At 43.5% G+C, this 144,179-nt stretch overlaps 1 protein-coding gene and 1 non-coding gene across 2 annotated transcripts; both read left to right on the forward strand.

Annotated features, from left to right (window-relative positions):
* The first annotated feature begins 977 nt into the window (after nt 1-977).
* On the forward strand, nt 978-61,239 carry STK31 (serine/threonine kinase 31). Its single transcript, XM_038769525.1, has 24 exons — nt 978-1,022; nt 11,555-11,608; nt 11,696-11,748; nt 14,545-14,643; nt 15,162-15,236; nt 18,977-19,135; nt 20,653-21,011; nt 23,458-23,632; nt 25,222-25,337; nt 26,019-26,178; nt 28,860-28,982; nt 33,500-33,679; nt 35,516-35,632; nt 38,407-38,526; nt 39,449-39,580; nt 40,214-40,315; nt 42,689-42,769; nt 44,212-44,337; nt 45,178-45,303; nt 45,545-45,631; nt 46,425-46,574; nt 48,437-48,562; nt 56,136-56,204; nt 60,884-61,239. Exons 2-24 carry the CDS (start codon nt 11,581-11,583, stop codon nt 61,109-61,111), a joined length of 2,991 nt encoding a protein of 996 aa, XP_038625453.1. The 5' UTR covers nt 978-1,022; nt 11,555-11,580; the 3' UTR covers nt 61,112-61,239.
* A 59,671-nt stretch (nt 61,240-120,910) lies between these two features.
* On the forward strand, nt 120,911-121,048 carry LOC119924986. The gene has a single exon (XR_005449659.1). It is a non-coding gene; the product is annotated as a small nucleolar RNA SNORA7 (small nucleolar RNA).
* The last annotated feature ends 23,131 nt before the right edge of the window (nt 121,049-144,179 follow it).

Below are 144,179 nucleotides of genomic sequence, written 5' to 3' on the forward strand. Positions count from 1 at the left end.
ATTCTAGCTCTATACAGGGGCCGTGGGGAAGGGCAGATGGGCTCGGGCGGCAGGGGGCGCTGCGGGGCGCGCAGGCGCACGGGGTCGGGGGGATGAGCGCTCAATACATACGATTGAATGAATGAATGAATTCTAGCTCTATACAGGGGCTGTGGGGAGGGGCAAATGGGCTCGGGCGGCAGGGGGCGCTGCGGGGCGCGCAGGCGCACGGGGTCGGGGGGATGAGCACTCAATACGATAGAATGAATGAATGAATTCTAGCTCTATACAGGGGCTGTGGGGAGGGGCAGATGGGCTCGGGCGGCAGGGGGCGCTGCGGGGCGCGCAGGCGCACGGGGTCGGGGGGATGAGCGCTCAATACATACGATGGAATGAATGAATGAATTCTAGCTCTATACAGGGGCTGTGGGGAGGGGCAAATGGGGTCGGGCGGCAGGGGGCGCTGCGGGGCGCGCAGGCGCACGGGGTCGGGGGGATGAGTGCTCAATAAATATGATGGAATGAATGAATGAATTCTAGCTCTATACAGGGGCCCGTGGGGAAGGGAAGGGCAGATGGGCTCGGGCGGCAGGGGGCGCTGCGGGGCGGATGAGCGCTCAATACATACAATGGAATGAATGAATGAATTCTAGCTCTATACAGGGGCCGTGGGGAAGGGAAAATGGGGTCGGGCGGCAGGGGGCGCTGCGGGGCGCGCAGGCGCACGGGGTCGGGGGGATGAGCGCTCAATACATACGATGGAATGAATGAATGAATTCTAGCTCTATACAGGGGCCGTGGGGAAGGGAAGGGCAGATGGGGTCGGGCGGCAGGGGGCGCTGCGGGGCGGATGAGCGCTCAATACATACGATGGAATGAATGAATGAATTCTAGCTCTATACAGGGGCTGTGGGGAAGGGAAGGGCAGATGGGTCGGGCGGCAGGGGGCGCTGCGGGGCGCGCAGGCGCACGGGGTCGGGGCGGGCCTGAGGAGAGCCGCCATTTTGGGGGCCTACCTGACGGTGGGCCTCGTTTGGAAGGAGGTTCGTGTCATGGCGGACGCCGCCATCTCGGGCAAAGCTGAGGCGGCGTCTTCGTCTTCATCGTCGTCGCCGTCGGCCCGGGGCTTGGGGTGGCCGAGGGCCGGGGGGGGGCTGTCTAAATATGGCGGCCGAAGCAGCAGCAGCCCCATCGTCTTCCCTCACAGGCCTCCTCTGTCCCCATGGCAACCCCCTGCAGGGACCAGGATGGATCAACCTTGTGCTAAACTCCCATCTCTTTCCACAGGCCTTTCCCGATTAAGGCCTCTTCCCCCCTGTCGGGATCATCTTTGCATTTGGATCTGTGGGCGTTTAATTGGTCATAATAATGGTGGCACTTGCTGAGCGCTTGCTGTGTGCCAAGCACTGTTCCAAGCGCTGAGGTAGATCCACGTTCATTAGTTAATTGTGGTACTTATTCAGTCATATTTATTGAGCGCTTACTGTGGGCAGGGCACTGTACTAAGCGCTTGGGAAGTACAAGTTGGCAACATATAGCAACAGTGGGCTCACAGGCTAGAAGACTAGTAGTCTAGAGACTAGTAGACTAGAAGTCTAGTTGTGAATGCTTACCATGTGCCAAGCGCTTTTCTAAGTGTTGAGGTAGATTCATTCAGTTGTATTTATTGAGCGCTTACTGTGGGCAGAGCACTGTACTAAGCGCTTGGGAAGTACAAGTTGGCAACATACAGCAACAGGGGGCTCACAGGCTAGAAGACTAGTAGTCTAGAGACTAGTAGACTAGAAGGCTAGTAGTGAATGCTTACCATGTGGCAAGCGCTTTTCTAAGTGTTGAGGTAGGTTCGTTCAGTTGTATTTATTGAGCGCTTACTGTGGGCAGGGCACTGTACTAAGCGCTTGGGAAGTACAAGTTGGCAACATGTAGCAACAGCGGGCTCACAGTCTAGAAGACTAGTAGTCTAGAGACTAGTAGGTCTAGTAGAGTAGAAGTCTAGTAGTGTGCTTACCATGTGCCAAGCGCTTTTCTAAGCGTTGAGGTAGATTCATTCATTCATTCAATCGTATTTATTCAATACGATTTATTAATCGTATTCAATCTGTGGGCAGAGCACTGTACTAAGCGCTTGGGAAGTACAAGTTGGCAACATATAGCAACAGTGGGCTCACAGGCTAGAAGACTAGTAGTCTAGAGACTAGTAGACTAGAAGTCTAGTAGTGAATGCTTACCATGTGCCAAGCGCTTTTCTAAGTGTTGAGGTAGATTCATTCAGTTGTATTTATTGAGCGCTTACTGTGGGCAGAGCACTGTACTAAGCGCTTGGGAAGTACAAGTTGGCAACATATAGCAACAGTGGGCTCACAGTCTAGAAGACTAGTAGACTAGAAGTCTAGTAGTGAATGCTTACCATGTGCCAAGCGCTTTTCTAAGTGAGGTAGATTCATTCATTCAGTCGTATTGAGCGCTTACTGTGGGCAAAGCACTGTACTAAGCGCTTGGGAAGTACAAGGTGGCAACATATAGCAACAGTGGGCTCACAGTCTAGAAGACTAGTAGTCTAGAGACTAGTAGACTAGAAGTCTAGTAGTGAATGCTTACCATGTGCCAAGTGCTTTTCTAAGTGTGGTAGATTCATTCATTCAGTTGTATTTATTGAGCGCTTACTGTGGGCAGAGCACTGTACTAAGCGCTTGGGAAGTACAAGTTGGCAACATATAGCAACAGTGGGCTCACAGTCTAGAAGACTAGTAGTCTAGAGACTAGTAGATCTAGTAGACTAGAAGTCTAGTAGTGAATGCTTACCATGTGCCAAGCGCTTTTCTAAGCGTTGAGGTAGATTCATTCATTGTCGTATTTATTGAGCACTTACTGTGGGCAGAGCACTGTACTAAGCGCTTGGGAAGTACAAGTTAGCAACATATAGAGACGGTCCCTACCCAACAGCGGGCTGTGGGAGTAAGTGCTTACCGTGTGCCAAGTGCTTTTCTAAGCGTTGAGATAGATCCAAGTTCATTAATTAATTGTGGTAGTAAGTGCTCACCATGTGCCAAGCTCTTTTTTAAGCATTGAGGTAGATCTAAGTTTATTACTTAATTGTGGTAATAAGCGCTTATGTGCCAAGCTCTGTTCTAAGCGCTGAGGTAGATCCAAGTTTATTAATTATGGTAATAAGCGCTTACTATGTGCCAAGCCCTGTTCTAAGCGCTGAGGTAGATCCAAGTTCATTAGTTAATTAATTGTGGTAGTAAGTGCTTACCATGTGCCAAGCACTTTTGTAAGCGCTGAGGTACATCCAAGTTTATTAATTGTGGTAGTAGGTGCTCACCATGTGCCAAGCGCTTTTTCAAGCGTTGAGGTAGATCTAAGTTTATTACTTAATCAATTATGGTAATAAGCGCTATGTGCTAAGCGCTGAGGTAGTTGCAGGTTCATCAGTTAATTGTGGTAGTAAGTGCTTACCATGTGCCAAGCACTTTGCAAAGCATTGAGGTAGATCCAAGTTTATTAATTATGGCAATGAGTGATTACTATGTGCCAAGCCCTGTTCTAGGCGCTGAGAGAGATCCAAGTTCATTAGTTAATTAATTGTGGTAGTAAGTGTTTACCATGTGCCAAGTGCTTTTCTAAGCATTGAGGCAGATCCAGGTTCATTGGTTAATTAATTGTGGTAGTATGTGCTTGCCGTGTGCCAAGCGCTTTTTTAAGCGCTGAAGTAGATCCAAGTTTATTACTTAATTGTGGTAATAAGTGCTTACTATGTGCCAAGCCCTGTTCTAAGCTCTGAGGTAGATCCAAGTTCATTAGTTAATTAATTGTGGTAGTAAGTGCTTACCCTGTGCCAAGCACTTTTCAAAGCGCTGAAGTAGATCCAAGTTTATTACTTAATTGTGGTAATAAGCGCTTACTATGTGCCAAGCCCTGTTCTAAGCGCTGAGGTAGATCCAAGTTCATTAGTTAATTAATTGTGGTAGTAAGTGCTTACCCTGTGCCAAGCACTTTTGTAAGCGCTGAGGTAGATCCAAGTTTATTAATTAATTGTGGTAATAAGCACTTACTATGTGCCAAGCACTTTTCAAAGCGCTGAGGTAGATCCAAGTTTATTAATTGGGGTAATAGCGCTTACTATGTGCCAAGCCCTGTTCTAAGCACTGAGGTAGATCCAAGTTCATTAGTTAATTAATTGTGGTAGTAAGTGCTTACCCTGTGCCAAGCACTTTTGTAAGCGCTGAGGTAGATCCAATTTTATTAGTTAATTGTGGTAATAAGCACTTACTATGTGCCAAGCCCTGTTCTAAGCGCTGAGGTAGATCCAAGTTTATTACTTAATCATGGTAATAAGCGCTTACTATGTGCCAAGCCCTGTTCTAAGCGCTGAGGTAGATCCAAGTTCATTACTTAATTGTGGTAGTAAGCGCTTACCATGTGCCAAGCCCTGTTCTAAGCGCTGAGGTAGATCCAGGTTTATTACTTAATCATGGTAATAAGCGCTTACTATATGCCAAGCCCTGTTCTAAGCGCTGAGATAGATCCAAGTTCATTAGTTAATTAATTGTGGTAGTAAGTGCTTATCATGTGCCAAGCGCTTTTCTAAGCACTGAGGTAAATCCAAGTTTATTGCTTACTAAATTATGGTAATAAGCGCTTACTATGTGCCAAACCCTGTTCTAAGCACTGAGGCAGATGCAAGTTCATTAGTTAATTGTGGTAGTAAGTGCTTACCATGTGCCAAGCACTTTTGTAAGCACTGAGGTAGATCCAAGTTTATTAATCAATTATGGTAATAAGCGCTTACTATGAGCCAAGCCCTGTTCTAAGCACCTAGATATATCCAAGTTCATTAGTTAATTAATTGTGGTAGTAAGTGCTTACCATGTACCAAGTGCTTTTCTAAGCGCTGAGATAGATCCAAGTTCATTAGTTAATTGTGGTAGTAAGTGCTTACCATGTGCCAAGCACTTTTAAAGCGCTGAGGTAGATCCAAGTTTATTACTTAATAATTATGGTAATAAGTGCTTACTATGAGCCAAGCCCTGTTCTAAGCACTGAGATAGATCCAAGTTCATTAGTTAATTAATTGTGGTACTAAGTGCTTACCATGTGCCAAGCGCTTTTCTAAGTGCTGAGGTAGATTCAAGTTTATTACTTAATCAATTATGGTAATAAGCGCTTACTGTGTGCCAAGCCCTGTTCTAAGCTCTGAGATAGATCCAAGTTCATTAGTTAATCAATCAATTATGGTATTAAGCACTTAGTATGTGCCGAGCACTGTTCTGAGAGCTGAGGTAGATCCAAGTTCATTAGTTAAGTAATTATGGTAGTAAGTGCTTACCATGTGCCAAGCACTTTTCTAAGTGCTGAGGTAGATCCAAGTTCATTTACTTAATTATGGTAATAAGTGCTTACTATGTGCCAAACCCTGTTCTAAGCACTGAGGTAGATCCAAGTTCATTAGTTAATCAATTATAGAGAAGCAGCATGGCTCAATGGAAAGAGCACAGGCTTGGGAGTCAGAGGTCATGGGTTCAAATCCCAGCTCTGTCAATTGTCAGCAATGTGACTTTAGGCAAGTCACTTGACTTCTCTGTGCCTCAGTTACCTCATCTGTAAAGTGGGGATTAAGACTGTGAGCCGCACGTGGGACAACCTGATCACCTTGTATCCTCCCCAGTGCTTAGAACAGTGCCTTACACATAGTAAGCACTTAACAAATGCCATTATTATTATTAATTATGGTATTAAGCACTTACGATGTGCCAAGCACTGCTCTAAGCTGCGAGGTAGATCCAAATTCATTAGTTAATCAGTCAGTTGTGGTATTAAGTGCTTACTATGTGCCAAACACTGGTCTAATCTCTGAGGTAAATCCAAGTTAATTGATCAGTTGTGGTATTAAGCACTTACTATGTGCCAAGCACTGTTCGAAGCACTGAGGTAGAGCCAAGTTCATTAGTTAATCAGTTGTGGTATTAAGTGCTTGTACCAAGTGCTGTTCTAAGCTCTGAGGTAGATCCAAGTTCATTAGTCAATCAATCAGTTGTGGTATTAAGTGCTTACCTTGTGCGAAGCACTGTTCTAAGCGCTGAGGTGGATCCAAGTTCATTAGTTAATCAATTATGTTATTAAGTGCTATGTGCCAAGCACTGTTCTAAGGTCTGGGGTAGTTGCAAGTTAATCAGGTTATCCCATGTGGGGCTCATCAGGCTGGACACAGTCCGTGTCCCATGCAGATCTCAGTCTCAACCCCCATTTTACAGATGAGGTAACTGAGGCCCGGAGAAGTGAAATGATTTGCCCAAGGGCACAGAGCAGACAAGTGTCGGAGCTGGGATTAGAACCCATGACCTTCCGACTCCCAGCCCCATGCTTTATCCACTATGCCACGCTGCTTCTCTGTGCCCCATCCCTAATACTTAGGTACATAGGTTTAAATTTTATATTATGCATTATTAGTACTAATGTCTGGCCCCTTCTAGACTGTAAACTCATTGTGGGCCGGGAATGGGTCTGCTAATTCTGTTCTCTCCCATGTGCTTAGTACAAATTGTTGCCAATTTGTGCTTCCCAAGCGCTTAGTACAGTGCTCTGCACATAGTAAGCGCTCAATAAGTACGATTGATTGATTGATAGTACAATACTCTGCTCATTGTAAGCACTCAATTAGAGAAGCAGCGTGGCTCAGTGGAAAAGAGCATGCTCTTTGGAGTCAGAGGTCATGGGTTCAAAAGCCGGCTCCACCAATTGTCAGCTGTGTGACTTTGGGCAAGTCACTTAACTTCTCTGTGCCTGTTACCTCATCTGTAAAATGGGGATGAAGACTGTGAGCCCCCGTGGGACAACCTGATCACCTTGTAACTTCCCCAGCGCTTAGAACAGTGCTTTGCACATAGTAAGCACTTAATAAATACCATTATTATTATTATTATTAAATAACATTGATCGATACCTGTTTGTGCCTTTAAAAAGCACCAACACTTTCAGTGTGTCTTAAGTGTTTTCATAAGGCACACTCAAATGTGCAATGTAGTACCTCTAAGAGTGAACAATTCCAGAGGAAAGTGGTGTGTGAGAACTAGTTGAAAGCTTATTTCTGTGTTGATTCCAGGTTGTAAGTGAAAGGTTAGTAGTTTTTGCATCCACGAGAGTTTGTTCCTGAAGAAATTAGGGTTTGTGAAAAGCTTGGAAACTTTTTTTCATTTTCTTTCCATTTAAACTAGTACTTACCAAATGAGTGAAGTCCAACAGGTTGATTCTTTTTCACAGATTACTGGAATCTTTTTTTTGTGGGGAGGTGTGGGAGAGGGGGTAAGCTTGTCAAGGGGAGGAAGTTTGTATGTTTTTTATGTCGTACACACCTGAGTGCCTAGTACAGTGCTCTGCACAATATGATTGACTGAACTTGATTTGAGTGTAGCATAATTTCTGTTTTCGCCTTGGCTTTTGAAATGTTTGGCATGACACTCTGATGATGGTCCTCCTGAAATGCAGTGAAAGAATATATACTTAGGTTTTCCTTCAAAAATCCGCATTTCAGAATTATCTAAATTTATGTTTTAGAATTGAAAGTAAGTTAGCAGGGGAAAATGAATCCAGGAACATGAAAAAAAATGATTTGGCTAATTTCCTATCTTCTTGAATAATAACTGTGAAATTTGATAAGTGTTTACAATGCGCCAAGCCCTGTACTAAGATCTGGGGTGGGTAGAAATTAATCAGGTTGGACAACTGCTCCACCTGGGATTCACAGTTTTAAAAAGTAGGGAAAAAGGCTAACACACCTGAATATGGAGGAAAATAAATTATACTGTAGTCAAGGAAAATTTGGGGAGGTTTACTATCCTCTGCTGAGTAGGTATGTTATCTGTCCAGTGAAATTTCAGAGTTCTGTGGTAAACAAAGCTAATGTTGACTGTCTCATACAAGAACACTTCTTCCCTATTTTTTTAACACAATATGCCCCTTCCATCAATTTTAAAAATTATCCCTCAAATTTTGAGACATTAATGATTTCTTTTAAAAAAAACTCTCCCACTAAGATTTCAAGTAGTACAGATTTAAATATTTATGCACTTTCCTAAAGTAAAATTCATAGCATTTCTATATCGTCTTTACAATGGCATAGCAATTTCTCAGCTAAACAATTGCATTTAACTGTCAAAGCAAGATTGGGTTCTGGGAAAGAAATAGGAAACCAGTGTGCCTACCTTTATTGAACAGATGTATTCTAAAAGACTAGTGGAAATTATATAAAAGGAAAAACGATCTTACAGATTATGGCAGGCGTGTCAAATGAAGAGATTATTTCTAGGGCAAACCATTCTCCTTAGTACTTACTGGGGTTTTAAAAAAGGATTGTGGAGTTGATTTATTCAGGCTAAAATGATGTCTGATCGAGAATATAATAAGCTTTGCAATGTGCAAAACACATACAGACATTACATTTTCCACAGTTTCTAGCTCAGTCAGTGGGATGGACAAATATACAGAAGAGAAGAAATTATAGACTAAATTCAACAATTTGGAATGAGTAAAATAATGATAATTTTGGGGAAAATGGAGATCTTCTGGGGCTGGTTCAGACTAACACCCTAATGACCCAAGCCTTTAATACACTTACCCCCGAAGTCCCAGTTTCAATTAGATCAATTAGATTAGTTTCAATTTTCCAACATATCCATCTATATCTACCTGGGGGAAAACCACTTTAATTTAATGGAGAAATTCCATATGAAGTAAGTTGAGATAACCATTTCCTTTAGTAATGACTGAAATCCAGATAGCTTAGGAAATTGCCTCTTTAATGTGCATAAGATTTCCTTTTAAATGTGAGAAAAGAGGTAAGGAAATATCTCTTAAATATGGTGTTTTTGTTAACTTTCTAAGTAATAACAATGTCTCGAAAGCCATCTCGGGACTTTTTCAAAGTAAAAAGCATTTGTGCGCTGAGCACCATCAAATTAGGCGTGCATTGTACATGGATAGTAGTCTCCTTTCTAGAGAACCTCACAAAGGATACTGTTGTTCAATCTCTGTCCTAAAAATAGTTCGAAATCACTTGCCTGTGCCCCAAATAACTGTTTCTTGGCCAAGCAGCCTTTTTTAGTTTTGATTTTTGTCCCAGCTGTCCCTTACAGGAGCAATACTAAATCATTTTGGGAATATGAAGTGTTTCCAGTGTCTTTCTTTATGACCTTTATTCAGTGTTGACCACTAAGGAATTGGTTATCCTGAAATCAGTGTAAACAGAGTAGCTGCAGTCAGCAAGGCATTTCAGTAGCAAGTGAGAAAAAATAGAGGATCAGAGTTCATTAAGATCATTAGAACCTGGGCAGGCATAGTATTTTTTGCATCATCAGTATCATACCACCACATCCACTGGGTAATAGTGCTGCTTTTCAGCTAGTTAGTACACTAACACATGTAGTTCACAGCTTTTGCGCCTGTTGAAATACATTTTTGGGTTGTCAATTTTCACTCAGCAAATGTCAATCAGGAAAAATCCATTATTGTATAATGGGAAAAGTTTAGTGAGCTCTACTCACCCTTGTTTTGTAAATTCAAGAAAATAGGGCTAAACTTGGGTAAACGAAAATGGATAGAAAATGGAAAATGCCAAGAAAGGCAAATTGTACTCTACCATCCTTGGTTGAAGGACCCTACGGTGTACGTCTAAATTTAAAATTAATTCTATGTGACTCTTACTCACAGGAGTCAATAAATAATAATAATAATGGTATTTGTTAAGCTCTTACTATGTGCCAGGAACTGCAGTTAACTCTGGGTTGGATACAAGATCATCGGTTTGGACACAGTCCCTGTCCTGCATAGGGCTCACAGACTTAATCCCCGTTTTACAGTTGAGGTAACTGAGGCACAGAGAAGCTAAGGGACTTGCCCAAAGTCACACAGCAGACAAGTGGCAGAGCCAGGATTAGAACCTATGACCTTTTGATGCTCAGGCTCTAACCACTACCCCATGGTGCTTCCCCAGTCTCCGCAATCTCGCATCACCTCCTGCTCACATTGTAAGAATAGAATTTATTGAACCCTTACTGTGTGAAGAATAATCAATCAATGGTATTTATTGAGTGCTTACTATGCACAGAGCACTGTACTAAGCTCTTGTGAGAGTGCAATACAACAGACGTAACAGACACGTTTCCTGCCCATACTGAGCTTGCAGACACAATATTAATTGCTTCAATAGAATTAGTAGATATGATACCTGCTAGATTATAAAACCCTTGAGGGCAGGAGAGACGTGCACCAAATAAATCACAGAAAGGGGAAAAAGGAAGAAAGGGTAACTATATGAGTGATTCAGTAATAGATTATGTAAAATATGTGCAAAAATACTATAAGAGGTTGAGAGTGCTTAAGTGGTGCTAAAGTAAGGAGCATGAATGTAGGGAAGATTAGAATTTAATCAAGAAAGCCTCCTGAAGGAGAAGTGATTTCACAAGGATTTTGAAAATAGGGAGAGCTGTGGTCTGTGGAATTTGAAGGGGGAAGAGGGTTTCAGGCCAGAGGGAAGGCAGGAGCAGGAAGACAGAGGCAGGAAAGAGATGAGAGCAAAGCAAAGTGAATAGGTCAGCCCAGGAGGAACAAAGTGTGTGAACTCGGGGGTATTGGGAGGAGGAGAAAGAATTGATTGAATTCTTGAAAGCCAATGGCCAGGGATCTTGGTGCAGAAAAGAATGAATAACCCCGTTTGATTATTTTGAGGTGTGGGGAGACATTTGTAAAACGTTTTAGAAAAGTGATCTGGGCAGCAGAGTGAAGTGTGGATTGAGAGGGAGGCAGGGAGGTCTGCAAGGATATGACAAGCTTGGAGAAGTGTGGCAAATTGGATGGAGAGGAAGGGGCAGGTCCTAAAGATGTTGCAAATAACAAACCAACAGGGAGGTGGGATTGAAAGAGGGGGATCGAGGATGATGCCAAGGTTGTGGGCTTGGGATATGGGCAGAATTGTGGTGGTGTCAACAGTAATGGGGCAGTTAGGAAGTGGAGAAGATTTGCGAGGGAGGATAAGTTCTTTTTGGATATGTTGAGCCTGTGGGAGAGAAGCAAGATTAGAGAGAGAGAGAGGGAGAGGTCCGGGTTGATGAGGTTGAATTAGCAGTCACCCATGTAGAGGTGGTAGTTGAAGTCATGGGAGAGTGGATGAGCCCCTTGAGAAACAGGGTGCACTTATTGTGGTAAGCGCTTATTATGTGCCAAGTACTGTATTAAGTGCTGGAGTAGATAAAAAAAAATCATCAGGTCCCACATGGCGCTCACACTGTAAAAGGGAGAACAGGTACTGTATCCCTATTTTACAGATGAGGAAACTGAGGCCCAGAGAAATTAAGTGACAGCCGACAAATTGTAGAACCAGACTCAGAACCCAGGTCCTCTGACTCCCGGGCCTGTGCTCTTTCCAGGGGAAAATTGGCAATGTAGCAAGGGTAGATATCAACTTCAGAATTTCTTATTATAATTAATTCATTTGATCGCACTTATTGAGCACTTACTATGTGCAAAGCACTGTACTAAAGGCTTGTAATATCTCTTGTAATATATTTTTGTATGATTTTAGCGTTTCAGGAACATCAAAGGTTCAACATGAATGAAGAACCAAACTGCAGTAGAGGTGAAGTACAAAAGACGTCTTTATGTTTAAGAGAAAGTTTGCTTGAATGCATTTTGTTCATTTTTTTTCTTTGTATTTTGGCTTTAGTTGAGGAAGTAGTCGGAAGCTATGTGGAAGACCCTTTAACATTTTGGGCCCAGGTAAGATGAAAAGGAACTTGGATGCACAGTGTTGTTTTTGCGCGAGTAAAAGCAGGAGACAAAAGAGCGTCATCTTTAATCAGCCCCAACTATGCTCAAGACATTGTTCCAGGCCAGGGTTTCTCTGAATTCCACATCAGGATGTATGATCAATCGATCGTATTTATTGAGTGTTTACTGTGTACTTGGGAGATTACTAACAGAGTTGGTAAATACACTCCTTACCTAAAAAAAAATTTGCAGTGTAGAGGGGGAGAGAGACATTAAAATAAATTGAGAGAAGCAGCCTAGACTAGTGGTAAGAGCATGTTCTTGGGAGTCAGCGGTCATGGGTTCTAATCCCAGCTCTGCCACATGTCTGCTATGTGACCTTGGGCAAGTCACTTAACTTCTCTGTTCCCTCGTCTGTAAAATGGGGATGGAGACTGTGAGCTCCATGTGGGACAGGGACTGTGTCCAACCTGATTACCTTGTATCTACCCCAGGGCTTAGAACAGTGCTTGGCACATAGAAAGTGCTTAACAAATACCATTATTATTATAAATTAGAGATATGAACATGACTGTTCATGTTCTTCTAGACTGTTCTTCTAGACTGTGAGCCCACTAGTGGGTTGAGACCGTCTCTATAGGTTGCCAACTTGTACTTCCCAAGCGCTCAGTACAGTGCTCTGCACACAGTAAGCGCTCAATAAATACGATTGAATGAATGAATGACTGCTGTGGGGCTGAAGGTAGGGTGAATAAGATGCTCATTATTCATTCATTCATTGTATTTATTGAGCACCTACTATGTGCAGAGCACTGTACTGAGCACTTGGGAAAGTACAGTAGAGCAATAAAGAGAGACAATTCCGGCACACAATGAACAGCTCATTATGCGCCAGGTACTGCACTGAGTAAAGCAGCGTGGCTAGAGAAGCCGCGGAGCTCAGTGGAAAGAGCATGGGCTTTGGAGTCAGAGGTCATGGGTTCAAATCCCAGCTCCACCAATTGTCAACTGTGTGACTTTGGGCAAGTCACTTAACTTCTCTGGGCCTCAGTTCCCTCATCTGTAAAATGGGGATTAAGACTGTGAGCCCCCCATGGGACAACCTGATCACCTTGTATCCCCCCAGTTCTTAGAACAGTGCTTTGCACATAGTAAGTGCTTAACAAATACCATCATTATTATTATTGAGAGAGAGGGAGAGTAGATGTAGGAGACCACAAGAATATGTGTGCTTCATGCCTATGCAGTCTGTTTTGTGAATCTGTTGAGCTGTCTCTGGTTCACACTTAGACTCAAGCCTGTGATGGATCCTGGCCAGCCGTTGGGTTGGTGTGTAAAGCATCATCTGTGTGGTCTTTGAGCTCCCTGAAAGCCATTCTTAAGATATGTTTCCTCCCCTCCACTCTCCTCCCCACCCTCACGTTGGTTTTATCGATTTGGTTTGAATGTCCACCTGGCTCGTGGAATTACCCTTAGTTGACCCCGTCACTCTTTGCAGCCCCCTCATCAGACATGAGTGTGAATGTAGCTTAGTATAATGTTCTGCACACAGTAAGCGCTCAGTAAATACATTTGAATGAATGAGCTGAGGGGTCAGTCCTGGGTACGGAGAGCTCATAGCTCTAGGTTGTAGGCTCGTTGTGGGCAGGAACTGTGCCTACCAACTCTGTTATATTATACCTCTCTCAAGCACTTAGTACAGAGCTCTGTGCACAGTAAACGCTCATTGAATACAATTGATTGTTGTTCCCCTTCTTGTTCAGGACTGGAGTCCTCCGCAAAATGTTTTACTGATGACTCAGATCTGTGAGCTGATGTATATTGCCACCCGGGGTGAGCTTGTGCCTTTCACCCACGAGGCCCTGCTTCAGTTCCATCATCATCGTCATCAATCGTATTTATTGAGTGCTTACTGTGTGCAGAGCACTGTACTAAGCGCTTGGGAAGTACAAGTTGGCAACATATAGAGACAGTCCCTACAGTCTAAAAGAGATGGGAAAGGAGGAGGAAAGGAGATGGGAAAGGAGGAGGGAAGGAGATGGGAATGGAGGAGGGAAGGAGATGGGAACGGAGGAGGGAAGGAGATGGGGAAGGAGGAGGGAAGGAGATGGGGAAGGAGGAGGGAAGGAGATGGGAAAGGAGGAGGGGAAGGAGATGGGAAAGGAGGGGGGGAAGGAGGAGGGAAGGAGATGGGAAAGGAGGGGGGGAAGGAGATGGGAAAGGAGAAGGGGAAGGAGATGGGGAAGGAGGAGGGAAGGAGATGGGAAAGGAGGAGGGAAGGAGATGGGAAAGGAGGAGGGGAAGGAGGAGGAAAGGAGAAGGGAAGGAGATGGGAAAGGAGGAGGAAAGGAGAAGGGAAGGAGAAGGGAAAGGAGGAAAGAAGGAGAAGGGAAAGGAGGAGGGAAGGAGATGGGAAAGGAGGAGGGGAGGAGATGGGAAAGGAGGGAGGAAGGAAGGATAAAGTAAAGCGAGCAGGAGCCCGGAGCGGCCCGTTTCCTCACGCACTCTGCACCAATATAAAATTCAGGCAAAATAGTGGTCATTAAGGTTAATTCTTCAGAGCAAAAGAAATGAGAAAATAATAATTTCAAATTCTGCATACCTTTTGTAGTCTGGTAAGTATCCAGTATCAGACGATTTGGTTTTCCATGCAGATCTCAGATCACACTCTTCAGAGACACCATTTTGAAATCATTGCATTATCATTATGTGGAAGACAGAAATGGTCGTTGGAAGTTAATGTTTTTTCCTCCGTCTTTTTCTTCCTGCCCACCTACAATTTGTTTTTTTTTTCTTTCTTCCCAGAACTCCACTAAAAATCAGGAGCTCCTGAAGTTAAGTTGTACACTGGCTGAAGTTTGCCCACAGTCAAACTCAGTTTTTGGGGTTCCCAACTTGAGCAAGGTGAGCCAAGTTCTTGGATGCGGTTAACCTGGCATTTCCCCCACCCCACTATGCTTCTTGGCATCTGGGATCTTAAACCTTGATATTTGAAAGGAGTCTTGAACTTTGCGTACTTAGGAGAAATAATGAAAACTTAAGGCCTGAGTTCCAAATTTTGGGTATTGCTTGAACTCTGATGAAATAGCTCTTCCCTACTCCACCATTGGAAACGTAGATCATTTTGCAGAACTAAATATGGGTATGAGTCTTTGACAAAGGTTGTATAGCTATGAGATTGGGAATTGTCCTGGCTTTGGGAAGCCAGGATAGATGGCTGAGCTCCCCTGCTTTTCCTCTGAAGGTCCAGTGGGCCTGCAATCTTCCCTAAACCTTCCGCCCTGCCTCCTCTGAAGAGGTGCCGGATGAGTAATGATCAGACTCCTGGCAATCAATTGATATTCCTAGGTGTTAATACAGTTTCTAGGTAGAAAAATCCTAAAGTGTGCTCATTGTGCTTTATATTTCTTTTTATATTGCAGATTTATGGTGGTCGGTTTTCTGAAGACAAATGTTGGTACAGATGCAAAGTGCAAAAAACGATCAGTGATGAAAAGGCAAGAAGCATAAATATTTCGGTTAAAGACTCTGGTCTTGTTTTCATACTGGGCAAAGTGGCAAAGTAACCCAAGAGCTAGCGTGGCTCCATGTAAAGAGCACGGGCTTTGGAGTCAGAGGTCATGGGTTCAAATCCCGGCTCCGCCACTTGTCGGCTGTGTGACTTTAGGCAAGTCACTTACCTTCTCTGGGTCTCAGTAACCTCATCTGTAAAATGGGGATTAAGACTGTCCCCTTGGGACAATCTGTTCACCTTGTAACCTCCCCAGCGCTTAGAACAGTGCTTTGCACATAGTAAGCACTTAATAAATGCCATTATTATTATTATTAAGAGCTCAGGCTGCCCTAAGGCAGTGCTCCCACCTAGAATGAGTGGGTGAATATTTAAATATTATTTAATAAGATGTTAGTCTTCCCTTTAATAATAATACTAATTATGGTATTTGTTAAGCTCTTACTATGTGAAGCAGCATGGCTCAGTGGAAAGAGCACGGGCTTTGGAGTCAGAGGTCATGGGTTCAGATCCCCGCTCCGCCAACTGTCAGCTGTGTGACTTTGGGCAAGTCACTTCACTTCTCTGTGCCTCAGTTCCCTCATCTGTAAAATGGGGATTAAGACTTTGAGCCCCCCCCCGTGGAACAACCTGATCACTTTTAAATGCTTAGTACGGTGCCCTGAACACAGTAAGCGCTCAATAAATATGATTGAATGAATGATTGAGTGTGCCAAGCACTGTTCTAAGCACTGGGGTAGATACAAGGTGATCAGGTTGTCCCACGTGGGGCTCACAGTCTTAATCCCCATTTTGCAGATGAGATAACTGATACACAGAGAAGTGAAGTGACTTGCTCAAGGTCACACAGCAGACAAGTGGCAGAGCTTGGATTAGAAGCAGTGTGGTTTAGTGGAAAGAGCACAGGCTTGGGAGTCTGTGACTCCCTTTTAGACTGTGAGCGCACTGTTGGGTAAGGGACTGTCTCTATATGTTGCCAACTTGTACTTCCCAAGCGCTTAGTACAGTGCTCTGCACACAGTAAGCGCTCAATAAATATGATTGATTGAGTCAGAGGTCGTGGGTTCTAATCCCAGATCCGCCACTTATCAGCTGTGTGACTTTGGGCAAGTCACTTCACTACTCTGTGCCTGTTACCTCATCTGTAAAATGGGGATTAAGACTGTGAGCCCCACGTGGGATAACCTGACCACCTTGTAACCTCCCCGGCGCTTAGAACAGTGCTTTGCACATAGTAAGTGCTTAATAAATGCCATCATTGTTATAACCTGATTACCTTGTACCTACCCCAGCGCTTAGAACAGTGCTTGGTACTTAGTAAGCACTTAACAAATACCATCATTATTATTAGAACCCATATCCTCCGACTCCCAAGCCCTTGCTCTTTCCACTAAACCACTTTAACTTTTACAAAAACAGCAGGCCTGTCTTGATTGACATTTGCTGAATGAAAATTGGCAACCCAAAAATGTATTTCAGCAGGAGCAAAAGCTATGAACCACATTCGTCTTAGTGTACTAACCAGCTGCAAAACAGCACTATTATCCTGTGGATGTGGTGGTAACATACTGTCATTGAGAAAAATATTCTCCCTACCCAGATTCTAAAGACCTTAATGAACTCTGTTCCTCTCTTTTTTTTCACACTTGCTAACTGAAATGCCTTGCTGATCGTAGCTGCTTAGTTGAGTTTGATTTTGGGATGACCAATTCCTTAGTGGTCCATCCTGATTGAAGGCCATAAAGAAAGACACTGGAAACATTTCAGAAAAATGATCCTAGTCCCGAAATGATTTAGTATTGCTCTTGTAAGGGATATCTGGCACAAAAATTAAAACTAGAAAAGGTGGCCTGGGCAAGAAGTGGCCAAAAGCAGCAGGTAGTCTTGAGGACTGGGAGCGAATTACCCCCCATATAATGGGTAGAACTAGAGAAAGATTTTCTCTCTTTCCTCTGATGTGTTTTAGTCATGGTCAGGAGGCTTGCTGGACTGAATGAGCTCGTGGTGCTTTCCAATTAAGGTATTGCCTGTAGTTTTTTTATGGTATTAGTTAAGCGCTTGCTATAGGCCAGACACTGAACTAAGCGCTGGGGTGGATACAAGCTAATCAGGTTGGACACATGGCGTTCACAATCCTAATCCCCATTCTACAGATGAGGTAACTGAAGCAAAGAGAAGTGACGTGATTAGCCCAAGGTCACACACACAGACAAGTAGCAGAGCTCACTTCCAGGCCCATGCTGTATCCACTAGGTCACCTTCGTGTCCAACTTCTCTGAGGTTCTAGCCTGAGAAAACTTTTGACACGGGCAGCTATGAGTCCAGCGCTTTGAACAGTGCTTTGCACACAGTAAGCCCTTTACAAATACCATCATTATTGTTGTTATTATGTGGTAATATGTCCAAAGGTGCTAGCTAGACACCAAGGAGGAATGGGTTGCCTTGCTGTGTATTGACCCCTGGGACCAACCTCCCCTGTTTGTTTTGTGGCTCTGCTTTCACCTGCCTTTCCCAGTCAGAATCAATCAATCAATCAATTGTATTTATTGAGCGCTTACTGCGTGCAGAGCACTGTACTAAGCACTTGGGAAGTACAAGTTGGCAACATATACAGTCAGTCCCTACCCAACAGTGGGCTCATAGTCTGGAAGGGGGAGACAGAGAACAAAACCAAACATACTAGCAAAATAAAATAAATAGAATAGATATGTACAAGTAAAATAAATAAATAAATACAGTAATAAATATGTACAAACATATATACAGGTAGAACCATTTTGAAGTTTTAGAGAGGACAGTGAAAGTTAGATGAAAGGTATGAGTGGCTTCAGTAAACAAAGTTTCACCCAGTCTGGGATAATTTTTGAAGAAATAATAATGATGGTATTTGGTAACTGCTTACTATGTGCCAGGCACTGTACTGAGCGCTGGGGTGGGTACAAGCAAATCAGGGTGGACACAGTCCTGGTCCCACGTGGGGCTCACCGTCTTAAAACCCATTTACCAGGTGAGGTAACTGAGGCCCAGGGAAGTGAAGTGACTTGCCCAAGGTCACACCACAGGATTAGAACCTATGAACTTCTCCCAGGCCCGTTCTCTATCCGATATGCCATGCTGCTTCTCTGAAGTGCCGCCTTGGAGACCCTACTGTGTTGCCATGGGAACCACCCTAGGAAGGGGAAAAAACTTATCTAATTACCTAACTCCTATCTCTCCACTAAATATAGATGTTGATTTTTATGTTTTGCCATTTCATTGTTATCCTACAGTGAATTTTGTTCTTTTGAGGTAAGACCCTTTACAGTTGCTTTGTATTAGGAATGAGGATCTCCTTGAGGTGGTTATCTTAAATTCAGTTGGCTATTTTTTATAAACAAATGTTATTCTTTGTGGAAAATGGCAGCTGAATATAAGATTTAGCATTGCTGATCTTGAGGCTCCGTGTTTTTCATTTATTCAGAGATCTGCAAGACCTTTTTGTGCATCCAAGTCAGACTTTCAGCCTAGTTACAAGCTATACCTTTTGCTCAAGAAATATGATTGAATGAATTAATGAATGACTACTCAGCGGATCTGTTTCTTAAACACATTGCCCATTTTGGAGTCATTTTGGTACTTGTGATTGACGGGAGTTCTTTGTAGAGCTAAGCAGCCACATCTAGTTTTGCTTTGTGCTTTTTACGTTTAGACAGAACTGTTTAACTGGTGTTTTGGTTTACGTCACAGTGTCTGGTAACCTACATCGACTATGGCAATAAGGAGATCCTAAGTCGATCCCAAATAGTGGAGCTTCCTATGAGTCTACAGTTTCCTAATGTTGCCAAAAGGTACCGACTATGGGGACTTCAGATCCCAGCTGACCAAAATGTGGTACAGTTAGACCAGGTAAGTCCTAGATTTTTAAAACCTTGGAGAATAGATTGTGTATAATGAGGTTTTTTTTCCTAGAATGTCAGATGGGCCTTTTTGTAAACTTCATATAGAATACAGAGTTTTTGGTCAGGCTCAACTTAACATGCAAGAGAATGATAATATTTTTCTCTTTTGAATTTTGTATTTTAGAGCTCTGACCTAGGGAACCGCCCAGAAAGTCAAAGTCGTTTCAGCTATCTCACCGCTAAGATTAGCTTTAGGCGAGAGTGGTTGAACTTTTTTTTTCCTTAGGTGTGCTAAATTGTATGATAATTGACTCTTGGATTTTTCTTTTTATTAAGCAGTTCATCTAGGCTGTGAAGAATGACTTTAGTTGGGAAAATAAACTAAACTACAAATGTTAAATTCTGAGTGGTATGCCTAATACGTGCCTTTTTTTCTTGAGAACTGTGCAGGTGTGTGATGGTAAAGTTGATCAGCTTTGTAATCACGGTGCTAGATAAGCCTTTTTAAGCGCTGGGGTGGATTGAGTCGGACACAGACCCTAACCCGCGCGGGGCTCAGTCTCAATCCCCGTTTTATAGATGAGGTAACTGAAGCACAGAGAAGTGAAGTGACTTGCCTAAGGTCACAAAGCAGGCAAACGGCAGAGCTGGGATTAGAACCCATGACCTTGCGATTCCCTGGCCCATGCTTTATCCATTATGCCACTTGTATGGCAGAGCTGAGCATCCCCGCTGCCTGGCTTGGGTTTCAGGAGGTATCTATTCTATTTATTTTATTTTGTTAGTATGTTTGGTTTTGTTCTCTGTCTCCCCCTTTTAGACTGTGAGCCCACTGTTGGGTAGGGACTGTCTCTATATGTTGCCAACTTGGACGTCCCAAGCTCTGCACATAGTAAGTGCTCAATAAATACGATTGATGATGATGATGATAGAGTTGCTTCCATATATTTTCTCTTCACCTGCTCCTCCCGGAGTTATTTGGATGACCTCAGCTGAAGCAGTTTCGTCAAAGTGTTTCTCCCCTCTGCCTCTAAGCTTCACCTATACTGGCTGTTCCTATAAGGGCAAAGCTTGGGGCTGGCTCAGAACATTGTGTAGGATGCTTCTAGACCATAAGCTCATCTCTACCAATTCTTTTGTATTCTACACTCCCAAAATTTAGGGCAGTGAAGCACTCAGTAAATACCATTGACTGCTTGAGGCTTTGAGTCTGTTCCCTTGTAACTCCGGAGGGACTTAAGTGGCCCTTACTTATCTTAAAGTGTTCTGGATCCTAACCCTCCTTTTTCATTATCTAACAAAGTTCACATTTCACTGTAATGGGAGGGATACTTACACTAGAAAAGTGCATTTGTGTAAACTCTTTCAGAATGAAGAAGTGAGACAACTCTTTCAGAATGAAGAAGTGAGAGATCCTCTCTCAGCCTGTTTGGCAGTGACAGTGAAATGAACAAAGTTAAATCCATGATGAGTTTCAAAAGTTCTCTCTCTCTCTCTCTCTCTTTCTCTTTCCTCCCATCTCAGGGAAGAAAATTTTTGGGGAATTTGATTTTTGAAAAAGGAATCAGAGTGCACCATAAAGCGACATACCAGGATGGCACTATTTCTGCTCAGGCACGGTTTGACAACGTGGATATTGGGGAAGAGGTGGCTAAAAAAGGATATGCCGAAAGGTGTGTGCCCTCTTCCAGCCTGAGCGGTTGTGAAGAGAAGAGAATGGATAATGGTTCCTTCATGGCCAGAAGCATCAAAAGTCCAATCCCTCTTTGGGGACAAAGACCCAACCCATCGGTGTTCAGCAAAACGAAAGGACGACACAGTGGGCGAATGACTCTCGACTCCAGGACTGAGCATCCTTCAGGAAATCACGCAGCGTTTCCAAAGTAAGTTCGATGTGAAAAGTGTAATTTTCGCTAGTAGGAAAACTGCTAAAATAAACATTGTTGGCTTGTGGCCATGAACATTCGGCTGGAAGTGCTTAGTAAAGCCCTCTCTGCATATAGGTACTCAACAAATACTATTGATTGATTGAAAACTGGGAAACTCAGGGTCCAGTCTGGGTTGTGCCACTGACTCTGGCAAGGGATTTAACTTCAGTGTTTTAGTTTTGCGTTCATTAATCATTATTAATACTTCTCCAGCTCTCACAAAGGTATTTTGGGCATTCGGAGCTTCATGGTCAGGGAACGATTCTGCTAATTCTATTGTATTGTACTCTCGCAAGCGCTTAATAGAGTGCTCTGCACATGTAAGTGCTCAATAAATATGATTCTTTTTTAAATTTTCTTCACCTTCACTCTCAAATTCATTTGTACATTTTAAAAGGAAACTTTCACTTGAATTGCTAAATCCTGTTTTATGAAAATGGGCCAGTTTTTAAGGGCGTAATTGTCTTTACTCTCAGAATTTAATCGCTATGGAAAAATAGATTTCGGTATTGTAAATTAATGAATATATGGCCCACCAGGTTCAAGCCAAAATAGTGAAATGTCTTTTTTTGGTGGAATATGCAAGACTCTCATTGTGGATGCCACCTGGTTCCCCACTCCTGTTCAGACTCCTGTTGTATAGGCAGTCCTTAACTTAAGATGTTTTTTGTTTGATAAACAGCACTTAAAGTTTCTAAATTTGTATCCTTTGTCACTTGTCGTCTTTGGCCACTGGCTCTGGAAGTGCAGTGGTTGGGACCAACCAGAGCTTTGGGGAAATGAGGAAATCAATCAGTGGTATTTATTGGGTGCTTACTGTGTGCAGAGCACTGTACTAAGCACTTGGGAGAGTACAGTACAACAAAGTTGGTAGATTTGATCCCCGCTCACAAGGAGCTTACAGCCTACAGGCTGTAAATTTAAAATAGATTAGGGATAGGAGAAATAGTAGAGTATAAGAATATTTATAAGTACTGTGGGGTTGGGATGAGTGTCAAAGTATGCAAGTGAATTTTTGACACAGAGGGAAGGGTGGATAGGGGAAATAAAGGGCTTAGTCTAGGAAGGCTTTTGGAGGAGATATGATTTTAGGAGGGCTTTGAAGGTGGGGAGGGTGGTAGATTGTAGGATGTGAAGGGGAAAGAAGTTCCAGATTTGAAGGAGGACGTTGGCAAGGGAGTTTGTGGCAGGTTAGATGAGATGGAGGTATAGAGAGTAGGCCGACGATAGAGAAGTGTAATGTGCCAGTTTTGTTGTAGTAGATCAGCCAGGTTAGGTAGGAGGGAGAGAGCTGATAGTAAGGAGTTTGATGTGGGGTTGCTTGGGCAACAGCTGGAGGCTTTTACTAGAGAAGCAACATGGCATAGTGGGTAGAGCACGGGCCCTCGGAGGTAGAAGGTCATGGGTTCTAATCCTGACCCTGCCACTTGTCTGCTGTATGACCTTGGGCAAGTCATTTCACTTCTCTGGGCCTCAGTTCCCCCATCTATAAAATGGGGAATGAGCCTGTGAGCCCCATGTGGGACAGGGACTGGATCCGAACTGATTTGCTTGTATCCACCCCAGCGCTTAGTACAGTGCCTGGCACAAAGTAAGCGCTTAACAAATACCACAGTTATTTTTATTATTATTTTTGAGGAGAGGGGAGACTTTGGACTGAATGTTTTTTTCAGAAAATGATAAGGGCAGCAGAGTGACGTGTGGACTGGAGAGGGGAGAGAAGATGCAGAGAGCTCAGTGAGAAGGCTGATGCAGTTAAGGCAGGAAATCAGGGAAACATTTTTAAAAGCCATAATGTGAGGATGGGAAAGAAAGGAAAAGGGTAGAGGGGTGGAGTGGGAGAGGCCAGGGGACAAGAAGAGTTGAGGTTACCCTATTGGCAGGTAGAGACACCAGGAAGTGTCAGCATGCCCAATTTTACATGGGATGAAGTAAGAGACTGCTTTTCCACCTTGAAACCTCTCCGATTCAGAATAAGTACACATGAATGTATCTATGCTGTTCTCCATTTTTATAATATATCTCATTTATAATCGACTCAGTACACAATTCTTGATAATTTTGGTAAAAATAGGGCACCCAGCCTTGGTTCAAGAACCAGTCCCCTGTTTGTGACATTGTTCCTATAAGAAAATTGGTTCTGATTTGCATCCTGACTCGATGAAGCTTTTAGGATTCCAGTGCTTCTTAAGCAGAAGACTGCCTTTACAATAGACGATAATAGATAGCTGGCATAAAAAGGGAACTATTCATTCTAAGCGTAAATGTTTTCAAAGTAAATTTTATGGGTTTCCTACCTTTGCCAACTTTACTCTGCCCATAGATCATTATGATTTAGAAATTGCTGACATATTTACATATGTGTCTCATACAATTTATGCCCCTTACTCATTTTTAATAGGGATAAGTTGACTCTTGGTGACTTCAGTCTAGGGTCAAATGTCAGCCTGGAAAAGATCAAACAGGACCAGAAACTGATTGAGGAAAATGAAAAGCTTAAACTGGAGAAAGAAGTTCTTCTTGGGAATTACAAGAAACTGGAATTGGAAGTTGAACAAGCTGCTCTGAAACTGCAGGTATGGTTGTGACTGCCGGGGGACACCAGCCGGTAGAAAATTGGAAAGTGTAAGTGAAGGAAGAATTTTCTCTTCTCCCTATATTACTTCTATTCTTTTTTTTTTTTAAAAAAAAGGTATTAAGCATTTTCTATGTATCAAGCACTGGAAAAGTAAAGTTAATCAGGCCCAGATACATTTATGTGTTGGGGTGAAGATGTTCCTTACCCAGAAGTGAGGTGGAGTTCTCTATCTGGTGACATGATACTCAGAGGGCCAGAAATTTGGGAAGCCCAGGGAAACCTAGGGAGAGACCTAGGCACAAAGCTTTCAGAGCAGATTTAGAGGGGGCTGAGATTAGAGAGGAACCCACGCTGAAAATTAAAATAGCAAGGAGCCCTTTTAAACAACTGAAAAATGAACACCATGGTTGCTGAAATAACATCATCAGCATTAACAAATGTTTAACGCTGTCTTTGTCCGTAGTGCTGAACTAGACTTACTCAGGTCTTAGTGAATGGAGAAAACATTCTCTGTCCTGGAAGACTTAACAGTCTGAGACGAAGCAGACCAGAATATGGTTTAGAGAAAGGATTCACAATTCCAAATGTAATCTGAGAGGATTACAAACATTTGAGTGCTTGTACATATGTTAGTTGGGATTAGCGAGGCAAATATGATTAGTGATGAGGGGGACCGAACTGTCACTGATCACAATTTTTGTACCAGGCCACATCAAGGCTGCCAGTTGCTTTAGCCAGAGGGAAAATTCATTTTAATCAACTGAAAAACATGCTTGTATTTCAATAATTGATGTTAATACAGTTTTGCTTAGTGTCTAGTCCAAACAGGTTATTGGCAGAAATGCACACAGTAAGTGCTCAATTAATACAATTGAATGAATGAATAAAATATTACTGCAGTCACCAAAGTAAAGCTGTCAGCTTGGGCCTTAGCATTTTTAGGTGCTGTTGTGAACAAAATACGTGCTATTTAAGACTGAATTGGAGTAATCCTGGAGGATGGCATGACATAAAACTTATATGATTATTGTCCAGTTGTCTGTTGTCTAAAAAAACAGATGTAGGAGGTGTTTCTAAAGGGGTAAAGAGTGTTCTCCATGGAACAGGTCCCAAGGTGAATACTATTTTTTTTTTGTTAATGAGGTGAAGCAAATTGAGAGCCTAGTCCTTAACCCCTTTGTAGCCCATTATTTTAATTTCATAGCTTATCTGCATTGCATTCAATCATGGAACTCAACCTGTCCTATTTTATTTTAATGAGGGCAGAAAAGTCTTAGGGCTAGTGTTAGGTAGTGCAGCCAATTGGAAAGAACTTGGGACCAGGGTGTCAGGAGCCCCGGGTTCTAGTCTTAGATCCATCATCGGCCTTCTCGGTGTCTCTTTCATCATCTGTAAATGGGGATGGATTCCTGTTCTCCTAACTTCCTTGATTTGTGAGCCTCATCTGGGATGGGACTGTGTCTGATCTGATATACCCCTGTGCTTATCATAATGCTTTGGCCCACAGAACATACTTAGTGAACACCATTATTATTATCAGTCATGTCCTAATCCAGTCCTAATGGGTTTGCACATTCTCTTTTTCAGCAAGAGAAAGAAAAATCCATGAAATCCCTGGAACATTTAGAAAACTCTCTCCAAACATATGTTGGAACCAAAATGAAAACCCTGGCTTCTAAGGTTGAAATCCTGAAAGAAGTTAGGTAGGTATTCAGAGCCCTTACATGAGCACAGGAGGACTAGTTCTTAGTGAAGTCTTTGTATTTTATTTGGGTGCTTGATAAGAGCATTTGGGGGGCATCTAAAGGATCACACCTCAAAATACTTTCAATATGAACCATCAGTTTGCATGAGGTAGCGCAGGAATCAAAGGGCACCAACGTGGAGGTTTGAGGAGGGAGTTAAATGCCTGGAACAGCTGGCAGTGGCTATGGGAGTGAATGTAAAAGGAGAAGTAGTGTTGTTGGGCAGCAGAGAAGGCCGAATTAAAGCAGATAAGGATGAATTTAAGGTGGACAAGGTCAAAGGGATGTCTGGATTACCTCCAGCAGCGCTCTGCAGCTCGGGCACAGGAGCAGTGGAAGCGTACTGTGGAGATTATGCAGGTTTGTGGGTTAGTGGGATGAGACCGGTGGAGGGACAGGGGAGCGAGGGAGTTTAGTTCAGTGGAGAGGATTGTTTTGAGTGTCGATTTGTGTATCAGGAGAAGGTAGTTTGGTTATGGAGACCAAATCGGGTAGGGTGGCAGTAGAGTATTGGAGGGTAAAAGGGGAGGACCTTTTATTTGGTGTTAAAATCCTCTCCTAAAGTTTTCATTGTAGGAAGGAGTCCCAGAGAAATCTCAATGTCATATGTGTTCATTGTTTTTTTTTTCATGTAATTAGGCAAGCAAAAGTCAGCTTTCATTTTGGAGATGATCTGTTGGATGCTGTGAAGGTAGTAACTGAAGGATGCCTTACTATGCCATCTTCCTTGAATGATCTGGAGAAGATTTGGGTAGAATATAATTTGGCTCAAGAGAAGATTCAGTCTTGCCAAAGTGCGGTGAGTTAGAAATTTTTATCTGTTTTTTTTGGTCCTAATCTGTCCAAAGATAAAAATAACTGAATTGTCCACTAAGTATAGACCCAAGACCTCAGACGATTTTCTGACTTTTAAGGACATTGTGTCAACTTGGCAGATGTCTTTGTAGCAGACATAAAGTTGGCCTTAGTGGTGGTCTGGGAGCAAACTAAGTAGGGCTTGCAGATGTCCTGAGGAAATCCTTTCCAGTCTCCTGATCTTCCCCCTTAAAGGTCAGTCGGTTCTTTCCAGCACCTGTTCTGCCGAAACCTTAAGGTGTTTGCTGTATGTAGCAGTGATAGTATTTATTCAGCACTTACTGTGTGCATAACACTGTACTAAGCTCTGGGAGAGAATGCAGAGGTGGGAATTAAACATGGCCCCGGTGTAAATTGATATCCTAACAAGGGAGGCTAAACAAGATTCTGATGTAAAGTTGTTGGGCAAAACAGGTGCTGTGAACAGTGACTTGAGAGACCTCTTCTCCGTGGTCACCCTTCACTACCAAACTGGAATATATTGAAAGAGGGGGAATTTTTCATCCATTGAAAACTTGTACTGAGGGTTGTTGTTGAGCTGAGAGTTTTGGCATGGCTGCATCCCACTGGGAGCTGGGAAAACTGCCCGTGAGGCAACATCACAAATGCTCCTATTCCCCCAGATGTGAGTTTTGGACCACTTTTGGCTTAGCAAGGATCTGTTCTGGGTCTCAAGCCGGAGTTCCAGGCTCAGCTGGACTGAGCTAGGCTAGCCTGGAAAGTTGATCTTCTGATTGTGGCCGGTACAGGGGGGGTCCTCTCCTGCTTTAGGCCTCATTCTTTGAACCCAGCCCCTGGGTGGCTCCAGGGGATTGAGAGTTTGGAAACGGAGCGCGGCCTACTTCCTGCATGAGCTTTGCAAGTCTTCAATTTGGTAAGAAATCGAGGTTCTTTAAATATGCGTAGGCTGGAAGTTTTGACATTGGGTCCGAACCCGGTCAGAACTCTCCTGAGTTCTTGCTGGCTCCTTTTCTGTTCTTGTGAAAAGAAAAGTAGTGTTATCATAATGTATGTTCCTTTTTCTGTGGCTCAGCTGAATGCAAGGATGGAGGGAAGGATACCCTGAAGACCATGGTCCATGTTATGCTAGGTCAGATAGTGAAGTAGACATCTGAGGTTAGGGCAGGGGTGGGGCAACCTCTGACTCATTAGGCATATCTGGCTCTTTCTGGAGTGAAATATGGCTCTTGGCATAAGTGCCCTTAGACATGGCACCATAGGGTTGTTGGCAATAGTTTTAACGCCTACAGTTTCTTGGACAGGGAGTAGCTGTGTACCTTGCCACCCACCTCCACTTCCTTTCCCCTCCCTTCCCTCTCTCTTCTCTCTCTCTTTCTCCTCTCTTCTCATTGTTTCCCCTTTTCTTTTCCCTCTTAATCATCAAAATTGTGGTATTTAAGTGCTTACTCTGTGCCAGGCACTGTACTAAGCACTGGAAGTGGATAAAAGCAAATCGGGTTGGACACAGTCTCCCATCCCTCCTCGCCCCATCCCTCCCCATCTTCTCTTAGTCCGAACAGAAAGAGGTAATATAAGCACTATATGAATTTTACATTGTATTATTTCATAATTTAATATCAGAAAGAATTAAACTACATTCTTATGTGCTTAATGATATGATCGGTCCTTGTGCACTAAGCTGGTGGCCTAATCCTGGCTCTGCCACTTTCCTGTTGTGTGTGACCTTGGGCAAATCACTTCACTTAAATTCTTCATCTGTAAAATGGCGATTAAGTGCCTCTCCTCCCTCCTACTTAGACTGCGAGCTCCGTGTGGGACAGAGATTGTGTCTGATCTGCTTATCTTGTATCTACCCCAGTGCTTGGCACATAGTAAATGCCTAGTGTGACCTAGTAGAAAGAGCATGTGCCTGTCAGAAGTCAGAAGACCTGGGTTCTAATCCTAGCTCCATCACGTGACTGCTGTGTGAACTTGGACAAGTGACTTAACGTCTCTGTGCCTCAGTTACCTCATCTGTAAAATGGGGGTTAAGACTGTGCGTCCCATGTGGAACATGGACTGTGTCCAAACTGATTACCATGCATCTATTCCAGTGCTTAGTACAGTACCTGGCACGTAGTATGTCGTGTCTTATGCTGTCGAGTCGTGTCGATCCCGTAGCGACGCCATAGACGCATCTCTCCCGGAATGCCCCACTTTCATCTGCAATCGTTCTGGTAGTGTATCCATAGAGTTTGCTTGGTAAAAATATGGAAGTGTGCTTAACAAATATTTTTTAAAAACCAAATGTTACAATTATTATTTACTCCAAGGGTTTTTTACACAGAAAGTTTGGAAACCTGTGCTCTAGGAAGAGATTAGATGATAGAAAAAAAATAAGTGTCCCAGGAGCTGGAATGTCCGATTCTATTTTCATCTTTTTAATCAAGTTTTATGACTTTTATTTTTAAGGGGAAAAAAGAAAAAAACAAGATTTGATTCACTGATAGGGTTTTTGTTTTTATTTTCCTTTTAAGGCTGAACCAAGGCGATCCACTTCTCTCATGTGCTTGTTGCCTTCTCTGATCGTTCTGAGTAGAGTGTTGAAGACTTTTTGCTCCTCATGAATTTTGATGTATGAAGAATAAATAATCCAGTGACTCTCCTTGTTACTTTATCCCCCAGGAGGAAGGAAAAGACTTGATTGCAAGAAGAAATGAAGTGCGACAGAAACTGTACAATGCAGTAGAAGTGTTTGTTCTGGAAGTGGATGAGTTATCTCTTAGTCAGCGCTTGAAAACTTTGAAGGTGATTTTTCAGCAATTTGTTATGAGTTAGTGTGTTACTCAAGTACAGCTGGAATGATGCTGTTGCCTTATAAGTCCTGGAACTTTTCCGTGCGTGGGCAGAGAGGAAAGTTCTGGACACCTAGCGTTGCTAAGGAAGGAATCCCATTGCCCTAAACCCTCCTAGAAGTGAAGATTCTCTTCCTTAGACACCTTCTAATAATAATGATGATTTGTTAAGCACTTAATATGTACACTAAGCACTGGGATAGATATAATCAGGTTGGACACAGCCCTTGCCTTTTGTGGAATTCATAGTCTAAGGGGAAGGGAGGACAAGTACCTTCTCCCATTTCCCCATCTCCATCCCTCCTTTCCCCGTACTCTGCACAGGGATTCATAAAGTAACTTGGAACAGTTCCTGTGCCAAAGCCACTGCTGCTGCATCTCTACCACTGCTCACCACAAAAAAGAAAAACATACACCCACTGCTCCTTCTGCTGATTTCTTCTTCCCCAGCTTGGGCTGGTTGGGGCGTTTCCCTTTTCCTCTGCTCCTTTTACTGGCACACCAGAACAGAATTTGTAGTCAGATCCTTCTCTTCCCTCAGATGTAGATCTCAACAAGATACTTTACTTTTTCTTGCCTCCAGATTCCTAAGCGTGAACTGGTTATTTAGGCAGTGGAATTTTTCTTTTAAAAGCCTATGAGCGTGGCCTAATGGAAAGAGCAAAGGGTTGGGGGGACCAAAGACCTGCAATCTAGTCCCTGTTTCGTGACCTTGGGCAAGTCATTTAATCTCTCATCTGTAAAATGGGGATAAAAGAGATTGTGAGCCCTATGTGGTACATGGACTGGGCCCAATCTACCCCAACATTTAGCACTGGGATGGCGATGGGGAGAGAGCAGAGAGGTTCCCTCAGCACCTTCCCCTTCAGGGGTCCTGCTGTTCATGGCAGGTGGCAACCACCTACTTTGCCCAGTCCTAAAATTGGCCTTGTCCCCAACTTCTGCTCTAAACTGAGTCTCTTGGCCCACCATCCAGTGGAACGGTATTAAGATTGTCATCTATCCTCTGGGAAGACAGAAATGTCAGAAGGCCTGGAAACACTGGCAGATGCTAACTGGAAAGCATCACTGTTATTGCTCCTTGTTACTAAATGCACCTGAATGCACCTCTACTGCAGGTGCTAAATGATGGGACCAATTTTTCCCATCAGTTTAGCTTGGTTTAGAACATCTAAAAGCACTCTGGCAGTTTAAAATGCTATAAAATTCCTAACCTTTCTCATTCCTTAGTTACTAGACGATGGAGAATAGAGAGAGAGAGAATGTCTGGAAAATCCCCAAGTCAATTCCAGGGTATTAGTGCTCACTTACCCGAATCCACGTTTACTTTCTAATAGTGACTGGACTTGCCTATGTCAGAGAAGCAGCGTGGCTCAGTGGGAAAAGCCCGGGCTTTGGAGTCAGAGGTCAGGGGTTCAAATCCCGGCTCCGCCAATTGTCAGCTGTGTGACTTTGGGCAAGTCACTTCACTTCTCTGTGCCTCAGTTCCCTCATCTGGAAAATGGGGATTAAGACTGTGAGCCCCCCCGTGGGACAACCTGATCACCTTGTAACCTCCCCAGCGCTTAGAACAGTGCTTTGCACATACAAATATTATTATTATTATTATTATTATTATTATTATGTCCACGGTAGGGACCCCCTCCCACCACCAACCCACCCCATGCATTGTTATAAACCCCTAGCCCTTGACATAATACCCGGGTAGTTCACAATTCTGTACAATTATTCTCTTAACTTCCACACGTCGGCCACTTCATTGTGCGGTTTTTTTTCTCCTTGTTTGCCTTTTGCTCAGAATGACAAAATCGTTTGAAATTTGCATATTAACTTAATCTGGGGTGGACAGTGGAGATTTTGGATAGAAACAGAAATAGCATTTTAGTTTTAGAGTTTTTTAGCCTTTTGATGTCTCCACAAAACCCCAGGAAGACTGATGGCTGCAGGTGTGCCCTGAACTTTGAGCCCTGAGAATTTGAAATTCTCCTCCTCTAGCTCCGACAACCTACTGACTTTGCTTTTATCTTGTGTATCTGTGTTGTGTTTTAGTGTTTCATCAATCCTGTTGGGCCTGTCTCCCACCCGTCTTCCCACTTGTACTTTTAGATTATAAACCTCCCCAAGCGACAGGGACAGTGTCTAATTCCCACCTATGCTTAGCACAGTACTCTGGGGACAACCTGATCACCTTGTAATCTCCCCAGTGCTTAGAACAGTGCTTTGCACATAGTAAGTGCTTAATAAATGCCATCATTATATACTCTGCACACAGTAAGCACTTAATAAATATTACTCCTACTCCTGAGAGGGGAGCATACTTGAGGCACATAGTATTTGCCAGGCGAGAAAAAAATGACGCTGAAGTAGGTGGAATACATTTTTGTTTTTTTATTTCCATGGGCTTGGATTTTATTTTGCCAAGAAGATTTGTGGTGCAGGGTTGAGGGGAAAAACTGAGTGAAATTTCAGGGCCTAGTGATTTAAGCAAATATACTTTATCTTGATTTCATCTTTCCAAGGTAGATAGAATTAATTCCAGAAAGTCAGTAGAAAGGGATGAAACGGTTTGGGAAAGATCCTCTCAAATTCCACAAGGTGGTGGTCTATAAATGCTTTTTCAACTGGGCTAGATTAGACGCAGCACTGAAAACAGGGGACGCATCTGAACATTTTTACGGGGCTCCAAACCCTTTTGGCACTAAGGACATTGAACTAGAATACACTGTAATGGGTGGCGAGGGTCTGTCTGCCTTCCTCTTTAATCTCTCTGTGAGAAGGATTTAGACGAATAAGGGAAGAATAGCCCCACTTTGTGTGACTCCCTCCTTCCCATATTTTTTTCTGTTGCTCCCCACACGCATTCCCGGACAAACCTCCTTGGGAAGAAGAGGGGGACAGTCAGGTTCAGGAGTAGCTAGGAGGAATACTATTTTTATTGCTGAGTTTTTCAGACCTTGTGTATGTCCTCGTATCTCATTATGCAGTTAGATGATTGTTTTAGCATTGTGTGGTCCAACTAGGTCGCATATAAATTATTTTTGGAAATAGACCCATTTCCAATAAATAGTAGACCCGTGTTCCTTTAAATGGATTAAAAAAATCTTTCCTGTTTTAATTGAGAAAAAAATTCAGTTACAATTCCTGTAACATTGAGTGACTGGAGAAAGATAGTCAAGAGGTAATTCTGAGTGGAGAACAAAGTAGAATTGAAACCTTGAGTAATTAGGGAGATCACAAAATAAAGTTGACGCAATCCTCCACTCTTGCTTCCATGTGGCTTGCTCTCTGCCTTACACCTCTGCTACAACACCTGCTACACACACACATATGTACACTAACCCCAGACCTGCCATTGTAGTGGGTCCAGGAGATGCAGGGGCACAGAAGAGTGCTTGAACCTTGAGATGGGGATAACAGAAGCAGAGAAGCTAGTTGGTGTCCCTTTTGTTTTCAGCACTACAGTCAGCCCCCATCCTGTGACCCTGACCCAGGTCAGGATGGTGAGAGGGGAGAAATCAAGTGACTTACCCAAGGTCACACAGCAGACAAGTGGCAGGGCTGCGATTGAACCCAGGTCCTCTTGATTTACGGGCCTGTGCTCTATCCACTAGACCATGCTGCTTGAAAGGTTTGGAAGAGGACAGGTGAAAGAGGCTTGTTATTTTATTATTCTATTGCATTCTTCCAAGCACTTAATACAATACTCTGCACACAGGTGGTCAATACATTCTATGGATTGATTGGAGAACAGTCCTGATCCAGGGCCCTCTTGGGAAACTTTCATTCATTCATATTTATTGAGCGCTTACTATGTGCGGAGCACTGTTCTAAATGCTTGGGAAAGTACAATATGACAATAAACAGACACATTCCTTGCCCACAACAAGCTTACAGTTGACCTTATCCCTAGGGTTTGTGCCCTAGGGTTCCCAAATCTATGCTGGAGATCCCCAATTCCTTCTTGCAGTTTCACTTACCAAGGGATCCTCACTTGGGTTTGTTCAGAGAGAGGAGTGAGAGGGAAAAAAGCAGGGGTATGTGAAGAAATTTTGGGATGGAGCAAAGGGAGAAGGATGGAGGAATCAAAGAAAACCACAGAGAGAGGATAGAGGAGTTCAAGGTTGAGGGCTTCAGGAGCAAATTGGATGTGGAAAAGTCTTGAAGAGTGAGGTGGGCTAGAGTATATAAAGGGACCATTTTCACTTGGAATGTTTATAGCGGTCATTATTTATGTACAGTGACTTAGCGGAGGTCATAATAGGAAAACAGAGGAAAAACCCGAAGTACCACATAACAGCAGTCCGGTTACTTGGAATAAAAAATGCAGTTCTCGTTCTTGTATTTTAACCTGGATTTGAGTTTCTGCCCTTCAGTGGGATATTGGCTCCAGTGGTTAATATACTAACCTAGTTCTTTTCATTGAACGGTGTTTAACACTTTTTAAATAAAGTGGGTTTTATGTCTTTGTAGCAATTGTCTGGCTCCTTAGAGGCAGCCTATGGGGAAGCGGAGGAAGTGCCAGACTCAAGTGAAATATTTCAACAGTTTTATGATTGGAAGCATGGTAAACAAGAGGAATTTAATTGTATCCGAACCGGAACAGATGCTTCTCTACAAATCCTCGTGGTGTGGTTCAGTAACATCATAAAGGTAAAGCACACTTTGCTTAGGATAGGAATGAAAAAACTTCCTTTTATTAAATCCCAGGGAGCAGGAAGAGGGAATAATACTATTTCCTACTGATTGCTATTTAAAAGGTCTGAAAATACCACTCATCAGCCTATCAAATGAATCTTATTCTAGCATCACGTGTTTTGAGTGTGGGCATGAAAGGATACGCAGATTTTGGAGAGAGAAATGTATGTCCCTCTTGTGCTTGAAGGGTGGTGAAAAACTTCTTTTTCCCTCATCTCCCCCACCCTTTGATTGGGAGTGGTTTGCACATTTTCTAAAAATAAACTTTTTTTTAAAAAAAGCATCTTAGGAACAGTGAATTCAGTTTTGCTCGGGCTTAAGTTTACTCTCAAACTCTGATAGGCACTTTGGGAGGTGCATTAACTCTTCAAGCACTGCTGCATGTTTTTGAAACAAAGGACTAATTTGTACCCTGATGGTCTCAGAGAGCTAGGTTTCTGCCTGAAATATGCAATTTATTACCAGAGAATAAATTGAGGCTGGTTTGGAGGGTGAGCTATGGTATTTTTGTTTTTTTTTCTTCTTTTTTTAATTGGAAACTGGATTCTGAATGCTTCTCAATCCAGTGATGAATGGAAGCACTTTAGCTGTCATTTTTAATGCTGGCAGGAGATAGTGATTTAAGTCCTGACTCATTTGGCTGACCAGTCTCTACGGGAAGGCCAGAAGAAGTCGGCAACATCCAGGTGGAATTTTTCGGGTGATCAAGAGTCCACCTTTGAAACAGAGATGCCAAATAAGGTTGATGTTGTGCCAAAAGTGTCCAAAACTTGGAAAAGCTCCCTTTAAACCATAATCTGGGCTGGGAAAGGCACAGTTCAGGCCCAAATTTAATTTCCTCTGGAGTGCAACTAGAGCGCAACTTCTAGACTGTGAGCCCACTGTTGGGTAGGGACCGTCTCTCTATGTTGCCAACTTGGACTTCCCAAGCACTTAGTACAGTGCTCTGCACACAGTAAGTGCTCAATAAATACGATCGAATGAATGAATGAACTTGTCATCTTCACACATGTGTAAGAGCCTCCCACCTGACTGCTGTCCTCACTCCCAGCTGAGCAATGGGGTTTGCTACCGAGGGGCAGAATGGATGCTTCTGCTGAGACATGGTCCTTCTGGAACATCAGTAATGCCATTACTGAATCACAGCAAGGTCCTTTCAGCCCACATCTTGTCCGACAGAGGCTACAGGGTGCTTAGAGTAACCCTGCGATGGTTGCCTCATTAAGAGAGTTCATCCTTGGGTTAACATGTTATCTAGATGCCCCAGGGATGATACCATGAGCTGTAGTGTGATTGGCAAAAAGCCACAGGGTAGAAAAATCCAGATTTTATTCTTTCAATATTGAGTAGGTTGGAGGAACGCGATCTCTGAGGCTGAGAAGCAGCGTGGCTCAGTGGAAAGAGCACGGGCTTTGGAGTCAGAAGTCACGGGTTCAAATCCCGACTCTGCCAATTATCAGCAGTGTGATTTTGGGCAAGTCACTTAACTTCTCTGTGCCTCAGCTACCTCATCTGTAAAATGGGGATTAAGACTGTGAGCCCTCCATGGGACAACCTGATCAACGTGTAACCTCCCCAGCACTTAGAACAGTGCTTTGAACATAGTAAGCAGCTTAATAAATGCCATTATTATTATTTTAAGGCACGTTCATAACTGTAATGTGAACTCCCCAAGCTGATATTTGAGCGGGAATTTTATTTTGATGCCTTACATGATAGGAATCACTCAGCCATGGTCAGCATATTCTGTGAACTATTTGAGGCCTAATTCTCTTTGTTCTTCCATCCAAGGTTTTTGATCCTGCTGCAGAAATGTCACTGTGTTCTGAAGAATTAGTTGGAAATGTCGATGAAATTCTTGAGAAGATTGAGTTGAATGTTAGCAAAGAATTGGAAGTCTCTCTGGTCGTGAGTTATTCTTAAATACATCTAGATTTCTTGTGCAAAAAGCCTACACTTCCTCCAGCTCTGATATTTCTAAAAAATTCATCTTGCTCATATTTAATTATGACTGGGTCTAGGGGCTAAATTGAATTTCTGTGTATTTGGCATCCTTACTTTTGTACTGGGGCCTATCTGTGAGATGGCTGAACGTGTTTTGTAAGTCCATGCTTTGGAAGAACTGTTGGTGCCTGGCCACCTATATGTATCATATGACTGGTGGAGTGCAGTTTAGCTGAAATTGAATTTAATGCCCAAATTGCATGTTGTTTCAGAATTCCAGTTAAGTTGTGCTTTTAGTTTTGATAAGTATTTTAAAGAGCGTCTCAAACTACCTTGGTGGGTTTAATTATCCTGTCCTTTGCAGTAGTTGCTGTGGATAATTAAAAACAATTTGGTGATCAGAGCGCCTATACTTTCCTAATTTATTCTGTGCTTACTTTTGGCTGTTTAGTCCCAAATGGAAGGTTTAAGTATTTATTTATTTTTTTTATGGTATTTGTTAAGCACTTATGTGTCAGGCACTGTGCTAAGCTCTGGGATAGATACAAGTTAATCAGGTTGCACATAGTCCAGGCCCAAATGGCTCACAGTCTTAATCCCCATTTTACAGATGAGGTAACTGAAGCACAGGGAAATTAAGGGCCTTGCCCAAGGTCCCACAGCAGACGATTGGCAGAGCCAGGATTAGAAGCCAGATGCTTCTGACTTCTATAGATCTGAGAGAGACTTTCTCGCTTTACACTTAAGTCTCCTTTGCTCACAGTCGCCTTTGACATTAGTATTGTTGAAGATTTAGGAAGGGATGTTAAATTCTGATCACCTGATGTGGCACTTAGTTAGAACCGTGACTTCCAGGAGGTGTAAGGGGCTGATGCTAGATTGGCAATAACCTACATCTTAGTTTCCAGAAAACAGTACTTGCTATCTTAGAGGATGGATGTGACAAGACTTAACATGCTCCAGGCAGTTGGATCATGACTGTAAGCTCTTCGTGGACAGGGAATATTATCTACCAATTCTGTTGTATTCTCCCAATAGCTTAGTTCAGGGCTCTGCACATAAGCTCTCAATAAATACTATAGATTGATTTTATTATATGTGAATTTGAGCTCAAGATCAGTCTGCCTTGAGATCAGCCCTACGTTATACTACCGTTACTGCTTTTTTCTGCCTCTATTACACTCACCCAAGCACCACACCCAGGTGCCCAGTAAACGCCACGGATTGATTTTTATTGTGAGTTTGAACTCATGATCAGTTCATCTTATTTGAGTGCCTACTGTGTGCAGGACTTGGGTAAGAGAGGCAGAAAAAAACAGTAGCAGTAGTGTGGTGTGGGGCTGACCTCAAGGCAGACGTGGCGAGGCGGGAGAAGAAAACAGCAGGAGGCTGACTTGCCCAAGGAGACAGCGGGAGAAATTGACTGAGTGGATGAGATGACCTGCTGCAGAAAAACAGTGTGGCATAATGGAAAGAGTTTACACGTGGGAGTAAGAGGGCCTGGATTCTTATCCTGATTCAGCCACTTGCCTCGGTTTCCTCAGATTCAGTATCTGTTCTCGCTCCGGTTTAGGTTGTGAGCCGTAGGTTGAACAGGGACTGTGTCCAACCAGATTATCTTCTATCTACCCCAGTTCTTAGTTCGGTACTTGGCACATAGTAAACACGTTATAAATGCCACAAGTATTATTACACAGGACTGTAAGATGGGGCTGTGACAGCTGTGGTGCTCCTCCTGAGAGCTCTTTCCCTCCCCTCCACCCCCCAGATCTGGCTGACACCTCTCCACCTCGGGTGAGAACCATGTATCAGAATTAATTGAGAGGAGGGGGCTACTTTGTTTAAATATTTGCAACCCTGTAATAATAATGATGGTATTAATAATAATGTTGATATTTGTTAAGCGCTTACTATGGTCCAAGCACTGTTCTAAGTGCTGTAATGTTGCCACTTAATCATAGCTGGAGGCTGAGAGCAGGACCTCTCAAGGCTCTTGCCAGCTGAGTTCTTCTCTTTGTCTCCTGAACTCAAGTTTTCCCCCCAAATTGGCTGTAGGAATAATGACTGAGGTCTGAAAGTAAAATCTGTTTCTCCCATGGCAATCCAGAACGTGGCCTGTTCTTTCACCCGTAGCATCTTGTTCTGACCACTGTATCCACAACATAAGAGAATTTGCTTTAAGGCAGAAATAAGGGGAACATAGACTCTGAAATGTATAATTTCTGTGGTCATTTCAATCAATCAGTTAATCCATCAGTGGTATTTGAGTGCTTACGGTGCTGAGCACTGTACTAAGTGCTTGAGAGAGCACAGTACAGTAGCGGTGGTGGACGCTGTCTTTTCCCACAAGGTTCTTACAGTCTAGTAGGGGAGACAAACGTTAAAACAAATGGCATGTAGGAGAAACAGCAGAGTATAAGGATGTGTACATATCTATTTATTTGTACATATCTATTCTATTTATTTTATTTTGTTAGTATGTTTGGTTTTGTTCTCTGTCTCCCCGTTTTAGACTGTGAGCCCACTGTTGGGTAGGGACTGTCTCTATATGTTGCCAATTTGTGCTTCCCAAGCGCTTAGTACAGTGCTCTGCACATAGTAAGCGCTCAATAAATACGATTGATTGATTGATTGATGTGTACATAAATCCTGGGGGGCTGGATTTGAGGTGATTGGCAACCATTGGATTTGAATTGAAATTTGAAGGTAACCATTCATAGGTGTGTAATTTTGTTTAGGAGCAAGAGGATGCAGACAAGGAAATAATCTTAAGTACATATAATCAAGTTCAACAGAAGATCCATTCAGAGGAGAAGCTTATAAAGATAGTGCTTTCTAAGTACGGGTCCAGTATTGAGGTACAAGTCAGTTTAACTCTCCTTGTTAATAGTTATGTACTTCAATAATTTATTGACATCTGCACTTTATATTCATCCCCTTCTTGTAGCCCTGTTAGGTACTTCAAGTTCTTCGAATACCAGTGAGGTCCTGAATCCAAAAGGCTCATGTCATCAGATGTTCCTAACATTGTTTTAATCAAAATGTGTGGTAGTCAAATCACACTTTGGCAGAACTGAGTATATCTCTGCAACAAACAGAGGGTTTTAAATTCTTTAAAATTCTGAGACTACTTTATAAATTAATACTGGAAGACTTCTTTTTAAATCTCTGTAGCTTCTGAAAAAATGACCCATTCTTCAATTTAGTTAGCATATACTTTTCAGACAAAGGATTAGAGCTTCTTTTAACTATTCAGTTGTTACCTCCTAAAGATAGTTTGTCCTCTGTAATTTTGGGGGCTAATTGTACTCTTTCATTAAGTTCACGGCCAACACTTCCTAATGAAGGGTAGAGTCAGGTTGCCTTCAGATGTCCCTGTGTGGGAGAAGGTGGGAATTCAGGCTGGCAGCGGGTGACAACTTGAAAAGAAATAAATTGCACATAGACAGTCCACAAGGTGAATACCATAATTATAGATATTTGAGAATTGGCTCTACAATGCATTGACCACAGTCGGTACTAAAATGTTGATAACAAATTCAGCTACATGCTGTAACAAAAGTAAAATGGTTAAAGTGCACTGTTTGTTTCTAAAAATACTTGTTTGCAGACCAGATTTTGCAAATTAACATTAGTGAATGATGTCAGTATTTGGTTTACTGACTGGGTAGCTCCTTTTTATGAGCATTCAACCCCGGTAGGGTCAATTGTCGTAAGAAGGCAATGGAACATTTGCTATTGCAAGTGCACTAACACCTTTTTCCCCCCCCTCAAATTTAGTTTAAGCAGCAGACTGGAGAGTGGCTAAATGAAAACCCCAATGTGGACCATCTGTTATCTATTAAGAAGACCCTGAAAAGCTTAAAGGCTCAGCTGAGATGGAAGTTGGTTGAAAAGAGCAACCTGGAGGAGGTAGGTGAACAGTTTCACCACTGTTCAAACTAGTCCTAAAGTCTGGCCTCACTTTTTGGCTGTACTAGGTGCCACTTGTCTCATCTGAGTGGCAGTCTAGTGCTGTGTGGAGCTAATGGCTTATGCCAGTGTGCTCAATTTTAGGCACACTAGCATACAGCCTTTGAGATGACTTTGGAAAAAAAAATACTCTGGACGTGCAAAGTAGTATTAGATTTTTTTTTTTCCACTCGGGTAAAACTTGTGATCTGAACTCTTGTCATGAGATTAATCCAGTTTAGATATAGTCTGTTTACAAGTTAGGTAATTTACCTTACCACATGCTTCAGTTTAAGGTGCTAAATTTTCCCAAGAGCTTAGAATCTTGAAGGAAAAATTATTTGCCTACTTACTAATGGCTATAGATCAAGCTAGAATTTGTTTAGAGGCTGCTCTCAGCTGTATATTAGGAAGAATCCCTCCCTTTAACTGAGCCTCATGTGGGTTAGGAACCAGGCATGATCTGCTTATATTATATCTACCCCAGTGCTTGGTACCTGGTAAATGCTTAAAAAATACCACATTTATTATTATGATAATTTTTTTTAACCTTGATGGCTGTGTCACATAACTCTGGCTTTACTCTAAATGCAGTCTGATGAAGTCAGTGAATCTGAAATTTCAAAAGTAAAGGATGAAATCATTGGGCTGAGAGATGACATCTTTCAGAAAATTTACAGGGAACAAGAAGAATATGTAAGTATTCAATTATGCAGATTGTCTAGGCTCTTCTAATATAAATCCCGTGTGGGCCAAGCGTTTAGTACAGTACTCTGCCCACAGTAAGCGCTCAATAAATACGATTGAATGAATGAATTACAGGGACAGCATAGTCTAGTGGATAGAGCACGGGCCTGAGGGTCAAAAGGACCTGGGTTTTAATCCCAGTTCCACCACTTGTCTGCTGTGTGACCTTGGCCAAGTCACTTCACTTCCCTGTTCCTAAATTACCTCATCTGTAAAATGGGGATTAAGACTGTGATCCCCATGTGGGACAGGGACGGTGTCCAACCTGATTAGCTTGTGTCTACCCCAGTGCTTAGATCAGTGCTTGACACATAATAAGCACTTAACAAATACTATCATCATCATTATTATTATTTTCCTACTTGATTATCTTGTTTCTATCCAAGCACTTAGTACAGTGCTTGAAACATAGGATGGGCTTAATAAAATGCCATTATTATTATACTAGATCCTACCCCAAGATTTGAATGCAAGTCTCTTAAATTAAACTAGTGAAAGAAGCTCCAATACGTTGCTTTTGTAAGATCCAGATCTCCATTGATGGAATTAACTTTCCCACCTTTGCTGCAACCATATTTCTGTAACCTTAACAGTCCCTCTAGATCAGCTCTTAGAAATTTAAATCTAAGTTCAGTTATCATCTTCAAATGAATCCATTTTAAAGCATTCATTTCAAGATTCTTAATTGATACATCAGTCAGTCATATATATTGAGCACTCGCATTGTACAGCGCACTGCACTAAGTGCTTGGGGGAGAATGCAATAGTGGTAACAGAGTTGCATATCTAATTCCACTCCTCAAAATATCAATTACAGAAGTGCAAACATGTCAGTTGTCATTGGAGTACAAGGTCTGTTTAGAATAATTCAAATGTTTGTTGTTGACTGCTAAGTGTCATTTAATAGCCTGTTGAAACAAATCAAGTCAGAGTTATTCATCCTCCTGGCAATTGCCTGCCAATGGAGAGAATGATGGGAGCCTCAGTTTCATCCCAGGATATCACCTCTCATCTCCCAAAGCAAGCACATCCTATGCACACAGCTATTTAAACCTCCCTCCCTTCTGCCCTAAGTGCTGTCTTCGAACACCTCCAGGAATGAGCAGTTCAACCACACATCCCCCAGTGATTTTTTTTTTTTCTCATAGGCCTGTCTTCTTTATATACTTTTATCCTGGACTGCCTCAAGTAATGGTCGCCCTATATAGTTCTTCCAGACATTCCTTCTGATGTGTATACCTTTTCTTTGGTTTCAGTAAATTCAGATATTTCCATTTCGGTAGAATCAGCCTTTGGGAAACACTTTCAAATAGGTTCTTTATTTCATAACAGGCAGCTTGTTGGGTTTAACTATTGATTAACCCCTCATGTGTAGCATAGTAAGTTCTTGCCAAACCTTTTTGACTGGCAGCAGAGCAGTCTGAAGGTGCAACCTCTCTTAGGCTCCCCGATGTCTATCTGTCCAGAAGCCCGTGGTAATGTTGGAAATGTGCTTATGGACTGTGTCTTATTTGTGACTAGACCCCTTCTGCCTTTGATTTGAATGTCTGAATGAGCAAGCCAGGTGTACCCTTGAGCTGGGGAAGCATAGCTCTGCAAATGGGCTGAAATGAAAGACGGCAACTTTCCCAAATTCTCAGAAAACATTGGAAAAACTCTTAAATTACACCGGTGTGCCATGAAGCAAAGGTTGGGAACTGCAGTTGAAAGGAAAGGCATTGCAAGACCTGGTTTCTCTTTGTTGCTCCACCGCTGACTAGCAGGGTATTCTTGGCGAGGCATTTTATCCCTCCGTTGAATCAGTTTCCCGTTTCTGCGTAATTTTATGAAAGAAAAGTAAAGGGATTGAAGTGAAATCATTTGGAAGTGAAAGCACCATCCAGCTGTAAGGAATTATTAATGTTGTTTTCAGTTCTTTCATTTTGAAATCAGCTTTGGGACTTCATAATGGGCTGTTGATATAAAGGAATATAAGATTTTGCCTGGTAGGGGAATGGAAATTTCTTTTCACTCCTAAAAGGGGAATCTAAGGATTAGTGCTGGTTCTTTTCTGTAATAGCAACCAAAACTCAGCATTGAAAAATAGCATTAATAGACTTGTGTTTTTAAGGTATTAAAATCGAGCTTCAAAGTCTTTTGAAGTAAATGGTAGAAGAAGCAAGTTTCAAAATTATTTTACTTTGTCCTAAAACAGAATCAATCAATGGTATTTATTGAGTGTTTACTTCTTGCTGATCTTTCCCTACCAGTGGTTCCCTTTCCACTGTAATTCTTATGTTGGATATTGTTAGGCCAAAATGATGAATTGTTTTGGAATTTCAGGAGAAACTGAACAACCTAGTGCAGAATTTATTCCCTGAGCTGCCTCTACTGCACCCAGAAGCAGGGATACTCAAGTACATGGTAAGTTTTAGGTGTACTCATGGTTAAATCTATTGGCAGATATTCTGAAAAGTGTTTTTGTTTTTTATGGTATTTAAATGCTTTCTATGTGCCAAGCACCGTACTAAGCACTGGGATGCATACAAGCTAATGAGGTCGGACACAGTTTGTGTTCCATATGGGGCTCGCAGTCTTAATCCCCAATTTGTAGATGAGGTAATTGAGGCACAGAGAAGTTAAGGGACTCACTCGAGGTCACACAGCAGACAGGTGGTGGAGACGGGGTTAAAACTCAGGTCCTTCTGCCTGCCAGGCCTGTGGTCTCTCTCCACACTGATTTTCACTAGGCCATGCTGCTTTTCTGAGTGTGCACTTCTAGAGTGCGAACAGAGTATTATGTCGGAGTACATACTTCTAAGTTTATTCTGAAAAGGAAAAAAAAAACTAGTAACCAAAGCACCCCTGATGTTTGGAGTTAATTTTAGAGACTATTAGAAGTAGCATAACTCTTGTTTTCTTAATTGCAGTTCTTTATCCTGTGCCTCTTAACTATCAACCACATGTGTGGAACATGAGTTCCTTATTTGTTGGAGAGAGGGTGCTAAATTGATGAAGTCTTCCATTGTATTTTGGTTAGCCCTACCTCATTTAGGATTAAAACCACCATCTCCAACAGAGTGATTGCCTAAAATCAGGTTCACTGTACTAAACTGTTGGCACATAGTCAAATACCCCAATTAGTTTTACATGCAGAAAGTGTCTGGTGTCTGAATTCCTAAGTACTGTATCGGTCAATCAGTGGTATTTATTGAGCATTTACTATATGCGGAGCCCCGTATTAAGCACTTGGGAGAGTACAGTGCAATAGAGTTTGTTGATATGATCCTCACCCCTGAAGACCGTTTGGTCTAGTTGGGGAGACAAACATGAAAATAAATTACAGGGGAAAGGGCAGAGTGTAAGGATGTGTACATAAGTGCTATGGGACTGAGGGTGGGGTGAGTGTCAAAAGTCTGTAAGGGATACAGACCCAAGTGCATATAGGTGATGCAGAAGGGAGTATGAATAAGGTGGGGAAATGAGGGATTAGGGAAGACCCCTTGGAGAAGATATGGTTTTAGTAGGGCTTTGAAACTGGGCAGAGTTATCCGATATGAAGCGGGAAGGAGTTCCAGGTCAGAGGAAGGAGAAGGGCAATGAGTCGGCAGTGTGACAAGATTGAGGTTCAGCGAATCGGTTAGAGGAGCTGAGTGTGTGGGTGGGATTGTAGTGGGAAATAATGTAGGTAAAGGAGGAGGAGGAGAGCTGATAGAGTGCCTTAAAGCCTTTGATAATTAGTTTCTGTTTGACCCGGAGATGGACTGGCGACCATGGATGGGAGGTTTTTGAGGAGTGGAGAGATGTGATTTGTTTATTTCTGTTCTTTTCTTGCTTCAATGATTCAATCAATGTGCGTGGTTCAGAACTCCAGTGGGCTTCTGACTCTTAGCCTGGAACGAGACCTTCTAGACACTCACCCCATGAGGAAGCTCAGCAGCAAACGTCCTTTAGTGTGTTCCCAAGTGGATGGGCAGAAGGTCCTCCTAAAGGTAAGTGGTTTAGCCCTTGAATTTATGTTTCAAATTTTCTCAGCTATCCAGCAACTTAAAAAAAGTCAAGTTGTAAGGAGAGATGACTGTTAATGGTGCCACCCCAGGACAGGAAAAAACCAGAGTATTGTTCCTCTACTTTTTACATTTTCCTTCCTTTTCTTTAAAGGCAGCAGAAGATAAACATTTGTATTCTGGATAATTTTCTATATCTTGTTGTTTCTGATAGTTTAAATCTCAGTTCTTTCCCCACTTGATTGTTCTCTTTCTCTTCAAATTCCCCTCTGATTTTGCTTAGCCGAACCATTCTGAGCCATCCCTTCCAATCTTTATTAAACAGGAAGCTAATTTGGGCTGGATAACAAACTTCATTAGGAAGAGGAGTATTCTGTGGGTAGAACTGATAATCTCCTATTTTGGAGTGTTCTACAGAACTATAAATTAATTGAAAGCTGGGGATGCACTTATTTAAAAATCAGTTGGAATTAGATACCTGAATGTTAAAAACTCATAGTGAGGCATTGGGTTTTCCTTCATATGTTCATTTGATACAGTATTTCTCAGAATGTGGGTTTTTGGCCATGTTGGCCATATAGAAGATCTCCAGGAGGCCTCCAACCACATCTGCCCCCACCCCAAAAATTCTTGTCCAGAGTGGATGTCTGTCTTTGCTTCTGGTCGTGTTCCTAAGGTTGAGTACAGTACAGAGCAGTTTTCGTCTTCTTTCTGGAAAAAGAGCTGTTTTGGGAGAATGGAGGGAAGCTCTCAGCAGCTCCAGTGGTGGTTCTTGGTGTCGGGTTGAAAAATGAACTAGCTTGAGACTTTGTGTTTGGATTCTAGGCCTATCCGATAGATGTTGAGACAGAGCCAAAGATAATAAAAAGAGCAGCCAGGTATCACAGAGCTTGGAAAGAGGCTAAGGAGGAATCTGGATTATTGCCATTGAAATTCCTGTTTTTGTGTAAGGTAAGGTTCTTTCTTTGCGCACTGTGGCCCTTATGGATTTCAGGGGAAGATTATTTTCTTTTACTCTTTCGAACAGAGGAAGGATTTTCCTCAGTTTAAAAATGGCCAAATCACATACTACTCTACCTAGTCATTTCTTTTAACTAACACCTAGTTAGAGTATATGGGAACATTGTGACTTTACAAATGTAATTGAATGACCTTGACTTTTACTATGTATGAATCTATTCTTGGTTCGCAGTCTGATCCTTTGGCTTATCTGATCATTCCATATTATCCCGAAGCAAGTCTAAGTGTGATTCAGTCCAGTGCCCCTTTAACTTCAGAAGTAAGTCTTGGAGCTTGTTACGGTTTCGATGAGATTCTCTCTCTGAATAATCTAAACCAGGGATGTTTTGAGCACCTTTTTTGGGGGAGCCAGAGTAGAGAAACATTACTGGCAGTGAGTGGGGGTTGGGGAAGGAGAGTGTTGGGAAAGTGAAAGTCTTATGTAGGAGTTCCACCCTTAAAATTGTTCTGTTCTTCTCACCCCAATCCAGCCACTGGAAACATTGTTTCCCAGGGCCCATTTCATCCTGCCATAATAATAATAATAATGGCATTTATTAAGCACTTACTATGTGCAAAGCACTGTTCTAAGTGCTGGGGGGTTACAAGGTGATCAGGTTGTCCCACGGGGGCCTCACAAGAGGGGCCTCACCAGGCAGCAAGGCCGGGGTTAACAACAGGCCGCCTTGCTCCTTTAAGCACTAAACTTGCAATCTATACCCTTATTTTCTGTTCTATCTAGTAATATAATCACGTCACTTTCAGTTTCTCCTAAGTGACTAGGATTGTAAAAGCCCTACTTGTTCAGTGTTTCTAGGGTGTAGTTCTTGGGGTATCTTTTCATTGCATTGTAACAATAAGGCAGACAGATGATGTCATCAATTATAGAGTCTGGGTTGAACATCTTTTTCAGGTGGAACTAAGAATTCATTGCTACTGACCAGATTTTGGGAATTAATAGAGGTCAAGTTTGGGGGTTTTGGACGCAGGGGATTGAGAAGCAAAAATAATATACAGGTGTTAGAAAAACTGGAACACTCTCTGATTTGTATTTGTGTATTTTTCAACTCTAGGAAGTTTTAAAAGTGATGAGAGGGGTCGCTTGTGGTCTTCATACTCTGCACAAGGCAAACATTGTCCATGGAGCGCTGCATCAGAACAATGTATTTGCTTTGAACCGCGAGCAAGGAGTCGTGGGAGATTTTGACTTCACCAAATCAGTGGTAAAACCAAAATCGAACATTAGGATTTTTTTCTTTTAAATGACCTTTTTCAGCACGACTTTTTGCGGGTAAAACTTGGACACCTTGTAAAGAACAAGGAGAATTGCACTTTGGGCTTTCGTAGACAGTGGTTATAAAGTAATGCTTCTAGTTAAAAGAACTTGGCATGCTTTAGGTCAGGGCCTGATTTCTCGTTATGGGTTCTAACTGCTCTTGCTGTGAGTAAGTCTGTGGTCAGTTCGGCACAATCTTTCGCATATTCCTTCCTGGTTACCTAGATGCTTTTAGGTTCAGGGAGTTTCTGGGTTAAAAGTCATAGACTTGTATTTAGGTGGAGGGGCTGCTCTGTTAACTATTTACTAAAGCAAGCTGTCTGCTTAGACAGTGGGCTCCAGTACATTGAAGAGGCAGAGTCTGCACTATATGTGACTGGGGCCAAACTCTCTACAGATTTCATTGCTGTAATCCTGTTTACTTGGTTCCATGAAGATAGAGGGTGAAGCAAAAAAGCACTAAACAAAGTGTAGTTTCTCTTAGAAAATAATGTAAACTGGATTTTGGGTTCAGAAAATAATAATTATGGTATTTTGTTCAGTGCTTATTTTGTGTGAGTTCAGTGCCCTAGGGGTAGATACAAGTTTATCAGGTCAGACACAGTCCCTGTCCCACAAATGGGGCTCACAATCTGAGTAGGAGGGAGAACAGGTTTTGAACCCCCATTTTGCAGGTGAGGAAACAGAGGCACAGAGAAGTGAAGTAACTTGCCCAAGAACACACAGCAGACAAGTCTCTAACTCCCAGACCTGTGCTCTTTTCACTAGGTCATACACCTTCAAAACAATGAATATTTATGTAAAGTGATGAAAAACACAAGTATAATGACATGGTTAACTAGCTGTGCAAATATCAAATACTTGGAGGTTTTCTATGTGTGAGTAGAAATTCCTAAGTGTCAGAGGATTATCTTTGACATTCTTTTCAGCCAAAAGGCATCTTTTTGCTAACATACCAACTTTTCACTTTGAGCACAGGGCAGGGATTTTAACGGGGAGGAGGACTGGGAAGGAATAGGCCTGCATCTCGAGTCCCGTCCGCCCTGATTGGAAACTCTTGAGTCTCTCCCATGACCAGGGGTGAGCAAGTTGGGGAGTCTAACTCAAAAGACTTTTGGGGGTGATCACCCTTAACGCTGCCATGGACTGGGCACCTGTAATGAGAAGCAGTGTTGCTTAGTGGCGAGAGCACCGGCTTGGGACTCGGAGGTTGTGGGTTCTAATCCCGACTCCGCCACTCATCTGCTGTGTGACCTTGGGCAAGTTGCTTCACTTCTCTGTGCCTCAGTGACCTCATCTGTAAAATGGGGATGAAGACTGGGAGCAACACTTGGGACAACCTGATGACCTTATATCTACCCTAGAGCTTAGAACAGTGCTTGGCAAATAAAAAGTGCTTTAACAGATACCATCATTATTAATTCACGTAATGTGAAAATATTGTAAATCTGTGTTCCACAAAAGAGGTGACTAGCTCTGATGAAACTTGCTGTACAATAGACTATTGAGCTTAATTATGAAATATGGGAAAAGTAAACATTTAAAACAAGGGCAGAAAACACAGGAAGTAAAATATACTTGCAATTTTCTAGAATTGATTTAGTATTACATCATTAGGATGATTTTCTAAAAGGGTCAAAATGTATAGAGCAAGCATGATGTGCTGTTAAGATCTAAATACGTTTACTAGAATTTTTAGACTCTGTTGCTTTGCTTAATTATGAATAGAAAATATTCCCATTACTGTGAGTCTTTTAAAAAAATGTTCTGAATGTGATTTTTAAATCAGCTCTTTTCTTTGCCATATAGAATCAACGTGCCTCTATGAATTCCATGGTAGTTGGTGGAATGAACTTGATTGCTCCAGAATTAAAACTGGGACAGCCAGCTTCTCCATCTTCAGACATGTATGCCTATGGTTGTCTTTTTCTGTGGGTATGTTATTTCTTATTGAAGTCGTTTTCAGTATGTAGGTATCTTATATGATGATGATAATAACAATAACAATGATGGTATTTGTTACGTGCTTACAATTCGCCAAGCACCGTACTAAATGCTGGGGTAGATACAAGATCATCAGGTCCCACTTGGGGCTCCAGTTGTAAGTAGGTGGGAGAATAGATGAGGAAACTGAGGCCCAGAGAAATTAAGTGGCTTTCCCAAGGTCACACAGCAGGCAAGTGGCAGAGGTGGGATTAGAACCCAGGTCATCCGACTCCCAGGCTTGGCGTCTTTCCACTAGGCCATGCTGTGAAACATTAACTTTTAGACTGTGAGCCCACTGTTGGGTAGGGACTGTCTCTATATGTTGCCAATTTGTACTTCCCAAGCGCTTAGAACAGTGCTCTGCACATAGTAAGCGCTCAATAAATACGATTGATGATGATTAACATTGGTTCGGTGAGAAACTGCAAAGTTTTATGCCTCATATTAGAAAAAAAACAAAAAAACTATGTTCTTACAGTCATTTCCCTGCTGTCAGGGGAAAGACACTGAGATTCCAGCAGGAAATTGAATTTTTTTGGGGGTAAAACCTAACAGGCCTATTGCTTTAATGGTTATTGGTACCAGGGTCAACCTTCTGTCTTGTGGTTTGTCATCAGGAATCTGTATTGCTTAGGGCCTGCTCTAGCTGCTTGGCCAATCTTAGCAGACAGGAAGCAATTGCCCTGCTCCCACCATTCCTGCGATGTGGTGGGAAGTGGGAACACCAACAGTTTTGTTCCCCGCAAGGCTACCGAGGTTTTCATTCTTCCACTGGGTAAGCCAGCCAACTAGTTTGTTCTAACAAACTCTCTGTGGCATGCCTCGTGTCAGGCTATGCCTCTTCGGAGTCCATGCCAGCCCTTCCTTCTTCTGAGGTGCGAAAATCAAGGCTCCCAAATTGCACTGCTTTAAGTTAGCAAATGGCCACCATGGATTTAAAAATCAAAGTCGGCAGGCTGAATGCAAGCCTTCATACTCCGCATTTACATCATGATTTCCTCGGTACGATCCAGTTAGCGCCCAAATCAGCAGGCGATAATGCCTGGCTGCTTCTGAGATCTTTCATCTGGTACAAGAGCTCCAACATCAACAGCTGCACCGGAACAGATTCAGGAGCCCTTTTTTTCCCACCAAACCTCAATAAAGAGCTTTGTTCTGTAGGGAAATTTTGCTGTAAGTGAAGTCTCTGGGGCCTAAGCTTTTTGCACCTCAGGTGAGGAAATCTTTCCACGCTCCTTATTTTGAAAAGCCGACTGTCAGTGCAGTTCAGTCTTCTTTCCTTTGTGGCGTTCTGTATGAAGCCTTGGTTTATAAAAGCTCTTTGAAGAAAGTTTCAGTCCCCAGATCTGTCATACTGCCGCTGTTTAATATTTTTGCGAGTACTTGGGAGTTTTGCCAATTAAGTGTAACATCTCCCAGGAAGTGGTCACAAAGAGACTCCTCATACTATTTACAGGGTGAAAAAAAATCAGATGGTGTGAAAAAACGTTTTATAATCCTGGATTAAAGGGGTGAATACATTTATCTGTGTAGGCACCTTGCCTGAAATTTATGCCAAGCATTTGTTTAAAATTCAATGCAGAGGTCATCATTTATTTTTAAAGAATGGCATGATGTGAGGTATCAGATGAGATGTTTTATTATGAATAGTCCTGTCTTTGTGTGCTTACCTTAAAGGAGTTCTGTAAATCTTTAAGGAAATAAATCCTCTGACTTTTATTGATGTTATGAACAACTCCCTCATATTATGAAATATCTTCTCCGGATTCTGTGCTGCCATAGCTTGGAGCCTGTCTGCGTATTTAGTATATTCGTTCTGTCATATTTATTGAGTGCTTACTGTGTGCAAAGTACTGTATAGGGGTGTGCTGAGTTCCGGCTACTTGCAACCCAGGGATGCACCCTGTACTATTTCCTGGTCAACACCAGGATCCCTAAATCCCACTCCTAATTTTATATTCAATCACAGCAGGTAAATTAATTCCTTTCCAATCCCCTTCTCCGTTAGCCCCGCTCTTCCCTGTTCTGACTGTTCCGCCCTCCCCCCGCCAAAAAAAGAAAATATGTTAAATTTAGGTTCCTACCCATTCCAACTGGGATTGGAGGGGTGGGTAGGAGTTCAGGATGGGCAGAGGAAAAACTGTTCGGAACTAGAGAGCGCGGGAAGGAGGAGAGGAGGGGTCAGGAAGGAACTGACTATCTGCAGTGATGAAAGTTCAAAAAAAAAATACTGGATCAAGGGGTGGGGAGGGTGATGGAGGAGACAGGGAGGAAAAAAAGCCTGGTTTGGGGTGTGCCGTGGGAGGGAGGACAGGAAAGCTCCGAGAAACAGGGATGGGAATGGGGCAAAAGGGGTGGAGCTGAAAGGAGGGATATACAGTGTAATTTTTAGGTTGGGGGTGGTTCTACAGTAGACCCTAATTGCACATAAATTAATAGGAAGATAACAATGGTGCAGCCACATTTTTGAGGAATATAAACTATCATTGGGTACACGTATAGTGTTTGGCTGGATGCTGCGAGGGGAGTTTTTCAGTAGGTGGCTCCCCTGGCTTGGCGTTGCTGCTCAACGTTTGCCCCCACAGAAATCCAGTTTTTGCATCCTTGGTCACTGCAATTCTCGATGTGTGTTTTTTTTTTTTTTTTAAATGTGTCTTCTTGAAAGGATGGAAATAGTCGTGGGATATATGGAAAAGTTTCAATTTATCTAATTACGTTTTGCTTTCCTGATAGTTTATTTGAATTCAGTTACGAGTTTTTTTTCCTTTTTGCGTTCTGTAATCAAAGTACTCTGCCGTGTTAAACTACAATTGTATGTCACTGTAGATGAAACTGCGGCAAAGTAATAGGTCAAAGGAGTCTCAATAAGTGCCTGTGGAGTTTATTAGTCCAGTTGCATATAATTTTGGAACCTAGTTTAGTGAACCAGTTCTCTCACTGGGGAGAATGCTGTTCAAGTCCAGAAAATTGTCTGGGATGTACTTTCCAGATTGAATATGTTCCCAACCAGTCCCTCCCCTTCTGGCTCATTGCAGAGACATGAAAGTGCCTTGGTTTCCTATAACGATGGCATTTATTAAGCGCTTACTATGTGCAAAGCACCGTACTAAGCGCTGGGAAGGTTACAAGGTGATCAGGTTGTCCCATGGGGGGCTCACAGTCTTAATCCCTATTTTGCAGATGCGGTAACTGAGGCCCAGAGAAGTTAAGTGACTTGCCCAAAGTCACCCAGCTGACAGTTGGTGGAGCCGGGATTTGAACCCATGACCTCTAACTCCAAAGCCCGAGCTCTTTCCACTGCGCCACGCTGCTTCTCTGTAGACGTCCTTTGCTCTGCCCTCCGACCCAGTCTCTTTGTTGTTGGAATATCCACCAGTTAGGGAATTTCCAGTATGGAAATATTTTCCTCCACCTGCATTGCAGGCCCCTCCTTCCGCTGTTGAGGCCCTCAACAGAGGAGGGATTTTTCCAGTAGAATCAGTCAGCACAGTAGGATCGATACCAAACATGATTCCCCATAATGAGTACAAGCCTGGTTGTAGAATAGATTCTTGAAGAAAACAGACCTAAAAAAATTCCCCTTTTTCCTCCCCCGCATCCAGACCGCCCGCCCCTGCTGCCATCTGCCAAAAAAGAACCTTCATTTTGGAAGGTTTTTTTCCCCCCTCTAATTTTTTTGGTAAGCTTTTCATCCTCAAGTATGTCTTGAAAGAGAAACATTAAGCGCTTAGTACAGTGCTCTGCATACAGTAAGCGCTCAATAAATACGATTGAATGAACTGTGTGCCCAGTGGAGGGAGCATGGGCCTGGGGATCAGAGGACCTGTTTTTTAATCCCAGCCCTACCAATTCCTTGCTGCATGACCTTGGGCAAGTCATTTAACTTCTGTGTTTCTCAGTTTCCTCAACTGTAAAATGGAAACTGTTCTCCCTCCTACACTTAGACTGTGAGACCAAAGTGGGACGAAAGACTGTGTCCAACCTAATCAATTTGTATCTGCCCCAGCATTTAGCGCAGTGCTTGGCACATAGTAAGCGCTGAACAAATACCATAATAATAATAATCATCATCATCATCCATCCATTTGGGCTGTCCTAGTTTTGGGATGGGGAAAATGTCATTTTTGTTTTACAGTTCAGATTTTAAAAAAAGGGGAAAGCTTTCTACTTTGGTCTGTGTAGGATTCCTCACTCAGCTTGGTTCATCCAAGGTGTAGGGAATAGAGCACGGCCCTGGCAGTCAGAAGGTCATGGGTTCAAATCCTGACTGCACCACATGTCTACTGTGTGACCTCGGGCCAGCCACTTCACTTCTCTGTGCCTCAGTTACCTCATTTGTAAAATGGGGATTGAGACTGTGAGCCCCAATTGGGGCAGGGACTCTGTCCAATCTGATTTACTTGTATCGACCCCAGCGCTTAGTACAGTGCCTGGCACATAGTAAGTGCTTAACAAGCACCAAAATTACTATTATTATTATTATTATTATTATTATTATTATTATTGTTATTACTGGGGGTGAAAGGCTCGTGTTGTTTCATTGGTGTAAGGAGATGGCTATTTGCTGTAAGACAGTACGGCAGTGGAAGGCTTTGCTCTAAAACGGACTCGGCACTATTCTGATTTGATTCGTAGCCTGATTAATATTTAAATCAGAGGTTTTCCTCAGCTTTCTGTACCAATTTGCATTTAATTCTAGGAATTGGTGATGCTGGTTTAAAAATATTTAGCTCTGTTTTCTTTTCCTTCTGAAACAAATTAATCTACTTTTTGCAAAAATGAATTTGTTTGCTGTTTAGTAAATGTTCCAGATACTGAAGGGAGTGTTTTAGTTTGTAGCCACCACTGAGTATAAGGTTAATTGAATTGGTATCTTCAGAATTAAGAGAATTAAAATAATATAATAATAAATTATATAATATATAATTATATATTATATAATTTTATATAATAATAAAATAATGGAGAATTAAAATAATAGTTGGTTCTACATGAACAAAGTGCATAAATTTACCAGTTTTCCTTTAATTCTCTTTTTAAAAGCAGTATACAGTACATAAGAGGGGAAACTGTTTTATCTGTAAAATTGGTGTAAAACACCAGTGTTTGATTCCAGGACCATAAATTTTCCATTCTCAACAACTGGTATGCCCTTCCCATTTTAAAATGTTTTAATATTCTTGACAAATACTGCATTCCATTTGTCTACAAAGGGCCAGAAAGAATGATGGAAAAAAGAGATTAAAGAAACTATCTTTCTCATAAATTACCCTTCTAACACCTGTTTATCTTTGAATTGACTATTATTTCTGTGGGGTATCTTCTCCTTCTTGGTTTTTTGTATTTTGATACTTTTTCATCACAATTCAGCCTAACACGGTGAGAAGAAAGTAAAGTTTAAGGTGAAAGTGTCGTGAATGTTTTTTAGAAGGTAGATTATTCTTTGGCTAATTCGGATACCATGCAGAGATCCGTGAAACGCAGCTCCGTGGAAAGAGCACAGGCTTGGGAGTCAGAGGGTGTTTGTTCTAATTCCTGCCCCTCCACTTGGCAGCTGTGTGACTTTGGGCAAGTCACTTAACTTCTCTGAGCCTCAGTTCCCTCATCTGTAAAATGGGGATTAAGACTGTGAGCCCCACGTGGGACATCCTGATCACCTTGTATTCCCCCAGTGCTTAGAACAGTGCTTCGCACATAGTGAGTGCTTAACAAATTCCATCATCATCATTATTATTATTATAAATATGTAAACCAAATACGTAAATATGTAAACCAAAAACGTAGTTATAGATTGTCATTTTGTGTAGAAGCTTCTCTTACTTTCACAGGGGTTTTGTTCTGAGAAAAGGCAAGACAAAGAAAATCAGTGTTACAGCAAGATCTGTTTTTCATACAGAAGGGGCTTAGAGTCCACGCGCTCCCATGTTACAGACAGCCCACTTCTGTTTAAATGTTCAGGGTTCGAGGGGTGACTTGTGGGGAGCCAAGACTCTGCTAGATAAAGAGAACCTCGCTGTGACAAGACTTTTTCCAGTTTAAAACTAGCCCAGGACTGGAATCTTTGTACCTGTAATAATTTACAACTTAATACAGAAAAGGCAGTGACTGACTTTGCTGACATTTCCAAGGAAACACATTTACGTAGTAGTATTTAGATTCAGAAAATGGCTAAAGTTTTTTTTTAAGTGGTATTTAGCGTTCTGGGCTCTGGACCATATGCTAGGATAGATACAAGCTAGTCAGGTCAGACACAGTCCATGTCACACAATGGGGTCCACAGTCTTGATTTCCATTTTACAGATGAGGGAATCGAAGCACAGAGAAGTGAAGTGACTCGCTCAAGGTCACACAGCGATTATGAGGTCCCAGGTTCAGGCTCCTTCCACTAAGTCATGCTGCTTCTCAACTTGATACAAGTTACTCATTTTTAAGATGAAAAGAGGTGTAATAGCATGCAGAAATGGGGGTAAATTACCTCCTTTGGGCAGATGTTCTAGCTCTCTCAGCCATTAAGACACCACTTAGTGATCTAGAAAGCCAAACGTTTCTGAGTTAAAATTAGGGGAAGAGGCAGCACTAAACCTCTTGCTTCAGTTTCCGTGGAGCAAGCAGTCCCGTGAATCCCAGCATTAGAGTTCGGCCTTTCTTATAACGTGATGGAGCACTGACCTTCAGGAAGGCTTTGGGAACTCTCTGGTGTCTCTTCATAGGAAGCACTCAATAAATACCATTGATGATCATCCAGAGTGCCAGGGATCCCTTCAGGCTGGGCTCCTCCCCTCCACAGAACCGAAGAATCTCTTGAAAGTTTTGGATCATCTCAGTCGATGGGCCAGGAGGAGGGAGCGGGATGGGGAGTGGAGATGGAGAGCCAGTTAATGATAGCATTTATTAAGCGCTTACACGGTGCAAAGCACTGTTCTAAGCGCCGGAGAGCTTACAAGTTGATCAGGTTGTCCCATGTGGGGCTCACAGTCTTAATCCCCACTTCACAGATGAGGGAACTGAGGCATAGAGAAGTTAAGTGGCTTGCCCAAAGTCACACAGCTGACAATTGGCGGAGCCGGGATTTGAACCCATGACCTCTGACTCCAAAGCCCGGGCTCTTTCCACTGAGCCACGTTGCTTCTCTGCCGGGAGTATTCTGGAGCTGACTAGTGCCGTGAGGAAAGAGGCTTGAGCCACCCCAAACATCCAAGTATCCTGAAAACCTGACCGACCTGACAATCCATCTCTGGGAAGATTATGGGCTGGAGTTTTTTTTTTTAAACTGGCTTTTACTAATCTCATAGTTACCAAACTTTTGTTGCCCTTTGGCCAGAGGCTTACAGTTAACCCTACAAAACGATGATTTGACACACTTCCTTCCAGGACAACTATTTGTAAGTAACGTCGCAGCCTCTTGAAAGAATTCCTTTCTCCTTGTGAACCAAAGATTGGGCTGTAACTGAATCAAAGAATCACAGTTGTGTCTGTGAATAAGATGACATGGATAATTTACTTAACTTTATCTGTTTTCCAGCTTTGTGCCCAGAATGAAAAATTTGAAACCAATGAGGACGGGGTCCCCGAAGTGGATGAACTTCACCTGGTAGGTGTATTCCTTGTTCGAACAGCAGGCATAGAAGAGGAGGAAGATTCTTTGAGCAGATCAAGCAAATGTTTGCCTGAAAAAGCCTGTCACTTTCCTTAAATGCTCTTCAGAAAAATGGGAAATGACAGAACTTCAGTCAGACACTTGATAGATCCATTTAGATCATTGCTTTCCTTTTTTCAGTGGGTTTCAAATCAGTCCCCTGGAATGAAATTCTGAATAATAATCTAAGTGGCTGACAGTGGAAAAGCTATGCATGTGGAAGTAGCAGGAGAGATTTCAGTGGGTGACCCACTGACAATAAGGTTTAAATACCCACCTAACATTCTCTTTGAGCTCCTTCTTAAACTATTTTTCCTCACTTCAAGTTGTGATTTAAATTTATTTTAGTGTAGTGGTGTGTATTAAAGCCTCGAATTAATCATATTTATTGAGATCGGACTGTGGGCAGAACACTTGGGAGAGTACGGTAGAATTGGTACAATAGAGTACAATAGCAGCTATAGTCTGATGGGACGGATGGCTTTTGGACTAGGCCTGGGCAGTGATTATGATCTCTGTTACTGATTAGTTAGTTGAATAAACTTGAGTTTAAATCTTTTCATTTTCTCACGAGGTCGAGAATCAAGACTAGTTGTTTAGTGGAGGAGTGGACCACTGCTCCACTACTCGAGACACCATCTTTGGCAGGTGGGGATGGCGGGAACTGTACTCCTCGTCCCTGGCTTCCCTTTCCCAATTTTCTTGTGTGTACGCTTGTTCTTCAGCTTGTGCCAGGCACTATTTTTAGAATGAGGGTGCTGCTGCCTCCTCTTGGTCTAAAAACACACAGGGGTGTGGTTGGACAAAGTGTGAAGTACACAACCTCTTTCCCGTGGAGATCCGAGTAGGGAAACATGGTCACAACCCTCTATACCCCTCTTCTCCAAACCCCACCCTCCACAGTTCCCTTTCTGTGGCATCCTCCGCCCCCATTACATGTCTCTGTAGACTTGTGCTCCTCACCTTCCTGAGTTTTCTATCCTTGGATATTTTTTGTTTTTTAACAGTGGTGTTTCTAGGACTATAGAGTCAGGGAGGCAGGTGGTCAGACCGGAGTGGGATAGAGAGAGGACAGATGGCAGCGTGGGCAAGGAATGTATCTGTTTACCCTTATATTTCACTCTCCCAAGTGCTTAGTTCAGTGCTCTGCACACAGTAAACACTCAATAAATGAGATTGAATAAATGAATGAATGAATGACAGCGGAAGTCAGTGGAGAAGTAACTATCACCACCCTTGATTTGGTTTAGAAAATAAAATGTTCAAATAATAGGAAAGCTGTGTGTGGACGGAGAGGTGCATGGAGGGAGAAGGTGGTGGGGGTGGCTTTGAAAAGAAGGGCAGAGAATTCGTGACCTCTTTTCAAGGGCAGGCAGTCATGGGCTGGGACCTGGGGGGAGCAGGGCGAGGGGGTGCGGAGTAAGAAGGAAAGGGGTAGGGCAGGTTTACTCTCTGGTAGGTTTGCACAGTGGAAATCTCTTTGACTAGCAGAATCAGCGGTGGGGATAACCGGATAGGAGGCAAGCAAGTCAGGAGGAGCCATCCCTCCGTTGGAAGGTGACAAAGAAATCTGAGTTGGGGGTGGAGAAAGGGTAGTGTGTTGATCTAGGTTCCCTGCCCACAGTGAGTTTACTTATCAGGTTGGTTTTCTATTAAAAAGTCGATACTTCTCCTCCACATAAATCATCCACCTTCTGCCTCTATGGAAGTTACAGTGTATTATCATTTGGGTACTGATAACAAACTGTAGCAAACTGTTTTAGCTGACCTTACGGAAGGAGGTAGCATTTGTAGAGGGTGTCAATATTCCTCTTCATATTTAGTGATTATTGCAAAAGTACAGAACCCATTTAGTACAGTTCCTCTTGACATTGCTTTTTAATATTAAAGATTCTTTAACCACTAAGATCCTATTAATGGGATGTGAACAAAATGACTGGAACGGTAATGAAAGTGGCCAGCAAGATAGAAAACTAGTCTAAGTAAACTCATTGTGGTAAGGGAACATATTCTGCTCACTGTTGTGTTGTGCTTCTGCATATAGTTAAGCTCTCAGTAAATGTTGTAGGATGATTGTTTGTTCCTCAGATGCATCCTTCAAAACCTTTATTCCTTTTTTGTCAGGAAACAACATGGGCTAGTGGAAAGAGCACAGGCCTAGGGGTCAGAAGGACCAGGCTCTGCCACTTGTCAGCTGTGTGACCTTGGGCAAGTCACTTAACTTCCCCATTACCTTGTCTGTAAAATGGGGATGAAAACTGTGAGTCCCATGTGAGATATGGACTTTGTCCAACCTGACTAGCTTTTATCTACCCCAGTGCTTAGTACAGTGCCTGACACATAGCACTTAACAAATACCATAAGAAAAAGAAATACAGATCTTTCTAGTGCAGATGAAGAGTGTGTTTCTGCTTTAGTCCCTCAGTGTCAAAATGGAAGCTGGCCAGGCCCAATAAAATTTCTAAAATGAATTTAGTATCGATTTCTTAAAAACTTAAAAGAAAAGCTTTTAAGAAACGCCTTCTGATTTTAAAAAGAACTGTGTCCAAGTAGTTTATTACAGGTCACGGGAAACTAAATGCAGCCCAAGCCTGCATTTTGGTTTGTTTTGGGGTGAGTGGAATGAAGTGACTGCCTATAATAAGTGATAAAGCTCATTAACAGAGTTCCAGAACAAAATGAACTACATGCTTTAGGTGTTAATTTAAATAAGATTCAACAAAGAAATCTGCTCACGAGGATATGGGCTGTTATATGCTGTCATCACCATGTGTTTCTTTTGAAGTCCAGTGCTTATTAGTTTTTTGTGAAAGTGTAAATTAAGGTACCCTGTGAAAGAAATACTTTATTGTAACTTTTTCTACCTTTTTGAAAATTGCATAGTCCAAGTGGGAAATGTTGGACTGAGGATTTACCTGGTTTACTTCAGGTGTAGAGCCCAACCGGGTCGTTTGGGACACGACCTGAGAATTCTCTGGTTGAGCTGCTTCCATGAAGGGAATCAACTCTGTTCTCATTTCACGTGGATTGGGCAGGGCCTGACATTTTTGTTCTCTTTTCCCAGAATTTTTTTTTTCTTTTTTACAATACCGCTGCCCCTGAATAGAAGATTGTGCTTTTTAAAGTGACCCATAATCTTCCTAAATCAGAGCCACTCGAGCCACTCCTTCCACTTCAGTAACCTTCAGAAGTTTTGAGGGTGTTTTTTTTTAATTATAGACCAATATTTTTCTGTTATTTATTTATTTCTTTTAGCCTACAGGTAAATCCCAGGTTATAGCCACCTTATTATACAATCTGGGAATGCTAATGTAAGTCTCCCCTTTTTAGTCTGTCAGCTCCGTGTGGGGAGGGATTGTATCTCCCCAGTGTATTCCCAGGAGCTTAATAAAGTGTTGTGCACACAGTAAGTGCTCAATAAATACCACTGATTGATTGAAAGTATCTTCTTCATTTACATCTGTAGATATTGGTAAGTCTACATACTGTTCTTTTGGAGCTTTCCAGATGAATCTTTAGCCTGCTATACATAACATTTTACTTGTGATTCATCTGAAGTGCCTGTTTGCGAGATCTTTCCCAGAAAACTGATGAGAATTATTCTTTAAATTCAGAGAACAATTCAGAACATTGGGTTTAGAGTAGTTAGCCACTCATAATCTGTATCATCTATCTAAAAGGGAACCACATGTCCCACATGGGGCTCACAGTCTTAATCCCTATTTTCACAGGTGAGGTAACTGAGACACAGAGAAGTTAAGCGACTTGCCCAGCGTCACACAGCAGACAGTGGTGGAGCCGGAATTAGAACTCAGGGCCTTCTGATCCCTAGGCTTGTGCTCTATCCACTAGGTCATGCTGTTTCCTTACTTCGTTTTGTTATGAAGTCATTTTTTTTTGCCAAACTCTTCAGTGTCTTAATAGTAACAGTAATATTAATTGTGTTAAGTGCTCACTTTGTGTTAAGCCCCTTGCTAAACGCTGGGGTAGATACGAGGTAATCAGGTTGGACACAAGTACTTGTACCACATGGGACTCTTAGTATCTAAGTAGGAGGAGAACAGCTATTTAATTCTCATTTTACAGATGAGAAGACTAGGGCAGAGAGAAGTGAACTGACCCAGGGTCACTCAGTGGGCAAATGGCAGAACTGGGAATAGAACTCAGATCCTCTAACTCCCAGACCCAAACTCTTTTCCACTAGGCCATATTGCATCTCTTGTGTTACATTTTCAGGGTTTGTGTTGCATTTCTTATCTTTTTTTTTTTTAAAAAAAGATTTCTGATCAGTGCTGAAATAGTATTTGACCTTCCGTGAGTACCAACACATCTTAGCCTTTGAAAACTAAGTCAATTATTTTCTTAGCTCTTTTATGTCGAAGAATATTATCATAGAATATCTGTGCTCATTTAGCGTGAAAGTGTTTATACTTAAAGAGGAAAAAGTAGTTGAGATAGTCCAAGGAGTTTGTGTTTGCAACAGTGCTTGGCACATTGTAAGCACTTAGCAAATACCGTCATTATTATTATTAATAATTCTGCTGTAAGGTAGTGGTTGAACGATTTAAATAGTAGATCTCCTCTCCTAGGGACTGCATCATTTCTCTGTTACATGGTCATTTTCTTCCATTCAGGATGATGGTGTCAAGTCCCTGCTATCCAGCTTGATTTGCAGTAGAAATTCAGTGACAGCCGAGCAGGTCCTCAGTGCCGAGTGCTTCTTGCACCTTAAGATGACGGTGAGTCCAGACTCAAAGAAAGGTTCTCTATGCGACGAGGAAAAGGAGCCTGAAGAGAAACCTCCTCAACCTTGCGATGGAAAGGCAAAGAATGAGAAAGCTGTTCCAATCAGTAGGGCCTAATCTTCCCGTGAACCTCAAGTTTCTTTTTCATTTGTTTAGAATGTGTTAAGGTTACTAAAAGGAAGTGGAAAGCGGATCGAGTTCCAGAAAGGATTGCTATCCTTAGTTATTAGTGCTGTAGAGATAAAGACATGTTTGGATAAGCAAAACAGTCTACTGTGTTTTTTTCGGTAAGTTTTAGTTCTGCCTACTGAAATTCCTCACAGAGAATTTTTTAATTAGGGTCCTGGGCTGGGACTGGATTCAAAGTAGAACGTGCAGAGGGTTCACTGTAGGATGACTAATGTTCATAAAAGTGAATAACATTGACAGTTTTAAGAAGATGGAGAGGTTGGAAATGGATCTGGCTCAGTGGAAAGAGCACGGGCTTTGGAGTCGGAGGTCATGGGTTCAAATACCGGCTGTGTGACTTAGGGCAAGTCACTTAACTTCTCTGTGCCTCAGTTCCCTCATCTGTAAAATGAGGATTAAAACTGTGAGCCCCCCGTGGGACAACCTGATCACCTTGTAACCTCCGCAGCGCTTAGAACAGTGCTTTGCACATAGTAAGCGCTTAACAAATACCATTATTATTATTATTATTATTATTATTATTATTATTATTATCCGGAGCGACCCAAAATTCTGGTAAAAATATCCCTTGCCACCAGATGTTGCTCTTGACTAGTGATGCTGCTCTTGAGCCAGGTTTGAAACCAGAATCTGCAGAGAAGATTTTAGCGAAAGTAGAAAGTCACTTCCCAGTGAAGTGTACAGGATCACTTGAAGGGATGAGGTTGGGCTTAAGTTGTCTTTGCAAATGCTTGGGTCCTTGATTATTTGGCTTCGTAATTTTTTTTCTTTTCCTGTTCAGAAGTCTTTCTATTTCGACACCATCTCCGCCTTTACCAGTCAACGCTGATCATTTTGGAAAGCGTTTTGAGTTATAAGAGTTTATGGCAGCGTAGACAACTCCTGGACATAAATTCATAAATTCCTGGACAGTCCCTAAAAATGAGATACAATTGGTCATGTCCATAAAACCCATAAAAATAGCTGAATATACATACACATATATGCCTAGCCACCACATAAGGGGTAGTAATAAATGGTGGAAGAAATCCTCACATCTGCTGCCAATCTATCAATCAGTGGTATTTATTGAGCACTTAGTGTTCAGAGCAGTGTAGTAAGCATTCGGGAAAGTGCAATCCAATAGTGTGGGTAGAGACTTGATCCCCGCCCGCAAGGAATGCACAGTCTAGAGGGGATGTTGGACAGTTAAATAAATTACACCTAAGGGAAATGGCAGACTATTAGGAATATGTACACAAGTAATATGGGGCTGGGAGTGGGGTGAATAGCCAAGTCACCACTGCCTCATTTAAAATAGTGGGTCCCTGGGACCAGGATTCTGTTCCACCAGGGCTTGCTCCAGGAGGTGGACAACACAACTGGGCCAGGAGCTTACAGGGATCTGGGTTCAAAGTACACGGAGATCTAGGACAGGGGAATCCATCTTGCCTACCTGCATGGGAGGATCCTGTTTCAAATTAAGCTTGGTGGTTTGCTTCTTTCCAAATACGTATATCCCGCCTCTGCTACCACATCAACCTCCTTGCTGACCTCCCTGCTTCCAGTCTCACCTCACTCTGGTCCATACTTCACTCTGCTGCCTGAATCATTTTTTTCCCCAAAATCATGCTGGACACATATTTCCTCAAAAATCTCCAGTGGTCGTCCATCCCTCTCTACATCAAACACAAACTCCATCCCATCGGCTTTAAGGCACTCAATCGGCTCTCCCCATCTTATTTACCTATCTGATCTACTACTACATAATAATAATTATGGTATTTGTGCCAGGGACTGTACTAAGCACTGGAGGCACAGTACTAAGCACTCGGACATTTCCCTCCTCTAATGTCAACTTGCCTTGTGACCGTGAGCCTGTTGTTGGGTAGGGGCCATCTCTATATGTTGCCGATTTGTACTTCCCAAGCACTTAGTACAGTGCTCTGCACACAGTAAGCGCTCAATAAATACAATTGAATGAATGAACGTCAAGTCATTTCCGACCGCAGCGACTCCATGGACACCTCTCTCCCAGAACACCCCACCTCCATCTGCAGCCGTTGTGGTAGTGTACCCATTGAGTTTTCTCGGTAAAAGTTTGGAAGGGGTTTATCATTGTCTCCTTGTCAACTTTAATGTCAATTTACTGTACCTCAGTTTCATCTACCTAGCCTTCAACCCCTGTTCACCTCCTCTCTCTGGCTTGGAACACCCTCACTCTTCATATCTGGCAGACCAGAATTTTGTCCATCTTCAAATCTCTACTAAAATAATCTCTCTTCCAGGAAGCTTTCCCTGACTAACCTCTCATTTTCCCTCTCTTCTGCATTGCCCCTGCAGTTGGGTCTGTACCCTTTGAGCACTATGCTACCCTACCCCACCCCAGCCCCACAGCACGTATATACGTATACTTATAATCTGCTGCTTCCTCTATCTTTATTTTATTGTCTGTCTCCCCAGTTAGATTATAAGATCTTTGAGGGCAGGAATTGTCTACCAATTCTGTTAAACTCCCCTAGGCACCTAGTACAGTGCTCTGCTCACCGTAAATATTCAATAAATTGATTTATTCATTGTTTTTCCTCCAAATTTGTTCCTAGCTTCTTTTTTTTTGGGGGGGGGGGGCGGGGGTGGACCAACTGACAATTAATCTCCCCTCCTTCAAATCCTTATTGGAGGCACATCTTCCCCAAGAGGTCTTCCCTGACTAAAGCCCTCCATTCCTCCTCTTTCACTCCTTTCTGCATCCCTTTATTCATCCCTGCTCTCAGCCCTACAGCTCATACGTACATGTCTGTAATTATTTATCCTGAGGTGTGTGTCTCCCCCCACCTCTATCAGACTGCAAGCTGGTTGTGGGCACGGAATGTGTCTGTTTATTGTTATGTTATACTCTCCCGCGTGCTTGGTACAGCGCTCCGCACACGGTAAGTGCTCAATAAATACGATCGATTGAATTGAATGACCAGATTTAATGATTTCCAACTTCTCTGATGAAGGGCAGGCAGGATGGGAAGGGTCCTCTTGTTTGGGGGCTCCCAACTTGGCCCAGACTGTAACCCCAGCCCGCCAACCTCCAGTGCTTCCCGTTGGTCCCCACGTGAGCGGCCCCTTTACCGGTGAGGAGGGAAGGGAAGGGAAGGGAAGAGGGACCCGGGACGAGGTTTAGTGTGCCGGCCACTGGCCTCAGCAAGGATGCTGGGCTGGCTGCTGATGTCGGGCCCCTCTCTCTGCCCTTTTTCTCCTTTCCTGCCTCTGGACTCGAGTGAAGTCGGGGTGAGCGGTGGGTGGGAAGTGGAGAAAGCTGGCGGGAATCCCCCGTGGCCTGTTCCCGGGCAGAGGTGGGGCAGTCCCGGGCAAACCCCTGCGGAGCTGAAATCCCCCTATCCTGTCCGTGACACAGGCAGATAGGCGGGGAGGACCCTTTTGCCTTTCAGCTCTCACTGGGAATACGGGCAAGTGTCTCTCTTCACTGACTTTAACTCCCTGGCAAACTTCCTCTAAATTCCTCCCTCCAATTCAGAGAGTTGGTCTGTCGCGAGACAAGCAGGTCCCAACACCACAGATTGAATGCCCACTCGCATTCCCTTGCCCCTTCCCTTAGGGTGTGGGGCAGAGAGGCAGAAAAAGACTCAGCCACTGCCTGTGCCTCTATGTCTCTGCCTCTCGTCCTGTCTTGCCCCTCTACCTCTGGGTTTCTGTCTCTCTCTCTTTGTCTCTTTGTTTAATGTTATATTTACTCTACCAAGCACTTAGTACGGTGCTTTGCACATGGTAAGTGCTCAATAAATATGATTGAATGAATGAATACCTCTCCTGTCTCTGCCCCTCTGTCTCTACCTTCTTTGCCTCTCTTATAGTATTAGTTCAAGCGTTTACTATGTGTGAAGAACTGTTCTAAGCTCCGGGGTAGATGCACGTTAATCAGTTGGACACAATCCCTGCCCCACACAGGGCTCACAGTCTCAGTAGGAGGGAGAACAAGGTTTGAATTCCCATGTTGCAGTTGAGGAAACTGAGGCATAGGGAAGTTTAGTGATTCGCCCCAAGTCACACAACAAGGCAAGTGGTGGAGCTGATTAGACCCAGTTCCTCTGGCTCCCAGGCCGTGCTGCTTCCCTCTCTGTCTCGGTCTTGGCCTCTTTTGGTCTTTGTCTCCTTCTCTCGGCCTCTGCTTCTCAATCTCAGATTCTGCATCTCTGTCTTAGTCTCTGCTTCTCTCTCTGCCTTGGACTCTGCTTCTCTGTCTGTCTCGATCTCTACTTCTCTTCTGTCTCTGTGTCTCTGCCTCATCTTTGTTTCTGTCTCCTCAAGCACTAATTGTGCAACAAATCCAGTCCCTGTGTGAACCAGTCACTCAGAGGAAGGAGATGTGTGTATTTCCAGAAGAGCTAAATTATTGAACCAAGCAATATTCTGGGAAAACAAAAACTTTTCGAGTTTAAAAACAAAGTTTCTTCTGGACAGATGACAAACTCGGGTGGTTACCTTGAAGGTGGGTTTTTTTTTGTCCAGAAAAGTTATACAGATTAATCTTTTGACATTAATTTTACTTTTCCTTGAATGTCACAATTCATTTTTACCTGTAAAGCCCCTCCATTTACGGCTGTCAATTAGTACCAGCAAATTATATCCACATCAAAGGAATATTTGAAAGGTGTGAACATAATTTAGAACACCACAGTCTTGTCTGAATCATGAATCGCATCATCCTCTGCAATTCATTGCTCTATGATTCATAAACATTTCCACCCCACCTCTTCCTCTCCCCATATGAAGCATCAGCAGATAAATGGTTTACTCACATGATGGCAATTATGTGTAACTTCCTTTGGGTAGGAAAACCCTTAATATGATCTTTCCTGTCCCTCTTTTCAGTAAATCTTAGAATCTTTTTTGAAAGCAAACTTGGGTCCTGTAAAATTATCTTTGCTTTTTCCAGTTTCAATCAATCGATTGATCAATGGTAGTTTTTGAAGGCTTACTGCGTGCAGAGCTTTGTTCTAAGCGCTTGAGAGAGTACAACAGAGTTGGTTAGATAGGTTCCCTGCCCGCGGGGAGTTTGCAGTCTAGAGCATGGGCTTGGGGGTCAGAGGGCGCGGGTTCTAATCCCGTCTCTGCCACTCGTCTGCTGTGTGACCTTGAGCAAGCCACTTAACTTCTCTGTGCCCCAATTACCTCATCTGTAAAATGGGGAGTAAGACTGTGAGCCCCATGTGGAACAACCTGATTACCTTGTATCTTTTGGTGCTTAGGACAGTGCTTGGCACATAGTAAGCGCTTAAATCGCAGCGTGGCTCAGTGGAAAGGGCACGGGCTTTGGAGTCAGAGGTCATGGGTTCGAATCCCAGCTCTGCCAATTGTCAGCTGTGTGACTTCGGGCAAGTCACTTGACTTCTCTGTGCCTCCGTTTCCTCATGTGTACAATGGGGATGAAGACTGTGAGCACCCTGTGGGACAACCTGATTGCCTTGTAACTTCCTCATCATCATCAATCGTATTTATTGAGCGCTTACTGTGTGCAGAGCACTGTACTAAGCGCTTGGGAAGTACAAGTTGGCAACATATAGAAACAGTCCCTACCCAGCAGTGGGCTCACAGTCTAAAACAGTGCTTTGCACATAGTAAGCGCTTAATAAATGCCATTATTATTATTACTAAATACCATCAGCAGCAGCATCATGGGCAACCAATGGAGGTTCTTGAAGAGTGGAGAGCTGTGAGCTCGTTGTGGGCAGGAATGTGTCTGTTTGTTATATTATACTCTCCCAAGTGCTTAGTACAGTGCTTTGCACACAGTAAGCGCTCAATAAATACGATTGAATGAATGAATTTTTGGAAAAGTGATCTGGGCAAGAGAAGCAGAGAAGAGACGCTGCAGAGCAGTAGCGTGGCTCAGTGGAAAGAGCACGGGCTTTGGAGTCAGAAATCCCGACTCCACCAATTGTCAGCTGTCAGACTTGTCAGACTTGTCAATTGTCAATTGTCAGACTTTGGGCAAGTCACTTAACTTCTCTGTGCCTCAGTTCCCTCGTCTGTAAAATGGGGATTAAAAACTGTGAGCCCCCTGTGGGACACCCTGATCACCTTGTAACCTCCCCAGTGCTTAGAACAGTGCTTGGCACATAGTAAGTGCTGAATAAATGCCATCATCATCATCAAGAGAATCATCATCATCATCAATCGTATTTATTGAGCGCTTACTGTGTGCAGAGCACTGTACTAAGCGCTTGGGAAGTACAAGTTGGCAACATATAGAGACAGTAAGGACTGAAGTGGGGAGAGACCTCCATAAGCTGGGAGGTCAGCAAGGAGGCTGATGCAGTATTCCCCCCGTCTTACCTCCTTCCCTTCCCCACAGCGCCTGTATATATGTATATATGTTTGTACATATTTATTACTCTATTTATTTTACTTGTACATATCGATTCTATTTATTTTATTTTGTTAATATGTTTGGTTTTGTTCTCTATCTCCCCCTTCTAGACTGTGAGCCCGCTGTTGGGTAGGGACCGTCTCTATATGTTGCCAACTTGTACTTCCCAAGCGCTTAGTACAGTGCTCTGCACACAGTAAGTGCTCAATAAATACGATTGATTGATTGATTGATTATGGTTAGTTCTTGGATCAACATAGTAGCAGTTTGGTTGGAAAGGAATAGGCAGATTTTAGCGATGTTGTGATGGTAGAGCAGGTATTTAATGACATTTAATATGGGGGTTGAATGAGGAAGATGAATCAAGGAGAAGCAGCCTGGCTTAGTGGAAAGAGCATGGGCCCGGGAATCAGAGGCCCTCTATCTAATCCTGGCTCTGCCAAATGCTTGCTGTGTGACCCCGGGCAAGTCACTTAACTTCTCTGTGCCTCAGTTCCCTTAACTGTAAAATGGGATTTAAATTACCTGTTCTCCCTCTTACCTGTGAGCCGATGTGGGGCAGGGACTGTGTCCGACCTAATTGATTGTTACCCACCCCAGTGCCTAGAACAGTGTTTGACACATAGTAAGTGCTTAGCAAATACCATAAAAAAGAGGAGCATTTCAGGTTATAGGTTTATGAGATGGGGAAGATAGTGGTGTTGTCTACAGTGATGGGAAGAGATGAGAGGACAGGGTTTAGATGTGAAGGTGATAAACATCTATTTTCTGGGCTGAATTTTATTTCTGCAACATTTGTTTGACTGCCTGTTTAGAAGATTGCTCTCAATTATTTTTTGATTAGATGCTTACTATGCTGAGCATTTTTTTTTTCAATCTGGAGTCAGAAGTTATGGCCCGTACTCAGATTGAAATATTTCTCATCAGGTAGTGTATGTCTGAGCTGGCAAAGCTACAGAAAATTCAGAGCTAACCTCTGCTTCTGAAACTTCATTGGTTTGTCAATTCACAACATTTTTCACTGCAATTTCAAACCTTGCCTCCCCTTTGGGGTTAAGAGCATTGAACTTTATTAATATAGTTTTTTGCATAACCTACAGCAGCGTGGCTCAGTGGAAAGAGCACAGGCTTTGGAGTCAGAGGTCATGGGTTCAAATCCTGGCTCCGCCAATTGTCAGCTGTGTGACTTTGGGCAAGTCACTTAACTTCTCGGTGCCTCAGTTCCCTCATCTGTAAAATGGGGATTAAGACTGTGAGCCCCCCCGTGGGACAACCTGATCATCTTGTAACCTCCCCAGTGCTTAGAACAGTGCTTTGCACATAGTAAGCGCTTAATAAATACCATTATTATTATTATTATTATTGTTAATTTCCAGAGAGCAAAAGTCAGGCTTTTGACCTGGGGAGTCAGCCAAAAAGGATTCATTTTGGAATCCATTATACCGTTACAGTCCCCATCCTGCTACAACTCTCTCCGCACAGAGTAAGCACTCAATAAATACGATTGATTGATTGATCGAATCCACAATCTTGGGAAAGAATCTGCATCCCTGGGTTGTAAATCCAGGACCGACCAGTAAAGTGAAGCACAGCTTAAATTATGCTAGTCTGGAGTCCCAAAGTCCTTTTTCAGTAATGGAATTTTAAAATGCAGTTTACATTCTTGCCATTTACTGCTTCCCTGAGATGCCTTAGAAGCTTACTGTGTTTGAACAACGCAGAGTAGAAATGAGACGACCCATCAAATCTACAAAGCCGCATGGACCAAATTCTCTCTGCTCTTTGCTTCGGGAAATAGAAGCGTAGCTCAGAGAAGCTCATTTTCACGTATTCAGGCCCGTGCGTGAGTGGGTGACAGAAACATTTGCCCTGCGTGGCCATGAAAACAGAATTATTAGATGATTTCTCCAGTAAGTGCTGTAGTTCAAGGTGTTGGTTAGCCTAGCTCAAAAGTGACCGGCACTGGACTCTGATGACTCTTACAAGTAAATCTCGGCCTTTCTGGTGCGACACCATAATGCCATGTATTCTAATAATGGGGAGGATTTCCTCGGCACATTGCTCAACTTCTCTCAGTTTCCTCACCTCCCTGATTTCCTACTATAACCGTGGCCCATTTTTTGAGCGATGGCCATCAGATCAGGCCAGGGTTAGAAGCAGTTTCCTGTCTCAGAGTGGGAAAGAGGCCTCGGCAGGGGGTAACAATAATAATTAATGGCATCTATTAAGCGCTTACGACGTGCAAAGCACCGTTCTAAGCGCTGGGGAGGTTACAAGGTGATCAGGTTGTCCCACGGGGGGCTCACAGTCTTCATCCCCATTTTCCAATGAGGGGACTGAGGCCCAGAGAAGTGAAGTGACTTGCCCTAAGTCACACAGCTGACAATTGGCGGAGCCGGGATTTGAACCCGTGACCTCCGACTCCAAAGTCCGTGCCCTTTTCCACTGAGCCACGCTGCTTTGCCTAAGCATAGAAGGATACACATAGACGGATGGCGTGGGATGAGTGTGAAAGCACCTTCATCTAATTAAGCATTCTAGGTCAGAAGTCAGTGCGATTTTGTGGACTTCGGCTTTGGGAAATTCTTTTCATCAGTCAGTGCTGTGTATTGAGCACCTGCTGAATGCTAGGCACTGCGCTAAGCACTTGGAAGGGTACAGCGCTAGCCGGATGTGTGATCCCTGCCCTCAAGAATCGTACAATTTAATGTGGGAGGCGGAGAAAAATATTTGGAGAGGGTGAATGCCGGAGGAAGAACAAGTATAAAGCAGGAAGCTGTACAAATACATCATCAATCAATCAATCAGTCATATTTATTGAGCGCTTACTGTGTGCAGAGCACTGTACTAAGCGCTTGGGAAGTACAAGTTGGCAACATATACAGTCCCTACCCAACAGTGGGCTTACAGTCTAGAAGGGGGAGACAGAGAACAAAACCAAGCATACTAACAAAATAAAATAAATAGAATAGATATGTACAAGTAAAATAAATAAATAAATAGAGTAATAAATATGTACAAACATATATGCATATATAAAGAAGGAGGAAGAAATAATTTAATGTACTGATAAATATTAATGAGAAGCAGCGTGGCTCAGTGGAAAGAGCCCGGGCTTTGGAGTCAAAGGTCATGGGTTCAAATCCCGGCTCCACCACTTGTCTGCCGTGGGACTTTGGGCAAGTCACTTCACTTCTCTGGGCCTCATTTTACAAATGAGGATTGAGACTGTGAGCCCCCCATGGGACAACCTGATAAACTTGTAACCTCCCCAGCGCTTAGAACAGTGTTTTGCACATAGTAAGCGCTTAATAAGTACCATCATCATCATTATTATTATTATCTAGAAATAAACACACACCCACAAGTGCCAAAGATAGGATTTAGGGGCTGTAGGGCTGATGTGACTGGGGTGTTGTGTATTAAGTAGGGAAGCCTTTTAGACTGTGAGCCCACTGTTGGGTAGGGACTGTCTCTATATGTTGCCAAATTGTACTTCCCAAGCGCTTAGTACAGTGCTCTGCACATAGTAAGCGCTCAATAAATACGATTGATGATGACAGGGTAGGGGCCTGGGAGTCACAAGGCTTGCTGCCATTTGGTTTTGTTCTCTGTCTCCCCCTTTTAGACTGTGAGCCCACTGTTGGGTAGGGACTGTCTCTTTATGTTGCCTATTTGTACTTCCCAAGCGCTTAGTACAGTGCTCTGCACATAGTAAGCACTCAATAAATACGATTGATGATGACAGGGTAGGGGCCTGGGAGTCACAAGGTTTGCTGCCATTTGGTTTTGTTCTCTGTCTCCCCCTTTTAGACTGTGAGCCCACTGTTGGGTAGGGACTGTCTCTATATGTTGCCAATTTGTACTTCCCAAGCGCTTAGTACAGTGCTCTGCACATAGTAAGCGCTCAATAAATACGATTGATGATGACAGGGTAGGGGCCTGGGAGTCACAAGGTTTGCTGCCATTTGGTTTTGTTCTCTGTCTCCCCCTTTTAGACTGTGAGCCCACTGTTGGGTAGGGACTGTCTCTATATGTTGCCAATTTGTACTTCCCAAGTGCTTAGTACAGTGCTCTGCACATAGTAAGCGCTCAATAAATACGATTGATGATGATGATGATGATGCTCTGGAGAACAAAAATGGCACATCTGACAATGTGGCAGAGGATTCCCAAGGTCTGCTGAGTAGACTATTCCTTCCCCCTTCCTTCCTCTCCCCCTCGTCCCCCTCTCCATGCCCCCCATCTTACCTCCTTCCCTTCCCCACAGCACCTGTATATATGTATATATGTTTGTACATATTTATTACTCTATTTATTTATTTTACTTGTACATATCTATTCTATTTATTTTGTTTTGTTGGTATGTTTGGTTTTGTTCTCTGTCTCCCCCTTTTAGACTGTGAGCCCACCGTTGGGTAGGGACTGTCTCTATATGTTGCCAATTTGTACTTCCCAAGCGCTTAGTACAGTGCTCTGCACATAGTAAGCGCTCAATAAATACGGTTGATGATGATGATGATGAAGCCTTCCTGTAGGAGGTGATATTTTAGGAGAAGCAGGGTTTCCTAATGGAAGGAGTTCGTGCCTACAAGTCAGAGGACCTGGGTCTGTCATTTGCCTACTGTGTGACCTTGGGCAATTCACTTTACTTCTCGGTGCCCCAGTTCCCTCATCCAATTCAATACCTGTTCTTCCTCCTACTTAGACTGTGGGCCCCAATAGGAACTGATTATCTTGTATCTACCCCACCATTTAGTACAGCGCTTGACCCATAGTGAGCGCTTAACAAGTATCACAGTTATTATTACTGCTTTGAAAATGAGGAAAACTATTGTTGAATGGATTTAGATGGTAGTGAGAGCTTAACAAATATCACAGTTATTATTATTATTGCTTTTGAGAACTATTCTTTGATGGATTTAGATGGAGGAGTTAATTTTAATTTCTCTGGGTGTTATTGCGCTCAATAAATACGATTGGATGAATGAATGCTAATGGAATCACGTTTGCCTGTTTAAGTCCTCATTTTCTCTTTTTTGATTCCGTTTTTCGTCTCTTTGGCATTCACTTGTCTGAAGGTGTCACATCTCACTAATTGCCAAGCTGCGTTACCCCTAGTGTTAACTGACACAACTCCAGCTTGGGTTTCAGAAGGGAGGGGAAAATAATCATTTTCCTTTTAATGTTTTTAGCTAATTAGGTGAAACAGTGGCTTTTTTTTTTATGGCCTTCCAGCCATTTTCAAACGTCAGCAGTGAAATGAAATAGCATTTTTAAAATGCTCATGAAACATAAGTTGTTAACCCCAAACCCTTTTAGTATTTGACTCTGTTTTTGAATATGGGTAATTACGGTGTGATTGGAGATGAATTGCTTGAAAATAAGCACTTAGCTAAGGTGACCATGGGCCCACGATCATCATCATCATCATGAATCGTATTTATTGAGCGCTTACTATGTGCAGAGCACTGTACTAAGCGCTTGGGAAGTACAAATTGGCAACATATACAGTCCCTACCCAACAGTGGGCTCACAGTCTAAAAGGGGGAGACAGAGAACAAAACCAAACGTACTAACAAAATAAAATAAATAGAATAGATATGTACAAATAAAATAAATAGAGTAAAAAAATATGTACGATGTTCTTGGTCTTCATCTCAGGGGTGGACTTGGTGCCTGTAACTTTGGAGCCGTAGCGGATGTAACTTGCTCTAGTAGGACTTGGAGAACACGGGCTGCTGTTTCCTGAGAGATGTCAAAAGGTTTTGTGTGTCTCAGTGGTGTGTACTGTTCTGCCCCCCTCTCCGTTAAATCCTCTTCCTCTGGCATCTCCAAAGACTTGATAAAAGTTTGGAAAGCATGCTCTAAAACTGAAAGTTTTTTTTCACCAAGTTTGTGGCTCTATTGTTTTCCATGCAGTACTGGGAAAGATGGGGCTGGAAGCAGCGTGGCTCAGTGGAAAGAGCCCGGGCTTTGGAGTCAGAGGCCGTGGGTTCAAATCCCAGCTCCTCCACTTGTCAGCTGTGTGACTTTGGGCAATTCACTTCACTTCTCCGGGCCTCCGTTCCCTCATCTGTAAAATGGGGAGGAAGACTGTGAGCCCCTCGTGGGACAACCTGATTACCTTGTATCTACCCCAGCACTTAGAACAGCGCTTTGCACATAGTAAGCGCTTAACAAATACCAACATTATCATTATTATTATTATTGTTCCCCTTCAGACTCCACAGACAGAACCCTTTGGACATTGAGTCAGGCCCTGCGTGCAGAGGAGGCAGAGGCAATAATAATAATAATAATAATAATAATAATGTTGGTATTTGTTCAGCGCTTACTATGTGCAAAGCACTGTTCTAAGCGCTGGGGGGAACACAAGGAGATGAGGTTGTCCCGTGTTGGGCTCACAGTCTTAATCCCCATTTTACAGATGAGGGAACTGAGGCACAGAGAAGTGAAGTGACTTGCCCAAGGTCACACAGCAGACATGTGGGGGAGGCGGGATTCGAACCCATGACCTCTGGCTCCCAAGCCCGCACTCTTTCCACTGAGCCACGCTGCTTCTTAATAAATGATGGCATTTGTTAAGCGCTTACTATGTGCAAAGCACTGTTCTAAGCACTGGGAAGGACACAAGGTGATCAGGTTGTCCCACATGGGGCTCACAGTCTTCATCCCCATTTTACAGATGAGGTCACTGAGGCCCAGAGAAGTGAAGTGACTTGCCCAGAGTCACTTGGCTGACAATTGGCAGAAGCGGGATTTGAACCCATGACCTCTGACTCCCAAGCCCGGGCTCTTTCCACTGAGCCACGCTGCTTCTCAAGCAAAGGGTTGTAGAGAAATGGGAATTAACTCAGAACATTCCCTCTGCTAGAGTGGGGATCAGGTTGCGTTCAGTGAGCACATACTGTGTGCAGAGCACTGTGCTAAAAGCTTGGGAGAGCATAATATAACAAAGTTGGTAGATACGTTCCCTGCCCACAGTGAGCTTACAGTCTGGAGGATGAGCTTACTCATGGACAGGTGTCCTCTGAATCTGTACGGCTGAAAGCGGAACACCTCATGAAGGGCAGTCATCCGGATTTCAGAACAGGAACACTGGAATACAGGTACTTGTTTCACTCCTCTCTAAGGTTGAACTTTATGAGTTTATCAGATAAATTCTCAGGCCCAAATTGATGTGTTTTCCAGAGCATAGTAAAACCTAGTAAAACCGCTACCCTGCTCATTCAAGCTCTCATCCTATCCCGTCTGGACTACTGCATCAGCCTTCTCTCTGATCTCCCATCCTTGTGTCTCTCTCCACTTCAATCCATACTTCATGCTGCTGCCCGGATTATCTTTGTCCAGAAACGCTCTGGGCATATCACTCCCCTCCTCAAAAGTCTCCAGTGGCTCCCAATCAATCTGCGCATCAGGCAGAAACTCCTCACCCTGGGCTTCCAGGCTGTCCACCACCTTGCCCCCTCCTACCTCACCTCCCTTCTCTCCTTCTCCAACCCAGCCCGCACCCTCCGCTCCTCCGCCGCTAATCTCCTCACCGTACCTCGTTCTCGCCTGTCCCGCCATCGACCCCCGGCCCACGTCATCCCCTGGGCCTGGAATGCCCTGCTCCCTCTGCCCATCCGCCAAGCTAGCTCTCTTCCTCCCTTCAAGGCCCTGCTGAGAGCTCACCTCCTCCAGGAGGCCTTCCCAGACTGAGCCCCTTCCTTCCTCTCCCCCTCGTCCCCCTCTCCATCCCCCCCATCTTACCTCCTTCCCTTCCCACAGCACCTGTATATATGGATATATGTTTGTACATATTTATTACTCTATTTATGTATTTTACTTGTACATTTCTATTCTATTTATTTTATTTTGTTAGTATGTTTGGTTTTGTTCTCTGTCTCCCCCTTTTAGACTGTGAGCCCACTGTTGGGTAGGGACTGTCTCTATATGTTGCCAATTTGTACTTCCCAAGTGCTTAGTACAGTGCTCTGCACATAGTAAGCGCTCAATAAATACGATTGATGATGATGATGATGATGCTCTGGAGAACAAAAATGGCACATCTGACAATGTGGCAGAGGATTCCCAAGGTCTGCTGAGTAGAAATGCATGTCCACCCTGATCACTTATATATTTAATTCCTATTTTCAGCATTTACATATACCTATGTGTATTCAATTGAATAGACAGGCGTTTCAATCTGATTGACTTCCCTTCCCTTAGTCAGGCCTTCTCTGACTAAGCCCTCCTTTCCTCTTCTCCCACTACTTTCTATTATATTCTTGTTCTTCCTTCTGCTCTCACTAGTTGCAAATAATGTTTTTCTCACTCTCACCCATCACACTGTAAACTCCTTGAGGGTAGGGGATATATGTCTTCAGTTGTAATTCTTTCCAAGTGTTTAGTACAGTGCTTTGCATTCAGGTTCTCAATAAGTAACATAGATGGTTTCACTTACTCTTTAATTCGGGTTTCTTTTTTTATCTTGATAGTTTGAGTACAGTTGCCCTCCCTCTGCCCATCCGCCAAGCTAGCTCTCTTCCTCCCTTCAAGGCCCTACTGAGAGCTCACCTCCTCCAGGAGGCCTTCCCAGACTGAGTCCCTTCCTTCCTCTCCCCCTCGTCCCCCTCTCCATCCCCCCATCTTACCTCCTTCCCTTCCCCACAGCACCTGTGTATATGTATATATGTTTGTACATATTTATTACTCTATTTATTTATTTATTTATTTTACTTGTACATATCTATTCTATTTATTCTATTTTGTTAGTATGTTTGGTTTTGTTCTCTGTCTCCCCCTTTTAGACTGTGAGCCCACTGTTGGGTAGGGACTGTTTCTATATGTTGCCAATTTGTACTTCCCAAGCGCTTAGTACAGTGCTCTGCACATATTAAGCTCTCAATAAATACGATTGATGATGATGATGATTAAGAAAATCAAGTGATTGTCCTCACTCTGGGACTGTTTAGAATCCCCCTAGTGTTACTGCTCATTATGATGATTGCTGTTAGCATTATTACCATGGTTACCCCTCTGGACTATAAGATCCTTGTGGGCAGGGAACGCATCTACCAATTTGTTATACAGTACTCTCCCAAGAGGTTAGTTCAGTGCTCTGCAAACGGAAAGCACTCAATAAATTCGACTGATTGTTGTTACTGAATTAGGACTGACATTTGGTGGCAGTGATAGGTGGGCTACTCACTAGTGCTAACCTTCTCACTGTACCTCCATCTCCCGCTTCTCGGCCCATCCTGCCTCTGGCCTGGAATGACCTCCCTCCTCATACAGATTTATTTTATTTTGTTAGTAGGTTTGGTTTTGTTCTCTGACTCCCCCTTTTAGACTGTGAGCCCACTGTTGGGCAGGGACTGTCTCTATATGTTGCCAATTTGTACTTCCCAAGCGCTTAGTACAGTGCTCTGCACACAGTAAGCGCTCAGTAAATATGATTGATGACAGACAGTGACTTCCCCTTACCCCCTTCAAACCATTATTGAAGGCCCATCTCCTCCAAGAGGCCTTCCCTGACTAAGCCCTCCTTTCCTCTTCTCCCACTACTTTCTGCGTTGCCTGACTTGCTCCTTTTATTCATCCCCCTGCTCCCTCAGCCCCACAACATGACATACATATCTGTAATTTATTTCTATTAATGTCTGTCTCCCCTGCTACACTGTAAGCTTATTTTGGGCAGGGAAGGTGTCCGTTTATTGTTATATTATACTCTCCCAAGTGCTTATTACTGTGTTCTGCACATAGTAAACACTCAATAAATATGATCGACTGACTGACGGACATAGAATTACATAAGCCACCTCTTCACTGAGCTTCTCGGCTACATTGGGCAAGATTATTCATAATCAGGGAAATAGCGGCAAGTCTGAATCTGTTTAAGGGAGAGGCTGCAGCTGGCTAGCTAGGGTGGACGGTTAGCCAAAATCCTGTGTCAATTCCAGGTACCTTTGGGGATGGCTTCAAGGGGGCGAGTTGAAGGATTTAATTGAGATTGGGGAGCTCAAAAAGACACAGGGGCAAAGTGGGAGGAGGAGATAGATCACAAGTCATGTGTTTGCCATTGTTTTTGATTTCTAGGAGCCAAAGCCGTTCTTGTTACATTCGCCAAGTAATTTCACCTGCCGATCTGAGTTGATGTGCTGGCGAACAGCAATTGGTGCGATTTATTAAGCACCTAGTTTTTTTTTAAAGGTATTTAAGGGCCTACTATATGGGAGAAAGTCAAGAGTGCATACTCAAGCTTGCTGCACGGAAGGAGGCAACGGGAAACCAGCTCCGTATTTTTACCGAGAAAACTCTACGGATAAACTACCAGAAAGATTGCAGATGGAGTTGGGGCATTCTGAGAGAGACGTGTCCGTGGCGTCGCCATGGGTCGGAGACGACTAGACAGCATAAGACAAGATGTGCCAAACACTGTACTAGGCGCTGGGGTAGATACAAGCTAATCAAGTTCGTCAGAGTCCATGTCCCACATGGGGTGCTCAGTCTTAATCCCCATTTAACAAATGAGGTAACTGAGGCACAGAGGAGTGAAGTGACTTATTCAACGACACACAGCAGGCAGCCACTCGTCCCCCTCTCCATCCCCCCATCTTACCTCCTTCCCTTCCCCACAGCACCTGCATATATGTATATATGGTTGTACATATTTATTACTCTATTTTACTTGTACATATCTATCCTATTTATTTTATTTTGTTAGTATGTTTGGTTTTGTTCTCTGTCTCCCCCTTTTAGACTGTGAGCCCACTGCTGGGTAGGGACTGTCTCTATACGTTGCCAATTTGTACTTCCCAAGCGCTTAGTACAGTGCTCTGCACATAGTAAGCGCTCAATAAATACGATTGATGATGATGATGATGAAGTGACGGAGTAGGGATTAGAACCCAGGCCTTCTGACTTCATTCATTTTATTCAGTCGTACGTATTGCGCGCTTACTGTGTGCAGAGCACTGTACTAAGCTCTTGGAAGAGTACAATGCAACAATAAACAGACACATTCCCTGGCCACAATGAGCTTGGTACTCTTTCCACTAGACCACACTGCTTTTCACACCTACTGGGTGAAGGGCTCTGTACTAAGCACTTAGGAGAGTACAATAGAGCAGAGTTGTACTGTACAACTCTATTATACAATAGAAGCAACACGGCGTAGTGGAAAGAGCACGGGCCCGAGAGTCAGAAGGTCATGGGTTCTAATCCCAGTTCTGCCACTGGTTTGCTGGTGACCTTGGGCCAGCATTTCACTTCTCTGGGCCTCAGTTCTCTCATCTGTAAAATGGAGATTGAGACTTTGAACCCCACGTGGGACAGAGACTGTCCAATCCGATTCGCTTGTATCCACCCCAGCGCTTAGTACAGTGCCTCGCACATAGAAAGTGCTTAACACAGCGTGGCTCAGTGGAAAGAGCGTGGGCTTGGGATTCAGAGGTCATGCGTTCGAATCCCCGCTCCCCGACATGTCTGCTGTGTGACCTCGGGTAAGTCACTTAACTTCTCTTATCATCATCATCATCAATCATATTTATTGAGCGCTTACTGTGTGCAGAGCACTGTACTAAGCGCTTGGGAAGTACAAGTCTTAGCCTCAGCTACCTCACCTGTAAAATGGGGATTAAGACTGTGAGCCCCATGTGGGACAACGTCATCACCTTGTATCTCCCCCAGCTCTTAGAACAGTGCTTTGCACGTAGCGCTTAACAAATGCCATCGTTGTTATTAAACGCCACAATGATATTAGTAGTAGTAGTAGTGGAGTTGGTGGACATGATCCTTCCTTCAAGGAGTCTGTGACCTAGTTGGGGAAACAGACTTTAAAATCAATCAATCGTATTTATTGAGCGCTTACTGTGTGCGGAGCGCTGTGCTAAAATCAGTTACAACGAGGGGAAGGAGCAGAGTATGGGCGCATTCACAAGTGCTGTGGGGAACCTCTCTCCTCCCCTCTGCCGCTTTAAGCTGGGAGCTTCTGAAAGTGAAAGGAGAAAAACACCATGAGAAGCAGTGTGGCCTAGTGGTTAAAGCACAGGCCTGAGAGTCAGAAAGTCATGGGTTCTAATCCTCCCTCCGGCGCTTGTCTTCTAAACCACTTTACTTCTTGGGCCTCATCATCATCATCATCATCAATCGTATTTATTGAACGCTTACTATGTGCAGAGCACTGTACTAAGCGCTTGGGAAGTACAAATTGGCAACACATAGAGACAGTCCCTACCCAACAGTGGGCTCACAGTCTAAAAGGGGGAGACAGAGAACAAAACCAAACATACCAACAAAATAAAATAAATAGGATAGATATGTACAAGTAAAATATATAAATAAATAGAGTAATAAATATGTACAACCATATATACATATATACAGGTGCTGTGGGGAAGGGAAGGAGGTAAGATTGGGGGGTGGAGAGGGGGACGAGGGGGAGAGGAAGGAAGGGGCTCAGTCTGGGAAGGCCTCTTGGAGGAGGTGAGCTCTCAGCAGGGCCTTGAAGGGAGGAAGAGAGCTAGCTTGGCGGATGGGCAGAGGGATTGGGGGCACTCCAGGCCCGCGGGATGACGTGGGCCGGGGGTCGATGGCGGGACAGGCCAGAACGAGGTACGGTGAGGAGATTAGCGGCGGAGGAGCGGAGGGTGCGGGCTGGGCTGGAGAAGGCGAGAAGGGAGGTGAGGTTTACCTCATCTGTAAAATGGGTATTGACACTGTGACCCCCCCCAGGTGGGACATGGACTGTGTCCAACCCAATTCGCTTGTATCCACCCCACTGCTTAGTCTAGTGCCTGTCACATAGTAAGTGCTGAAATACCACCATTAATCAATCCTTTATTGAGCACTTACTGTGTGCAAAGCACTGGACTAAGCGCTTGGGAAGTACAAGTTGGCAACATATAGAGACGGTCCCTACCCAACAGTGGGCTCACAGTCTACTATTATTATATAGTAAGCGCTTAATACCGCATGAAGCTTAATATAGTGGCTATGACATAGTAAGTGCTTAGAGAAGCACTGACGTTTAGTGGAAAGAGCAAGGGCTTGGGAGCCAGAGGTCATGGGTTCTAATCCTGCCTCTGCTACTTGTCAGCTGTGTGACTTTAGGCAAGTCACTTCACCTCTCTGTGCCTGTTACCTCATCTGTCAAATGGGGATTAAGGCTGTGAACCCAAGGTGGGACAACCTGAATACCTTCTATTTACCCCAGTGCTTAGATTAGTTCTCGGCACATAGTAAGTGCTTAACAAATACTATTATTATTAGTAGTAATAATAATAACAAATACCACAGTTATTATTATTATATAATAAGCACTTAATGCCATAAAAAATCACATCCTCCTACACTAAAATCATCTCCTTCCAGAATGCCATGCCCAAAGTAGTGTACTTAATTATGAATGAATGAATGAATGTATATATGTATATATGTTTGTACGGATTTATTACGCTATTTTATTTGTACCTATTTATTCTATTCATTTTATTTTGTTGATATGTTTTGTTGTCTGTCTCCCCCTTCTAGACTGTGAGCCCACTGTTGGGTAGGGACCGTCTCTATATGTTGCCAACTTGGACTTCCCAAGGGCTTAGTACAGTGCTCTGCACACAGTAAGCGCTCAATAAATACGATTGAATGAATGAATGTATATATGTTTATGCGGATTAATTGCTCTATTTTATTTGTACATATTTATTCTATTCATTTTATTTTGTTAATATGTTTTGTTTTGTTCTCTGTCTCCCCCTTCTAGACTGTGAGCCCACTGTTGGGTAGGGACTGTCTCTAGATGTTGCCAACGTGTACTTCCCAAGCGCTTAGTACAGTGCTCTGCACACAGTAAGCGCTCAATAAATGCGACTGAATGAATGAATGAATGAATTAATTAATATCAGTTGCCATCTCAACTGCTGCTGATAGGGAAAGGAAGACTTGTGGAGGGGCCCACAGCTTAATGCCCGTCTGGATGCTGGCACAATCAAGTCTCGTTGTTTTGCTTGTCTCTTCCAAGTATTTAGGAAGCGTTTTAAGTAGCCATCGGAAAGCTGTTCAATAAACTGCACTGTTAATAGGAAACAGCCGGGGGATGAGGGAAGGAGACCGCTTTTATTTTTATTGCCAATCAACCTCTATTAAAATCCCCAATTGAGGTTCTTATGTATCTTATGTAGCAAAGGAAAATCTGCATCAGTTACTGTGCACCGCTTGTACTCTGCATTCGCTCTGCACACAGTAAGCGCCCAGTAAATCAATCAATCAATCAATCAATCGAATTTATTGAGCGCTTACTGTGTGCAGAGCACTGTACTAAACGCTTGGGAAGTACAAGATGGCAACATAGCGAGACAGTCCCTACCCAACAGTGGGCTCACAGTCTAAAAGGGGGAGACAGGGAACAAAACCAAACATACTAACAAAATAAAATAAATAGAATAGATATGTACAAGTAAAATAAATAAATAGAGTAATAAATATGTACAGACATATATACATATATACAGGTGCTGTGGGGAAGGGAATACGACCATGAATGAATTCTACCCGTGAGCATCTTTTCTCTGAGAAGTATTCTTCCTCTGAGAATATGTTACATTAACAGGCCCTAACCAGAAATGCATTCTTCACCAGTGTCCTGTGTACATTAGGCTCAAGGTGTTTTCTTTAAAAAAATTCTAGTTTTGTTTTTTAAGCCAAGTATACGTTTTACAGTTTTTCTAAGACCGTCATTAAATGGAAAAAGGCCTGGGAAATCTAAAACATCATCTCCTGGAGGCCATTGAGCAAATAAATGGCTTCCAAGGTCTATTTCCCCGTGAGAGATTTTAAAATGTGGTTGCTGGTTCCGTCATGTCGTGAAACAACAAGGTAAAGCTATTTATCTTCAACATAGCGCAGTATGCTTACATCTGACATTTGGCGAGAAATATAGAGGAAAACAAAGCATATATCACATCTGTTCCCTGTGAAAATAGCCCGGGAATTCTCGTAAGAGTAATTTTTGAGGTTTATTTAGTGATTGGGGAGAAAGGAGATTGAGGGTTGAGATAAATTTTCTTAACTAACTGAAGGTTAATAGGTTAATGAATAATGTACTGATCACCATACTGCTATATATATTTTTTTCAAATACCTTTTTAAAAATCAGCATAAGAAATGTTTTTAGGCTCTCCCGTAGAACCACAAAAGTTGGCAATTCTATTAGCTACACCATGCTGTTGAAGCAGCAGGGTGTAGTGGCTACAGCATGGGCCTGGGAGTTGGAAGGTCATCAATCAATCAATCAATCAATCAATCGTATTTATTGAGCGCTTACTGTGTGCAGAGCACTGTACTAAGCGCTTGGCAAGTACAAGTTGGCAACATCTAGAGACGGTCCCTACCCAACAGTGGGCTCACAGTCTAGAAGGGGGAGGCAGAGAACAAAACCAAACATATTCACAAAATAAGATAAATAGAATAGATATGTACAAGTAAAATAAGTCATGAGTCATGAGTTCTAATCCTGACTCTGCCACTTGTCTGTTGTGTGAACTTGGGCAAGTCACTTCACTTCTCTTCTCTTCACTTCTCGGAGAAGCAGCGTGGCTCAGTGGAAAGATCACGGGCTTTGGAGTCAGAAGTCATGGGTTCGAATCCCGGCTCCGCCACATGTCTGCTGTGTGACCTTGGGCAAGTCACTTAACTTCTCTGAGCCTCAGTTACCTCATCTGTAAAATGGGGATTAAGACTGTGAGCCCCACGTGGGACAACCTGATCACTTTGTACCCCCCCAGCGCTTAGAACAGTGCTTTGCACATAGTAAGCGCTTAACAAATGCCAACATCATTATTATTATTATTCTCTTGGAAGCATGTCCAACCTGATTTGCTTGTAATAATAATAATAATTATGGTATTTGTTAAGCACTTACCATGTGCCAGGCACAGTTCGAAGCGCTGGGGTAGATCCACCCCAGAACTAAATACAAAGTCTGGAACATATTAAGTGTTTAACAAATGCCATTATTATTATCATTAGAACTGTCTTTCCCCTCGGCAAATTACTCCCTCTTTGTAAACTACAGGGACTTATAGTAATTGGAATTATTAGAAGTTCCTAATTGGTAAGATGGGGCACTGCTATCTTACGTGTCACCCTTCTAAAGTTTTCAAAACGCTCCGTAGATGGTAGATGTCTGTAAGCTCGTTGTGGTCAGGGAACAAGTCTGCTAATTCTGTGGTTGTGTACTCTCCCAAATGCTTAGTACAGTGCTCGGCACCTAGTAAGCGCTCAATAAATACCATTGATTGAAACCATTCAGTGGCCTAGTGGCTAGAGCAGGGGTCTAAGAGAAGGACATGGGTTCTAATCCCAACTCCGTCACTTGTCTGCTGAGGGATCTTGGGCAAGTCACTTCACTTTTCTGGACCTCAGTTACCATATCTATAAAATGGTGAATGAGACTGTGAGCCCCATGTGCGACAGGGATTTCCCCGGTGCCGCTCGTGCTGAGCCCCTTCCTTCCTCTCCCCCTCGTCCCCCTCTCCATCCCCCCCATCTTACCTCCTTCCCTTCCCCACAGCACCTGTATATATGTGTATATGTTTGTACATATTTATTACTCTATTTATTTATTTATTTATTTTACTTGTACATATCTATTCTATTTATTTTATTTTGTTAGTATGTTTGGTTTTGTTCTCTGTCTCCCCCTTTTAGACTGTGAGCCCACTGTTGGGTAGGGATTGTCTCTATATGTTGCCAATTTGTACTTCCCAAGCGCTTAGTACAGTGCTCTGCACACAGTGAGCGCTCAATAAATACGATTGATGATGATGACAGGGATGGTGTCTAACCCAGTTTGTTAGTATCCCCACCCCAGAGTTAGTACAGTGCCTGGCACCTAGTAAGTGCTTAACAAATGCCACAATTATGATTATTATTATTAATAATAACAAGCACCTTCTATATGCAGAGCACACAGTGTTTCTCTGAAGCACTTTAGGGCTGTGCTCTATACTCAGAAGGCACTCAATAAATAGGAGCAGCATGGTGTAGTGGATAGAGCATTCATTCATTCAGCCGCATTTATTGAGCGCTTACTGTGTGCAGAGCACTGTACTAAGCGCTTGAGAAGTCCAAGTTGGCAACATATAGAGACGGTCCCTACCCAACAGCGGGCTCACGGTCTAAAAGGGGGAAACTGGCTTGGAAGTCAGAAAGTCAGTCCAACCTGATTTGCTTGTGTCCATCCCAGCGTTTAGTACAGTGCCTGGCACATAGTAAGTGCTTAACAAATACCAGAATTACTATTACTAATCCTGACTCTGCCACTTGTCTGCTGCATGGCCTTGGGCAAGCCACTTCACTTCTCTGTGCCTCAGTTACCTTATCTGTAAAATGCGGATGAAGACTGTGAGCACCGTGTGGGACAGGGACTGTGTCCAACCCGATTTGCTTGTATCCGCCCCAGGGCTTACTATAGTACCTGGCACATAGTAAGTGCTTAGCAAATAGCATAATTATTAAATATAAGTGACTTTGGGCAAGTCACTTAACTTCTATGTGCCTCAGTTACCTCATCTGTAAAATGGGGATTAAGACTGTGAGCCCCATGTGGGAAATGTGATTACCTTTTATCTACCCCAGCGCTTAGAACAGAGCTTGGCACATAGTAAGCACATCACAAATACCGTTATTATTATTAATAAATATTATTTATGATGATGAAATGGAGCGGGACGGGTAACCTTTGTAGGCTTTTTGAAGAAGTGGAGATCATCACCATCATTATGGTATTTGTTAAGCAGTTACTATGTGCCAAGCACTGTACGAAAAGTTGGAGGAGATACAAGTTAAGCCGGTCAGGCACAGTCTCTGCCCCCCATGGGGATCACAGTCTAAATAGGAGGGAGAACAGGTTTTACAGTGGAGGAAACTGAGGCATGGCCAAGTTAAGCACCTGGCCTGAGGTTACACAGCAGGGAAATGGTAGAGGCAGGATTAGAACCCAGGTTCTCGGACCCCCAGGCCTCTACTCTGTTTTCCAGACATAAGAAGATTGACTAGGCCCCAGATCCAATGTATTTAAGAGGATTTTCTAACTTCTTGTGGCCTAGTGGATCAGAGCATGGGCCTGGGAATCAGAGGACCTGGGTTCTAATCCCACCTCCACTACATGTCTGCTGTGACACTTTGAGCAAGTCACTTCACTTCTCTGTGCCTCGGTTATCTCAGCTGTAAAATGGGGATTGAGATAGAGGATTAATTAAGGATTAAGCCCCAAGTGCTACAGGGACTGTGTCCAACCTGATTTACTTGTACTTAGAACTATCTAAGAACAGTGACTGGCACACAGTAAGTGCTTAATAAATGCCACAGTCGTTATTATGAGGAGCTAGGGATGAGAGAATAAACACAGATAAGAGAGGAATAAATGAGATATGTAAGGAAGGAGGTGAGGTCGCCAGATGGAGATAAACCGGCCCTTTTGGACGAAGAAGTGTAAAATAATGGGTCCCTCGGGGTTTGGCAATTGGGCTGGTTTTATTTAAACATCATCACAGTTGATCTAGAAGCGTGTTGAGGGAGATCTCTAAACTAGCGAATGCTGCTGGAAGTGGGCAGAAAATGGGTTGCTGGGCTTCAACTGGAGCAAGAGAAAAGGGACGCCAGGGAAAAATAATCCAAATTGCATGATTATGGGTTTTGAGAGAGCAGTCTTGATTCAGAGTGCTTACAATGTGCCAGACCCCGTATTAACTGCTGGAGTAAGTAGTTACAAGCTAATCGGATTGGACACAGTCCATGTGGGAACAAGGGGCTCCAGTCCTAATCCCCATTTTACAGATTAGGTAACTGAGGACCAAAGAAGGGAAGTGACTTGTTCAAGGTCGTATAGCAGATGAGTGGAGGAGCTGGGATTAGAACCCAAGTCCTTTTGACAGCCAAGCCTATGTCTATCCAGTAGGCCATGTTGCCTGCAGGACTGAACACTGTTGCAAGCAACAGGAGTTGTTAGTTCGTGTGTGATTGTTTGCTTCATTTTGACTGAATCAGTGAGTAGCCCGAGGACTATTCCTTCCCTGAAGTGATGTATTGGTCTTTCTCTTGTTGTTATCAATCAGTCAATCGATCAATCAGTGGTATTTACTGAGCGCTCGCTCACTGTTTGCAAAGCACAGCATTAAGCGCTTGAGAGAGTGCAGTTAGTAGACACATCCCCTGCCCCAATGAGCTTAGAATTTAGAGGGGGAAATGGACATTCATAAAAATAAATTAGAGATACGTGCAAAAGTGCTGTGGGACTGAAAGTGGGGTAAAAATTAAGTATTTAAAGGATACAGATCCAAATGCATAGATGATGCAGAAGGGGGAGGGAGGTGGGGAAAAGAGGGCTTAATCAGGGAGGGCTTCTTGGAGGAGATGTGACCTTTGAAGTTGGGGAAAGTGATGATCTGGTATATATGGAACGGGAGGGAGTCCCAGGTCAGAGGGAGGACATGGGAAAGGGGTTGATAGCGAGATAAGAGATTGAGGCACAGTTGCTATGGAGTTGTTTTATTGAATTTTCTCAGTATACCTTTTTCCCCAGATTGCAAGCAGGGATCTTGCCTGAACCACTATTCCTGTACCTTTTTCTGGTACTTGGTACAGTGCTTCACACATCTGAAAATCTTAAGAAATTTAGAAATAGTAAATACACTGAAGCTTGAAAGTAATAAGTCCAATACGAAAGAGTAATTAGTGGGTGTAAGCATAAGGAATTCAGTTGTTTGAACCAAAAATAGCAGTAGATTCAAGGAACGTGTGGATGAGTTGGGGGAAATTTAAGAACGTTCCTTCACCATCAGTATTGATGCCTAGCAAGGCGCGCACCCTTTTGTCACTGTTGGAAACAGAATCCAGGGCCGAATAAACCTTTGGTCTGATTGTGTCTGGAGTTTGCTTATGCTCTTATATTCTTCTGGAAGGTAGTGGGGTTTTATATGGAGGAAGTGGATTGATAAATCACTGGTATTTATATATTTATTTATAATATATTTATTGATCACAGTCAATCAATGGTATTTATAATCATCACCGTCAGTGGTATTTATTGAGCGCTTACTGTGTGCAGAGCACTGTACTAAGCACTTGGGAGAATACAATATAACAGAGTTAGCTGGTAGACACAATCCCTGCCCACAGTGAGCTTACAGTCTAGAGGCGGAGACAGACATCAATAGAAATAAATAATTTATAATATATAGTTTAATGATCTGATGATTCTTTTCTATCTCCATCAGTGCAGGAGCCACATTGTGGGAGGAAGCGCTTCCTGTGGAAATGTGTCCACTGTCTGCCTTGATGAGTTGGAACGGCCCTTGGGCTCTTGAGCTCAGGACAGGAGGACCCGGGTTCTATTCCTGCTTCTACCAGTTGAACTGGTGGGTGACCTTGGGCAAGTCACTTAACTCGGGGCCTAAGGGAAAAAATCCGGTCCTCAGTGTCACAGGAACCGAGTTCTAATGCTGCCTCCATTTGCCTGCTGTGTGACCTGAGGCAAGTCACTTTGTTTCTCTGTGCCTCAGTTTCCTCACCTGTAAAATGGGGATTCAATATCCGTTCTCCCTCCTACTTAGACTGTGCGGCCCACGTGGGAGAGGGCTGTGTCTGACCTGACTGTCTCAAATCTACTCTAGTGCTTTGCACAGTTCTTGGCACCGTGTGGGTTCTTAAAAAATTCCACGATTAGGTACTATTAACATTCCTGCTGTCTGAAGAGCTGCTCATTCTATTTAGCCTTCCTTGGGAGGATTCTGCCACCAAAGCCTAGAGTAGACAGTCAGACCTTTCCTGAGGGGTGCCCAGCATTCATTCATTCATTCAATTGTATTTATTGAAAGCATAGTGTGTGCAGAGGCACTGTACTAAGTGCTTGGAAAAGTACAATACAACAATAAACAGTGACATTCCCTGCCCACAATGAGTTTTCACCCTAGAGGGGGAGGAGACAGACGTCACTTGGACGTTTCCAACTTGTACTTCCCAAGCGCTTAGTACAGTGCTCTGCACACAGTAAGCGCTCAATAAATACGATTGATTGATTGATTGATTTGGAGAGAGTCAGTTAACCAGAACGTGGGAGATGCTTTGGGCAGTGTGTGAGCTGACTGTGCCCAGGGCCAATACAAGTGGCTATGTAGTGGACATGTAAGTTCCCATGCTGCTCTTATAATCAATCAATCAATCAATCAATCGTATTTATTGAGCGCTTACTGTGTGCAGAGCACTGTACTAAGCGCTTGGGAAGTACAAGTTGGCAACATAGAGAGACAGTCCCTACCCAACAGTGGGCTCACAGTCTAAAAGAGGGAGCAGGTTCAAGTGTTAGCACCTTCGAGAAAGTGATATTTCCCAAGGAGTGATAAGCTCCTTGTGGGCAGGGATCGTACCTGCCAACTCTGTTGTGTTGTACTTTCCCAAAGCGTGGCTCAGTGGAAAGAGCATGTGCTTGGGAGCCAGAGGTCATAGGTTCAAATCCTAGCTCTGCCAATTTTCAGCTGTGTGACCTTGGGCAAGTCTCTTAGCTTCTCTGTGCCTCAGTCACCTCATCTGTAAAATCGGGATTAAGACTGGGAGCCCCATGTGGTACAACCTGATCACCTTGTATCCTCCCCAGTGCTTAGAACAGTGCTTTGCACATAGTAAGTGCTTAACAAATGCCATTATTATTATTATTATTATAGTCCTCTGCACACAGTAAGTGCTCAATAAATATGATTGATTGATTGAGCCCATCTGAAGCAGAAGCAGCTTAGAGCAGTGTGGCTTAGTGGATAGAGCACAGGCTTTGGAGTCAGAAGAACCTGGGTTCTAATCTTCACTCTGCCACATGTCTGCTATGTGACCTTGGGCAAGTCACTTCACTTCTCTGTGCCTCAGTTACCTCATCTGTAAAATGGGGATTAAGACTGTGAGTCCCATGTGGGACAGGGACTGTGTCCAACCTGATATACTTGTATCTAACTCAGAGGTTAGAACAGTGCTCAGCACACAGTAAGCACTTAACAAGTACCATAATAATAATTATTATTTTTATTATCTGAAAAAAAGAAGATCTAGAAATGTGAAACAATTCAATTTTAACTCTTAAAAAGTCCTGCTAGGTAGGACTGCAGAAACACTTGAATTTACAGTGACTTTCATTCATTCAATCGTATTTATTGAGCGCTTACTGTGTGCAGAGCACTGTACTAAGCATGTGGCAGAGTATACTAGTTAGAAGATATGCTCCCTGCCCTCGGGGAACTTACAATCAAGTTGGGCCAGGTGGGAGGAGACAGACCCAAAGTCATTTCAGATGTGAGGAAGAAAAGAACGAAAAGATGGATATGCAGTAATTGCTAACCAGGATCTATAAATTGATATTTACAGAAGTACCGCAGTGGTTGTGACTGCATGAGGAAGTGGTTGTTGGGAGGGCATGATCTGGGAAGAAGAAAAATTAATCTGGGAAAGCCTTCTGGAAGAGGTGGGATTTCAGAAGGGAGAGCTGGGGCCTGGTGGACTTGAAGGGAGAGGCAATTCCAGACAGGAGGAAGGGAATGTCTAAGGAGTTGGAGGTGGGAATCCGAGACTAAAGACCCAAGTGACTTTCCCCTCTATTTTTTCTATCATTTTTTTCACCTTTTAATTTTGCAAACTCCAATGTATCTAGGGAAAGAAAAAACCTTCGTGCAGAATAGTATTCTGAAGCAGAAATCTGTGCATAGCAAACACCAATTGTACACTATGTGTTCTTTTCATGGCAGGAAGAAAATCCTGACACTGTACTAGTATTTTGCAAATCTAAATTTACCTGTTGACTATCTGGTGGAAGATATTAGGTATCATAGATTTGGGATTCTCAGCCTGTATCTCTCCTAGAAAGGCAGTATTTAAGGTTTGTTTCAGTAACATTTTTTTAGGTGTTTGGTCAGTGTTGGATGTGAGAGAATGGAAGTGGTGTGAAGTAGGGAATATAGAATCTTTCAAATCATTTCTCTTTTCTGTCTCCCCCTTTTAGACTGTGAGCCCACTGTTGGGTAGGGACTGTCTCTATATGTTGCCAACTTGTACTTCCCAAGCGCTTAGTACAGTGCTCTGCACACAGTAAGCACTCAATAAATATGATTGATTGATTGCTTTCTATGTGCCAGTAACTGTACTAAGCAGAGAATAATAATGATATTAATAATGGCATTTGTTAAGCACTTACTATGTGCCAAGGACTGTTCTAAGCGCTGGACTAGTACAAGGTAATCAGGACGTCCCATGTGGGGCTCTCAGTCTTAATCCCCATTTTACAAATGAGGTAACTGAGGCACAGAGAAGTTAAGTGGCTTGCCCAAGGTCACACAGCAGATAAGTGGCAGAGCTGGGATTAGACCCCAAGTCCTCTCTGATTTCCAAGTCTGTGCTCTGCGTCCTTAGGCAATCCTGCTTCTCAGCTGATTGGGAATTCAGCAACAAACTGGGTGAGACACTCTCCTTTTTGCACTTTAGCTCTGATAATCTTATCTCTATTCCAACACCAGGCATTTGCTGCTTCTCAGAAGCCTGAACTGGTCTATTGAATAGTTTTTATTTGTTCTCCTTCAATAAAATCCTTTCCTGCCAGGGATAGGCGGCTTGTTGCCCTTTCCTAGTGATTACCTATCCACGAGAGTTTTGATGTTGCTGTAACTGAAGTAAGCAACTGCCAGCTTCATTTGGATTCCATATTGGATTTCTTCTTCCTTAACTTCTATGAGGTCTAAGAGGGTTTAATGATTCCAAAGCTATCCTGGCTTGGATCTCACGGAAATAGAGGTCAAATCAAAGACGAATTGAAATGTCACGTTAGCTTCGTCCTAGGCAGATCTGCAGTTTGCTGCTCTTCATGGTAGATTTACAGTGCAGAGGAGCAACTATACGGAGTTCATGTCTGAGCCTCATGACCTTGCCGCTTAAAAGTCTTCATAGTGAGAGTCTGACAGACCATCCCAAATGGTATCAAGTCTATGAAGTCATCTACGGAGGAGAAAGAGGAAAGCAACATTCTTTTCAAGCTGCAGGGATTTGCCCTTTTATTCTCTAGTCTTTCTGCTTACTCCTATTTTATGGATACCCCACTTCAGAGCTCAGATAGAAGCCTTCTTTCTGTGGGCAGAATGGAAGGCATCTCTTTAAAGAGCCGATGAAGAAGGATGCTCCCTAGCTAGCTTCCAGGTTCAGTGCTGCATCATTCATTCATTTAACCATATTTATTAAGTGTTTACTGTGTGCCGAGCACTGTACTAAGTGCTTGGGAAAGTACGATACAACAGTAAACAATGACCGTCCCTGCCCACAATGAGCTCACCGTCTAGGGTTGGGGGGGGAGACAGACATCAATACAAATAAATAAAATTATAGTTATATATCTTTATATCTATCTTATATATATATATATATATGTAAGTGCTATGGGGATAGGGAAGGAGCGGGAGAGCAAAGGGAGCAAATCAGGATGACGCAGATGGGAGTGGGAGATGGGGAAAAGTGGGGCTTAGTCTGGGAAGGCCTCTTGAAGGAGCTGTGCCTTCAATAAGGCTTTGAAGTGGGGGAGAGCAGGAGCAGAGCAATCAATCAATCAATCGTATTTATTGAGCGCTTACTGTGTGCAGAGCACCGTACTAAGCGCTTGGGAAGTCCAAGTTGGCAACATATAGAGACAGTCGCTACCCAACAGTGGGCTCACAGTCTAAAAAGCAGAGGCGAGTCCTCACGTTACCTGTCTTTAGGGGCTGGATTTGCCACTGTTCCAGCCAGCAAGTTTTGTCTATATTTGTCTGAAAAATCACCAACTTTCAATGGACTGTCCATCTGCCTCACAACTCTTTCAGCCTGGTTCCTCCTAAAGGGTAAACTATATTATATTGTACTCTTCCAAGTGCTTAGTACAGTGCTCTGCACACAGTAAGCACTCAATAAATACGATTGACTGTCTAAATCTTTCTCATCCCTTAGTCTTGTCCTAGCTCTGGGGCAAATGGAAAACAGCAGCTACTCCCCTCCTTTCTCCCCATCTAAACAATGCCCTTTCATTTATTCATTTAATAGTATTTATTAAGTGCCTATTAAGCAACTCTTCCCAGGTCAAATCCCTGAATTTTCTCAGAGCCTGCTTCCCACACACTAGGATTATTTCTGTTGCCCTCACTTCATCCCCATTTAAAATAAACTGAGTATTATTCATTTTTGTGGGGATGTTCTCAGAGACACTTCAGTGTATTTACTTCAGACGGGTGAGAGGTCATGGGGTCCTGAGGGGTGGGAATTGTGGATTTCTGATGGAAGGAGGTAGTGCAGTCCTGAGGGAAGGGGATTGCCTGATTTAGGGGGAGGCCCAGCAGTGGGGTCATTTGAAGCAGTGTGAAGCAGTGTGGCTCAGTGGAAAGAGCACGGGCTTTGGAGTCAGAAGTCATGGGCTCAAATCCCGGCTTCGCCAATTGCCAGCTGTGTGACTTTGGGAAAGTCACTTAACTTCTCTGGGCCTCAGTTACCTCATCTGTAAAATGGGGATTAAGACTGTGAGCCCCCCGTGGGTCAACCTGATCACTTTGTAACCTCTCCAGCGCTTAGAACATTGCTTTGCACATAGTAAGTGCTTAATAAATGCTATTATTATTATTATTATTTGGCTCGGTTGAGGTGCCACAGTGAGACCAGAATAAAAAGGCCCGCCTTGGGTTCCGAACGGTAGAGCCAGCTATGAATCCGGCGATATTGTTTTTCGAATGAAAATTTCACTTCTATCGAGCTGTTTTATTATTTTAATCAAATTGTAAGATTGCGTAATAAAAAAAAAAGGCTACCCAGTCAGAGGCTCAGAATGGGAATGAGGTGGATGGGGAGAGCCAGGGACGGTATAGCCTCAGGATAGAGAGAAGTATGGGACTCAGTCACTTACCGATTCTCCACCACCCCGCCGTGTGGGTAAATTCCCTCTGGAGAAAGGACAGCTTCAGAGGCTTCAGCATCACTGCTATGCTGATTCTTCTCTGTTCTGTGATGGTTAGCTCAGAGGTCTTCGAACTCTCCCCGGCTCTGCTCTGAGAGCTGTCAGAATCCAGCAGAATGGCTACAAATACATGGGGTTTTCTTGCAAATCAACTTGTGGGGGCTCTCCTTCAATAGTACAGTGCTCTGCACACAGTAAGTGCCCAATAAATACGATTGATGATGATGATGATGATCAGTCAATCAATCGTATTTATTCTTTTAGACTGTGAGCCCACTGTTGGGTAGGGACTGTCTCTATATGTTGCCAATTTGTACTTCCCAAGCGCTCAGTACAGTGCTCTGCACACAGTAAGCGCTCAATAAATACGATTGATGATTTATTGCATGCTTACTCTGTGTAGAGCACCCTATGGTATTTGTTAAGTGCTTACTCTGTGCCAGACACTGTACTAAGTGCTGGGGTGGGTGCAAGGTAATTGAGTTGGGCACGGTCCTTGTCCCATGAGGGGCTCACGGACTCAATCCACATTTTACAGATGAGATAACTGAGGTGAAGTGACTTGCCCAAGGTCATACAGCAGACAAGTGGCAGAGTTGAGATTAGAACCCAAGACCTTCTGACTCCAAGGTTCATGCGCTATCTATTCTGCCGTATTGCTTGGGAGAATATAAGGGAGTTGGTAGATGTTTTTCCTGCTTTTAGTTCATGGAGGGGAAGAGATGTTTCTCGGGAACCGCTCCAAAGTCTTTCTTGCTGATGTCTAATAGGAATAATCATTATGGTATTTGTTGAGCACTTACTATGAGCCGAGCACTGTACTGAGCTCTGGGGTAGATTCAGGATAATTATATCAGACACCGTACCTTCCTCACATAGGGCTCACAGTCCAAGTAGGAGGGAGAACAGGTATTGAATGCCCATTTTACAGATGAAGAAAATGAGGCACAGAGAACCCAAGAGACTTGCCCAAGGTCACTCAGCAGGCATGTAGTGGAATTGGGATTAGAGCCGAGGTCTTCTGATTCCCAGGCCCAAGCTCTATCCACTAGGCCACATTGCTTCTCCAATTCTTAGTGTTTGGCGTGCCTCTATTTTCCCATTTAGAGAATGGGACAGAGCCCAGAACTTCAGTGAATTTCAGGTACACTCAGTTCTCCTGTAACATAGTGGGTTTCATTCCCAAGAAACCTGCGTTAGGGAAAACTTGCATTATGGCACACACATCTGGATCAGTGCCCTGCACATATGTGCACCAACAATCTACTCTGCCATTAATCGCAGCACATTCTATCCATACAGATGAGTGTTTTTGGAAAAATGTTCCCTAATTCCCTAACAGCAATCTAGCCAAAACATGCCAGAAAAGCGTTTGTAAGAGTAATTGCACGGGGCTCTCAGTCTTAATCGATTGAGCTGAGACTCAGTTGGGTTGAGGCTTTGAGCCCTACATGGGACAGGGACTGTGTCCAACTAGATTTGCTTATATCCACCGCAGCGCTTAGTACAGTGCCTGGCACATAGCAAGCACTTAACAAATACCATTATTATTATGATTACTATAATTCTTCATAACCAGCTGCTGCTCCAGTTACCCTCTGTTCCTCAGTAGATCCGGGCTGGGCAGGGGAGAAAGACTTAATTGCTGAATTGAACAGCCACTGTCTAGCCCAGAATGCCCAGCTGTCATGCATGAGGGAGCTAAAGGGTTTAGTATTAATACTAAATATAATTAATCAATAATAATAATCAATAATAATATAATCAATCAATAATAATAATAATTATGATAATGATGGTATGTGTCAAGGCCTGTTCTCTGTACTTGGGTAGATACAAGCTAATCAGGTTGGACACAGTCTGTGTTTCACAAGAGGCTCAAAGTCTTAATAATAATAATAATAGCATTTATTAAGTGCTTACGATGTGCAAAGCACTGTTCTAAGCGCTGGGGAGGTTACAAGGTGATCAGGTTGTCCCACGGGGGGCTCACAGTCTTAATCCCCATTTTACAGATGAGGTAACTGAAGCCCAGAGAAGTTAAGTGACTTGCCCAAAGGTCACACAGCGGACAGTTGGCAGAGCCGGGATTTGAACCCATGACCTCTGACTCCAAAGCCCGGGCTCTTTCCACTGAGCCACGCTGCTTCTCACTAATCCCCATTTTGTACTTCCCAAGCACTTAGTACAGTGCTCTGCACACAGAAAGCGCTCAATAAAAATGATTGAATGAATGAATGGATTTTACAGATGAGGTAACTGAGGCATAGAGAAGTTAAATGACCTACCCAAGGTCACACAACAGACAGGTGGCAGAGTGGGATTAGAACCTAGGTCCTTCTGACTCCCAAATCTATGCTCTATTCACTAGATCGTGCTGTTTCTGGATCCCATGCAATTTAGAAGAGGTTTAAAAAAAGTCCTTTTGCAGGGTAAGCCTTGAATGTTGAGTATTGGAAAGTTAAATTTTAGGAAAAATGAAAACTGGAGATGGCAAGAGGGTGTGGTTCTTTTTTTTATCCTATTCTGCCACTTGGCATTTTAATTTTTCTTAGCATCTTCCAGTAACATTGGCCTATGAAGGCTGTCAAAAATGAACACAGTTGCTCTCCCCCTTCCAGACTGTGAGCCCGCTGGTTGGGTAGGGACCGTCTCTATATGTTGCCAACTTGGACTTCCCAAGCGCTTAGTACAGTGCTCTGCACGCAGTAAGCGCTCAATAAATACGATTGAATGAATGAATGAATAACTTAATTTGAAGACCCAACGTGTGTATTTTCCTTATCTTTCAACTCTGACTCAACATAACTATTCTCTTCCAGGAGTTAGTAAATGTTACAGCTAAGCCTGTTAGCACCTGAGATCTCCAGTTCTTAACTCAGTTGCTGTCAAAGAAACTGTGAAGTATCTATTCCGAAAGCTGACATTTCAGTGTGAGCTTCCCTAATACGATGTGAAAAACTGAGCCCCAGTTATAGCTGGCACCAGCTCAAGAGGAAATAATTGTATGTATACACAATTTGTCTCCTGAATGTCCTTGTTTATTAAAAGATATACACCCAAGAAGGGTGCAAGTTATGAGCATTTCTGGGTTGTTAAAAAGTATGAATTGCAAAAAAATATGAATTACAAAAAGGAGGAATGAATGGGGTGAGACTTGTATAAACCAGCCAACTGAAGCAATTTTTGTTGCTGCTTTGTCATGAACAGCCCTAGATGCTCTGTTGATTTCAGAAAGGTTCGTTTGCCTGCTGTAATACTGCAAACTCCTGGGGGCAAGAACCACCTTTATAGCTTGTGCTCTAAATACCTAGCGCAGTGCTAGGATTGTGGATAATCAGTAAGTTTTTGTTGTTTGAATTCTTGCCAGCCAAATCTCATGGGGACATATAGAAATGGAGATTAGGTGGGGAACTCCTGGAATGTCCAAGGTGTGAGGGATTGATCAGGTGCATGCAATCTATGACCGTCAAATTGTTCTCCTTTCCTCTTCACATCAAACTTCCAAACTTTCATTCAGCTCTCTCCTTCATAAACATCCACACTCTCCCTCCTCTCTCCAACTCACACTCTTTGTTCCTCTCAAGCTAGCCTACCCACTGTACCTCATTCTCATCCAATCCACCCTTACTCCCCCTTCAATTTTGAAAGGCCAGAGGAGGCTTTCCCTGATTAATTTCTAATCACTCCCCTTTATAGTTCCCGCCCCTCTACTGCCTATTCAACTACTCACAACCTCCCATAGCACTTCTGGACATATTTTATAAACCCTATTACTTAAGCACTAACTCATGTACATATCCACTTTCCCTTTCTCCTCCTGCCTGTAATTTATTTTAGTATATCTCCCCAACTCGATTGTAAGGCTCGTGTTAGACCGTGCTGTATTGCGGGCAGTCTTGGGTGAGAGCCATGTTTCCAAAATATCTGATCGGGTCTTGTTGAAAGTTAGCAAGGGAATTGCAGAGAAGGAAAGGAGAAGCTACATTTCCCAGGAAACACAGGTGCTAACTCACTAACTTTCACAATGGCAGTGCTCTGTAGAACACTGTACTACACACTTGGGAGAGAGCAATATCACAGAATTGGTACACAAGTTCCCTGGCCACAACGAGCTTATGGTCTAGAGAGGGGAAACACACATTAATATAAGTAATTAAGTTACGGATAGGTGTGTCAGTACTGTAGGGTTGAGGGTGGGTGCATAGTGATGCAGAAGGGAAAGAGAATAGGGGAAAAGAGGGCTTAATTGAGGAAGGTCCCTTGGAGGAGATAATAATAATGATGGTATTTGTTAAGCACTTACTATGTGCTAAGCACTGTTCTAAGGAGATGTGAGTTTAATAAGGCTTTGAAGGTAGGGAAGGTAGTTGTATGTCAAATGGAAGGGAGGCAGTTCCAGGCCAGAGGGAGGAGATAGGCAAGGGGTTGGTGGCGAGATAAATGAGATCGAGGTACAGTGAGTATGTTGGTGTGAGAGGAGGGAAAGTTGATACAAAGTGATACTCTCTCTTGGAGGTGTTTTGGGTTTAAATCTTAAGGTCATGGACTTCTAATCTCCATTTGAATTTCCATCTAATAATAATGTAAATTATTACTTTTTGGCAGACGTCTTTTGCAGACCAAGTTTTACAAGTCTTCAAAGAATTTGAGGTCTTTTTCGAATTCTGGCCAGATTTTCAGTGCTTTTATTGGTGAAGAGCTTCTTTGGCTTCTCGTTCTCCATGCTTTTTGAGGTAGTTTCTGGCTCACAAAATATGTGTGATTAATAGTCCTCAAAGGCAGGGATCATGTTTACTGATTCTTTTGTATTCTCCCAAGCGCTCAGTACAGTGCTCTGCACACTAGGTGCTCAATGAATACCACTGATTAGGAAACTTCAACTCTTCCCACTCTAACCCCTTCCATTTCCACCAACTGAGCCCCTGCCCAATGTGATCACACAATCGATGGTTTTGGAGTGTCTGTGGAGGGCAGATCACCAAATGTTTGGGAGTGTATAATAGAGGTAAAATGACAAAAGTCCCTGCCCTCGAGGAGTTTATACCCTGGGCCTGAATAATTTCACTTGATCTCTTGGACATCGTGAAGTTCTGATGAGAAGACTGGTAGAGAATGCTGTTTGTCTACTGGTTGGAGAGCTGAATTAATCATTATTTTGCTTTTAAGGCCAATGGAGGAGTGTGTCCCTTCTCTCTAGATTAAACTAGGATGGAGGCCCCTGTCCACATTTGAATGATCAGTCTCCTCTTATTCTGATGGATGGGGAAAATTCTGGCAGTGGGAGCTTAATGGAAAGAACATGGATCAAGGAGTTGAGAGACCCAGGTTTTAGTCACAGCTGAGAGTCGAGTTCCAGGTTCTAGTCACACCAATCATTTAACCTCATGAGCTTCAGTTTCCTCATCTATAAAACGGGGATAAAATACCTGCTCTTCCTCCATCTTAGATTGTGAAACCCTTGTGGGACTCACTAGGACCTGATTATCTTTTATCTAATGCTTAACACATAGTAATCACATAAGTACCATAATTATTGTCTCTCTGAGCCTTGGTTTCTTCATCTATGAAATGGAGCCAGTGACAGCAGCATGGCTTAATAGAAATAGGTCAGAGGACCTGGGTCCTAATCCTGGCTTTGCCACTTGTCTTCTATGTGACCTTGGGCAAGTCACCTAACTTCTCTGTGCTTCCATTACCTATAATCAGTTACCTGTTATCTATAAAATAGGGAGCCTCACATGTGGGACATGGACTCTGTCCAATCTGATTAGCTTGTCTCAATCCCAGCATTCAGTACAGTGCCTGGCACATAGTAAGTGCTTAACAAATACCATAAAAAATATTAATAGAGAGCTCTGAAATCACTGGGCAGGAGATGATGGTGGTGATGTCTTATCACCAGCAGTAATTGAAATTGTCGTTTTGCAACATTTCTCAATCTTTTTTCCCGAGAACCTTGCTGCTATGACACATCAATTAATTCCAGTTGGCACCATATGCTTCTATCTGCTGTGAAAGGGATAATTGCTCTCAACTATCTGCATCAGTTTCCTGGGGCTAATTGATGAGGGAGAGCTCTAGCACTCCTGCCCCTGGAGGGGAATAGGTTTTGTCAATTCTCCACTCTGGATGGGGCTTGGAATAGGGCAGCCAGAGCCCTGGGCCAAAGAGGTAAGTGAGTGGCAACCTCAGACCTCGGTGAGAGAGGGAGTGGCTGATATGGCCAAAGTTCCAGCTTTAAATAAGAAAACAGCAGAAAGAGGCAGCTCTGGTTTTCTAAAGCCCACACAGTACGAATGTGTCTAAAGGGTCCTAGCATTGTGAATTATCTCAGAGGGCATCTTATGAAGTTGTGAATTCACCAGGTTAACACCCACACACCCTCATACACCCCAAGCTCTTCTCTCTCTCCATTTTCATAATAAATTATTAATTTATTAATCCATAATAAATGCCATTATTATTTATTATTATTTCCCCTCACCCCCCATCAAATCTAGGAATACAGAGGTCCAACCTGCTCTCCCCTCCTTCAAAGCCTTATTAAAATCACATCTTCCAGAGGCCATACCTGATTAAGTCCTCATCTCCCCTACTCCCTATCTCTTCTACATCACCTATGATCTTGGAGAATAATAATAATAATAATTGTGCTATTTGTTAAGCACTTACTGTGTGCCAGGCACTGTACTCAGCGCCGGGGTGAATACAAGCGAATCGAGTTGGACACAGTCCCTTTCCCACACGGGCCTCACAATCTCATTCCCCCTTTACAGATGAGGTAACTGAGGCCCAGAGAAGGGAAGTGATGACTTGTCCAAGGTCACCGACATTAGAACTCATGAACTTCTGACTCTCAGGTCTGTGTTCTATCTACTATGCCATGCTGCTTCTCTCCGATCTGCATCCTTTAAACACTTGATATTCACCCTGCCCTCAGCCCCACATCAGTTATGTATTTAGCCATAATATAATTTTATGCCTATCTCTCCCTCTAGATTGTACACTTCTCCTGGGCCCGGTTCAGTCTACCAACTTGGTTGTATTGTACTCCCCCAAGCACTTAGTACAGTGATCTGCACACAGTAAGGGCTCAAGAGAAGCAGCTTGGCCCAGTGGAAAGAGCACGGGCTTTGGAGTCAGAGGTCATGGGTTCAAATCCCGGCTCCACCACGTCTGCTGTGTGACCTTGGGCAACTCACTTAACTTTTCTGAGCCTCAGTTATCTCATCTGTAAAATGGGGATTAAGACTGTGAGCCCCACGTGGGACAACCTGATCACCATGTATCCCCCCCGGCGCTTAGAACAGTGCTTTGCACGTGGTAAGTGCTTAACAAATGCCATCATTATTATTATTATTATTATAAATACCATTGAATGATGGATGGATTGACATTTATTAAGTCCTTATTATGTGACAAGCACTGTATTAAGCTCTGCAGTAGATACAAGCTAATCAGGTTGGACATAATTCCTATCCCACACAGAGCTCACAGTCTAAATAGGAGAACAGGTATTGAATCCCCATTTTACAAATGAGGAAACCTGAAGCACAAAGAATCAATCAATCAATCATATTTATTGAGCGCTTACTGTGTGCAGAGCACTGTACTAAGCGCTTGGGAAGTACAAGTTGGCAACATATAGAGACAGTCCCTACTCAACAGTGGGCTCACAGTCTAGAAGGGGGAGACAGAGAACAAAACCAAACATATTAGCAAAATAAAATAAATAGAATAGATATGTACAAGTAAAATAAATAGAGTAATAAATAAGTACAAACATATGTACAATATATGTATAAAGAAGGTAAGTGACTTGCCCAAAGTCACACAGCAGGCAAGTGGCAGGGCCAGGATTAGAACCCGGCTTTCAGACCTGTCACTTTCCACTAAGACATCCAGCTTCTCTACCTAGCCCCATTTCCCTATTTATTTATTATTTCCAGTTCTGCCAGAATATGTGGTTTCACTACGTGTTTTGGCTGGAATGTTGTTTGTTAATAAGGCTCTTGGATAAGTCAGAGAGCTTTTACCCAGGGAGAGTAGAGAAGACACAACATCCGTGATCACCCAACAGGCCTGGCCAGAGCTGGTGAATGACTTTGGCCCTTCTAGCCATAATAATAATGATTTATTAAACATTTGCTATGTATCAGAGCACTCTGCTAAGCGCAGGGGTAGATACAGGATTATAAGATTGGACATAGTCTCTGTCCCGTTTGGGGTTTACAGTTTAAAAGTGAAGGAGAGCAGATAGAGAAGGTGTTATAGCAACTTGTACTGTTCAGTTTGTCTTGTCTTATGCCGTCGAGTCATCTTAGAACAGGGCTTTGCACATAGTAAGCGCTTAACAAATGCCATCATTATTATTATATTATCTTCAACCCATAGCGACTCCGTGGATACTTCTCTCCCAGAATGCCCCACCTCCACCTGCAATCGTTCCGGTAGTGTATCCGTAGTGTTTCCTTGGGAAAAAATACAGAAGTGATTTACCATTGCCTCCTTCCGCTCAGTAAAATTGAGTCTTCTCCCTTGATTCTTTTGCATGCTGCTGCTGCCCAGCACAGGTGAGTTTTGACTTGTAGCAGATTGCCTGCCACTTACTAGCCATTGACCAAGCTAGGAATGGAATGGATATGCCTCTGCCCGACTCTCCCTCCTGTAGTTGACACCAGTAGGGTACTGGGAACTCTCCAGGTGTGACCCTGAGAGGGGACTCTTTGGTTTAATCTGGTTTTATTCCTAGGTCAAAACACCTTTAGCCTAACCAACTTGAATGGGACTTAGACAAATCCCATATCTTAAGTGGAGTTCACCCCACCTGCATCAATACCGAAGCTGCAGTTTCTCTCGTAAAACCCCAAAGGAAATCTGTGAAACTCATCATTCAAAAGCTAATTGTTTAATTTGCCCTTAATTATCATTTGGAGTCACAGCTGCTGCTGCTGAATTTCGCATTTGTGTTCCAAAACCAGGGGAAACAGGGTGGTCTTTGTAAGTGGCTTCCCTTTCCTGATCTCTCCCTGTTTCCCTTCTCTTTCTCAATCAATCAATCAATCATATTTACTGAGTGCTTACTGTATGTAGAACACTGTACTAAGCACTTGGGAGAGTACACTATAACAGAGCTGGTAAACACGTTCCCTGACCACAGTGAGCTTACAGTCTGGAGGGGGAGACGGACATTAATATAAATAAATAAATTACGGATTCATTCATTCATTCAATCGTATTCATTGAGCGCTTACTGTGTGCTGAGCACTGTACTAAGCACTTGGGAAGTACAAATCGGCAACACATAGAGACAGTCCCTACCCAACAACGGGCTTACAGTCTAGAAGGTACATAAATCCTTTGGGGCTGAGGGAGATGTAAAGGGTGTAAAGGGTGTAAAGATGTAAAGGGTATAAATCCAACTGCAAGGGTGACTCAGAAGGGAGTTGGGGAAGAGGAAATGAGAGCCTAATCAGGGAAGGCCTCTTGGAGGAGATGTACCTTCAGTGAGGCATTAAAGGTAGGGAGAGTGACTATTGGTTATGAAGAAGGAGGATGTTTCAGGCCAGAGGCAGGACATAAGTGAGAGGTTGGCAACGAGATAGATGAGATTGAAGTGCAATGAGTAGATTGACATTAGAGGAGCAAAATGTGTGGGCTGAGTTGTAATAGGAGATGAAGGAGGTAAGGTAGGAGGGGGCAAGGGGATTGAGTGCTTTAAGCCGATGGAAAGGAATTTCTGTTTGATGTAGAGTTGGATGGGCAACCATTTCTTTCTCTCTCTCCCTCCTCAAACCTGTCTTAGTTCTGATGGCTCCACCTCTATGTGGGATAGAGGGACCGCTCCATTCTGGCTGAGCCACTCCCAGGCCTATAGGATTATGGGACAATAAATCAGGTTTTGTGGTTAACCCAGAGATTTGAGTCCAATCAAGCAATCATATTTATTGAGTGCTTACTGTGTGCAGAACATTGTGCAAAGCGCGTGGGAGAGCACAAAACAACAATGTAACAGACACATTCCCTGTCTACAACGAGTGACTAGTTTGAAGTCTGGGTGGACACATCTGAAGCTCGAGTCAGATTTTGGAGAAAAGTGGGAGTTTATGATAGGTTGTTTTTAAAAAGGTATTTGTTAAGCCAGGCACTGTATTAAGTAGATACAAGATAATCAGGTTGGACACAGTCCATCTCCCACATATGGAGCTCACAGTCTTAATCCCCATTTTACAGATGAGGTAACTGAGGCGCAGAGAAGTCAAGTGACTTGCCCAAAGTCACACAGCAGATGTGGCAGAACCAGGATTAGTACCCAGGTCCTCTGACTCCCAAGCCCTGCTTTTTCCGCTAGACGATGCTGCTAGCCTTGAGGCAGGGGCTCCCTTCCTGCCTACTGAAATTCTGGGGAATATGTTACTTTGAGAGGAGGTGAGATTTAACTTGTATTGCATCTCATCAAAATTAATAGACCCCCGTGGCTGGCAATAACACAAGCATTAAAAGTGATTACACCTTTTTAGTGGGCAATGAGTTGACTTGAGATTCCAGTTGGCTGCTGAGCGTACCAGGGGTGGGTGTTGAAATAGATTATTGATTGGGGAGGAAAACAGGCATCTCTGTTTTGATATCCTGTGATTTTATTCTTTGATCTTATCCAAGTCACTAACAGGTGCCTCAGATATCAACTTATAAAATGGGGCTATTAATATGTCAGCAACTTTTGTCAATGAAATAATTATAGACCTGAGTAGAAAGGTGCTGTTACAGTGCTTACATCTGACTTAGAGAGGAGGAAAGTGCTGAGAGGCACGTCATCATTTCAAAGAGTAAAACCCAGAGAGACAAGAATTGTCATGCATCTATTTGCTAGGTGTTGGACTTGTGCATGATCCTGGGGGCTAAACTCCAAAAAAAGGAATTCTCACTCCCTCTTTGCAGATATTAAGAATAAGGACACTTAGCTTAAGCAGGAAAGACCACCCAGCCTAAACAACAGTGCAGGTGGGGCAAAGACATTCAGAAGAGGCACACGAATACCAAACAGAATGGCATGGTGAGGTGAACCGACTTTGATCCGAACAGTAAGAGAAGTAAACCCAAATCGAAACCCACTTTATGTCCACTGCATTTCCTAATCTCTGGCATGGGGATCACTGCTTGTATGCTTTTTGAACGTCCTGCAAACAGTAGGTGCTCACCCGTGTCAATCTTGTCCTCTAGGCATGTGACCTAAATAGTCTAATTATCCCTGGAGGAGTAGAGCCTGAACAGGGTACATTCATTAAGTGCTCATTCCCTTTTAAAGAATCATCATCATCATCATCAATCGTATTTATTGAGCGCTTACTATGTGCAGAGCACTGTACTAAGCGCTTGGGAAGTACAAATTGGCAACATAAAGAATCTTTTTCACCTGTTGACGTAGCGTGAATCCTCTGCCCTTTCATTTTCTAAGATTTTGGGCATTTCTTCCAGCCGTCCTGAAGATGATTTTGATCAATCAATCAATCAATTGTATTTATTGAGCGCTTACTATGTGCAGAGCACTGTACTAAGTGCTTGGGAAGTACAAATTGGCAACACATAGAGACAGTCCCTACCCAACAGTGGGCTCTTGATAACATGTAGCTGCCAACTTTATTACTTTTATTATGGTATTTAGGGCTTGTATATACCAAACATTGAATTGTGCACTGGGGAAGATACAAGATAATCAGATCAGACCCAATCCCTGCCCTACATGGGGCTCACTAAGTGGGAGAGAGAACAGGCATTAAAATTCATTTCATAGATAAGGAAACTGAGGCACAGAGGAGTTCCCCTGACTTTCAGGCCTGTGTTCCTCCCACTAGGATGCACCTGATTTTCAACTTTTTGGCTTCTTCTCTCTGAAAGGACTATAAGTTGGGTTTTCCCCCGAGTTTCATTTTGAGAGAACGATGTAGCTGTTTCTCTAGGTCTAAGAAAGAGCCCCAATGAAAACTAAAATCATTAATGGCTTCAGGCAGGATGGGTGAGTGTTGGCCTGGAAGAGAGTCCTGGAATAATAATAATAATAATAATAATAATAATAATGATGGCATTTATTAAGCGCTTACTATGTGCAAAGCACTGTTCTAAGCAGTGGGGAGGTTACAAGGTGATCAGTTTGTCCCATGGGGGGCTCACAATCTTAATCCCCATTTTACAGATGAGCTAACTGAGGCACAGAGAAGTTAAGTGACTTGCCCAAAGTCACACAGCTGGAAGTTATAGCTGGAGCAGTGGATAACCTTCCCGGGGCTTGGGCCCAGACCCAGTCCCTTAATTCAGAGCTTTGTGGACATCTCTCCTCATGAAAAACATTCACCAGTGAGAAACTGGTTTAAGTGTCCATCTCCATGGCTTGTGGTAAAGGATATTCCCTACTTAAACTCTAATTTTTTCCCCTATCCCTAATCTATTTGAATGTCTGTCTCCCCTTGTAGACTGTTAGCTTAATAATAGTAATAATGATAATGGTATTTGTGAAGCGATTACTATATGTCAGGTACTGTTCTAAGTGCTGGGGTGGATACAAACAAATTGAGTTGGATACAGTCCCTGCCCCACGTGAGGCTCACAGTCTCAATCCCCATTTTAAAGACAAGGTAACTGAGGCCCAGAGTAGTGAAGTGACTTGCCCAAGGTCACACAGCAGACTAGTGGTGGAGTGGGGATTGGAACCCATGACCTTCCAACTCCCAAGCCCATGGTCTATCCACTATGCCATGCTGCTTCCTCAATAAATAATAATTGTGGTATTTGTTAAGCACTTACTGCATGCCAGGCACTATACTAAGCACTGGGGTGGATAAAAGCAACTCATGTTGGGCCGAGTCCCTGTCCCACGTGGGGCTCACAGTCTTAATCCCCATTTTACAGATGAGGAAACTGAGGCACAGAGAAGTGAAGTGACTTGCCCAAGGTCAGACCTGGGATTAGAACCCATGACTTTCTGACCCCCAGACATTTGGGCTCTATCCACTAAAGTCTGTTGTACTTTCTCAAGTGCTTAGTAGAGTGCTCTTCACACAGTAAGTGCTCAATAAATTGCATTGATTGATTGTCCCCTCTCCATTCTGCTCTGAGGCTGGTGGCTTGAAAATTCACCTGATTATAGAACATCCAGGGAATCCAAGAGCTCAAATTTCTTCCCCAGAAATGACATTGTTTATCTTCACACCATTCCTGTGTGGTAAGGCGAGGCAGAGACCCCCATTTTACCCCTAGGAACCCTGAAGCTGGGAGCCTGTTGCGGACAGGGAATGTCTACCAACTCTCTTGTATTGTGCTCTCCTAAATGCTTAGTGTAGTGGTCTACACCCAGTAAATGCTCAATAAATATGATTAATTGTTAGACTGAGGTGACACCAGTGTTCAAGTTGGAGGTTTGAACTGACAGTGGTTCACCCATCCACCTGCACCAACACCCAAATGCTAATTTTGTGGAAGGGTCCCACTCTTCTTGGTGAAACTCTGCAGGTGGGAAGAGCTTTTCTGAGTGGTTTGCCATTGTCTCCCCCCCTCCTCCCCCTCCCCACCCCCCCACCTTACCTTCTTCCCCTCCCCACAGCACCTGTATATATGTTTGTACATATTTATTACTCTATTTATTTTACTTGTACATATTTACTATTCTATTTTATTTTGTTAATATGTTTCATCTCCCCCTTCTAGACTGTGAGCCCACTGTTGGGTAGGGACCGTCTCTACATATTGCCAACTTGTACTTCCCAAGCACTTAGTACAGTGCTCTGCACACAGTAAGCACTCAATAAATACGATCGAATGAATGAATTGTTCTCTCCATCTGAGAAAACACCTTGCACTGAAATGCCTCCCTGCAGCTCCTCTACGTGGGAATCAGGTGAGTCTGGGCCCCTTTGAGCAGTCAGGGTGCCTTCTGTGAGGTGAGGTAATTTTGGAAAATTGCGCCTATAGAACTGCATTCCTCAAACTAGGGCTCTTCAAGGGTCCAAAGTAGTTTGTTACTATAATGTGGGGATGAATCTACCTTGATTATGTAAGAGAAGTAGGAAAGGGAAGTTTTAATGCTTTCTTGTCCTGTTTTCCCCCCTACTTAGACTGTAAGCCCCATGTGGGACAGGGACTGTGTCCAGCCTGAGCACTGCTTGACACATAGGAAGCGCTGAACAAATGTTGTAATTAATTCATTCACTTAATTTTCACCTCAGTTAAGTGTGAATACCCATCTGGCTTCCACTCTCCCTAAGGCTTGCTTTAAAAGTGAAAGAAAGGCTCTAGGGCAGGGTAAAAAGGCAATAATTACCAGAAGCTAGTCCATATGTGACAGATAAACTGACAGGACAGTCCCCTTTGAGAAAGCCAGGTTAACTGTCATGACAGCCTCCCTAGTTCTGTAGTATTAGGAAGGGAAGGAGTAATAGTATTTATTAAGCTCCTACAGTGTGCAAAGCATTGTATGAAGCTCTGGGAAGGAAGTTCAAAGCCCCTAGCCCAAGAGGAGCTCGCAGTACAAGAATAAGGAGAACGGGGGTAGGAGACAAACAAAGAACAGTGCTTTGCACATAGTAAGCGCTTAATAAATGCCATTAAAAACATATAAGGAAAGGTGAAGCAACAATATGAGACAAGGCTGATGGCAAATATGAAAAGAGCAGCAAGATTTCAGATTCCTCGTGCCTCAGGCCAAAGGTCCCGGAAGTTACAATTGAGTCCACAGCAATGCTACCTTTTTCTAATGTTCTGAGAGTTGAGAAGGCTAATAATAATAATAATAGTTGTGGTATTTGTTAAGCACTTACTATGTTCCATGCACTGGGGTAACCAGGTTGGACAAAATTCCTGTCCCACACGGGGCTCACAGTCTTAATCTCCATTGTACAGATGAGGCACAGAGAAGTGAGGTGACTTGCTCAAGGTCACACAGCAGACATGTGGCAGAGCCAGGATCGGAACCCTCATCCTCTGACTCCCAGGGCCGTGTTTGAGTCCCGAGGCTGGCGGCGGGGGGCAGTGAGATGGGGATGGGGCAGGGTCTCCTACAAATGGTGGGTCCTAGAGGTCTGGTGTAAGGCGAGGGGTGAAGATCTGGTAACTTGAATTGGTCTGAATTCTGGTCTGAACCCAGCAGCAGAAGAGTGGCTGGATTCCCTCCCTGTTTTCTGTTCCTGGCGGCAATGCTCTCCATCCTCAGGGGAGTGTTGGCCCAATCCTGATGCGTCCTGCTTGGTAGCTGAAGAAGTCTTTTTGTGTGGATCACATCCTTGTTGCACTCATTTTTAATGCCTGTTCAGTGCTACACAAGGCCACCTGAGACAGAGACCATCAATTATCTCCATTTTGATCAATCATATTTATTGAGCACTTGCTGTGTGCAGAGCACTGTGCTGAGCGCAATATAACGCTTGGGCGAGCACAATATAACGGTTATAGACTGTGAGCTTTTTGGGGGCAGGAACGTGTCTGTTGTTGTAGTGTACTCTCCAAAGCGCTTAGTGCAGTGGCACAGTGGTGAGGAGTTTCTGCCTGATGCGCAGATTGATTGGTAGCCACTTAGTACTTAGCACACAGTAAGCGCTTAATAAATACGATTGAACGAACAGAGTTGGTGGACATGTTGGTGGATTTATTGAGCGTTTACAAAGCACTGTACTAAGCACTTGGGACAGTACTTTGAACAATAAACAGACCCATTGTCTGCCCACAGCAAGCTTACGCTCTCTAGGTTGACAGGTGAAAGAACTTCAGAGAGGCTCAGTTGGGTCTCCAGGCTGCACAGTGACTTGTGGCATTGCTAGTAGGAGGGAGAACTCAATCCTGTGCTCAACTCTAAGTATACATTGCTCTCTTTGCTTGAAAAGGCATTATCTCCCAGGCCCGGAGCCTCCATTTGGTTCTCATACCCATAACTGAGGTAGCTGGGTTATATCTCAGTGAAACTTTGGAGTGACCAGTGAATGGGAGATTGGTTTTGCAGCTCAGGTCCAATTTTATGGCACTCATATACAGTTTCCCTTTTTTTCATGCCAAATGTGACACCTAAAGGCCAGGTCTCCCTTGGCAAAGCAAAGCAGAGAATCGAGGCAGTCATCCAGATAATTCATTTAGAGATAAGCAACCTGAAATTATGTGGATGATTGCTTCAGTTGCTTCAATTTAAAATGGTCTTTAAGTGCTTACTCTGTGACAGAACATACTAAGCGCTGGGGTTGATACAAGCTAATCAGGTTGGACACAGTCTATGTCCTACGTAGACTGCAGAGCCAGTGGCTTTAAGGAGCTAAATGGGCCTATGAAGCTAATGAGCCTTGTTTTGAGATGACGAATGACTAATTTTTCAATTAGTTACACCTGTAATTTTTTCAAGAAGGAGAATTCTTTACCTATCAAAGGCAGATTTTTCCCTTGGACTAACAAACCCATTAAAAAAAAACCAACCAAGTTCTGAGCGTTGCAGTCTGTGATTGTTTCAAGTGCTCGGTGTGGCAATACTTTGCTCTCAGTCAGTTGGATTGGCAGTTCTGTGATCTGATGTTTGGATTTCACGATGGGCTCAGGTGTCCTGCGATGGGCTGAAAGGGAGAAACCACCTTGTTTAAATGCAAATACCATCTGGTAATTGACCCACGTGCTAATTATATGGGTAATGAGGAACAAAAAACGCTGAGGTGATATTTAAATATTGAGGCTTGAGTCTTTCTTAGAACAATAAAAGGCAAATCAATCAATCAATCATTTATTGAGCACTTACTGTGTGCAGAGCACTGTACTAAGCGCTTGGGAAGTACAAGTTGGCAACAGAGACAGTCCCTACCCATCATCATCATCATCAATCATATTTATTGAGTGCTTACTGTGTGCAGAGCACTGTACTAAGCGCTTGGGAAGTACAAGTTGGCAACATATAGAGACAGTCCCTACCCAACAGTGGGCTCACAGTCTAAAAGGGGGAGACAGAGAACAAAACCAAACATACTAACAAAATAAAATAAATAGAATAGATATGTACAAATAAAATAAATAAATAAATAGAGTAACAAATGTGTACAAACATATATACATATATACAGGTGCTGTGGGGAAGGGAAGGAGGTAAGATGGGGGGATGGAGAGGGGCATGAGGGGGAGAGGAAGGAAGGGGCTCAGTCTGGGAAGGCCTCCTGGAGTAGGTGAGCTCTCAGTAGGGCCTTGAATGGAGGAAGAGAGCTAGGTTGGCGGATGGGCAGAGGGAGGGCATTCCAGGCCCGGGGGAGGACGTGGGCCGGGGGTCGATGGCGGGACAGGTGAGAACGAGGTATGGTGAGGAGATCAGCGGTGGAGGAGCGGAGGGAGCAGGCTGGGCTGGAGAAGGAGAGAAGGGAGGTGAGGTAGGAGGGGGCGGGGTGATGGACAGCCTTGAAGCCCAGGGTGAGGAGTTTCTGCCTGATGCGCAGATTGATTGGTAGCCACTGGAGATTTTTGAGGAGGGGAGTAACATGCCCAGAGCATTTCTGGACAAAGACAATCCGGGCAGCAGCATGAAGTATGGATTGAAGTGGGGAGAGACACGAGGATGGGAGATCAGAGAGAAGGCTGATGCAGTAGTCCAGACGGGATAGGATGAGAGCTTGAATGAGAAGGGTAGCAGTGTGGATGGAGAGGAAAGGGTGGATCTTGGCAATGTTGCAGAGCTGAGACCAGCAGGTTTTGGGGACAGCTTGGATGTGAGAGGTGAACGAGAGAGCGGAGTCGAGGATGACACCAAGTTTGCGGGCTTGTGAGACGGGAAGGATGGTAGTGCCGTCAAAAGAGATGGGAAAGCCAGGGAGAGGGCAGGGTTTGGGAGGGAAGACAAGGTCACGCAATAGGCAAGTGGCGGACAGACCAGGCTGTATCTCTTCCTCTTGCTTCCTCATGTGCAGCAAGATTTTCCTGCAAGGTCCCCTGTCTGTCTGTGCCAGATTTTCCCACCCACAGTTTGACTGGTATTTCCTCATCCCAATGTAGGTCAAAGGGAGGCTGGTGTCAGTGGGAGGAAAGGGAGTTAGTGACTCAGGAGGCTGATGACAGATCCCATTTCTAAATAGACTGTAAGCTCCTTGAGGACAGGCATCACAACTTTTGTCTATAAAGGTTTCCAAGGGCGTAGTTCTGGGCTCCCCATTCAGAAGGCACACAATAAATGTTGCGGCTGATGATGATAAAAGATGAGGTGGCTGAAAAAATGGAAGGGAATTGCTTCCTCCCAAAGGGCTAAATATTCATCTTAGGTTTGTCTCTTTCAATTTGATTCAGGGTGAAAAATTGGAATTCCATATTGCAGTTTAGGATCACTCTAATTTTTTTCCCTTGGCATTTCTAAAGTACCGTCAGCAGGGAGGCAGAGATGGAAGACTGAATCCTTTGAATAAAGCCTTCCTAAGAGAGTTCTGAATATTTTTTTTTCCTGAGGGACTTCTCTATCACTACATCATTCACCCCTTTTTGGCATTTCTTAAGTCGCTCATGTAAATAGGATCCTTAAAGGATCCCCATGCAACTCTTACAAAGGGAATAGTGGCATAGGTCTCAAAAATGTAAGAAATTACATGTTCATTTTTTGTTAGTAATTCCTACAAAGGTGGAAAGATCAGACCTGTTCTTTATGCAGTTTGTAATGATTTTCATAATAATAATGACATTTATTAAGTGCTTACTATGTGCAACACACTGTTCTAAGCGCTGGGGGGGATACAACATGATCAGGTTGTCCCACGTGGGGCTCACAGTCAATCCCCATTTTACAGATGAGGGAACTGAGGCTCAGAGAAGTTAAGTGATTTGCCCAACGTCACACAGCAGACATGTGGTGGAGCCAGGATTCGAACCCATGACCTCTGACTCCAAAGCCCGTGCTCTTTCCACTGAGCCACGCTGCTTCTCATCTGTCTTTTCATCTTTTCATCTTTTCCCCGCTTTTCCCTGCTTTTCCCTGCTTTTCATCTGTCTTCCCCATTAAATTATAGACTCCTTCTGGGCAGGGAATGTGTAGCTTGTTATTATATTCTCCCAAGTCCCTTACACAGTATTTGGCACTCATTAGGTGCTCAGTAAATATCCCTGCTTGATTGATTGCTAGACTTAATTGCAGACTTAAGTGTACTAGCACCAAAAGCATCATTAAGGGGAGATTTCTGAGGAGTTTAAAATTAATAAGCTTTCATACCATTTCTCAAGTCTTTCAAGGGACTAAAGCTTTTGTTGACCAGTAGCCCACTCACTATCTGTCATAGGTGTGTGAACATTCAGAAAACATAGAGTAAGAACATTTTAGGCTTCAGATTATTATTTTATATGATATTTGTTAAGCTCTCACTATGTTGAGGCTACATCCATGAATATGAGTGTGTTTGAGAGAAACTCTCTTCCCCTCTTCCACACTTGTATCAGAAACATAGAGGACCGTATTTGGAATCTCCTTCTTTCCTCCCCCATTGCAACTATGAAACATTGACCTCTCTCTTCTGGTTCTCTCTTTTCCACTCATTCTCAGTCTGAGAAAGAACAGTGGGCAGGTGACCCATAGCTAAACCAAGCGATCGATAGGTTGCTTTGAAATTTCCTTGCAAATCTCCCAGGTAGAAAGGTCCCTGATGCAATTAATTTTCTAATTCAAGAAGGCAAACACCTCAGCTGGCTTATTGGACAACTACTGTTAGGTCAATTTGTCATCCAGCAAGTCAGGTATTTGGTTTGTGCTCTGAGATCCTAGTGAAACTGCTGACCGTAGTGTTTGATTCTCAGAGTTCACGTCACTCTGGCCCTGGTGTTCTCTTTGGATATGAGAGCATCAGTCTGCTTTCTCAATCAATCAATCAATCAATCAATCAATCATATTTATTGAGCATTTACTGTGTGCAGAGCACTGTACTAAGCGCTTGGGAAGTACAAGTTCGCAACACATAGAGATGGTCCCTACCCAACAGTGGGCTCACAGTCTAGAAGGGGGAGACAGAGAACAAAACTTCACAGAGAAGGGGAAATGGGGGAGGATGTGATTTCCTGAAATGACAGCATGAGAAGTGGCATGGCCTGGGAGAGAGGAGGACCTGGGTTCTAATCCCAGCTCTGCCACTTGCCTGCTGGGTGACCTTGGTCAAGTCACTTTACTTCTCTGTGACTCAGAAAACATGTGCCAATAATGACTTCAAGTTTGATTTCTTTGCGTGTCCATTTATAAATGTTTGATTTTCCTAGTGTTAGCTTTCATATACTATTTAAACAAAAGACACCTTGGGCTATGGGACTAGGGGTCTACCATTATCATTATCTAATGCTAAAATGGAACGGGCTTTGATCAACTCAAGTCAGTCAAAATACTTCAATAATAATAATTATGGTATGTGTTAAATGTTTTACATGTGTCAAGCACTATTCTAACAGCCAGGGTAGAAACAAGTTAATCAGGTTGGACACAGTCCCTGTCTCACCTGGAGCTCACGTTCTATATAGGAGGGAGTTGTAATGATGATGACATTTTTTAAGCACTTACTATGTGCAAAACGCTGTTCTAAGCACTGGGGAGGTTACAAGGTGATCAGGTTGTCCCACGAGGGGCTCACAGTCTTAATCCCCATTTTACAGATGAGGGAACTGAGGCCCAGAGAAGTTAAGTGACTTGCCCAAAGTCAGCTGACAATTGGCGGAGCTGGGATTTGAACCCATGACCTCTGACTCCAAAGCCCGTGCTTTTTTCCACTGAGCCACGCTGCTTCTTCCCATTTTACAGATGAGGAAACTGTGGCACTGAGAACTTAGGTGACTCACCTAAGGTCACCCAGCAGACACATGAAAGAACTGGGATTAGAACCCAGATCCTCTGACTTTCAGGCCTATATTCTTTCCACTAGCCCACACTACTTCTTCAGTGGTTGAGAGGGTGAAAAGAGAGGTCTTTATTTCCCAGGCAAATCTTGCAGCAGTTCTCTCAATGTAAGAGAAAGAGGTAAGAAATACCAGCATTTAAATTCAGTAGCAATATCATGAAAGAAGCATTCAAAGAGGAAGGTTTTAGTGGGGTATCATGCTAAACATATATGAGAATTTAAATGACAAATAGCCTATGTCATGGTATTTATTAGGTGTTTACTGCATGCAGAGCACCATATTAAGTGCTTGGGAGAGTACGGTACAACAGAGTGGGTAGATATGTTCCCTGCCTAGAGTGAGCTTACAGTCTCGGCTATGTGTGGTCTGGAAATTAATGAGGCTGAAAAAAAATCACAGTTCTTTTAAAACCTGCCTTCCTCTATCCCTTGTAATAGAAATGCTGTGGACAATGGCAGGGATAATGTGATTCTATTTTTTAACAAAAACAGCAAAAACTGATTTTAGCGCTATGAACATTTGGAGCAAAACCATTTTGGGCACCCATATGCAACAGAATGGCAGAAAAAGCGCGCACAGAGTGACACGAAGGTGGTCCCTAAGCTAATTTTTTGGCTGCGGAAAAGCAATCAAACAGCCCAACCAGTGCTAATGCCTACCGGAACAGCTGAGATTGTTCAGTCTTGCCATGCAGCTGCTTTTGCTGGAAGAGTTATTTATTCACTGTTCCCTCTCCCCTTCCCACCTTACCCTACTGCACTTATGTACAGATCTGTAATTTATTTATTTTTATTAGTATCTGTCTCTCTATTATAAGCTCACTGTGGGCAGGGAACATGTCTACCAACTATTACATTGTGCTCTCCCATACTTTCCAAGTGCTTAGTACAGTGCTCTGCACACAGTAAGCACTCAATAAATATGAGTTGATTGATTGTCCAGTAGCTTGGAATTCTTAGTGAATTCCCTCTGAATTCAAGGAAATGCTCCACAAATTGAGAAATCATTAAATGTCTAAATTGATGGTTAAGAGTTTTTGTTTAACATAGAGAGGAATGGTCAGGCATTGGCAGTTTTTGGTAGAGAGATATGCATAAAATGATGTTTTGGAAAAATCATCTGGGCAGCAGAGTGAAGTGTGGTCTGGAGAGGGAGAGAGGCAGGAAGCAGAGATGTCTGCAGGGAGACTGATGCAGTATTCTAGTCAAGGATATGACATGTTCTTGGATCAGCATGGTGGCAATTTGGATGGAGAGGAAAGGGTGGATTCTAGAGATGTTATGAAGATGGAACGAACTGACATGATTTGGCAGATGAACATGAGGGTTGCAAGAGAGAGAGGAGTCAAAGATAATACGGAGGTGGTGAGCTTGTACTATAGGGAGGATACTGGTGTTGTCAACAGTGATGGGAAAGCTAGGAGGAGAGAAGGATTTGAGAAGAAGAGAAGTTCGATTTTAGACAAATTAGATTTGAGGTGCCAGGGGGACATCTGTGTAGAGATGTCCTGGAAGCAGGAGGACATACAAGATTGCTTGGAAGGAGAGCTGTCAGGGCTAATGAGGTAGATTTGGGAGTCGAAGAATCCATCCAAACCTCAACAATAAAATCACAGAAGGAAGGATTTCAGGGCGAATAAATAGCTTTTTGGGAGTTCAGATTTAAAGAGGACCAGGCTAGGTAAATAGCAGCCACAGCCTCAAGTTAGTCTTCACCCATATGCAGTATGACAGAGAGTACTGGTGATACATATATTTTTTCAGCCAATTCCTCCAACACACAGACTGTGAACTCCAGGCTGATACTCCTTGAGGGCAGGATCATGCCTCCCAGCCTGTTATATTGTACTTTTCCAAGTGCTGAGTTACAGTGCTTCTCACACAGTCAGTGCTCACTAAATACCATTGATTGGTTGATCACCATAAATGGTGAGTCTCATCAATTGGTATCACAAGTAATAGCACATTTAAATATGCAAAACAATAGTTCACAAATGCTACAGATGCTTGTACAATTGCACACAGTAAGCGCTCAATAAATACGATTGAATGAATGAATGAATGTAAAATTATTGCAGAAAGACCCGTGCTTTGTGCAGGTGTTTGGGTTAGATAGATGGAGTACTCTTCTTCCTTTTTCTTTCTCTTCCTCTGCCACTCTCCCTCTCCCCTTCTTTGTCCTTCAACTCTTTTATTGGTCTCTTTGTCTCCATTATGTCCTCTTTCTATTTTCCTGTGTCCCTACTGATTTAGCTCTCTTTTCCCAGTATTTGTTGTCTATTTGTGTTCTCTCTTGCTCTCTCCCTATCTAACCTATGCTACTTTTCCCTTTTCATTTTCAGACATCCAACTCTCTTTCCCATTCATCTTTCCCTCCATTTACTCCCCTCTTGATGTGTCTGTAGCATTCCCTCTTCTCTCCCATCTCTCTTGCTTTCCTTGGTTCTCCTACACCTCCCTGCTCTCACATTCCTTTTCGTCTCTTACCTACCTGTCCTTTCTCTCTCTAATCTGTGGGAAGGTGGTGGTGATGGCAGCTTGGTGGGTGGGCAGGCAGAGTTTAATTTTTAATAAAAGAGGCGCTGGGCCTCAAAGGATTAAATAATCATGAATTTAAAATTCGTAATGACTTTGTGTGGCGGTACTGTTGTCATTACAACAAATGATAATACCACTGAACACTGAGTCATAACAAGTTTATTTGAAAGAGCATCTTACTGGTACAGTAGGATGTGAAGGCTGGATGTTTGCAAATCTAGAATATAGACTTTATTTCTACTTCCATAACTAACTGATAAACCCGGAGGTGCCAGAACTCAGAAGCTCTATTCCTAGGGGTGTCAGGGCTCAGCATTGGTACAATCTGGGACGAAATTCAGTGCTGTGGGCAGGGGAAGACTGCTGACTAACTTTTGAGGTCCCAATCCAGTCACATAAAGTGGGAGAGAAGTTACAATGGGGGATAAGCTGCGGGAGGGATACGCATCTCCGGAGCTGCAGTCTTCTCAACCAATCCAACCATTTGGGTTGTTTTTTCCTGCACACTCTCTTTGGCCAGAGATGGTTTTCAGGCATTGCGGTTGGCTGGTGATTACTAGTTATTACTATTTATGAAGCCTATATGACAGCTTATATAGTACATCTACATATAGTCCTCCCTCTCAGGGTCACACCTGGGGAGTTTCCAGTACTCTACCGGTCTCGGCTACGGAAGGGAGAGTCAAGCAGAGGCATACCCCTTCCATTCCTACCATTCCTAGCTTGGGCAGTGGCTAGCGAGTGGAAGGCAATCGGCTACAAGTCAAAACTCACCCGTGCTGGGCAGCAGCAGCGTGGGAGAGAGTCAAGGGCGGAGACTAGAGTTTACTGCATGGAAGGAGGCAATGGTAAACCACTTCCATATTTTTACCTAGAAAACTCCATGGATACACTTCCAGAATGATTGCAGATGGAGAGCAGGGTGGTCTGGGAGAGATGTGTCCGAGGTGTCGCTATGGGTCAGAAATGACTCGACGGCATAAGACAAGACATATGGTCCAGAGCGATATACGCTTTAATAATTAGTAATCAATGTTTCACATTTTAGATATCTACCCTGTGTAGGTTGCTCCTCGTTAAACTGCCTTGATAATTTTTTTGGCACAGATTTCAATGAGCATCTTCACTCTACTAGTGCTCTCTGCTTCTAGTAAAGGGGTCTGGCCGTTGCTGTCTTGAGGCTGGTGTTCCCAGGTTGTGTGTCCTTGGGTTGGGTTTCATGTGGAATCTGTTAAAGCCTTTCCGGCTGCCTAAGTGTTGACCTGTTGAGTGTCAAGGAGAGCTGCCATCTAAAACCCAACTCCAGTCAGTAGCCACTGTACTTCTTATCCAATAGCTGAGACTGAGTGATAATCCCCAGCCCAGGAATTAAAGTCTACATAGGAGGGTCTTTGCCTGATTGGTTTTATTAATGGCATCATTAAGATGGATGTAATCAGCGGAGCTGCCTCTGTATCTGGCTGTACCTATTTGTCGCTATAGCCGCCACTCTTTGCGACTCCAGAGTCAAACTGCCTAAGCAGAGCAATTTTCTTGTAACTAAAAGAGCAATTGGCCCTGCCTGCCTTTTTACTGATATGAACTTTTAGGCTAATTCACACGCATGGGCTTCTCCTTGGAGGAATTTGAGAGGAATTGGAACTTGGTCCATTCTGAAATGATCTGGGAGAAAAGCCCCATGGATGTAAGATAAGCAAGAGAAACAGCATGACTTAGTGGTTACAGACTGGGCCTCAGAGTCAGAAGAACCTGGGTTCTAAACCCGGCTCCACCACGTATCTGCTGTGTGACCTTGAGCAAATCACTTCACTTCTCTGGGCCTCAGTTATCTCATCCATAAGCTTGTTCTGGGCAGGGAATGTCACAGTTAATTGTTGTAGTGTACTTTCCCAAACAGTACCGGGTTCTGCACACAGTAAGCACTTCATATAGCTATAATTCTATTTATTCTGACAGTTTTGACACCTGTCTACATGTTTTCTTGTCTGTCTCCCCTTTCTAGACTGTGAGTCCACTGTTGGGTAGGGACCATCTCTACATATTGCCGACTTGTACTTCCCAAGCACTTAGTACAGTGGTCCGCACATAGTAAGCACTCAGTAAGTACAATTGAATGAAATATGACTGACTGAATGAATGAATGAATAGGGATTAAGAGTGTGAGCCCCCTGCGAGACAGGGACTGTGCCCAACCTGATTAATTTGTATTTAACCCAGTACTTAGAGCTGTGCTTGGCACTTAGAAAGAGCTTAACAAGTACAGAGAGGCAGCGTGGCTCAGTGGAAAGAGCCCGGGCTTTGGAGTCAGAGGTCATGAGTTCAAATCCCGGCTCCACCATGTCTGCTGTGTAACCTTGGGCAAGTCACTTAACTTCTCTGAGCCTCAGTTACCTCATCTGTAAAATGGGGATTAAGACTGTGAGCCCCATGTGGGACAACCTGATCGCCTTATATCCTCCCCAGCACTTAGCACAGTGCTTTGCACATAGTAAGTGCTTAACAAATGAAAAAAAAGGTACCATTACTATTGTTAAGTACCTTGCTTAACAAATTTCATTAATTCATTCATTCAATCATATTTAGTGAGCGCCCACTGTGTGTAGAGCACTGGGCTAAGTGCTTGAAAAGTACAATTCAGCAACAAAGAGAGACAATCCCTGCCCACAGCGGACTCACAGTCTAGAACAGGGGAGACAGATACCATTATTATTATTATTATTGTTATTATTAGCCTATTTTTAGGAAAGACCCAAAGCAGAGAGTGACCCATATGCCGGGGGGAGGGACAGGTCACTAAGCCCAGTTCAGTGCCTGGGTGTAGAGTGAGCAGATCACTTGGCTGCACACTTTATGTAACAAGTCCCCAAACTCTCTTCTGAGCTCAGTCTGATGATGCTTATTTAATATACTTCTCTCTCAGTGTTTGTAGCCCTTGAGGGTTGGTACATTCATGGCATTGCCTCGGGCTGCAACTAACATTGAGTGAATCGCCTTTAGCAACTGCACTTTACAACTGCCTGAACGTTCCTCAACACCTGAGGAAACCTTGAAAGACAAGTGTATCTTAATTACAATAAGGGTAGTTCGGAAGAACGAACAGATGGGTGCCAAGATACAGCAGATGTGTCTTTCCCCTGTAAGCTTGGGTGCCACCCGTGTTGCTGACCTTGACATTTCCTTTCTGAGAATAAATGAGGCATTAAAAAATGTTTTTTTGGCTTATTTTCCTCTAGTATTTTGTTGCATACTAAAAACCGTCCTATTGCTTCTCCCATCCCTGCTTAATTGGCAGCGAGGTTCCGATTTAGGCATGGAGGAGTGTTGTGATAGTTCAGAATGTTCATGTGGTGTGTCATTAGCATTTCTGTGAGGATTCAGGTCTATCTATCAGCGGGGGAAGTTGATACTTAATTGGATTCTGTAATCTCAGAGGCTACAATTGCTCTTTTTCTTAGAATCCGTAGATAGAGTTCAAAGTTGAGTCAGTTCAGTTACTGCACTGGAGCTGCCTATTAACTTCACAGGCTGTTAAATAGGGTAGAAAACGACACAATTTACTGAGCTCATAGCAGTGGATAAGGCAATTTGAAATCTTTTATTTTCAGCACATTGGGTGTACTAGGGAAGTTCAGGATGATAATAATGATAATGTAAAAATGACCCTTTGTTTAACGTCCTTTCAGCTTTCTCTCCCCATTACCAGGCTCCCATCTGGGTCAGTTTGAAATTCATACTGAGAATAAGATTTCTGGGGATCTGGTTTAGTCTTCCGGAAGCACATCTAACTGCAGTTAGATACTCTTTTTGCCAATTCCACATATTTCCCATTTCTGGATAACAGAAGTGAGATTTCCTACTTGTGTTTTCTGTGACATTCCGGCTGCCCAGTTGACCTGTCTTCAGTTGATATGGTGCCAAGAGGGCTTGGGTTCTGGAAGATTATAATTTAGCCTCCTATTCAATCAATAGTAGTTTTTGAGTTCCTACCGTGTATAGGTCCCCTCTCAGGGTCACACCTGGAGAATTTCAAGTACCCTACCAGTCTCGGCTATGGGAGGGAGAGTCAAACAGAGGCCTACCCATTCCATTCCTAGCTTGGGCAGTGGCTAGCGAGTGGAAGGCAATCTGCTACAAAGCAAAACTCACCCAGGCTGGGAAGCAGTGCCATGGGAGAGAGTCGAGGGCAGAGATTTGAGTTGACTGCGCAGAATGGCAATGGTAAACCACTTCTGTATTTTTACCAAGAAAACACAAAGGATCCACTGCCAGAACGATTGCAGATGGAGAGCGGGTCATTCTGGGAGAGATGTGTCTGTGGTGTCGCTATGAGTCGGGAACAACTCGACAGCATAAGATAAGACAAGATTGCATATAGGGCTTTGCACTTGGGAGATAATATCCTGCTTTTCATTCACCCCAGAGGGAAAGATAACAACACGGACCCTGTCCCTCGAGAGGCTCAACAAATATAGGTCGGGGAGAGACTGGACACAAACACATTGGAAGCAATGAAACAGTGAAAGACTAAAACAGCATAAAAGAGTAGGAAAAATAGCTATGAGAAGCAGCGTGGCTCAGTAGAAAGAGCCCGGGCTTTGGAGTCAGAGGTCGTGGGTTCAAATCCTGAGTCTGCCAATTGTCAGCTGTGTGACTTTGGGCAAGTCACTTAACTTCTCTGGACCTCAGTTGCCTCATCTGGAAAATGGGGATTAAGACTGTGAGCCCCCCGTGGGACAACCTGATCACCTTGTAACCTCTCCGGTGCTTAGAACAGTGCTTTGCACATAGTAAGCACTTAATACATGCCATCATTATTATTATTATTATTACGAGCATGCCTTAGACTCTGGAACATGAGGAGCCTGAAATTCTCCTCCTCTACCCACAGCCTTTCGCTTTAATTTTGTTTACGGTTTATTTTTCCTACTCTTTTATGCTGTTTTAGTCTTTTACTGTTTCATTGCTTCCAATGTGTTTGTGTCCAGTCTCTCCCTGACCTATATTTGTAGAGCCTCTCGAGGGACAGGGTCCGTGTCTAATTCCCAGCCGTCTGTGTCTAGTGTAGTGCTCTGCCTAGAGAGAGCCTTTAATAAATGCTATTACTACTCTTTCCCAGCACTTAGAAAAGTGGTCTGCACACAGTAAAAACTGATAAATGCTATTACTATTAATAACTAATAATAGTTGTGGTATTTGTTAAACAATTATTTTGTGCCAAGCACTGTTTTAAGCACTGGGGTAGATACAAGATAGATTGGACACAGTCCCTGTCCCACAGGGGGCTTTCAGTCTTAATCTGCATTTTACAGAGGAAGGAACCGAGGCCCAGAGAAGTTAAATGACTTGCCCAAGGTCAAGCAGCAGACAGGAGATGGAGCTGGGATTAGAACCACGTCCTCTGACTCTGCCCCAAGCTCTTTCCACTAGGCCATGACTACTACTTCTACTACAATAGAAGTAAACGATATGACCTTGCTCACAAGCTAAAGGGGGAGACAGATTCAAAATAATTTACTACTGTGATCTCAGCACTTAGAATAGTGCTTGGCACATAGTAAGCACTTAAAAAGTATCATAATTGTTATTATTATTATTACTAAGTGCTAAAAGGGTGTAGAATTTATACTGATTGACCAAGAATCCACCCAGTAGCCACTGCCACTCATGTATTGTGTTCCTCTCACCCTCTGCTTGATTCCCTGAGTCCCTGGGATGGCAGCAGCAGGAGGAAAGAGATGGGGCTGGGGTTTGGAGAAGCCTGAGAAGTTGTCCAGCAGTGAGGCAAAAGGGAGTAGGTGGACTCTGAAGCCACAGTAATGGTCTGAAGCTTCAAATAAGTGGTTACTGATCAATCGTATTTATTGAGTGCTTACTGTGTACAGAATACTGTACTAAGCACATTCATTTATTCACTTAATCGTATTCATTGAGTGCTTACTGTGTGCAAAGCACTGTACTAGACTGTGAGCCCATTGTTGGGTAGGGACTGTCTCTATATGTTGCCAACTTGTACTTCCCAAGAGCTTAGTACAGTGCTCTGCACACAGTAAGCGCTCAATAAATTTGATTGATTGATTGATTACTAAGCACTTGGGAGAGTATATGTTAATCTTGGCTTCCAAGAACAGTCCCTATTAACTTCAATGATAGATTCGTTCAGGTTAACAATGTCTTTGCTGAGCTTCTCACAGTGCTTCTCCTCTTTTTTTTTAAATGTTGCCAACTTGTACTTCCCAAGCGCTTAGTACAGTGCTCTGCGCACAGTAAGCGCTCAATAAATGCGACTGATTGATTGATTGATTACTAAGCACTTGGGAGAATATATGTTAATCTTGGCTTCCAAGAACAATCCCTATTAACTTCAATGACAGATTCATTCAGGTTAACAATGTCTTTGCTGAGCTTCTCACAGTGCTTCTCCTCTTTTTTTTTAAATGGCATTTGTTAAGAGCTTACTATGTGTCAATCACTGTTCTAAGTGCTGGGGTAGATACAGGTGAATTAAGTTAGACACGGTCCCTGTCCCACATGGGGCTTGCAGTCTGAGTAGGAGGATGAACAGGAGAACTGAGGCACAAAGAAGTTACCAATAATAATAATAACAAATAATAATAATTATGGTACTTGTTAAGTACTTACTATGTGCCAAGCACTGTTCTAAGAGCTGAGCAGTTAATCTGATTGGACACAGTCCGTGTCCCACAAGGGGCTTACAGTCTTAATTTCCATTTTACTAATGAGGCAACTGAGGCCCAGAGAAGTGAAGTGACTAGTCCAAACTCACCCAGCAGACAAGCGGCAGAGCTGGGATTAGAACCCAGGTCCTTCTGACTCTCAGGCCTGAGTTCTGTCCATTAGTCCATGCTGTTTCTCAGTGACTTGCCCGACCGGTGATTGCTCTAAGTCAGATCCTCCCTAATTCTGCTTTAGTCTCAGGAGAATTTCAATTCTTCTTGTTCTTCTCCCCCAACATTCACAGTTGCTGTTAAGAGCTGTTTCTTTCTCCCAGACTCCCCAACTAGTGACCACAGTGCAGAGACGTAGGGGCAGACACTTGCATCCCCCCTCTAGACTGTAAGCCTGTTGTGGGCAGGGATTGTCTCTCTCTATTGCTATATTGTACCCTCCAAGTGCTTAGTACAGTGCTCTGCACACAGTAAGCACTCAATAAATACGATTGAAAGAATGAATCAGGTAACCCATTTCCTGCCATCTCTTCCAGCTATTTCCCTCCCATCCGTTTAGAATGTGGCTTTTAAAAGTCTTCTTTTATATCCCAGGTTTATTCCATGTGTCCTAAAGGAGCTGGTGTACTTTAGATAGGAGGATGTGGGGAGTGGAAACTGACATGGAAGTGTGCTTCTGGAAGTGCGATCAGGATGGCTGGACCAGCCCCCCACATCTGAAGCCCTCCCCTCTGGTTCCAGGATTTCAACTTAGTATTGCAGCAGTATTTATTTATGGTATTTATGGTATTATGGTGTTCATTAAGCACCTATTCTGTGCAGAAAACAGGGCCCAATTGCAAAATCGCACTGGGTGTCAACTGGGAGAAACGTTGAACTTTTCCACCTGCAGACTGCCCAATTAAGCAAACATCCAAAGAACCATCCTTCCCCTGGTGGTCCTTATACAGGGGAAGTGTCAATGCATCCACAGTCTATAGAATTCCAGAAAAAATTCAACACAGCAGGAGCTCACTATTGCAGAAGGTAATAGACTGTAAGCTCATTGTCGGCAGGGAATGTATCGACCAACTCTGTTGTATTGTATTCTCCCAGGCACTTAGTACAGTCTACAAAAGCCTCCTTAGTTTGCCCATCGACCTCCACATCAAACCAAAATGCCTTAGCTTCAGCTTTAAAGCACTCAATCAGCTCTCTCCCTCCTCACTCATCTCCGACAACAACCCAACCCACACACTTCCCTTTTCTAATGCCAATTCACTCTCTGAACCTTGATTTTGTCTATCTCATTGCCAACCCCTTGCCAACATCCTCTCTCCTTGCCTGAAACTGACTCCTTCTTCATATCCAAAAGGCCACCACTCTCCCCGACCTTCAGAGCCCTCCTAAAATCACATCTCCTCCAAGAGGCCTTCTCTAACTAAGCCCTCATTTCCCCTCCCTGCCCTCCTCTCTGTGTTTGTTTGTTTAATGGTATTTGTTAAGCACTTACTGTGTGTCAAACACTGTTCTAAGCACTGGGGTAGATATAGGTCAATCAGTTTGGACACAGTCCCTGTCCCACATAGGGCTCACAGTTTGAGCTGCCTATGCATTTGGATCTGTTTCCTTCGAGCTCTTGATAGTCACCCCACCCTCAGCCCCACAGCAGTTCTCGTGCTCTGACATTTCCCCTTTCTGTAATGTATTTTAATGTCTGCCTCCCCCTGTAGACTGTAAACTCCTTGTTGGCAGGATTACATCTATCACTCTACTGTACTTTCCTGATTGCTTAGTATAGTACGGTCACCACTTATTAAATGCTTAGAGTGATCAATTGGTGGCCCTTTGGAGATTTCAGTGGTGTCTAGGTGGAAGATAACACCAAATTAAAGAAGGATATTTGTGTGCTTTTAAGTGTCCTTCCTTTCCTTGCCCATTCTGCACAATTTGGGAGTGCACAGGCCAATGAAGAAGGGGCAAGACTGTGTGCCTGGTTAGTGACACCCCCCAGCCACAGGTCTTGGGCCCATGCGACCCTTGGATTTGGCCTGGCCTGTGGGCCCAGATTGCAAAGGATCCAAGGAAGTTGACATCATTGTCTCTCTCTATTGCTGTATTGTACTCTCCAAGCACTTAGTACAGTGCTCTGCACACAGTAAGCACTCAATAAATACGATTGAATGAATGAATCAGGTAACCCATTTCCTGCCATCTCTTCCAGCTATTTCCCTCCCATCCATTTAAAATGTGGCTTTTAAAAGTCTTCTTTTATATCCCGGGTTTATTCCATGTGTCCCAAAGGAGCTGGTGTACTTTAGATAGGAGGATGTGGGGAGTGGAAACTGACATGGAAGTGTGCTTCTGGAAGTGCGATCAGGATATCTGGACCAGCCCCCCACATCTGAAGCCCTCCCCTCTGGGTCCAGGATTTCAACTTAGTATTGCAGCAGTATTTATTTATGGTATTTATGGTATTATGGTGTTCATTAAGCACCTATTCTGTGCAGAAAACAGGGCCCAATTGCGAAATCGCACTGGGTGTCAACTGGGAGAAACGTTGAACTTTTCCAACTGCAGACTGCCCAATTAAGTAAGTTGCACTCTTGTCCCTCGATCTCATCTATCTTGCCACCGACATCTTTCTTGTCCTTCCTCTGGCCTGGAATGCCCTCCCTCCTCAGATCCGACAGACAGTGACTCTTCCTCCATTCAAAGCCTTATTGAAGGCACATCTCCTCCAAGAGATCTTCCAACAGTAAGCCCTCTTTTCCATTTTTTAACTCTCTTCTGCATCACCCTGACTTGCTCCCTTTACTCATCCCCCTTCCCAGCCCCACAACACTATAATCTGTAATCTGTAATTTATTTATAGTGATGTCTGTCTCCCCCTCTAGACTGTGAGCTCACTGTGGGCAGGGAATGTGTCTGATACATTGTAATGATAATGGTGGTATTTGTTAAGCGCTTACTATGTGCAAAGCACTGTTCTAAGCACTGGGGTAGATACAAGGTGATCAGGTTGTCCCACCTGGGGTTTACAGTCTTAATCCCCATTTTGCAGTTGGGTAACTGAGGCCCAGAGTCACACAGCTGAGAAGTGGTGGAGCTGGGGTTAGAACCCGTGACCTCTGACTCCCAAGCCCGGGCTCTTTCCACTGAGCCACGGTGCTTCTCTATTGTACTCTCTCAAGCGCTTAGTACAGTGCTCTGCACACAGTAAGTGCTCAATAAATATGAAGAACTGACTGACCGAACCACCCAGGGTGCTCTGTGTGCAGAGCATCGCTTAGGAGAGTACAGTGTAACAGTACAACAGACACATTCCCCGCCCACAGCGAGTTGACAAATGACAATTTAGGAGACTAGGTTGGGGCATGGAAGAACATCCTAGAATCCTGGGAAAAGTCAGAAGAGGTAAGAAAATAACCTGAAAGCTGAGCTGCCCCCTCAGTCCTCAGATACAGCCCCCTGGGTGATAGACGAACAATAATCCTAAGGACACTGTGAAATTAAACTCACAAGCCTTATCTCCGGGAACTGGGAGCCCAGATTTCTGAGGATTAGCTCAGCTGCCCCGCCAACCCGGACGTCACATCCAGGAAAGGGGAAGCCTCCCTGTAGCCGGCCAAAATCGCCCGCCTCCCGAGGGCCCAATTCAGTTCTTGACTTTATAGGAATCTGGTCGTTGGAAACGGAGTTGCGAGGCTGAACAATTATCTCCTCGGGGAAAGGCAAAAAGCAAAGCCGAAATGCGTTAATCATAAATGAGTCAATTAATTATAACCCTCGCTACAACGTGGGGTCAGTGGCGGAAGCGGTAGGCCCGGAGTTATTTAGGGAGTTAGAAGCTGAAGACGCCCTTTTCGGAGCCAATTATCTGGAAAAAATTACTCTTTCAGATTACAATATGCTATTCTCTCAGGAAATGTTGGGAGGGTGGCCTTTTTTTTGTGTGTGTGTCTCGGAATGGCTCCCGTGCAGCTTTTCATTATAATTAAAGCACTTTAGCCATTTGGCAGAAGGCAGAGGTTTCTTTTAGTACGCGTTTTGGGGATTTAATTGTCCTGCATCCATCGAGGAGAGGCTGGGGACACATTTTCCGTGTGATATGTTGACATATGAGTAGGTTTCTAAATGGTGTGACAGAAGCATCCAGACTAGAAAGAGGCTCTCAGAGGCTTGCAGGGTTCACAACCATCCACAGGGGCCTGTAGTCAGTCAGTCAATCGTATTTATTGAGTGCTCACTGTGTGCAGAGCACTGTACTAAGCACTTGGGAGAGTACAATATAACAATAAATCAATCAATCAATCAATCGTATTTATTGAGCGCTTACTATGTGCAGAGCACTGTACTAAGCGCTTGGGAAGTACAAATTGGCAACACATAGAGACAGTCCCTACCCAACAGTGGGCTCACAGTCTAAAAGGGGGAGACAGAGAACAGAACCAAACATAACAACAAAATAAAATAAATAGGATAGAAATGTACAAGTAAAATAAATAAATAAATAAATAGAGTAATAAATATGTACAACCATATATACATATATACAGGTGCTGTGGGGAAGGGAAGGAGGTAAGATGGGGGATGGAGAGGGGGACGAGGGGGAGAGGAAGGAAGGGGCTCAGTCTGGGAAGGCCTCCTAGTCTGGGAAGGCCTCCTTCCTTATATAAATATATATTCCTTATATATATTCCTTATATATATAAGGAATAAACATTCCTTATATACAATGAGCTTACAGTCTAGCGAGGGAGAGACAGACATTGATATAAATAAATAAATTACAGATGTGTACATAAGTGTTGTGGGACTGGGAGGGAGGATGAATAAAGGGAGCAAGTCAGAGCGATGCAGGAGGGAGTGGAAGAAGAGGAAAGGAAGGCTTAGTCAGGGAAGGCCTCTTGGAAGAGATGTGCCTTCAAGTCTTCGTCCCCCAGTGAGGGTGGCAGTGGAGGCTGGGGGCTGTTAAACTGGCAACTTGTACTTCCCAAGCACTTAGTACAGTGCTCTGCACACAGTAAGCGCTCAATAAATACGATTGAATGAATGAATGAATGGCACTGCAGTGGGCACAGCGATGCAGGATTAGCTGGCACTTTCCGAGGAGCAGCCTGACTTAGTGGATAGAGCCCAGGCCTGGGATTCAGAAGGACCTGGGTTCTAATCCCAGCTCTGCCACTTGTTTGCTTTGTGATCTTGGGCAAGTCACTTGTCTTTTCTGTGCCTTAATTACCTCATCTGTAAAATGGGGATTAAGGCTTTGAGGCCCTTGTCCTTGTCCTGTGTCCAACCCGATTCAGTTGGATCTACCCCAGCAATTAGAACATTGCTTGGCACATAGTAAGCGCTTAACAAGTAACATAATTATTATTATTTCTACTGAGGCTGGGTGTGGAAGCGGAATGGTTTTGACGCTAGGCTTTTGAAGTGGTAGGCATCCCGCCTCATCCCCAGAGGGTCATTCTCAAAGCAGAAGGCAGAGGAGAAGAAGCAATTTGGTTTTTATAACTTTAGCCTTTAATCTCATTACTCCCTGAATCCAACCCTCCTGGCTTCTCCCATAGCTGGGCAGAGCCAACTTCCCCGACTCCTTCCCCCCACGTTTATTCCACCCCTTTACTTCATCTCTAGATTCTTCCCGACTCCCCCAGGCTCAAAGTCCTCACTCCTCTGTGCTTACATCTCAACCCTTCAAATTCATTTCAGAGTGATGGTTCATTCTGCGGTTCAGTCAATTAATGGTAATTATTGAGCATCCATCGTGTGCAGAATACTGTACCAAGCACACGGGAAAACACAATACAACAGAGTTGGCAGACATGATTGCTCCCCACAAGGTGCTTACAGTCTACAAGGAGAATTCCTGGTCTCTCATTAGTCAAGGGCCTTGTCAACTCTTTCTAATCAGCTGGGGTCAACAAGAGTCAATCTTGCAAGCTCTACCTGGGTCTTGGGTTTATTTAGCACTGCCAGAACTCTGGTTAGTTTCTTCTTTCACAAACGTTCTTTAGATCAATGTCTTCCTGGCACCGAGGGCCTGATTAACTCTCGCGCTACAAAAAATCAGAGCCCTAAGTGTCTGTGTACATGACGTTTGCAAACAAACATCTCAGCATCCTGGAACATAGAGAAGCAGTGTGGTCTAGTGGATAGAGCACGGGCCCGGGAATCAGAAGGACTTAAGTTCTCATCCCAGCCCTGCCACTTGTCTGCTCTGTGACCTGGGGCAAGTCACTTAACTTCTCTATGCCTCAGTTACCCTATCTATAAAATGAGGATTAAGACTGGGAGCCCCATGAGGGACAGGGACTGTGTCCAACCTATTCATTCGTTCATTCATTCAATCGTATTTATTGAGTGCTTACTGTGTGCAGATCACTGTATTAAGCGCTTGGGAAGTACAAGACGGCAACATATAGAGACGGTCCCTACCCAACAATGGGCTCACAGTCTAGAAGGGGGGAGACAGACTACCCCAGTGCTTAGAACAGTGCCTGGCACATTGTAAAGCACTTAACAAATACCATAATAAAAAGTGGCCTTGAAATGTGATCTGTGACCAGGAGGTCCATCCCAACTTGAGCTGACCTGCCACTGGAGTCCAGTACTTTCCTTAGGACAGAGTAGAGTATTTAACCGAGCCAGGTTCCACACTGACCAGCCTACCGGGATTGCTGACCCTCGCTGGTCTGAGTAATGCTTTAAATTAAATTGGCCACATTTCCTCCTTGAAAACCAGCTCCCTTAGCTACAAAAGCAGGGACTGTGTCTGTTTATTTTTGTATTCTATTCTCCCAAGCGCTTAGTACAGTGTTCTGCACCCAGTAAGCGCTCAATAAATATGATTGAATGAATGAATGAAAAGTCCCCTGCCTGACCTGCCCCTGAAATCCACTTTTTAGTTCTGATGCAGCTTAATTGAAAGCAACTGTGTTTTCCCTGCAGCACTGGTTTCCCCTCTGGAGGACTTTTTCGGCTATGCCGCCCACAGCTTGGATTCCTCTCTCTCTCTGGAAGGAGCTGGATGGGGGTGCAGATGACTTGTGGACCATCCTCCTGCTCCCCAGATCCTCCCCAGAGAAGCAGCGTGGCTCAGTGGGAAGAGCCCGGGCTTTGGAGTCAGAGGTTATGGGTTCAAATCCCGGCTCCGCCAATTGTCAGCTGTGTGACTTTGGTCAAGTCACTTCACTTCTCTGTGCCTCAGTTACCTCATCTGTAAAATGGGGATTAAGACTGTGAACCTCACATGGGACAACCTGATCACCTTGTAACCTCCTCAGTGCTTAGAACAGTGCTTTGCACATAGTGCTTAATAAATGCCATTATTATTATTATTATCTTTGGGTCTCTCCCAAGTCTGTGCAATCACCCCTTTGGAGACTGTCTTTCAATTCTGTGACCAGGGTGGCCACCTTGTCTCAACTGTTCCATCCAGAGGCAGGAGTGGAGGACCGTTCTCTCTGGATGCTCCACTGGGATGAAGCTTAGTCACTGGAGGAATGGCAAAGCTCAGTAGAGAGCAGAGGAGACCTCGTGACTCTCCCACCTGTGGTGTCTTGGTCCTCGGGGGCAGCCATTAGTACCAGGACCTTGTAAATTGAGGCTTTCTCTATAGGATGTAGCCGTACTTCACCATTGTGGGGAATGCCCTCCCCAAATGGTGCAGACCCACTTCTGTCACAGCCAACCCATCACCGCAGGGCAGGGCACAATATAGACCTTCATGAGATTCTGGATGGACGTGAACTTCAGTTCTTTCTTTTCATCTGAACTCATCAGTTCCAGTTTGAGATGAAGTCCTTAGAAAGGGTGTTCCAGGGCAGTGGTGGGGGTGGGGCCAGGCCTGAGAGGGGCTGCATCATTCATTCAATCGCATTTATTGAGCACTAACTGTGTGCAGAGCACTGTACTAAGCACTTGGAAAGTACAATTTGGCAACAGAGACAATCCTTACCCAACAATGGGCTCACAGTCTAGAAGGGGGGGAGACAGACAGCAAGACAAAACAAGTAGACAGGCATCAATAGCATCAATATAAATAAATAGAATTATATACATATATACATCATTAATAAAATAAATAGAATAATAAATATGTACACATATTTCATTATACTAAACCCTGGAGTAGATACAAAATAATCAGGTGGGATAGTCCCTGTCACACATGGGACCCACTAGTCTCAACCAAATGGATCTGCAAGCAGCTTGGCTCAATGGAAAGAGCCCGGAGTTGGGAGCCAGAGGTCATGGGTTCAAATCTCATCTCCGCCACTTGTCAGCTGTGTGACTTTGAGCAGGTTACTTAACTTCTCTGGGCCTCAGTTCCCTCATCTGTAAAATGGGGATTAAGACTGTGAGCCCCACGTGGGACAACCTGACCACCTTGTATCTCCCCCCGAGCACTTAGAACAGTGCTTTGCACATAGTAAGTGCTTAACAAATGCCATTATTATTATTATTATTACTTTGTTTCTCCTTTATGCTCTCCCCTAGAGCCGTCTGACCTACATTAGCCTCAGTTTTGAGACTCTGGGACTGAGAACAGGACAGTGCAAAAGCGGTTCGGGGAAGATCCAATCTGTTGTCAAGGATTCCGCCCGTTCCGGGGGCTCCACGTTCCCTGTGGTTGGACCTCTGGGCTGGGAGTCTCCACACTGTAGCCTTCACATCTCTCTTCCTGGGCTTAGTACAGTGCTCTGCATGGAATAAGCACCAGTAAATACCACTGATGGATGGATTATTTTGAGTTTCTTGTTTTGGGTTTTTCCCTTGCTTTTGCCAAAATGTGGAATGACTGCCCTAATAATAATAATAATAATAATTACAGTACTTGTTAAGCGCTTTCTATGTTCCAAGCACCGTTCTAAGTGCTGGAGTAGATACAACTTAGGTTGATCAAAGTCCCTTTCCCACATAGGGTTCACACTCTTAATCCCCCTTTTACAGATGAGGTAACTGAGAAGTGAAGTGACTTGCCCAAAGTCACACAGCAGACATGCGGCAGAGCTGGGATTAGAACTCAGGTCTTTCTGACCCCCCAGCCCATGCTTTATCCCCTAAACCACACTGCTTCTCCCTCTGCCCTCCCACTCTCTCAACCCCAACGAAGACACTTTGGGAAACTTACTCAAAGATGGCTTATCAAATGGAATAAAGTGAAAAACTAGGAAACTCCCATTTCTGCTCAGAAGGAAGACACATTTTCCTGTCAGCTTTCCTTGAAAGTCCTTATCACGGGTCTCTGACAGCACAAACAAATGAAGAGTAGGGTAGTGATAGTGGAAGACAGGTTACCAGCAGGGCATTTTTTTTTTTTAATCTATGCCTAAGTGCAGCATCTAATCCAGTGCCACTCACTAAATAGTTATTGATGATGATAGTGACTGATCTGTTACTTGGAAACAACTAGGGGCAGTTTGAGACGTTAAACACAGTGGATTTTCCAGATGTAGTTGGAGTTGTTCAAGGAATATTTTCGTATTATTTGTTCAGGTAGAGACCAGGGTGAGTAATGCCTGGAGCTATGTACTGTGACATCCAACATCTCCTGTGGCTGCTAAATTGTACAAATTACTAACATTTGTTATCCTTCATATAGAAAAGTGAAGCGCGTGCTGTGAAAATTTGAACAGCTGTCTCAGGGCAAATGGAACACCAAGCTCTACGCTTTTAAATTATTCTGCTTCAGTGGAGATCGTCTGGAAGGATGTTAGTGGATTTTCTAAACGCCCAAACTCTAGTAGACTGAACCCGAGAGGGCCTGGAGACTTCCAAGTTCATACGGCAGCTCAGAGTGACTGATAAAAGGAAAGGCGTCCCCGTAAAACCTCATTTGCTCACCTGCACGGCTCCTGAAAGGAGGACACGGAGTCGGGGGAAACACAGAACTGTTTGTCCCATTTTAAAAATTCTCTTTGGAAGGGTTCTCAGAGTGCACTAAACTGAGCCACATTTTCACAGTGTTAAACTCACTTTGATTTTTAGCAGTTACGCGACCTCCTCAAATCAGTAGTACGAGAGGAAAATGTTCTGTTGTTCTTTTCTAGTCTATTTGACAGTTTCCTGGAGTTAATTATGGATGGATTATGTCATGGTTGAATCAGAACAATTATATCAGTTGTTTTGCTCTCACAATGGGAACCACATGCAACCCAACCTGGAGGGCTCTATTTAGCCCATTATGCACCGAGACAGATCTACGTTCTCAGTGAAGCTATTTGATTCAGTCATCTAAGACTTTTAACTCCCCTCCCACCCCCCAATTTTTTTATCATCATCATCATCATCATTCGTATTTATTGAGCGCTTACTATGTGCAGAGCACTGTACTAAGCGCTTGGGAAGTACAAATTGGCAACATATAGAGATGGTCCCTACCCAACAGTGGGCTCACAGTCTAAAAGGGGGAGACAGAGAAAAAAACCAAACATACTAACAAAATAAAATAAATAGAATAGATATGTACAAGTAAAATAAATAAATAAATAGAGTAATAAATATGTACAAACATATATACATATATACAGGTGCTGTGGGGAAGGGAAGGAGGTAAGATGGGGGGGATGGAGAGGGGGACGAGGGGGAGAGGAAGGAAGGGGCTCAGTTTGGGAAGGCCTCCTGGAGGAGGTGAGCTCCCAGCAGGGCCTTGAAGGGAGGAAGAGAGCTAGCTTGTACTACTTTTATAGTATTATTACTATACTATACTATACTATACTATACTACTTTTATAGTATTATTTGTTAAGCACTTACTAGGTGCCAGGCACTGTACTAAGTGTTGGGGTAGATACCAGCTAATCAGGTTGAGAACAGTCCATGTCCCACATGGGACTCACAGCCTTTATCCCCATTTTACAGATGTGGTAACTGAGGCCCAGAGAAGTTAAGTGACTGGCCCAAGGTCTCCCATCAGACAAGTGTCAGAGCCGGGATTAGGACCTAGGTACTTTTGACTTCCAAGCCTGTGTTCTATCCATGAGGCCATGCTGCTTCTCCCTTTCCCCTTCCTGCCAGCCTGCATAGAGTTGGGGAGAGGTAAGTGATGTCAGAAACTCAAGCCCTTCCTAATCTCCATCCCAGCCTGAAGCTACGTTGAAAACGAGTCCAGAAAAGTGCAAAGGCTATAGAACACACAGCACATGCAAACACGCAAAATGGGAATCGCCTCTGAGCTCATCTAGTCCTCTGATCTTCTTGACATTTTTCAGAGAGAATAGGGATGATATTGGGGCAAGCAATCAAATTTATTGAGCGCTTACTGTGTGTAGGGCCCTGTACTAAGCACTTGAGAAGATGACTAAGGAGGATAACACAGTAAATAATAATAATAATAATGATGGCATTTATTAAGTGCTTACTATGTGCAAAGCACTGTTCTAAGCGCTGGGGAGGTTACAAGGTGATCAGGTTGTCCCACGTGGGGCTCACAGTCTTAATCCCCATTTTACAGATGAGGTAACTGAGGCACAGAGAAGTGAAGTGACTTGCCCAAAGTCACACAGCTGACAATTGGCAGAGCTGGGGTTTGAACCCATGACCTCTGACTCCAAAGCCCAGGCTCTTTTCCACTGAGCCACGCTGCTTCTCTAAATCAGATGGGGTTGGTGAATTCATTAAGATTGTGGTGGACTAAGGGAGAAAGAGCAGAGAGAACAAAACAGGTGAGTGGGAATTAATTAATTAAAACTGCCATAGACCAGGGGAGGAAGAGCAAAAAGATGAACGCTGAAAACACAGTATGGGTGGGGAGAGTTATTTCAAAGAGGGAGTACCTCCTGCCTGTTGTGTGCAGCACTGGGGAAAGAGAAATAGAAATAAAAAGCACAATTTCAAGTCTCCATTTATCTTTATCTTCTCTCCCCTTTTTTCTTTTTCCCTCCTCCCCCATTTGCTAGACTTAGTGTCCTTCCCCTCTTTAATATTCTAATAATGATGCAAAAAGTGGAAAATTATGTGATTAAATGTAGTAATGATAAAGGGCTTGATAATGACCCATCACTCTCCCCACCTTCAAAGCCTTATTAAAATCACATCTTCTCCAAGAGGCCATCCCTGACTAAGCCCTCATTTCCCCACAGCACTTACGCACATACCCATAGTTCATTTTAATGTCTTTCTCCCCCTCTAGACTGTAGGCATCTTCTAGGTGGGGTTCGCTGTTGTACTGTACTCTCCCAAGAACTTTGTACGGTGTTCTGCTCACAGTAAGTACTCAATAAATACCACTGAGTGATTGGATCTGTAGAGGTGAGATTAAAGAGAATGGAATTTAACTTGGAAAAGGTTAAGGGGGCATCTTAACGGTCTTTAAGAATACTCAGTCCATTCATTCATTCAATTGTATTTATTGAGCGCTTACTGCGTGCAGAGCACTGGACTAAGCGCTTGGTAAGTACAAATTGGCTGCATGTAGAGACGGTCCCTACCCAACAACAAGCTCACAGTCTAGAAGGGGGAGACAGGCAACAAAACAAAACAAGTAGACAGGTGTCAATACCATCAAAATAAATAGAATTATAGCTAAATGCACATCATTAATAAAATAGAGTAATACATATGTACAAACATACACAAGTGCTGTAGGGATGGGAAGGGGGTAGGGCAGAGGGAAGGAGGGGGGTGATGGGGAGTGAAAGAGGAGGAGAGGAAAAGGGGAGGCTCAGTCTGGGAAGGCCTTTTGGAGGAGGTGAGCTCTCAGTAGGGCTTTGAAGGGAGGAAGAGAGCTAGTTTGGCGGATGTGCGGAGGGAGGGCATTCCACGCCAGGGGAAGAATGTGGACCGGGGTTAGATGATGGGACAGGTGAGAACAAGGCCCAGTGAGGAGGTTAGCGGCAGAGGAGCTGAGGGTGCGGGCTGGGCTGGAGAAGGAGAGAAGGGAGGTGAGGTAGGAGGGGGTGAGGTGATGGACAGCCTTGAAGCCGAGAGTGAGGAGTTTTTGCTTGATTCAAAGGTTGATACGCAACCACTGGAGATTTTTGAGGAGGGGAGTGACATGCCCAGAGAGTTTCTGTACAAAGACAATCCAGACAGCAGAGTGAAGATGTTAAGTGACTTGCCCAAGGTCACACAGCAGATGAGTGACAGGATCAGAATTAAAACCCGGGTCATCTGGACTCCCAGCCCATGCTCTTTCCTTAGGTGATGCTGCTTTTCTTTTCTTTCTCCCCGGCTCTCAATTCCCACCTGCCTCTTCTCCCTTCTCAGGTATCTGTATAAAAGGGCTAGGAGGGGTTGAAGTCTCAGTCTTCATAAGTTTATATTTACTCTCTCGACTGCTGAAGGTACTCAATCAATCAATCAATCAATTGTATTTATTGAGCGCTTACTGTGTGCAGAGCACTGTACTAAGCGCTTGGGAAGTACAAGTTGGCAACATATAGAGACGGTCCCTACCCAACAGTGGGCTCACAAAGCTCTCTAACAGATCCAACTTTTCACCTACCTTACCCTGTCAATGCAGCAGCATTTTCAGAGAGAATCATTTAGCTAATTTACCTTCCTAAACTCGGAATTACCATAAGAGTCTTGGTTGTTCTCAAAATCTCAGGTGACTGCGTCTTTCCAGGGGCATCAAAGTTTAAGTGAAGCAGCTTAGTTTAGTGGCAAGAGCACAGGACTAAGAGGAATCAGGGGACCTGGGTTCTAATTCTGGCTCCACATACCTGCTGCGTGACCTGGGCAAGTCATTTAACTTCTTTGTGCCTCAGTTCCCTCCTTGGCAAAATGGGGATTCTAAACCTTTTTTTTTCACTTACTTAGAATGTGAGCTCCATGTGGGACCTGATTATCTTGTATCTACCACAGCATTTAGTACAGTGCTTGGCATATAGTAAGCAATTTACAAATACCACAAGTATAATTATTAGCAACAATAATAATGATGATAATAGTCCTCACAGTGTCTTCCTTTAAAGGCAGTTTACAAGTGTCTCAGTGGAAAGAGCACGGGCTTTGGAGTCAGAGGTCATGGGTTCAAATCCCGGCTCCACCAATTGTCAGCTGTGTGACTTTGGGCAAGTCACTTAACTTCTCTGTGCCTCAGTTATCTGTAAAATGGGGATTAAGACTCTGAGCCCCACGTGGGACAACCTGATCACATTGTATCCCCTCAGCACTTAGAACTGTAAGCGCTTAACAAATGCCGTCATTATTATTATTATAGGTGAGAGGCTCCTCTCCTTAAAAGAGTTGGTTTCTTGGTTGCAGTTCTCAGTTCTCAGCAGCTTCCCTTGTTGGTTGTTTTTCTTCCTTGAATCTTTGTTTCCTATAAGGCAGGTTCTCTATTGGGCATCTGGGGAGGGAAGTAGTTGGGGAAAAAGCCAGGAAAACATCGTGGGAAGGGACTTAGGTGGCTGATTTGAACTCATTTTTTTTTTCCGCAAAGTAAGCCAAAGGAAACAGAATTAGATCCCTGTCTTGGATCCCAGAGGCAAGAGGTTTGGATTGGGTTCGAGAATTGCCTACTGCTCATCTTGTTATTTCCAATCCCACCTCTTTCTTTGGCTGGCCTCTATTTACAGTCATTGTGCAGTTACTGTGAGCAAGTGGTTTTGTATTGTTTAAGGGAAAGGTCCTGCAGAGGAAGGAAGGGAGAAGCCAAATCGTAATTGGATGTCTTTAGAGTGGGAAAGTAAAGGGCATTAACCTGAAGGTGTTTAAATGAAAAATGTAAATTACATTACTGTGAATGCTTTGGGTGGGGTGGGGGGAGAAGAGTGCTCTTGCTTGTGGAAGGTTATTTTATAACTTAGCAGGCTGTGAACTCATCTTCATCTATTTCAACTTATTTATTCACCGATCTTTCTTTCCACTCTCTTTTCGTTATATCCGTAGACTATTTTACAACTGTCTTATTCTCCTTTGACTTTGTAAGTGCCTTATGAGTAGGGATCATATCTACCAACTCTGTTGCACTGTACTTTCCCAAATGCTTAGTACAGTACTCTAGTCTGAAGAGCAGTCTCAGACTTTACAATGCTCTTCTAGACTGTGAGCCTGTTGTTGGGTAGGAACCGTCCCTATATGTTGCCAACTTGTACTTTCCAAGTGCTTAGTACAGTGCTATGATTGAATGAATGAATGCTCTGCAATCAGCCAATCTATCAATCATATTTATTGAGTGCTTACTGTGTGCCTGGCACACAGGACAGTATAAAAATATAAAAGACACATTCCCTGCCCATAAGAAGCTTACAGTCTAGAAGGGGAGACAGACATTAAATGAATAGAGTGTGGATATGTTCATAAGTGCTGTGGGGCTGGGAAGGGGGATGAATGAGTGAGTCAGGGCAACACAGAAGGGAGTGGGAGAAAAGGTAAAGAGGGTTTAGTTAGGGAAGGCTTCTTGGAGGAGATGTGTCTTCAATAAGGCTTTGAATGGGGAAGGGGGAGAGTAATTTTCTATTGTAGTAGGAGAGTAAGGAGGTGAGGTAGGTGGGGACTAGGTGATTGAGTGCTTTAAAGTCGATGGGAAGGAGTTTTTGTTTTGATGCGGCAGTGGATGGGCAACCACTGGAAGTATTTGAGGAGTGGGGAAACATGGACTGAACATTCTTGTAGAAAAATGATCCAGGCAGCAGAGTGAAATATGGACTGGAGTGGAGAGAGACAGGAGGCAGGGAGGTCAGCAAGGAGGCTGATGAAGTAAGCAAGGTGGGATAGGATATAAGTGATTGGATTAGTATGGTAGTAATTTTGATGGAGAGGAAAGGGTGGATTTTAACAATGTTACAACAGGATTTAGAGATAGACTGAATATGTGCTGCACACAGTAAGCACTCAAATCGATATCACTGATTGATTTGAAGGGAAGAATCCCATTTTTTTTGCTTCTACTGGACTCTCCCAAGCACTTAGTACAATGTTCTACACACAGTATGTGCTCAGTAAGTACCACTGATTGTCTGATTCATCAGTCGTCATCAACAGCTCCCTCTTCTGTTGTCCAATTTCCAATTCTTTGGCTTTTGTGCCTGCCTCCTTCTGTAAAGCATACTAAACGGCTGGAGTCTTTTGTGTTCTGCTTTCAAGTCCTGCATACGTGACAGGAATAGAAAATTCTCAAAGGGAGGACTGCTATATAAAGAGAAGGGAATAATAATAATAGTAATAATGATGGTATTTGTTAAGCGCTTACTATGTGCCAAGCACTGTTCTACAGGGTAATCAGGTTCTACAGGGTAATCCCCTGTGGGGCTCACAGTTTTAATCCCCATTTTACAGAGGAGGTAACTGAGGCACAGAGAAGTTAAGTGGCTTACCCAGAGTCACACAGCAGACAAGCGATGGTGCCGGGATTAGAATCGTGACCTCTGACTCCCAAGCCTGTGCTCTTTCCACTAAACCCCACTGCTGCTCCACTCAGAGTGCACTCTGCAGATATGTTTCCTCTTCATTCATTCAATCAATCGTATTTACTGAGCACTTACTGTGCAAAGCACTGTCTTAAGCACTTGGGAGAGTACACTATAACAATTAACAGCCACAGTCCCTGCTCACAATGAGTTTACAATCTAGAGATAAGCTTTTGGTTTCCTAGAAAAATTATATTTCACAGTAGTCCCAGGCCATTAGTGTCTCCATGCATTCTTTGCTGGATGCTGGCCTTGAAGCCTGCCTTTGAGCCTCTCTGTGGACACAGTCGTGTTTGGCGTTTATTTCTTTTTAAAAATCGGAGCAGCCGACGCTTGCGCTTTTCCCATAGTGCGATCACATGGTCAGATCTGACAGAGTCCATTTGCTAATTACACTCAGCTACTACACCGTTTAATCAGAATTTGAACTGGAGCACCACAAGCCCATCCATTAGTGATTTGAGGATATAAATGGAAACTCATGTTCCCTGGACTGATTGTTCTTAATTTATGGGAAAGGAAAGAATCTGTGTGGACAAACAACAAGGGGCAAATAGAGCCTCTTGTCCAGAGTCATGAAATAAAAGGTAATTGGTCTGGTCTGCTGCTCTTGCAGTGCTTTAAACAGTCTTAATATCTTTAAGAAACTAAAAGCTTCTTTTCTGAACCAGTCCGTGGTTAATTGATGATCTCAAGGTCAAAGTCATTGCATTTACGTTCAACTTTCTCCTTCCCAGACCAAACAACGGAACTAATTCCAAGTGCTCATCACACGTATATTAAATCTACTAGACAAAAAAAAACCCCTGTCAACAACTCACTGGAAGCCACTGCCGACTGGACTGGATATGGAGAGGGAAGTCTGAAGCCTGGAGCTCTGAAGTGAAATCCTATCTGCATCCCTGGTGAGGTGGCTCTTTGCTGCTCTGTAAAATGGGTTTAAACAGTTTTGTCACATGATCTTGTCTGTGGCTGGCTGGGAGACTCTAGATCCGTGATTGTTGACCATTTACAAATAATGTGAAATTGTCTTCTAATGGCCTTCTGCTAAGGTTCGCCCCACTGGCGGACTCAATTCTCCAAGATCTTATTGCAAAGGGGTTTCATTCTGGAAAAGGAATCTTATTCTCATCCATGGATTTCTCTTAACCACTCTTGAACTACCTGCATTTTCAGCCATCGTGACTTCCCATGGTCTCAGAAATTCTTCATTTAACACCTGCTGTGTGAAGAACCCACCAGCACAGTCCTTGGCTTGTAGCATTTGGTGAAACCGAATCTGTGCTTGCCTCGTCCACCTCCCTCATGACTCTTACACTTCAATCGTATTCCCTTTCAGTTTTCATTTTTTCTAGACAGAAAACTCCCAATCTTGGGAGGTAGTCTGGCCTAGTGGAAAGAGCCCAGAGTTGGGAGTCAAGAGACCTGGTGTCTAGTCCCAGCTCTGCCACTTGCCAACTGTGTGACCTTGGGTGAGGTATTTAACTGTTCTGTGCTTCAGTTTTCTCATCTGTAAAATGGGGATTCAAGATCTGTTCGCCCTCCTACTTAGACTGTGAGCCCCATGTGAGTCAGGGACTGTGTCTAACCTGACTAACTTGCATCTACCCCAGTACTTGTCAGATAGAAAGTGCCATAATAATACTATAATTATAGCTATAATAGCATTATTACTACTATTATTTGTGCTCCAATTTCCTCATCTGAAAAATGGAGTTACAATGCCTATTCTCCTTTATTCTGAGACCGTTAGTCCCTTTTGTGGCAGGGACTATGCATGGTCTGGTTATTTTGCTTCTACCCAGAACTAAGCACATAATAAGTGCTGAATAAATGCCATCGTTATTCTTTTCAGTCTCTCCTCATATGTAAGTTGTTTTATTCCCCTGATCAACATGGTTGCCCTCTTCAGCACTTCATAAACCTCTATTATGTCCTTCCTAAAATGCAACACACACTATTCCAGCTCAGACATACCGTGGTTTTTTTTTTAATCACAGCAATTCAACCCGTGACTGACTTGACGATCTTATATCTACCCCAGTGCTTAATACAGTGCTTGGCACATAATAAGCCCTTAACAAATACCACAGTCATCATTGCCATCATCATCAACAACCACTTCAAGCATCTTGTCTTCCATTAACCAGACCATATAAAAAAACAATAACAAAGGCCACTCCCAAACTGAACCGTTGCCTCCCACTAACCTCAGCGCTATCCAACTGATGAACCAAGAGCCAGTTATGATTTTCAAACTCATACGGAACTTCTGAATAAACGTATCTGGTGAGACCGTCATTGCTGTCAAATGGCCAACTTTTTTAGCAGTTATTCAAAGGCATTAAAGGAGAGCTGCAGGGTTGGACAGATCACGCCCGAGGCTCCATCCCTTAATGAAATCGGCATCGCACTATGAACTGTGAAGAATAATTAAGATTTGTAAATCTGAAGGCCTAACAGCAAAGATATTCAAGTATGGAGCCAAATGATTGCTAGAGGGTGCACACGGGCCCTCTCGAAACAGATGGACCACGCAGGAAAAGCTATAGGTTCTCCAAGACAGTGAATCATTCTGGACAATGTGCACATCTGCAAAGCCTCGCTGGATTTTTCATGGAATTTTCCTGTAGAAAATTCCTAGTGTTTGCCCAAATCTGCTCTCCCACTGCTTTTAACGAATACTGTATGCACCAGTTCATGTCAGCTTGTATTCCCCATTAGATTCAAAAAGTCCTGAAGGGCAGGAATTTTATCCTAGGGTTCCTCCGCACGTGGCTCAAAAGTCTGTCTGCATGCCAGAGGAACTTAATCAGTAGTACAACAGTGCCCAGCGCTTAGAACAGTGCTTTGCACATAGTAAGCGCTTAACAAACGCCATTATTATTATTATTATTACAATGGGCAAACATAGGAGAAGAAGCGTGGCTCAATGGAAAGAGCACGGGCTTGGGAGTCAGAGGTCATGAGTTCAAATCCCGGCTCCGCCAATTGTCAGCTGTGTGACTTTGGGCAAGTCACTTCTCTGTGCCTCAGTTCCCTCATCTGTAAAATGGGGATTAAGACTGTGAGCCTCATGTGGGACAACCTGATCACCTTGTATCCTCCACAGCGCTTAGAACAGTGCTGTGCACATAGTAAGTGCTTAACAAATGCCATTATTATTATTATTATTATTACATTAGGTCCCAAACTACTGTTCATCATCATCAATCGTATTTATTGAGCGCTTACTATGTGCAGAGCACTGTACTAAGCGCTTGGGAAGTACAAATTGGCAACATATAGAGACAGTCCCTACCCAACAGTGGGCTCACAGTCTAAAAGGGGGAGACAGAGAACAAAACCAAACATACTAACAAAATAAAATAAATAGAATAGATATGTACAAGTAAAATAAATAAATAAATAGAGTAATGAATATGTACAAACATATATACATATATACAGGTGCTGTGGGGAAGGGAAGGAGGTAAGATGGGGGTATGGGGGGGGACGAGGAGGAGGGGAAGGAAGGGGCTCAGTCTGGGAAGGCCTCCTGGAGGAGGTGAGCTCTCAGCAGGCCCTTGAAGGGAGGAAGAGAGCTAGTTAGTGCGAACCCCGCCATGTAGGCAATATTAATAGCTTGGGAGCCAAGGGTCTCTACCCCTATTTCTGAGCCTTTCCCAGGAATCTTGTTTCCAGTAGGTTTGCCTGATTGACAAGACTGCATTTTGGTCTTTTCCAAATCCTTTTCCTATCCTGTCCTCCTGCTCCATGAGGGGCCTTGGGAAAGGAGAGCGGTATGGGGCTCTCAGAGCCTGCAGGCAGGAGCTGTTAATCAAGAAGAACCCTGGCCTGGGATAAGTCAATAAGAGCTGCTACTCCGAGGAAATTGAAGGACAGAAGTACCGCCCTCCCTCTTCAGTCTTCTTCCATCTCCTCCTTCAAGACTCCCTGGGCCAAAACTCTGCTCTCTGGCAGCCTCCCCCACTGATATGGCCCTCACTCTGGTTCATGCTGCTCCCCTTCTCCCACCTCTGACCATTCTTCCTCCTGCTTCGATACTTTGGAGGAGTAGCCTGCTATAGCGGATAGAGAGCAGGTCTGGGATTCAGAAGGTCATGGGTTCGAATCCTGGTTCCACACCTTGTCTGTTGTGTGACCTTGGACAAGCCATTTCACTCCTCTGTGCCTCAGTGCCTCATCTGTAAAATGGGGATTAAGACTGCGAGCCCCACGGCTCAGTGGAAAGGGTGC

This window comes from Tachyglossus aculeatus, chromosome 2 (genome assembly GCF_015852505.1).
Source record: "Tachyglossus aculeatus isolate mTacAcu1 chromosome 2, mTacAcu1.pri, whole genome shotgun sequence".
NCBI classification, from domain to species: domain Eukaryota; kingdom Metazoa; phylum Chordata; class Mammalia; order Monotremata; family Tachyglossidae; genus Tachyglossus; species Tachyglossus aculeatus.

Excerpts from the sequence above, each read along its gene's own strand:
- STK31 (XM_038769525.1), top strand. The coding sequence starts at position 11,581 with ATGAATGAAGAACCAAACTGCAGTAGAG. Across the intron at positions 44,338-45,177 it reads GGCAGAAGGTCCTCCTAAAG|GCCTATCCGATAGATGTTGA; the intron begins GTAAGTGGTTTA and ends TTTGGATTCTAG. Across the intron at positions 48,563-56,135 it reads ATGGTTGTCTTTTTCTGTGG|CTTTGTGCCCAGAATGAAAA; the intron begins GTATGTTATTTC and ends TCTGTTTTCCAG.